Source organism: Hemitrygon akajei, chromosome 4 (genome assembly GCF_048418815.1).
Source record: "Hemitrygon akajei chromosome 4, sHemAka1.3, whole genome shotgun sequence".
NCBI classification, from domain to species: Eukaryota; Metazoa; Chordata; class Chondrichthyes; order Myliobatiformes; family Dasyatidae; genus Hemitrygon; species Hemitrygon akajei.
In genome coordinates, this window is record NC_133127.1 from 38,156,272 (window position 1) to 38,279,811 (window position 123,540).

Below are 123,540 nucleotides of genomic sequence, written 5' to 3' on the forward strand. Positions count from 1 at the left end.
TAACAGTTTCTTTACATCACAAGGTACAGACAATCAGTATTTGCAAGATGGTGCGCACACTCAGATTAAAATATGGTTACTACGATCTATTAGACAATCAATACCCCAGGGGGGCCCACCGCACTTGGAAGTCCCCCAGTGTGCCCATTGAGACCAGATGCTCCCTCTCCAAGGACAGCCGGGACCCTCCATCTTTGTTGCCCAAGCAACAAAAGGTGTCAGTCCATTTCCTACAATGAGTTCAACTTAAATTTTAAAACTTACTGGCACATTGCCAGCCTTTAGAATTCAATGCTCACATCAGGAATTTCTGATAATTGTGTCACATGTTTTTTTCTAATCACGTTTTTTAAACCTTTCCATCTGGTCTGTCAGTTCACTTACCTCCTTTTCCTCCTAATCACTCTCTGTCAGCTAATGTCACTCACCCATTCTTCTCTTTCTCTCTTCATTCATCTGCCTCTGTCCTTCTGTATCTTGGGTGCTCTCTCTCTGTATCTGTAACTCTAGCTTCTCGTTCTCTATAATATATCACTCTCTAGTTCTCTCTCTCTGTCCCCCCCTCCCTCTCTCTGTCTGTCTGTCCCCCATTCTCTCTCTCCCTGTCCCTCTCCCTCTCTCTCTCCCTGTCCCTCTCCCTCTCTCTGTCTGTCCCCCCTCTCTCTCTCCCTGTCCCTCTCCCTCTCTCTGTCCCCCTCCCTCTCTCTGTCTATCTGTCCCCCATTCTCTCTCCCTGTCCCTCTCCCTCTCTCTCTCCCTGTCCCTCTCCCTCTCTCTGTCTGTCTGTCCCCCCTCTCTCTCTCTGTCCCCCCTCTCTCTCTCCCTCTCTCTCCCTCTCTCTCTCCCTGTCCCTCTCCCTCTCTCTCTCTGTCCCTCCCCCTCTCTCTCTCTGTCCCGCCTCTCTCTGTCTGTCTGTCCCCCCTCTCTCTCTCTGTCCCCCCCCTCTCTCTCTCTCTCTCTCTGTCCCCCCCTCTCTCTCTCTCTGTCCCCCCTCTCTCCCTCTCTGTCCCCCCCTCTCTCTCTCTCTGTCCCCCCTCTCTCCCTCTCTGTCCCCCCCTCTCCCTCTCTGTCCCCCACTCTCCCTCTCTCTGTCCCCCCACTCTCTCTCTCTGTCCCCCCTCTCTCTCTCTGTCCCCTCTCTCTCTCTCTGTCCCCCCCTCTCTCTCTCTCTCTCTCTCCTGTCCCCCCTCTCCCCCATCCCCCATTCTCTCTCTCTCTAGTTCAACTTAAATTTTAAAACTTACTGGCACATTGCCAGCCTTTAGAATTCAATGCTCACATCAGGAATTTCTGATAATTGTGTCACATGTTTTTGTAATCATGTTTTTTAAACCTTTCCATCTGGTTTGTCAGTTCACTTACCTCCTTTTCCTCCTAATCACTCTCTGTCAGCTAATGTCACTCACCCATTCTTCTCTTTCTCTCTTCATTCATCTGCCTCTGTCCTTCTGTATCTTGGGTGCTCTCTCTCTGTATCTGTAACTCTCTAGCTTCTCGTTCTCTATAATATATCACTCCCTAGTTCTCTCTCCCTGTCCCTCTCTCTGTCCCCCCCCTCTCTCTCTCTGTCCCTCTCTGCCCCACTCTCTCTCTCTGTCCCCCACTCTCTCTCTCCCTCTCTCTCTCTCTCTCTCTCTGCCCCCCCCACTCTCGGCCCCCCTCTCTCTGTCACCCCCTTCTCTCTCTCTGTCCCCCCCACTCTCTCTCTCCTTGTCCCCCTCCCTCTCTCTGCTCCCTCCCTCTCTCTCCCCCTGTATCCTTCTCTCTCTCTGACCCCTCTCTCCCTTTCTCTGCCCCCTTTGTCCTCCCCCTCTCTCTCTGTTCCCCCTCTGCCCCTCTCTCTCTCTGACCCCCATCACCCCTCTCTCTCCCCCTGTCACCCCTCTCTCTCTCTGACCCCCATCACCCCTCTCTCTCCCCCTGTCACCCCTCTCTCTCTCTTCCCCCTCGCTCTCTCTCTGTCCCCCACTCTCCCTCTCTCTGTCCCCCCTCTCTCTCTGTGCCCTCTCTGTCCCCCCCTCTCTCTCTCTGTCCCCCACTCTCTCCCTGTTCCCCCTCTCTGCCCCTCTCTCTCTCTCTCTGTGACCCCTCATCACCACTCTCTCTCCCCCTGTCACCCCTCTCTCTCTGTCCCCCCTTCTCTCTCTCTCTGCCCCCCTCTCTCTCTGTCCCCCCTCTCTCCCTCTGTCCCCCCTCTCTCCCTCTCTGTCCCCCCCTCTCTCTCTCTCTCTGTCCCCCTCTCTCTTTGTCCCCCCCTCACTCTCTGTTTCTCTCTCTCTGTCCCCCTCCCTCTCTCTCTCTGTCCCCCACTCTCTCTCTCTATCTCTGTCCCCCCTCTTTCTCTCTCTGTCCCCCACTCTCTCCTACAGTCTATCTCCCACTCTCTGTATCTTTCTCTTCCTCTGTTCCCCCCTCTGTCCACAACTGTCCCCTCTCTCTTCCTCCTCTCTTTCCTCTCCCTCCCGTCTTTCCCGCTCCCCCTCCCCTCTTTCTCTCTCTTCTCTCATCTCTCTCATCTCACCCCCTTCTCTTTTGAGCTCTTTGCCTGTTTTCCTGTCTCTGAAGCTTCAGTTATCTCATTTCTGGCATCTCCCATCACCAGAGGAAAAAGCCTTTCCCTCCACTGTTGCTGCCTGACCTGCTCAGTATTTCCACCACATGTCTGCCTTACGCATACAAATTGGGGTGGGGGGGGGGTCCAGGGTCCCTGTACACTTGTCCTGTGCACAGTATCTCCCCACCATCGTGAACATTGTTGCAATACGCGGAGCACGCCTCACCTGACTGAGTGTGAAGTAACAAGTCGTGTTTTCAGTTTAAAGAGTTCGCTCTGGAAACATGAAGCCTGACCCATTCAACAAGGTGCCAATAGTCACTGCAACCTCTTTCGTAATCCTCAGCCATCGAGACTTCTCTGAGATCTTTTAACTTCCTCAATGAGCCAGTCAGTGCCTGGTGATCTTTTTCTTAAACTTGCTTAAGTTTAAACTGCCGTTCCACCGATAACAGTAAGAACATTGAAGCCGGAGATCATTTATAGATGGACCGTAGAAAGCAGATTATCATAGACTGGGATTGCAACTGCAAGATGTGACACGAGTACCAGCCTCCCCACTCCACTGACTCAGAACCAACATAATCAAAGACCCCTCCCATTCTGGTCATTCTCTCTTCTCCCCATTTCCATCATAGAAACAGAAAACATACAGCACAATACAGGGCCTTCGGCCCACAAAGCTGTGCCGAACATGTCCCTACCTTAGGACTACCTAGGCTTTATCCATAGCCCTCTATTTTTCTAAGCTCCATGTAGCCATCCAGGAGACTCTTAAAAGACCCCATTGTTTCCGCCTGCACTACCGCCGCCGGCAGCCCATTCCACGCACTCACCACTCTGCGTAAAAAAACTTCCCTGACACCTCCTCTGCATCTACTTCCAGGCACCTTAAAACTATGCCCTCTCATGCTAGCCATTTCAGCCCTGGGGGGAAGCCTCTGACTATCCACATGATCAATGCCTCTCATTAACTTGTACACCTCTATCAGGTCACCTCTCATCCTCCACTGCTCCAAGAAGAAAAGGCCAAGTTCACTCAACCTATTCTCATAAGGCGTGCTCCCCAATCCAGGCAGCATCCTTGTAAATCTCCTCTGCACCCTTTCTATGGTTTCCACGCCATTCCTATAGTGAGGCAACCAGAACTGAACACAGTACTCCAAATGGGGTCTGATCAGGATCCTATGTAGCTGCAACATTACCTCTCGGCTCTTAAACTCAGTCCTATGATCGATGAAGGCCAATGCACCACAGAGTCAACCTGCGCAGCAGCTTTGAGTGAAGGCAGAAGATACAAAAATGTGAAGACATGCACCATCCAACTCAAGGAGAGCTTCCACCTGCTAATCTGACTCGTGAACAGTCCACTCACACGATAACGATAAACTTTTGATCTAATCAATCTCGTTGTAGCCCTTATACCTTACTGTCTATCTGAAATGTAAATTCTCTGTAACGAATTCTGCACTCTGTTATTGCTTCTTCCTTGCACCCACCTCCATGCACTGATGATTTGAAATGATCTGTATGGATGGCATGCTAAAAATAGTTTTTCACTGTACCTCAGTACACGTGACAATAATAATGAAGTCAGTGAAGTTTGAGCATCAATTTTCATTTTGACTTTAGAATGCCGTATTTTCCCAAAGCACAATACCTGGGGGGGGGGGGGCATACCTGAAGTGAAATTGGACATTCTCAATGGGCAGAACATAAAAAGAGCAAAGTTTAGCATTTCAGGTCAATGATCTTTTATCAGAACTGTCCAAATAAACTAAAATGCAGATGTTGACAAACATCTTCCTTAGTTGAGCAGTATCCCTTTGTTGAACTCTGACAAATGAGAATTGCTTGAAAGACTCAACCTGGTTGGGTAAATTATGACCATGGAAACAACCAAGATGAGATCCTGCTAAAACTATAAACAAAATAAAATCTACAGATGCTGGAAAGCCGAGCAAAATGCTGGAGGAACTCAGCAGGCCAGGTAGCATCTATGGAAAAGAATATTGAAGCTCTTCGGAGTCTTGCTGAAGGGTTTCAGCTCAAAACCTCGACAGTATTCTTTTCCATAATGATGCCTGGTCAGCTGAGTTCCTCCTGCATTTTGTGTGTGTGCCGCTAAGATAACCTCAGATCTGAGCTCCTGCTTCATCCTTTGTAAATAGACTTTGCTTAAGAAAGTTTTCATAATTGTCTCTTGGTGAACTTTCCTATCTGAATCTGAGGTTTATGAAACACAAAGAATCTATTTCACCCACATTGCCTGGGCTGACAGAAAAGGGGCTATCTGGACTCACTCCCACTTGGATGCTGCATTGAGAGCACATCTATGGCCTTTTTAACTGTGATGCAGATTTTTGTTTCTATCACTCTTTTAATTTTTTGTTATATATTCCCACCTCCCTTTTTACTTGAAAAGCTTTCTCTTAAAGCCTTCAGTCACTTCTTGTTATTGACCTCCCTGTTAAAGGAAATTTGTCCTATTTGTTCATGCTATCTAAAGCTCTGGTAATTTTATGTACAGTATGTCACTTAAGCCACCCCTCTATCTCCTCTGACCTAGAGGAAATTGCTGGCGATAATATTCTTCTCCTACACCCAAGGTTCTCAGTCCTGGCAACAGCTTTTCTGCAGGACTCTGGAATGGGGACACTCATGGAAGGGGAAATTAAACACAAAAAAAATGGGAAGTTAATCATTTTCGAATAAGTATGAGAAAGGTGATATCACACAAATGATACAAAGGGCCTGTAGGAATAGAGACCAGTGGGATGGGGACACACGTGTTATGTATCCATCAACCAGCACTGCTGATAAATAACTGATCTATTTGTTAGGAGATAGAGCATCTGCAGAAACTCTGTGTCTGTGAGAAATTTGTAACCCTTAACGTGATGAAACGGGTATGAACTGCATAGTGTCCGTGCCACCAATTACACCCCTGGGTTGTGATTTGCCAAGCTTTCAGGAATGCTCTGTGATACAAAGAAATGAAATGTTAATCTCCAAGGCACTATCTGAGCAAACCTCAGGAGGAAAACCATAAAGATCATGACAATATCATAAAATTATGTTCTTTTGCTTGTTTCCATGAGCCCTCCAACTGCAGGAAGACTGCAGATTGTGGACAGACGTAGTTGTCACTTCAGTGATTACTCAGAAGGGTAATAGAGGAGCTTAATTTTTAATTGGCTGTGGTGTCCTGGGTACCGTGAGAATGGATGTGGAGAGTCATTGAGAGAAGCACCATAGAAACAGGCCCTTCGGTCCACCAAGTCCGTGCTGACCATCAACCAAGAAATGTCACCCTAACCCCTTTTCACCTTCTTCACATTCCCAGTGGATGTTTGGTCAGTTCACGGCAGGAGGGCAAGGGTTTTGCTGTGTTTACATCGGGGCAGAAAAATGCACACTCCCCCTCTCCCAGCAGGAATGCACGCAGAGTCATAGGAGGAAAGTGTGCAGCAAGTTGATTATTAACTGATGTGTTGGCTTGATGCTGTCCTCACCTTAGCCCTACAAACAGTTAATGATAAACCATGTCCGAGTGTTATCATGCCTTATGATATGCTCCTTATCACAAGGGTATAGCAGGTGAAAGGGAGTGTTGCTATGTGTTTAGTATAGAGCATGACAGCACAGGAATGGGATCTTTAACCCACAGTGTTGTGCTGAACTAGCAAACCTAATGACGCCTAATTATACTAATCCCATCTCTTTGTACATTATCCATAATCCCTGCATATTCACAAGCCTATCTAAGAGCCTCTCAGCCATCTCCATCACATCTGACTCCACCACCTCTGGCAGCTCACTCCAGACACCCATCACTCTGTGTAAAAAAAAACTCAACTTGCCCCCCCCACCTTAACTGCATGCCGTGTAGTATCAGACATTTATTCAGATTCCTCTCAGCCTCTGACGCTCCAGGGAAAACAACCCAAATTTGTCAGACCTTTCCTTATAGTATTTGCCCCCTAATGCATGCAGCACCCTCTTCTGAGTTCAAAGCCTGATTCAGTATGCATTTGTGAACATGAGCTGTACAGCCCACTGATAAGTGTGAGCTCACACGGACGTCGAGCGACCCTGTTGTTGAGCGGATGTCACTTCACACCATTGTATTTGCCGTTGGTGCAGGAGTGTGAATTCACATTGTGTGCTGGCTGGAATTAGTGACCGGGTTCACAATAGTTGTGCGTGTTCTGGGTAGGGGAGTACAAGTTTGCATTGATACCATCAGTGAGTGTGAGCTTGCACGGAGTCTATGGATAACACAGAACATTACAGCACAGTACAGGCCCTTCAGCCCACTAAGTTGTAACCACCCTTTAACCTACTGTAAGATCAATCTCATCTTTCTCTCCCTCATAGCCCTCCATATTTCTATCATCCGTGTGTGCATTCACACTGGATTTGATGGGGGTGAACTCACACTGGATGAATGTGAGTTCAAACTGGGTTTGGTGAATGAGTGTGAGCTCACACTGGGTCTGGCTAAGGATGTTAACATTGGGTCTGTGATGAGTGTGAGTTTGGTGAATCAGTGTGCCTTTGGTTGTGGGTGAGTGTGCGCTCACACCGGGCCTGGACTGTTCCTCCGGCTGTGATGAGACGCTGAGTGTGAGTGTGAGTGTGAGCGAGTTTCAGAGGAAGGGGCGGTGCCGCGCAGGACGGGGCGGCGCCTCCCCAGGAAAGCGCGCACTCGATGCCCTCTCGTCCCATCCCATGCCGGAGTGGGAAGGAGGGGAGCGGACCGAGGCTGGGGATTTCTGCGGAGTGCAGCCGGCACTGCTGAGGCCTGAGCGTTGCTACTGACAGGTGAGCGAGAGAAAAACGTTACGTTAATTCCAGGAAGGCAAATTGATGCGTTTTAGGGGGGGGGGGGAGAAGAGACAGAGAGGGAGCAATCCGTTATTGGGGCGTAAATGAGATTAGTACCTTATTGGAGGAAGCGTGAGAGAAATTACTGCAACTCCGGGAGAGTGCGAGAGCTTGATGCAACAGTGAGGAAGCTGGGATAACAGTGGTGTAACGCTGGGGAGAAAGATAGAAATGCATCACTGGGGTATATTAATGCAATACAGAAGGAGTCCCCAGTGCATCGGGTTAATGCAATGCTGGTGTGTGTCTGTGTGTGAAGTGGCAAAGGCGGAGGGGTATGGGCGAAGAGTAGTGTACTGAACAAAATGGTCTGAGCTTAGAATCTGTGTTTTAGGAGCTGGTTATTTCATGCTGCAGAAACCTCAGTGGCCAACTTCACACAGTTTTGTTGGGGAGGGGGGGGGGGTGTCTGCGATCTTCACTGAAGTTTTGGTTAGTGAACAAACTGAGTTACAGAGTTGAGTTTATCTCTGTGAGTGACGGTCTTCAGCTGGTGAATCAGATGTTAAAAATAGACGATCAGAAATAATCATGTATAATTACTGTTATGTAACTTTTACATTCCGGGGGACGGTGTCACTGGATAGTTCTCTGGCACCCAGGCTAGAGGGCTGGGAGGCTGAGACCCCAATCCAAAGACTGAAATTATTGAATGGTTCCAGCAAAGTTGGCCATTTGGCCCATCACGTTCATGCTGGCTTTTTACTGCAGTACAGTACCACGCTGAGGGTGTGCTGCTCAGTTAGATGAAGCAATGAGCAGAGGTCCCAGTTTGCTCGGTCCCATGGTTTGACTTTGCAAGCTCCAGGGATGTTGGTGTTGCTGAATATGTCACATTCCACCAGTGAGTTTTCTTATTTGAACTTAGTCAGTTCTGTGTCATTGCAGTGCCGAAATTTACAAACAAATTATGTTCAGTTTATTAAATGTATTTAACAAAGAGCAGTTCCTTAAGGACATTATAGCCGGGGGTGGTAATGGGAACAATCTCCCACTGCGGATTAAATGCTCCCAATGGCCTCCGCCTCAAATAGCCTCTGACAACCAAGTCCAGTTCCTGGCCTTCACGTGTGGTTTAGCTACTAAGCCCGTGGAACCATTTCTCCTGACAGGAGGAGGGGCGAAGGTGGGTTACTGGCGCCTTAAAACCAATCGGTTCGGGCAGACGGTGCTCGTGGGCCGTGCTTGGCAGCTGATCTAGGAGAAGGAAAACTCTGATCTCAAACCTCTGCTGCCTTGTGGCTGCACCCACTCGTAGGAAGACTTTGGGAGTAAAACTGAGAGAAAACCTGGAGCTGGAGTCCCTAAGGCAGTCCTACGTTGAGTTCAGCGCTGACTGACAACTCCTGCGACGCTGGTGGTACCAAACTGTATCGGTCTCTGCCGTTCCTTTGGGTTCATCAGATGTGCGGAGAGGGGGAGGCTGCTATATGGGCAACAGCTTGCACTCCTTATTGTACTGGCCTGGCTTGTGTATCTGGACAGCTAGCACGCAGTATCATCATCCATGGTTGACCCTGACCGACGGAGGCCTCATCCTCTTAACAAGGAGCACTAGAAATTCCGTTGTGTAAATCTTCGCCACTCTCCCTCTTCATGCAGGACAGGATTGCAACCTGATCCAAATCTGTGTGAGTTATCTTCACGATTTAACTCCCTTATCCCAGCTGCACTGCATTGCGTCCCTCTCAGCCTGATCTCGCCTTCCTGACTTCAGTCTATAGAAAATGCTTTTAACAATTCTAAATTTAGTATAGAGTATTATCTTTCAGAGTCACAATTTTCATCACTGCCTTTCTGGACTGAGTTATTTGTCAGACACACACTCACTCACACTCTAAACTTTGCCTTAATCTGTGTTAAAGTCATTATTATCTCACACTGACACCCTACCTAGGAGGGCGCACATCTCCGCTCAATGGAACTGAAGTAATTTGTCTGTCTCCTTTGAGCCTCACTAATTTTTAGTCGGTGCACCATAAAAGATGTCCTTTCGGAATGCATTATGGCTTGCTCTGCCTGTGACCAAAAGAAACTGCACAGAATTTGGACGCCGCTCAGCACACCACAGACACCAGTGTCCCATTCATTTGACTCCGTCTACACTTCTCGTTGCCTCAGTAAAGCAGCCAGCATAATCAAAGACCCCAGTCACAACAAACATTCGCTCTTTCTTTCCCTTCCATTGGGCAGGATTTCAAAAGCCTGGAAGCACATACCACCAGGCTCAAGGAAGCCTTCTACCCTGCTGTTGTAAGACTATATAATAACATCACAAAGTTATTATAACCTTGCACCATACTCTCTACCTGCACCGCATTTTACTTATTTACTCATTTACAGGATGTGGGCATTGTCAGCTAAGTCAGCATTTATTGTCCCATCACAAGCTGACCTTGAGAAGGTGGTGATGAGCTGCCTCCTTGAACCGCTGCACCCCTGAGGTGCAGGAACACCCACAGTGCTGTTAGGGAGGGAATTCCATGATTTTGACAATGAAGGAACGGTGATATGTTTCCAGATCAGGGTGGTGAGTGACTTGGAGGGGGATTTCCAAGTGGTAGTGTTCCAGGTATCTGCTGTTCTTGTCCTTCTAGATGGTAGTGGTTGTGGGTCTGGAAGGTGCTGCCTTAGGAACTTTGGTGTGGTGTTGCAGTGCATCTTGTAGATAGTACACACTGCTGTAACTGTTCATCGATGGTGGAGGGATTGGATTCTTATGGAAGGGGTACAAACCAAGTGGGCTGCCTTGTACTGGATGGTGTCAAGCTTCTTGAGTGTTGATAGAGCCGCACTCATCCAGGCGAGTGGCGAGTATTCCGTTACACTCCTGATCTGAGCCTTGTAGGTGGTGGACAGGCTTTGGGGAATCAGGAGGTGAGCTACATGCTGCAGGGCGCCTAGCCTTTGACCTGCTCTGGTAGCCATGGTGTTTATAGGGCTGGACTAGTTCAGTTTCAGTTGCTCTGTGCAGGATGTTGATAGTTGGGGATTCAGTGTTGGTGATGCCACCGAATGTCAAGGGATGATGGTTGGAGCCTTTCTTGTTGGAGATGGGCATTGCCTGGCACTTGCATGGCTCGAATGTTACTTGCCACTTGTCAGTCCAACCTTGGACATTGTCCAGGTCCTGCTACATTTGGGTATGAACTGCTTCACTAATAACAAACACTTTTGTTATTATTTTACCTTGTACTACAGTACCTCATAGAGTCATAGAGCACGACAGCATAGAAACAGGCCCATCTAGTCCACGCTGAACTATTATGCTGCCTAGTCCCATCGACTTGCACCTGGACCATACCCTACAATCCCATCGCATCCACGTACCTCTCCAGATTTCTCTTAAACATTGACATTGATCTCACATCTACACTTGCCCCAGCATCTCGTTCCACTCTTTCATCACCCTCTAAGTGAAGAAGTTCCCCTTCATTGTCCTTAAATATTACACATTTCACACCAACCCAACACCTCTATCTCTAGTTCTCACCCAACCTCAGTGTAAAAAAACTGTACCTCTCTCAAATTTGTCCTCATTTTCCTACACTTCGGAAATAAAACCGTAACCTATTCAATCTTTCTCTGTAACTCGGGTTCTCAAGTCCAGTCAATGTACTGTGTATTTAATTGATCGGTATGAATGGTATGCACTACTACTTTAGTCTAGAGACAGAAATTTACATAACTTTACAAACACGAGATAATCTGAGATGCTGGAAATCCAAACAACACAAACAAAATGCTGGAGGAACTCCACAGGCCAAGCAGCATCTGTAGAAAAGACTAAACGGTCAACATTTCGGGCTGAGACCCTTCACGAGGAGGAGAATGAAGATGGGGTAAGGGAAGGAAGAAGTACGAGGTAGCAGGAGGGAAGAGTGAAGTAAAGAGCTGGGAAGTTGATCGGTGAAAGAGACGAAGGGCTGGAGAAGGGGGAATCTGATGGGAGAGGGTAGAAAACCACGGAAGAAAGGGAAGCACCAGAGGGAGGCGATGGGCAGGGAAGGAAACAGGAATGGGGTCATGGTGAAGCTGGGGGGGGGGGGGAGGGGGCGGCGGGGGGTAGTTTATATAACTTTAGCTGGTTTACGTAACCAGAGCATATTTGGAAAAAATTGTGTCCTGCCAAACCTGTTTAGCTTTGCTGAATAAATCTGGAAAGATTTATTCATTGGTTTAACCCAAGATTGGTATTTGCTAGAGCTTAGCATTTCCTGCACCACTGTATTCCCCCGACTCTTTCACTCACGTTTCCAACTACACTGTGAGAGAGCCTCCGCTGTGAGGAGCTTGCATGTCCTCTGGGTGCTCGGTTTCCTCCTACAATCTTAAGACCTCCTGTTTAGTAGTTTAATTGGTATTGTAAATTGTCCTGTGATTAGGCCAGGGTTAAATTGGTGGGTTGCTGGGTGGTGCCAGAAGGGCCTGTTGCATTCTGTCTGACAGACAGATAGACATACTTTATTGATCCCGAGGGAAATTGGGTTTCATTACAATCGCACCAACCAAGAATAGTGTAGAAATATAGCAATATAAAACCATAAATAATTATAATAATAAGTTAATTATGCCAAGTGGAAAAAAGTCCAGGACCAGCCTATTGGCTCAGGGTGTCCGACACTCTGAGGGAGGAATTGTAAAGTTTGATGGCCACAGGCGGGAATGACTTCCTATGACGCTCAGTGTTACATCTCGGTGGAATGAGTCTCCGGCTGAATGTACTCCTGTGCCTAACCAGTACATTATGGAGTGGATGGGAGTCATTGTCCAAGATGGCATGCAACTTGGACAGCATCCTCTTTTCAGACACCACCGTCAGAGAGTCCAGTTCCACCCCCACAACATCACTGGCCTTACGAATGAGTTTGTTGATTCTGTTGGTGTCTGCTACCCTCAGCCTGCTACCCCAGCACACAACAGCAAACATGATAGCACTGGCCACCACAGCCTCGTAGAACATCCTCAGCATCGTCCGGCAGATGTTAAAGGACCTCAGTCTCCTCAGGAAATAGAGATGGCTCTGACCCTTCTTGTAGACAGCCTCGGTGTTCTTTGACCAGTCCAGTTTATTGTCAGTTCGTATCCCCAGGTATTTGTAATCCTCCTCCATGTCCACACTGACCCCTTGGATGGAAACAGGGGTCACCGGTGCCTTCGCCCTCCTCAGGTCCACCACCAGCTCCTTAGTCTTTTTCACATTAGGCTGCAGATGATTTTGCTCACACCATGTGACAAAGTTTCCCACCGTAGCCCTGTACTCAGCCTCATCCCCCTTGCTGATGCATCCAACTATGGCTGAGTCATCAGAAAACTTCTGAAGATGGCAAGACTCTGTGCAGTAGTTGAAGTCTGAGGTGTAGATGGTGAAGAGAAAGGGAGACAGGACAGCCCCCTGTGGAGCCCCAGTGCTGCTGACCACTCTGTCTGACACACAGTGTTGCAGGCGTACGTACTGTGGTCTGCCAGTCAGGTAATCAATAATCCATGACACCAGGGAAGCATCCACCTGCATCACTGTCAGCTCCTCACCAGCAGAGCTGGGCGGATGGTGTTGAACGCACTGGAGAAGTCAAAAAACATGACCCTCACCGTGCTCGCCGGCTTGTCCAGGTGGGCGTAGACACGGTTCAGCAGGTAGATGATGGTATCCTCAACTCCTAGTCGGGGCTGATAGGCGAACTGGAGGGGGTCTAAGTGTGGCCTAACCATAGGCCGGAGCTGCTCTAGAACAAGTCTCTCCAGGGTCTTCATGATGTGGGAAGTCAATGCCACCAACCTGTAGCCATTGGAGCCACTGGGGCACGGCGTCTTCGGTACAGGAACGAGGCAGGACGTCTTCCACAGCACAGGAACCCTCTGGAGACTCAGGCTCAGGTCGAAGACATGGTGAAGTACTCCACATAGCTGGGGGGCACAGGCCTTGAGCACCCTGGGGCTGACACTATCCGGGCCTGCAGCCTTGCTTGGATGGAGATGATTCAGCTGTCTTCTCACCTGTTCAGCTGTGAAGCCCACCGTGGTGGTTTCAGGTGTGGGAGGGGTGTAGTCGCGAGAGCAGGGTGGGGTCTGTGAGGAGGGGTAGGAGGGGAGAGTGGAGTATGTGTTGGTTGGGGGCTGACAACAGATGAATCATGTGGGAGGGGCCACAGTGTCAAATCTGTTGAAGAACAGGTTAAGTTCATTGGCCCTGTCCACACTGCCTTCAGCTCCTCTGTTGCTAGTTTGCCAGAACGCAGTGATGGTCCTCATCCCACTCCAGACCTCTCTCATGTTGTTCTGCTGGAGTTTCCACTCAAGCTTCCTCCTATACCCGTCTTTAGCCTCCCTGATCTTGGCTTTCAGGTCCCTCTGTATTGTCCTCAGCTCCTCCCTATTTCCATCTCTAAACGCCCTCTTTTTAGCGTTCAGGATGTCCTTAATGTCCTTTGTTACCCATGGCTTGTTATTTGAATAACAAAGAACAGTTCTTGCTGGAACACTGCAGTCCACACAGAAGTTGATATAACCAGTGATGCACTCTGTGAACCCATCAATGTCCTCTCCATGTGGCTCACAGCCAGTCTGTCGCCTCAAAACAACGCTGGAGTGCCTCATAAGCCTCCCCCGACCACTTCCTCACTGCCCTCGAGGTTGCAGGTTTACTCTTCACCAGAGGCACTTAGCAGCGATTCTCTCTGTATAAAGAATATAAAATAAATTAAAGCTGTGAACATCTTGGAGTGTGGTTATCTGTCCGACTTCCTGCTGCCAGTTCCTTTCTTCCCCAAGGCCACTCAATCCATGGACCTCCACTGATTCCCCTTCTCTCCAACCTGCTTCAACTCCAGACCCACCAAACTGCTGACCAGACAAATTCCCCCTTCTCCCGAAACAAACCTGCAAATGTTGGTAACCTAAAATAAAAGCAGAATATGTTGGAAACTCTCGGCCTATCAGGCAGCATCCATGGAGAGAAACATGAGTTAGAGGTATCAGGTCGAAAGTGCTTTATCGGAACTGAGAAGGAGAGAGGACAAGTTGGTGTCAAGCTGTTAAAAGCGGTTAGGGAAAAGGGATGTCCCTCATGGGGTGAGGCCAGGGTTGTGCTGTGGATAAGCTGTAAAAAGGGCAGTCTGTTTGATGGGTTAGTGGGAACAGTCAGAGGGAGAGAGCATGGCCCTAAAGAAAGGGTTAACTAACAGGTCCATTAACCTACCAGCACCTCTGAGAGGTGGGAGTTAACTGGAGGAACTGGAGTGCCAGGGGGAAACTCAGTAGGAGAACGTGCAAAATCCATGTGGGAGAAGTTTAACGTGGATTTCTTCATTTGTGAATCAGCAACTCTAATTGCTGCCGAGCTGCTTATTAATTGCTCACTTCCGAGAATAAAAATCCAGTGGATTCTGGTTAATTGGGACCAGTACGTTTTGGCCCAATTAGCTGAAATTTCATGGAGATAGTTAAAGTTATAACTGAGTAGCGAATTATGTACAGAGCAAATGAGAACACTATAAATAATCCTCCAAGTCTTCATTTTCATTGTAACACTCAATATGATTGTTGATACTTTCAAATTCTTCAGAAGTCCTAAGTTGTTGAACCAGGGAAATTGTTTCATTTTCACACCTAGCCATTTAAGCCTGAATGTTGAAAACCACAGTGAGCAAAACAGTTCTGAATTGCCTTTCTGCTTATTTCTGGTCAACCATCAGTGACTGAAGTCAGTACTTTTTCAAAGGAAGTGCACGCAGCTGATGCTGTTTCAAAATTGTCCCCTCTAACAGCCACACACGTACACATGTCTGACACTAGTTAGAATCTGTTCGGCAACGGTCTCCTGCCCCAATTAAGTGGCATGGTGTCCCAAATAAACAAAGGGAATCTTGGCTATTTTCCTCATTAGTTTCAACTCTTTATTTAGGAATTGTCCCAAATAAGTGGTGGCCCCGATTAACCAACAGCCCAATTAACTGTAGTCCACTGTATACTCTATGTCGGACTTCGATAAAAAGATTTGCTTGTATAGATGTGGAAGTAGAAATGTGTTTCATAGGGGATGGTAATTCCACAAAGCTGGTCACTAGTAGGTTTGTGGTGAGTGTGGTTGGAGGTGGATGGATAACTGCAGCTGTTCATTCACATCAACCCCAGGACATCACCACAAGAGTTCCTCAGGGCAACATCCTTGGTCGTCGTTCTTCAGATGCTTCATTAATCGCTTTCATTCTGCCATAAAGCAAAAAGGGATGTTCTGGATCTGATTGCACAGTGTTGATTGGTGTAGGCAAACCCTCAGCAAATGTATCAGCCCATCCCCGCATGTACCAAGCCCAAGACAACAATCAGAATCAGATTGAATATCACCGGCATTTGCCGTGAAATGTGTTAACTTTACAGCAGCAGTACAGTGAAATACACGATAAGTAAAAATAGAGAAAAAACTGAATCTATAATATGTGTCCATTAAATAGTTAAATTAAAATAATTAGTTCAAAATAACAGAAAAAAAAAGTAGTGAGGTCGTGTTCATGGATTTAACGCCCATTTAGCAATCGGATGGCAAAGGGGAAGAAGCTGTTCCTGAATGCTGAGTGTGTGCCTTCAGGCTTCTGTACCTCCTTCCCAGTGCTAACTGTGTGAGAGGGCATGTCCTGGGTGGTGGGACCCTGCCTTCCTAAGGCCCCACTCCTTCAAGCTGTCTTGGATCCTACAGAGCCCATGATGGAACTGACTTATTTCAATCCTGTGTAGTAGAACCCTACCCAATGGTGATGCAGCCAATCAGAGTGCTCTCCACTGTACATCTATTGAAGTTTTTGAGTTCTAGGTGACAAACCTAATCTCCTCAAACGTCTGTTTGTGGGAGCATGTGTTTGCAGCTTAAATTGTTACGTTGTCTACATTTTTAACAATACCTCATTGGCTCTAAAACATTGTATAATTGACTAAGTTTGTGCAAAGATTACACTAAGCAATTTTTAAAGTTAGATTTGTATTATCCTTCTTGATAAACAAATATCTTGATTCAACTGCAGGCCTGTTGTCCATTGAGCTGGTTTCCCAGGCACGTTGTCCTTTGAGCTGGTTTCCCAGGCCCGTTGTCCGTTGAGCTGGTTTCCCAGGCCCGTTGTCCATTGAGCTGGTTTCCCAGGCCCGTTGTCCATTGAGCTGGTTTCCCAGGCCCGTTGTCCATTGAGCTGGTTTCTCAGGCCCGTTGTCCATTGAGCTGGTTTCCCAGGCCCGTTGTCCATTGAGCTGGTTTCCCAGGCCCGTTGTCCATTGAGCTGGTTTCCCAGGCCCGTTGTCCGTTGAGCTGGTTTCCCAGGCCCGTTGTCCATTGAGCTGGTTTCCCAGGCCCGTTGTCCGTTGAGCTGGTTTCCCAGGCCCGTTGTCCGTTGAGCTGGTTTCTCAGGCCCGTTGTCCATTGAGCTGGTTTCTCAGGCCCGTTGTCCATTGAGCTGGTTTCTCAGGCCCGTTGTCCATTGAGCTGGTTTCTCAGGCCCGTTGTCCATTGAGCTGGTTTCTCAGGCCCGTTTATTTTGCAGCATAGCAACGGTCTAGTGAATCCCAAAGCTTCCACCAGTTCCATAACTCTTCACATCGTTTGTAAAATTAATGGGTTCGAGACATGAGGTAGCAGTGAGATTGGGAGTGAGATATGTAGATCACATCAGCTACCACCTCACATTCAGTTCCATTGATCCCGACACAACTGAATATTGGATCAAGTGGCATCTGTAGAGAAAGAGAAACAGACAATTTTGTATCAATAACTCTTGATTTGACTAGTAAATCTAATATGGAATTCAAAACAAAATGCCCCTGAGTATATGGTATATACTGTTGGATTAAACAGCCCAATGTTGTTTTGCACATTCACTGCTAATTAATAGTCTGCGGCAGGGGGGCAGAAACCTGAAGTCCCACACCATCCAGTTCTAGAACAGCTGCTTCTCTTCAGCTGTTTGGCTCTCGATCTAACCTAAGCAACACGCACGCATGCACAATGCTGGAGGAACTCAGCAGGTCAGGTAGCATCTGTGGAAGTGAATAGAGAGTGGATGTTTCGGGTCGAGACTCTACTTCAGGACTGAGAAGGAAGGGGGAAAGTTGTCAGAATAAAAAGGTGGTTGGAGGGGCAGGTGATAAGTGAAGTGAAGCCAGGTGTGTGGGAAAGGTCGAGGGCTGGAGAAGAAGGAATCTGATAGGAGAGGAGGGTGGACCATTGGAGAAAGGGAAGGAGGTGGGGACCCAGGGGGAAATAATAGGTGAGAAGAGTTAAAAGGGCAGGCTGGAGAGTACAACCCTAAGTTCCCCCTCAGTATAGCGACAGTGAATACTTTACACTGCCATGGTCTTTGTTTTATATTTGTTTTTGTTATAGTTGTTCTTGCTTGTATCATTCATGTTTAACTGAATTTTTTTTCTTGGTGAATGTTTTTTTCTAAAGCTATATGCCTGTGATACTGCTGCAAGTAAGTTTTCACGGCGTTTGTGTATAAGTGTGCAGTACTGTACAATAGTCTTTATATACCCTAGCTTCATGTACAGTAAGTGCCTAAGAGTTTTGCACGGTACTGTACTTCTGCATATGACATTAAGTGTGACTTGACTTGCTATTTGTATTGATGAATATAATGACTCTTGTCCCTACAATGAATTTTTAGCAGATTTGGTACACTGGTTGTAAATCTTAGAAGTGTCAAATGCAATTGAGCCAGAGACTCAGCCATCCCAACCACAAACCGTTTCAGCTGCTTAATTCTGGCAAATGGCACCGCAGCATTAAGGCCAGGACCAACAGGCTATGGGACATCTGCTTTCACCAGACCATCAGATTTATCAATACACATTGACCTGGTTACATATCTGACTGCAAACATGGATACAACCTTAGTGTTTGGGCAGTATCCTCCCACATTTCCCTCCCTTATTGCTTGTACACAGCAGCGGAGATGCAACATGAAGAGTTTTACTCCCTCATGTTGTAAGATGGATGTAAGATAGAAAATTCTAAATCTATATGACGTGAAATTTGTTGTTTTGCAGCGCAGTACCGTGCAAAGGCAAGCAGGACTATAAATTGCAAATATGAATACTGCAAGAGAAAAGGAATAAAGAGATCGTGGTCACGGACCATTCAGAAATCATTGAGGCACAAAGCTGGAAATCTTGAGCAACACATACAAAATGCTAGCAGAATTCAGCAGGTCAGGCAGCATCTACGCAGGAAAAGAAACGGTCAGTGTTTCAAGCCGGGGTTCTTGGGTCTCATGCTGAAACATCAGCTGTTTATTTCCCTCCATGGGATTTGCCTGACCTGCTGAGTTCCTCTAGCATTTGTGTCTTCATCATTAAGTCTTCAGGCTTCAGGCTCCTCCCTTACGGTACTGACACGAGGACATTTCCGGGATGGTGAAGGTCCTTGATGATGGATATCACTGTCTTGAAGCACTACTTGTTGAGGATGCCCTCAATGGTGGGGAGGGCTGTGCTCATGATGGTGGTGGAGGAGTCCATAACACTCTGCAGTCCTGTATGTTTTGGAGCCTCTGGTCCTGGCTGTGATGCAACCAGTCAGAATGGTCTCCATCTGTAGTCATTGGTAAGAGAGAGAGATAGATTAAGGATTAATTTACAGGACTTTTAAATCTAACAAATGGTTGTGTTTTCCCCCTCAGGCGATGGTAACGTGCTAACATGGAGGAGACCGGACACAACAGTGACGTGCAGCTCAATAATGTGTACTCCAATGTGGAACCCCACCGTTCTGACTCGTACAATCACGGAACGTTCAGTGGATCAACAGTGACTTTCAACAATATCTGCTACCAAGTGAAAGTCAAGACGGGCTTTCCATGCAAACGGCAAACTGTTGTGCGGGAAATTCTCAGTAATATCAAGTAAGTGTTAGCGGGCTGTGGCTGCAGTATCTGTAGTTTGACTCTGAATGTTAGCCGCAGCAATGGTGATGATGTGGGGTGGGGGGGAACGGAGTGAAGAGAGAAAAGACAAGAGGGAGTGTGGAGGGGTACGTGTTGGTGTGTCTCCTTATACTATGAGGAGATTCATTTTTTTGGCTGGCATTAACAGTTGAAGAATTAGAATAAAAGTTAATGGAAAATCTACAGATGAACAAAGACTGACAAACAATGAGTGTGCAAAAGAAGACAGATTGTGCAAACAAAAAAATTACTGTTTAATAGTAAGCAAGTGTGCAGTCTACGGGAAATCCTAGCACAGCCTCTGGATCTCAATGGCATCATCTTTTTTTTAAAAAAATGCATGGCAATCTCCAAACTGATAATATGCCAGAATAGCCATTGACCTGGAAGACTTGTGGGCTTGCCTGTAATTTCTCTGCAGTTATTCAGAGGAGGAGACAAAAGAAGGAAGTGTTTGTTTGACTGAGGCGTAATGTATGTCAGGCACTCTGAAAGACGTGTTTGTCAACAATTCACTATCTGAACCTTTGCCTCCATCAAATGTTCCAAGGTCAGCCTGCTGGACTGATAGCCTGCCAAAGGAAGGAAATTGATTAATAAATAATTTAGTTCATAGTAGTGAAATTAATGGTAAAGATAATTCCCTCTTCATGTGTAAGTAGCAAATCAAAGGTCAAAGTAAATTTATTATCAAAGTACATATTTGTCACCATATTCTTCCTTGAGATTCATTTTCCTGCGGGCATATTCAATAAATCAATAATAGAATAATAACCCCAGTAGAATCAGTGAAAGACTGCACCAACTTGGGTGTTCAACCAGTGTGCAAAAGTCAACAAACTGTGTAAATAGAAAGAAATAATAGTAATAAATATATGACCAATCGGTTTAATATCACCGGCATATGTCATGAAATTTGTTCTTAGCGACATTGGAAAAAAAGTTGAATTTCCCCATGGGGATGAATAAAGTATCTATCTATCTATCTATCTATCTATCTATCTATCTATCTATCTATCTATCTATCTATCTATCTATCTATCTATCTATCTATCTATCTATCTATCTATCTATCTATCTATCTATCTATCTATCTATCTATCTATCTATCTATCTGTACCATGCAATATATCATAAAATATAGAGAAATAATAAAATAAAATGAATGACAGTATAGATGTATTCTAAATAAATACATTAAAAATAATAGTGTAAAAGTAGAAATAAGGTTTAAAAAGTGAGGTAGTGTTCATGGGTTCAGTGTCTGTTTAGGAATCGGATGGCAGAGGGGAAGAAGTTGTTTCTGTATTGCTGAGTGTGTGCCTTCAGGCATCTGTACCTCCTTCCTGATGGTAACACTGATAAGAGGGCATGTCCTGGTGATGGGGGTCCTTAATAATGGATGCCACTGTTCCGACGCACCATTCTTTGAAGATGTCGTGGATACAACAGAGGCCAGTACCTAAGATGGAGCTGACTAATTTTACAACTTCCTGTAGCTTCTTTCGATCCTGTGCAGTAACCCCCCCCATGCCAGACAGTGATTCACCCTGTCAGGATGTTCTCCACAGTACATCTGTAGAAGTTTTTGAGTGTTTTGGGTGACAAATCTCCCTAAACTCGTAATGTAGTATAGCTGCTGTCATGCTACCTTTATAGCTGCATCAATATGTTGGGGTCCTCAGAGATATTGACGCCCAGGAACTTGAAATTGCTCACACTCTCCAACGTCTGATCCCTCTATGAGGATTGGTTCACATTAACCTCGTCTTACCCTTCCTGAAGTCCACAATCAGCTCTTTGGTTTTTCTGACGTTGAGTGCAATGTTGTTTGCTGCGACACCACTCAACTAGCTGGTATATCTCGCTCCTGTACGCCCTCTCATCTCCATCTGAGCTTCCACTAACAATGGTTGTATCATCAACAAAGTTATAGATGATATTTCAGCTATGCCTTGCCACACAATCATGGGTATAAAGAGAGCAGAGCAGTGGGCTAAGCACACATCCCTGAAGTGCGCCATTGTTGATCGTCAGCGAGGAGATGTTATTACCAACCTGCACAGATTGTGTTCTTCCAGTTAGGAAGTCAAGGGTCCAATTGCAGAGGGAGGTACAGAGGCCCAGGTTCTGGTAGCTTCCCAATCAGGATTGAAGGAATGATGGTGTTAAGAATAGCATCCTGACATGGGTGTTTGTATAGTCCAGATGATCTAAGGCTACATGAAGAGCCATTGAGGTTGCATCTGCTGTAGACCTATTGTGGCAATAGGCAAATTGTAGTGGGTCCAGGTCCTTGCTGAGACAGGTGTTGATTCTAGCCATGACCAAACTCTCAAATGATTTCATCACCATAGATGTGAGTGCTACTTGACAATAGTCGTTCAGGCAACTCGCACTACTCTTCTTGGGCACTGGTATGATTGTTGCCCTTTTAAAGCAGGTGGGAACTTCTGACCATAGCAGTGAGAGATTGAAAATGCCTTCGACTGAATATTGAGAATGTGAGATGAAGTGAGTCCATAGGTTGTGGGAACATTTCAGTGATGGGGCAAGTAAAGTTAAGTGAAGTTATCCCCTTTGGTTCGGGGCAATAACTGTTTCTGAACTTGATGGTGTGAGTTCTGAGGCAGTGAGAAGAGAGCAACACCTGGGTCCTTGATGATGGACAGTTCAGTAACTTTAGTTCTTGTACGTCTTGTTTTCAGAATTTTTGGACAATCTCTCTGTTGCAAATCATTAAATGCTTAGCAATGCACACAAGATCCTGGAAAAACTCAGCAGGTCAGGCAGCATCTATGGAAATGAATAAACAGTCAATGTTTCAGGCCGAGATCCTTCTTCTGGACTGGAAAGGAAGGGGGAAGATGCTAGAATAAGTAGGTGGGGGAGGGAAAGGAGGACAAGCTAGAAGGTGATAAGTGAAGCCAGGTGGGTGGAGAAAGTTGATGAAATAAGAAGCTGGGAGGTGATAGGTGGAAAAGGTAATAGGCTGGAGAATAAAGAATCTGATATTAAAGGATAATAGACCATGGGGGGAAAAAGGAAGGAGGGCACCAGTGGGAGGTGGTAGGCTGGGGTAGAGAATTGCAGAAGAGGGAAGGGGGAGGGTGAAAAGCTACCAGAAGGTGGAGAAATTGATGTTGATGCCATCAAGTTGGAGGCTACGTAGATGGAATATAAGGTGGTGTTTTTCCAACTTGAGAGTGGTCTTATCGTGGTTGAAAAGGAGACCATGGACCAACATGTCAGAATGGAATTAAAAGTGGTTGGCCATTGGGAAATCCTCCTTTTTGCAGATGGGGTAGAGGTGCTCGACAAGGCAGTCCCTCAATCTACTTCTGAGTCTCACCAATGTAGAGGAGGCTGTTTTGGGAGCACTGGATACAGTAGATGACTCCAACAAATTCACAGGTGAAGTGTTGCCTCACCTGGAAGGACTGTTTGGGGCCCTGAAAGAAAGTGAGGGAGGAGATGGATGGACAGGTGTGGCACTTGTTCTGCTTGCAGGGATAAGTGCCAGGAGGGAGATTAGAAGGAAGGGATGAATAGACAAGGAAATCACATAGAGAGTGATCCCCACAGAAAGCAGAAGGTGGGGGTGAGGGAGTGTGGTGAACTACATATACCTGTCTGGACACCCCCCCCCCCCCCCCCCCCCGCTGACTGCTCCTGTGGCTCCTCCCACAGACCCCGGTATAAAGGCGATTGGGGCCTGAGCCCGGCCTCATTCTCCAGGATGTAGTGTTGTTCATTCTTCCAGTCAATAAAAGCCGATATCTCGCTTCTTACGTCTCAGAGTGAGTTATTGATGGTGCATCAGGGAGGTAAAGAATTAAATGCTTAAGTTAAAAACACAAAATGCTGGCAGAACTCAGCAGGCCAGACAGTATCTATGGGAGGAGGTAGTGACGACGTTTCGGGCCGAAACCCTTCATCAGGAGTGAAGTAACATGGGAGCATTTTGTGTTTTTGTTTATTTCCAGCATCTGCAGATTCACTCGTGTTGCCTTTAAATGCTTAAGTTCTTGCTTAACAAGGGGCCCTCATTTGAAGCCAGCGTGTAAATAATCACTGTTACGTGTTGCGTGAGGATCTTGGTGGCCAAGAGTGATGCTCCCACTAGAGGCTTTGGCCTTTCTTCAAGGACATCACAGAGCAGCCTGCTTCCTATGACTACCTTTGTGTCTGATAAAGAGGGAGTGCCTTGCACTTTATAATTCCGTACCAATTCCACCCCTACCTGACTCACTCTGCTCGTCATCCTTCGAGTCTTTTCCTCCTGTCCTCTTTATACCGATCATCTCCCCTCGTCACTCGTGGTCCTGATAGAACCATAGAACATTACAGCACAGAAACAGGCCTTTTGGCCCTTCTTGGCTGTGCTGAACCATTTTTCTGCCTAGTCCCACTGACCTGCACCTAGACCATATCCCTCCATACACCTCTCATCCATGTACCTGTCCAAGCTTTTCTTAAATGTTAAAAGTGAGCCCACTTCATCTGGCAGCTCATTCCACACTCCCACCACTCTCTGTGTGAAGAAGCCCCCCGCAATGTTCCCTTTAAACTTTTCCCCTTTCACCCTTAACCCATGTCCTCTGGTTTTTTTCTCCCCTAGCCTCAGTGGAAAAAGCCTGCTTGCATTCGCTCTATCTATACCCATCATAATTTTATATACCCCTATCAAATCACCCCTCAATCTCCTATGCTCCAGGGAATAATGTAGCTCAGTTTCTCAAGTCCCGGCAACATTCTTGTAAACCTTCTCTGCACTCTTTCAACCTTATTAATATCCTTCCTGTAATTAGGTGACCAAAACTGCTCACAAAACTCCAAATTCGGTCTCACCAATGTCTTATACAACCTCACCATAACATTCCAACTCCTATACTCAATACTTTGATTTATAAAGGCCAATGTACCAAAAGCTCTCTTTATGACCCTATCTACCTGTGATGCCACCTTTAGGGAATTTTGTATCTGTATTCCCAGATCCCTCTGTTCTACTGCACTCCTCAGTGTCCTACCATTTACCTTGTATGTTCTACCTTGGTTTGTCCTTCCAAAGTGCAATACCTCACACATGTCTGTATTAAACTCCATCTGCCATTTGTCAGCCCACCTTTCCAGCTGGTCCAATTCCCTCTGCAAGCTTTGAAAACCTTCCTCACTGTAGGGTTTTGACCTGAAACATCACAGTTCCTTCGCTCCTTCCCCCACAGACCTCCAGCAGACTGTTTTCCACTCCACCTTCCAGCATCTGCAGTCTCTTGTGTCTCCACTGTCAATGACCTCTCTCCCAGTCAACATCCCGGGTGCTGTAACCCTGGCCACACTTGGTCCACTACATTCGAAGCCATGTTGCTTGCATCATCTGCAGTTGAAGCAGATACTCCACACCAGGCTCTGCCAGGAGAATATTAAAACCGGGCAGTACCAGATGTGTGGAACTTCACAAAGGAAGTTGGAGACTCAGGAGAGCGGCGATGTTCTTTTGCTGAGTGATGAGAGGTGAATTATTCAGTTTAATCACTGCGCCATTTTGCAAATTAAATAACCCAGCTGCCAAGTAACATCGCAGACAACTGTAGATAGATAGATAGATAGATAGATACTTTATTCATCCCCATGGGGAAATTCAACTTTTTTTCCAATGTCCCATACACTTGTTGTAGCAAAACTAATTACATACAATACTTAACTCAGTAAAAAAATATGATATGCATCTAAATCACTATCTCAAAAAGCATTAATAATAGCTTTTAAAAAGTTCTTAAGTCAGTCTCTCTTTGTGATCGGTATGGATACTCCTCAGAACCCAGTTGATAAATGCAGCCTCATGTACTGGTCAAGGGCAGGCTGGGCCAGCAGACTGTGTGGTACCCTTGCAGCACCCTGGCAGAGAGGGCTGATGTTATCAGAAGGTAACACCTTGTGTCTTCCCATGAGGACAAGGCTACCACCCTTGGGATTAGCATTTGTATGGCTCTACAGAGCAGCAGCATTTGGGAGTAATACAGAGCAGTGGAGGATGAATTTCTATAGTACAGGGTATTGGAGTATCACCACTCTGAAGTTCCCTTGGGCACTGCACATTATCCCTGTTTGGAAGTACTTTGGTTAAACTTGTCATCTCTTCCTGAAAATCCTGCAGCATTTTCCTTAACTGTGCACGTTCCCCACACGGACTCAGTGCATCACGAAGGCAGCTCCACCTCTTCGGAAGCACAGTCCCAGCGATGAGCCATCCCTCAACTCATCACGCTTTCTTTTCTCCCCTTCCGCATTGGGTCCTGCAAAAACAAGATGGTAGCTTACCGAGCTTCCATGGATGCAGTGCAAGGTTGAATTTCTGGGTTATGCTTTGCCCTCACAATAATTCTATACACTGTGGCGACCCACTTCCCAGCGCACTCGAACCGGCTCACAAATCGGCGCGTGCCGGCATTGAGGCCGGTCCCAAAAAGGGCGCCAAGTCTGCTTCACCAGCAAGGGGAAAAGCCCGCACGCGGGACGGGACTGTGAATACGCGCCCCCTACAGCATTCCCGCCCAGGGAGGGCGGGATCAGGAAGGCTTTAAAGCGAGGCCGCGAAGTTTGAATAAATCTCTTTTGCAACTGCAGCTCATCGACTACGTGTCGTTATTTCAGCGCTGCGTGTAGCACACCACTACAATTGGTGACCCCGACGGCCCAAACGATATTTGGGCCGAAAGTGAACGACGCCGCATCTGTTCATGCAGTTTCGTTAAAACTGCCAAGTTTCTGGACGCTGCGACCTCACCTCTGGTTCCAGCAAGCAGAAGCCCAATTCCACATTCGGCAGGTAACCTCGGAGGACACACGTTACTACTACGTGGTAAGCTCCCTCAACCAGGAAACAGCGGCCCAGTTTGAGGAGTTCATACAGTCTCCCCCAGCGGACGGCAAGCACACGGAATTCAAAGCCCTGCTCCAAAGGAGTTTCGGACTCTCACGGTGTGAGCGGGCTGCCCGCTTACTGCACCTGGATGTTTGGAAGACAGACTGCCATCGGCTTTAATGAATGAGATGCTGTCTCTGGCCAGAGGACACAAGCCCTGCCTCATGTTTGAGCAGGCATTCCTGGAGCAGCTGCCCGAGGACATACGCCTGCTGCTGTCCGACGTGGATTTCAGCGACCCCCAGAAGGTGGCAGCCCGGGCAGACGTGCTGTGGAAAGCCAAGAAGGAGAGCGGGGCGTCCGTCACACAGATCACCAGGCCACGCTCGCAGCAGCAAACCAGTCCAGGCCCGGCCACAGAGCCCACTAACCCCAGAGGCAGGGGTGAGGAGACCAACGAACAATGGTGCTTCTACCACCAGCGGTGGGGCGCAGAAGCCCGCTGTTGTCGCCCACCCTGCAAGTTCCCGGGAAACGCCAGGGCCAGCTGCCGCTGATGGCTACGGCGGCTGGCCATCGGGATAGCCTCCTGTATGTGTGGAACAAGCGGTCGGGACGCTGTTTTTTGGTCGACACCGGAGCCGAGATCAGTGTCTTACCTCCGACGAGTTATGACACCCGCAACAGGGCACCGGGTCCCACCCTGAGGGCCGCGAACGGCAGCACAGTAAGGACCTAAGGCACCCGTACGGTGCAGCTACAGTTCGGCTCCAGCCGGTTCACGTGGGACTTCACACTGGCCGCCGTAGCCCAACTGCTCCTGGGCGTGGATTTTTTGTGGGCTCACAGCCTACTGGTCGACCTGCCAAGGAAGAGACTAGTCCACGCCAAGACCTTTCAAACGTTCTCCCTGGGTGAAGCCCAGTTGCCGGCCCCGACTCCATCACGCTGTCCGACAACGACTTCACCAGAGTCCTGGCGGATTTCCCATCAGTTCTGGTACCGCAGTTCACAGCAGCCATGCCCCGACACGGCGTACAGCACCACATCCCGACCCAGGGACCACCCCTCCACGCCCGTGCTCGAAGGCTTCCCCCGGACAAGCTCCGACTGGCGAAGGAGGAGTTCCAAGAGGATGGAGGAATTGGGGATCATACGGCGGTCCGACAGCCCATGGGCCTCCCCCCTGCACATGGTGCCCAAAGCAACAGGGGGCTGGAGACCATGTGGCGTCTACCGCAGGCTGAACGAGGCTACAACACCGGACCGCTACCCTGTGCTGCACATACAAGATTTTGCAGCAAACCTGCATGGCGCACGGATCTTCTCCAAGGTAGACCTCGTCCGGGGATACCATCAAATCCCGATGCATCCGGACGACGTCCCCAAAACGGCTCTCATCACCCCGTTCGGCCTTTTCGAGTTCCTCCGCATGCCATTCGGCCTAAAGAATGCCGCACAGATGTTTCAGCGGTTAATGGACACGGTGGGACGCAACCTGGACTTCGCTTTCATCTATTTGGACAACATCCTCATAGCCAGCAGCAGTCGTCAGGAGCATGTGTCCCACCTCTGTCAACTCTACACCCGACTGAGTGAATACGGTCTAACAATCAACCCGGCCAAATGCCAGTTCGGGCTCGACACCATCGACTTCCTGGGCCACAGGATTACTAAAGACGGGGCAACCCCTCTGCCTGCTAAGGTAGACACAGTCCGCCATTTCCCCCGACCCACCACAATCAAAGGCCTTCAGGAATTCGTGGGTATGGTAAATTTCTACCACCGCTTCCTCCCTTCAGCTGCCCGAATCATGCGCCCCCTGTTCGCCCTGATGTCGGGTAAGGGCAAAGACATTACCTGGGACGAGGAGTCCGCCGCCGCTTTCATTAAAACAAAAGAAGCCTTAGCAAACGCCGCGACGCTAGTGCACCCCAGAATGGACGTCCCTACCGCCCTCACAGTGGACGCATCTAACACGGCAGTTGGTGGAGTGCTGGAACAACTCATCGAGGGTCGCTGGCAACCCCTGGCGTTTTTCAGCAAACACCTGCGACCACCCGAGCTCAAATACAGTGCTTTCGACCGGGAACTGTTGGCGCTATACCTGGCAATCCGGCATTTCAAGTACTCCTTGGAAGGTAGGCCCTTCACCGCGTTCACGGACCACAAACCGCTTACCTTTGCGTTCACGGTGTCCGATCCCTGGTCGTCCCGCCAGCAGCGACATCTGTCCTACATCTCTGAATACACAACGGATGTCCGGCATGTCTCGGGAAAGGACAATGTCGTGGCGGACACTCTCTCTCGCCCTACCATTCAAGCCCTGTCCCAAGGGGTAGACTATGAAGCTTTGGCGCAGGCAGACGAGGAGATCCCAAGTTACAGAACCGCAGTCTCCGGTTTGCAGTTCCAGGACCTCCCCATAGGCCCAGGTGAGAGGACCCTACTCTGTGACGTCACCACCGGCCAACCCCGCCCCGTCGTCCCGGCAGCCTGGCGGTGGCGCGTTTTCAACTCCATTCACAACTTAGCGCACCCCTCCATCAGGACAACCGTCCGGATGGTAGCCAACAGGTTCGTTTGGCACGGACTCTGCAAGCAGGTCAGTGAATGGGCCAAAACGTGCATGCACTGCCAAACAGCCAAGGTGCAGCGGCACACCAAAGCCCTGCCGCAGCAGTTCCACCCCACCAGCCGGCGTTTCGACCACATTCATGTGGATATCGTGGGCCCCCTGCCAGTGTCACGAGGAGCGCGGCACCTCCTGACTATCGTGGACCGGTTCACAAGATGGCCAGAGGCGATCCCGCTCACCGACACCACCTCCGAATCTTGCGCCCGGGCACTGATCGTCACCTGGGTATCTCGCTTTGGTGTACCGGCCCACATTACCTCTGACAGAGGTGCCCAGTTCACCTCCAGCCTGTGGTCAGCTATGGCCAGCCTTTTGGGGACACAGCTGCACCACACAACTGCCTACCACCCACAGTCGAACGGCCTGGTGGAGCGTTTCCACCGTCACCTAAAGTCGGCTCTCATGGCCCGCCTCAAAGGGCCTAACTGGGTGGACGAGCTCCCCTGGGTCCTGCTCGGAATCCGCACGGCGCCCAAAGAAGATCTGCACACCTCGTCGGCCGAGTTGGTGTATGGCGCACCCCTGTTGTCCCAGGGGAGTTCATACCAGCCCCATGGGGGCAAGAGGAAGAACCCGCAGCAGTCCTGGGCTGACTACGCGAGAGGCTCGGTAACCTGGCCCCCATACCCACTTCACATCATGGGCAGAACCCGACCTGCGTACCCAAAGACCTCCAGAACTGTAAGTTCGTTTTTGTACGACGGGGCGGACATCGGGCACCGCTACAGCGGCCCTACGAGGGGCCGTTTACGGTGCTCAGGAACAACGGGTCCACGTTCGTGCTGGACGTTGGGGGGAGAGAGGAGGTTTTCACGGTGGACCGACTCAAACTGGCCCATGTGGACGTGGCGCAGCCGGTCGAGATTCCTGCACCGCGGCGCAGAGGCAGACCTCCCAAACAGAGTCCGACCCAGACTGTGGACATTGGGGGGTGTATCGCCGGTTCTGGGGGGGGCGGGGTTATGTGGCGACCCACTTCTCAGCGCACTCGAACCGGCTCACAAATCGGCGCGCGCCGGCATTGAGGCCGGTCCCAAAGAGGGCGCCAAGCCTGCTTCACCAGCAAGGGGAAAAGCCCGCGCGCGGGACGGGACTGTGAATACGTGCCCCCTACAGCATTCCCGCCCAGGGAGGGTGGGATCAGGAAGGGTTTAAAGCGAAGCCGCGAAGTTCGAATAAATCTCTTTTGCAACTGCTGCTCATCGACTGCGTGTCATTATTTCAGCGTTGCGTGTAGCACACTGCTACAACATCTCCCTTTCCATCTGTACAAAGTATATGATGGTGCTTTATTGTTGTGTTTGTGGTTATTGAACCCAGTCCGTAAATTGCTGACATGTAATCAGTTCAGAATTTTTACTAGCCATTACTAAGCAGTATTTTATTGGGAGGTAATTTATTAGTTGCACCTTGAACTTTAGTTACCGTAACCTTTCCTGATGAGGTATTTTTTGGGTGAACCAGCTTTAGCATGCGACTGAGACTGTAATCAGTTGTTTCTGAACCAGAACCAATAGAAGCCGCTATCTTTTCGGATCAGCATGTGCAATTATGACACTGTAGCCATTTGAGAGTTTTGATTGCAGGAGAGGCAGGACAGGCAGCTTAATGTTCAGAGGTTCTGTTGTTTTACACGCAAGAGAGCGGTGGGGGGGGGGTGGGATTAAAGGGGGAGGGGTGGTAATACTAGTCAGGAAAAATGTCACAGCAGGGCTCAGTCAGGACAGACTGGAGAGCTTGAATAATGAGGCTTTATGGGTAGAACTGAGGGATAACAAAAGCATGACCATGTTAACAGGATTATATTATAGACCACCCATCAGTCCACAGGATTTGGAGAAGCAACTATGTAGAGAGATCGCAGACTGTTGCAAGAAGCACGAGGTTGTGACAGGTGATTTTAATCTTCCACATATTGACCTGGATTCCCATACTGTAAAAGGGCTGGATGGGAAAGAGTTTGTCGAATGTGACCAGGAAAGTTTCCTGAATAAATACATGGATGTCCCAACTAGAGAGAGTGCGAGACTATATCTTCTATTAGGGAATGAGAAAGGGCAGGTGATAGGTTTGTATCGGGAAACACTTTTCATGTAGTGATCATAAAACCATAAGAGCAGAATTAGGCCGTTTGACCCATTGAGTCTGTTCCGCCATTTTATCATGTCTGATCCATTTTCCCTCTCAGCCCCAATCTCCTGCCTTCTCCCCTTATCCCTTCATGCATTGACTAATCAAAATTCTATCAACCTCTGCCTTAAGAACCCTATGACTTGGCCTTCACAGCCGCCTATGGCAGATTCACCACTTTGGTTAAATAAATTCCTCCTTATCTCTGTTCTAAAAGGACACCCCTCTATTCTGAGGCTGTGTCCTGTGATCATATCCTTTCCCAGCATAGGAAACATCCTCTGCACATCCACTGTATTGAGGCCTTTCAATATTCGATAGGTTTCAATGAGGTCAACCCTCGTCCTTCTGAATTCCAGTGAGTCAAGGTCCATCAAACACTCCTCATATGACAAGCCATTCAATCCCGGAATCATTTTTGTGCACCTCCTTTGAACTCTCCCCCATGTCAGCATATCTTTTCTTAGATAAGAGACCCAAAATTGCTCAATACTGCAAGTGAGGTCACATCAGTGCTTCATAAAGCCTCAGCTTTGCATCCTTGCTTTTATATACTAGTCATCTCGATATGAATACTAACATTGAATTTGCCTTCCTCACCACTCCCTAAACCTTTAGGCAGTCCTGCACGATGATACCCAAGTCCTTTTGCACCTCAGGTTTTTGAATTTTCTATCCATTTAGAAAGTAGTCTTGTGTTTTTATTTCTTTTACCAAAGTACATGACCATACACTTCCCGACACTGTATTCCATCTGCCACCTCATTGCCATTCTCCTCATCTGTCCAAGTCTGTCTGCAAGCCCCCCCCCCCCGCTTTCTCAACACTACCTGCCCCTCCACCTATCTTCATACCATCCACAAACTTGGCCACAAGGCCGTCAATTCCATCATTGAATTATTACGCAAAAAGAAGCGGCCCAACACAGACCTCTGTGGAACACCACTAGTCACCGGCAGCCAACCAGAAAAGGCTCCCTTTATTCCCACTCTTTGCCTCCTGCCACTCAGCCCATGCTAGCATCTTTCCTGTAATACCATGTGCTAAGCAGCCTCATGTGTGGCACATTATCAAAGGCCTTATGAAAATCCTAGTGCGCAACTGATTCTCCTTTGCCTATCCTGCCATTAGTTTCAAGGTAATTTTGGTGGTATCAAAGGATTTGGCAAGTGTGAATTGGGACAAGTTGTTTTCCTGTGAAGGCTTAGTTGGTAAGTGGGAGGCCTTCACAAGTGAAATTTTAAGAGTACAGACTTTATATGTTCCTGCCAGAATAAAAGGCAAGGATAACAAGTTAGAAAGCTTTGATTTTCAAGAGATATTGAGGCCCTGCTTAAGGAGTAAAGGGTGCATAGCAGGTATAGGCAGGCAGGAACAGTTGAGGTACTTGAGGAGAATACTTCAGAAGGAAATCAGGAGTTCTGAAAGAAGGCGTGAGGTTGTCCTACCAGACAAGGAGAAGGAAAATCCCTAGAGCTTTTACAGATTCAGTATGTTAAGAGCAAAAGGATAGCAGGAGACACAATTAGTCCTCTGGAATATTACAATAGTAATCCATGGGGGGGAGCCAAACGAGATGCAGAAGATTTTAATTTGGATATTTTTGCATCTGTATCTGATTGGGAGACAGATGCAGAGCATAAAGGAGTGAGGCAAGGCAGCAGTGAAGCCATGGACATGGTGTAGATTACAGTGGAGGAGATGTTTGCTGTCTTGAGGCAAATTAAAGTGTACAAGTCCCCAGGGACTGACAAGGTGAACCCTCGGACCCTGCGGGATGCAAGTGCATGAGCAGAGATATTTAAAACATCCTCGGTCACGGGTGAGGTTCAATGGCTTCATGTAATATCAGAGAATGTATACAATATACAGCCTGAAATTCTTACTCTCCACAGACAGCCATGAAACAAGAAAAACCCCAAAGAATGAATGACAGAAAAAACGTAAGAACCTGAAAGCCCCCAACCCCCTCCCACACACAAGCACCATCAAACCTGCCCTCCCCCATTCGTTCCAGCAGAGAGCCCCAGTACCCTCACCACCCACCGTGCAGGCAACAGGAAAGTGCCAAACAGAGACCGTGGTCCATCAAAAGCAACAGTTCGACATCCCACAGGCTCTCTCTCCCACAAACAAGGGAGAAAGAAAGATAATCACTCCTCCTACAGCGAGAGGGGAGACAAACCGTCACTGTTACGATGTTGCAGTCTGCAACGCTGCTTTTATTTCCTGTTTCCCCGACTCAAGAATGGGCTGCAAACTCACTCACCATCGAGAGAGGGAGAGTGATCGCCATAGCGAAGAGGCCTCCAACAGCTGCTGTCTCCGTGTCCCGGTTCCGCACGGTGCTTCAGTTCATGACGCCGGCAAGAAGTTGGGTCCACAGGGCAGCACAAGACCCCAGAGGTGCCCCATCTTCCAAGCCGCACCTGGAGATAATGGAAAATGCGGCCAATTGGCAAGCTCCAAGAACGGGAACACACCACAGTTTGAATGCAGGTGTGAATCATGGACTCCAACAGGACCCCAGCCACCTTGAAAAGGGGAAAAAGAGGCATTAGAAAGAAGAAGAATTTAAATTGTTCCACTGATGGGCTGGGGGAAGTTGCCTTCTGATGCCATCTTTAGCTCCAAGGATGCCAGAGGATTGGAGGATGTGATTCCATTGTTTAAGAAAGGCTCTAAGGGTAAGCCAGGATATTATAGGCTGCTGAGCCTGACGTCAGTAGTAGAAAAGTTATTGGAGGGTATTCTAAGGGAATGGATATATCAGTATTTGGATAGATAGGGATTGATTAAGGATATTCAACATGGCTTTGTGCATGGTAGGTTGTGTCTAACCAGTCTTAGAGTTTTTTGAGGAGGTTACCAGGAAAGTGATGAAGGCAAGGCAGTGGACGTTGTCTACATGGAGTTTAGTAAGGCATTTGACAAGGTCCCACGTGGGAGGTTGGTCAGGAAGGTTCAGTCACTTGACATTCAGGATGAGATAGTAAATTGGATTAGATATTGGCTTTGTGGGAGAAGCCGGAGAATGGTAGTAGAAGGTTGCCCCTCTGACTGGAGGCCTGTGACTAATGGAGGGCCACAGGGATCGGTTCTGGGTTCATTGTTGTTTTTCATTTATATCAACGATCTGGATCAATGTGGTTAACTGGATCAGGAACTTTGCAGGTGACACCAAGATTCGGGGTCTAGTGGACAGCAAGGAAGACCATCAAAGCTTGCAGCAGGATCTGGACCAGCTGGAACAATGGGTGGAAAAATGGCAGATGGGATTTAATACAGACAAGTGCAAGCTTGTGCACTTTAGAAGGACCAACCTGGGAATTTGTTCATACTTTGTTGAAAGTGGCATCACAGGTAGGTAGGGTCATACAGGAAGCTTTTGGCACATTGGCCTTCATAAATCTGTGTGTTGAGTACAGGAGATGGGATGTTATGTTGAAATTTGTACAACATGTTGGTGAGGTCTAATTTGGAATATTGTGTGAAGTTTTGGTCACCCACCTACAGGAAAGATGCCAGTAGGATTGAAAGAAAATTTAAAAATATGTTGCCAATACTTAAGGATCTGAGTTACAGGGAAAGGTTGAATAGGTTAGTACTTTATATCCTAAAGCATAGAAGTGAGATGGTGGTGCGTTCGATTGCAGCAGCTTCCACTGAGTCAACGAAGGATGTTACTGTCTTTTTAAAATATTTTTTATGATTGCAGGGTCTGGCTAGACATTAAGAGCTTAAAGTACTGCAGTATAAGTTGTCAGCTGGATATCTGCAGGCTGCAGTTCAGTATCTTAGAAATGCCTATCAGGCTGGTCTTGTGGAATGACTGAAACAGCTGAACTAGTATGAACATTGATTTTAATTAATTTGCTGTTCACTTCTGGAGTAAGCAAGCTGCTTATTTGTTGTTAGTTTTCACTTTGTAAATCTCAAGGCTATCCAGTTCTGTGTCACTCTCATCATTATCATATTTTTCATCAACAGTGTGCAGATTAGTGCTCTTTTCAGAACTGTACCTTTTTATCTTTTTCTCTATGAGGCGTGCACTTATGAAGCAGTGGTGTAATGACACGCACGTGATGTGGTGGAGTAATGAAGTATGCCATTCACCTGCTTTTATATAGGACCGATAATTAATTATGTAAACAACAAAAGAATGTTGAATCAAACAATATACTTACAATATTACTCTAATGTTACTGAAATATTAAATACACAACAGTAAGAGTTTGGGATGAGCTGCCAGCACAAAGGATTGATTTCAACATTTAAGAGAAATTTGGATAGGTACATGGATGGGAGGGGTATGGAGCACTGTGGTCCAGGTACAGGTCGATGAACTAGATGGGCTGAGGGGCCTGTTTCTATGCTGTAGTGTTGTATGATTGTATTTTACTGGGTACCATTTATCTTTTATGACTATTAAATAGCTTAAGTTCTTTGTGCAGTTTTTGAAACTATGAAGCAAGATTTTTGAATGGCAGGATTTTTGTGGTTCTTTGTGACAATTAACATCCCAAGCCAGAGTTCAATGTAGTTTCACAATATTTCACTCCTGTTTTCTTTTGCAGTGGCATCATGAGACCTGGTATGAATGCTATTATGGGTCCCACTGGTAGTGGCAAGTCATCGTGAGTATTGTAATAAGACAAGACTACAGTACAAACTCCAAATGCTCCAGCTGAGCTTGTTATTCCAAGTCAGTCTCTTCCCATCCTCATGTATCGCGACATCATAACGTAGCCTTTTATCTCCAGTTCACACTTATTTATACATGTTCACACTGATTTAAATGCCCTCACTATTTTTCTTGAATACTCCTTGAGGGGATGAATTTTGCAGAGCAGTGGCGGTTTGGAGCTCTGACCACACACAAAAAAACACCACTAAGGTTAGGAGTGTAAGTTATTTTAGTACTGGGATAATTTCAGTAATTGCAACACAGAAGGAGACCGTATGGGGCATCGTATCAGCTCACTGTAAGAGCTCTCCAATTAAATGCATTCCACTGCAAATTCCCACAGGCTTGAAAATTCCTGAAACTCACTTCCGAAGTAACTGAAAATTGGAGATGAAAGAAATAGTCTTAAACACAAAATCAGGTCCATTGACCCAGCTTGTCCTTGTCCACCAAGGTGCCTAACCAAGCTAGTCCCATTTGCCTGCTTTTGGCCTATATCCCTCCATACCTTTCCTATCCATGTGCCTGTCCAAGTGTCTTTTAAATATTGTTAATGTACCTACCTCAACCATTTCATCAGCAGCTCATTACAGACCAAACTCTGGGTGGAGAAATTTGCCCCTCAGGTTTCTAATAAATCTCTCTCCTCTCAACTTAAACCCATGCCCTCTAGTTTATGATTCCGCAGCCCTGGAAAAGAGGCCGAATGCATTTACCCTGTTTGTGCCCCTCATGATTTTATACACCTCTATAAGGTCACCCCTCAGTCTTGAATGCTGTAATGAATAAAGTCCTAGCCTGCTCAGTCTCTCTCCAGAACTCAATCCCTCAGGACATGGTAACGCTCTTTTCAGAAAAGCATTCTATCAACCACTAGTACTTCGATTACAGGTGCTACAGTGCTTTGTAGGGGAGGCATGCATAAGGACTTGCTTCCCACCATTAGTAAGGAACTTGAGGTAATGATGTTTTCAGGTTATAGAGGTGTTGTTTTGTGTTGGCAGCTACGCTCCAGAGTATGCTTAAACATTTTGTACCAAAGAAATACCAATGTAATAATATGATTGGATATCGATCTTGTTAAAGTTTTACAAAACGGTGATTTGGCTACACTTGGAATATTATGTTCAGTTCTGGTCACTCATTATAGGAAGGATATGAGAAGGTGTAGGAGAGAATTGTAAGGACGTGGCCTGGATTGGTGGACTGAGGAGAGGTGAAGGTTACGGGCAGATAGAGTAAGGTGGGGGAGGGGTAGAGTAGAGAGCCAGAAGCAGGTAGATGCAAGACGAAGAAAATATGGGCAGGGGTGGCTAAATGTACGGGTTCAGTGCAGTAAATGACACGCTATGATCTCTTATTTATCCAAGTGAAGAAGTGGGTAAATATTCAGTAATAATGGACACAGGGCATTTTTTTGGGCTGGAGCAGCATGTAGGCAGACCATACCTTCAAGCCATTCATTAAGATCTTGGCTTGTTTTCCACTTCAACTTTAATATGTAGCTCTCTACCCACACTCCTTAGCTATCTTCATATGTCTGGCAATGTTCTGATCTCTGAATCAACCTCCCTCCAAGTTAAGGAAATGTCTTCTTTTCAGAGTCATAAACAGCCGACTGCTTATTCTGAAACTGTACCAGGTCCTAGATTCTTCTTCCAGGCGACACATCCTCTCTGGATTGAATTATCAAATTCCTTAGGAAAGACCCCATCTACCCTGCACACTCTCTCTTCTCCCCTCTTCCATCAAGCAGATAGAAAAACCCGAAAGCTCTTACCAGCAGGCTCAAAGATGATTTCTGTCCTGTTCTTATAACAATATTCAGTGGTCCCCTAGTATGATGAAACAGACCCTTAACTTCATAATCTACTTCGTTATGGCCTTGCACCTTATTGTCTACCTTTGCTATAGATTCTCTGTAACCGTAACACTTTTATTCTGCATTCAATTATTGCTTCGCTTGTACTCACAATGCACTGTTATAGTGAGATAATCTGTCTCACGATAATAGTGCATTGAGATAGTGAGGAAAAGGTAGTGAGAAATACAACGGTGCATTGTGATAGTACAAAGGAAAAGCAATAACAATGCAGATTAAAGTGTTAACAGTTACAGAAAAGGTACTGTTTTTCACTGCACCTCGGAACACGCAACAAAAGTAAACACATTTATCAGCTTTTTTTGTATGTATAGACAAAATCTCCTTTCATTCTTCTAAACACTAGAGGTTACAGCCCCATTCTACTTGATCTCAGATCACACAGCAGCCCTGATGCCCTTGAGTCAATCTGGTGAATCTTTGTTCCTTTCCCTCTGCACCAAGTGCATCTTTCCCTTGGTAAGGAGACCAAAACTATGTGCAGTACTTCAGATGTAGACTCACCAAGACCCTTTAGACAAACAAGGGAAGATCTGCAGATGTTGGAAATCCAAGCAACACACACACAAAATGCTGGAGGAACTCAGCAGGCCAAGCAGCATCAGTGGGAAAGAGTACAGTCGGCGTTTCGGGCCAGGACCCTTCATCAGGACTCAAACCCTATAAAACTGCAATGAGACTTACTCAAATCCTCTTGTAATATAAACTAACAGACTATTTGCCTTCCTAATCACTTGTTACACTTGTGTTGAAGTACACTTTGATCCCTTTGAACATCACTGCCAGCCAGTCTCTTGCTATTTGGGTGTAGACGCAATTTGCTATTATGAGATAAACAATAGGCAATAGACAGTAGGTGCAGGAGTAGGCCATTCGGCCCTTCTAGCCAGCACCGCCATTAACTGTGATCATGGCTGATCATACACAATCAGTACCCTGTTCCTGCCCTCTTCCCATATCCCTTGACCCCGCTATCTATAAGAGCTCTATCTAACTCTCTCTTGAAAGCATCCAGAGACTTGGCCTCCACTGCCTTCTGGGGCAGAGCATTCCACATATCCACCACTCTGGGTGAAAAAGTTTTTCCACATTTCTGTTCTAAATGGCCTACCCCTTATTCTTAAACTGTGGCTTCTAGTCTGGACTCACCCATCAGCGGGAAAATGCTTCCTGCCTCCAGTGTGTCCAATCCCTTAATAATCTTATATGTTTCAATCAGATCCCCTCTCATCCTTCTAAATTCCAGTGTATACAAGCCCAGTCGCACCAATCTTTCAACATATGACAGTCCCGCCATTCCGGGAATTAACCTTGTGAACCTACGCTGCACTCCCTCAATAGCAAGAATGTCCTTCCTCAAATTTGGAGACCAAAACTGCACACAATACTCCAGGTGGGGTCTCACCAGGGCCCTGTACAGCTGCAGAAGGACCTCTTTACTCCTATACTCAATTCCTCTTGTTATAAAGGCCAGCATGCCATTAGCTTTCTTCACTGCCTGCTGTACCTGCATGCTTGCTTTCATTGACTGATGTACAAGAACACCTAGGTCTTGTTGTACTTCCCCTCTTCCTAACTTGACTCCATTTAGATAGTAATCTGCCTTCCTGTTCTTTCCACCAAAGTGGATAACCTCACATATATCCACATTAAACTGCATCTGCCATACATTTGCCCACTCACCTATCCTGTCCAAGTCACCCTGCATTCTCATAACATCCTCCTGATATTTCACACTGCCACCCAGCTTTGTGTCATCGGCAAATTTGCTAATGTTACTAATCCCTTCATCTAAATCATTAACGTATAATGTAAATAGCTGCGGTCCCTACACCAAACCTTGCGGTACCCCACTGGTCACAGCCTGCCATTCCGAAAGGGACCTGTTAATCACTGCTCTTTCTTTCCTGTCAGCCAGCCAACTTTCAGTCCATGTCAGTACTCTGCCCCCAATACCATGTGCCCTAATTTTGCCCACTAATCTCCTATGTGGGACTTTATCAAAGGCGTTCCGAAAGTCTAGGTACACGACATCCACTGGCTCTCCCTTGTCCATTTTCATAGTTACATCCTCAAAAAACTCCAGAAGATTAGTCAAGCATGATTTTCCCTTCATAAATCCTTGCCGACTCGGACTGATTCTTCTACTGCTATTCAAATGTGTCGTAATTTCCTCTTTAATAATTGACTCCAGTATCTTTCCCACCACTGACGTCAGGCTAAACGGTCTATAATTCCCTGTTTTCTCTCTCCCTCCTTTCTTGAGAAGTGGGACAACATTAGCCACCCTCCAATCAGTAGGAACTGTTCCTGAATCTATAGAAAATTGGAAAATGATTACTAATGCGTCCACGATTTCTAGAGCCACCTCCTTAAGTACCCTGGGATGCAGACCATCAGGTCCTGGGAACTTATCAGCCTTCAGACTCAACAGACTACCCAACACCGTTTCTTGCCTAATATAAATTTCCTTCATTTCACCCATTACCCTAGTTCCTTTGGCCACTATTACATCTGGGAGATTGTTTGTGTCTTCCCTTGTGAAGACAGATCCAAAGTACCTGTTCAACTCATCTGCCATTTCCTTGTTCCCCATAATAAATTCACCCGTTTCTGTCTTCATTGGCCCAATTTTGGTCTTAACTATTTTTTTGCTATTCACATACTTCCTTTTGAAGAGTGGATCAATGATTTTATGAGAAAATTCAGATTTCTTTAGAACTTTAATTAGGGGTTTTACAACACCAGTGCTATATAATATAAAGATTAGTTTTATCTGTCTCACGTACATTAAAAGATACAGCGAAATGTGACAACGACCGACGCAATCCAAGGATGTGCTGGGGGGGCAGCCTACAAGTGCCATCCTGCTTCTGGCGCAAACAAAGCATACCCCAATTTATTTACCCTACTCCGCGTGTCTTTTGAATGTGAAAGGAAAATGGATCACTTGGAGGAAACCAATGCAGTCAGAGACAGCAGCGGGAAAAGAACCCCGATTTTTGGATTGCTGGCACTGTAATGAGTTATGCTAACCACTAAGACACGGTGCTGCCCTCCCTTTAAGCTTATGCAACAGTTTTTGAGTAACAGTACTCTCCATGGATTAACCCAAACTATTGACTTTGTTTTCCTCTCTCCGTACTGTACACTCAGTGGGCACTTTATTAGGTGCAGGTGTGACCTACCGATGTTGCAGCCCGCTCACTTCAGAGTTTGACATGCACATTCAGAGATGCTCGTCTGCACACCGCTGTTGTAACTCATGCTTATGTGAGCTGCTCTGTCTTTCCTGTCAGCTTGAACCAGTCTGGCCATTCTCCCCCGGCCTCTCTCAATAACAAGGCATTTTCACCCACAGAACTGCTGTTCACTGGATGTTGTGTGTTTTCTTCCCCCCCCACACCATTCTCTGTAAACTCTAGAGGCTGTTGTATGTGATCAGCAGTTCAAACCACCCTGTCTGGCACCAACAATAATTTCCCTGTCAAAGTCACTTAGATCACATTTCTTCCCCATTCTGACATTTAGTCTAAACAACAACTGAACCTCTTGACCTTGCCTGCATGCTTTTACACATTGAGTTGCTGCTACATGATTGGCTGATTAGATATTTGCACTAATGATCAGGCATATCTAATAAAGTGGCCACTGAGTGTATGTTCCTGCTTCGGACATTCTCTTGTGTCTCCAATATATAAGTGTTATCCAACTGTCGGAAGTGGCTGACTGGCTAGGATGACCCTGTGCTTCCGTTGCGTGTCACTTTGATTTTCGACTTAGCCCTTACACAATTCCAGCAAAGCCCAGCACAGGCTCAGGGCAAAGTTCCTCTCATAGTTTTGATCTAATACACTTCAGGGCTTAATTGCCGTAACCAGCCTTTCAGGTTGTTTTGAGTCAGCAACCCAAAGCATCCACTTGCCCCTCTGCACGTGCCTCCTAACTTTCATGCTGCCACTAAATGGATATGTAAGTTTTTCACTGTACCTCCGTTCATGTGACTTTATTAAACCAATTTACTAATGTTTAACCCGGTAATGGTTTGGTTTTTCTGATTAAATGGATCACTGTATCAGTTTCTGAGCCATGCCACAAATGATGCTGTGTGACTCCAATTCAGATTTTGATGTTTAAGTGGGTGTTGCTACAATATTATTCAGTGCTAGATTTAAAAGCCCTCCAGCCAGGGTGTCACTGAAGTTGCAGCTCACGTGTCACTCTGATCCTCCGTGTCAGGCCACGCTTAGTCAATTGTTGGTCTGTGGCATTGTTTTAAAAAAAAGGCCAATTGCAAGTTTGAGGAACAAACGTCTCATGGAGCCATAGATTTGTATAACTGAGAAACAGGCTCTTCCATCCACCACATCCATGCCTATCTATACCATCCCACTCACCTGCATTAGTTCCATACCCCTCGGAGCCCTGCTCGTTCAAGTACTTTCCAGGTACCTCTTGAACAGTGTTACTGTTTCTGCCACCAGCTCCTCTGGCAGCTGATTCCCGACCATCTATAAACCTCCCCCCTTTCACCTTGCGTGTATGGGATTATATATCTGCACAGTGGCTCCAGAAGAGCGAGAATTTGTTTAGCTACATGTACACATGTGCATGGTAAAATGACAATAATCAAACAAATGCCTGCTGTCTAGTTTTAGAAACTCCCTACCATGAAAAACATTGGCAATTCCCCCTATCTATGCCTATTATAATATTACACACATGCGTCATGTCTCCTGTCTTCCGATCCAGGCAATATCCTTGTGCCCTCTCTTGATCGCATCTTTCCTGTAATGTGATGACCAGAAAAGGCACACAAGATCCATAGTGCAACCTAACCAATGTTTTGTACAATATGATATATGTTTAATCATATTCTTACCTTAGTATTTATTTGATACAAAGTGTTTAAACATAGTTGCCAGTACAAAATCCAACTTCTGTAGCTTGCAGATATTTTTACCTCCAGTTCCTTTCGAGAGGTGTGAGTCCTTCAGCACGTCTCACCCACAAAACCTCGCAGCATCTGCAAAGACTGTTGGAGTTTTGCTTTTGGACAGGTACATGGATAGGAAGGATTAGATCTAATAATATAGTACATAATTGTCCTTGTGAAGTGACACTGTAGTCTCATATTTCAAATAATGAGATTTTCCATTAACTCAAAATATTGATCTTGTTTTCAATTTACTTATGTTCCTCCTCTTGGTACTTTCCTTTTTTCATATTTCTGGCATCTGCAATGTTTTTTATTCCAAATGTTTTGGGATCTCCTGGCTCTGTCAATGTACTTATCACTCCCTTTGCTTTCATAGTTCACCAATTCACACCTCCTGCAGGTTTATCTGCTGCAGTTAACAAGCCCACACTGCTATGTTCCCTCAGTCTCTTTTTCACCCTATCGTACACATTCCCTTTTGTCCTCTCCACCTTACACCTTTCTCTGTGCTTTGTGTTTGAACACCACCCTTTCTCATTCATCAAACAAAAATGTTCAACCCGTTTCTCACTGCAGGCTCTGGCTGACGTGCTGAAAGTTTCCGTCTTCACTCCAGAAGACGTAGGAGCAGAGTTAACCCATTCAGTCTGCTCTGCTGGGCAATCATGGCTGATTTATTCTTCCCTCTCAACCCCATTCCTGTGCCTTTGCATCCTTACTAATCAAGAACCTATCAACCTCCACTTAAAACTAACTAATGACTTGGTCTTCTCAGCTGTCTGCAACAATACATTTCATAGAGTCACACCCGCTGACTAAAGAATTTCCCCCTTCATCTCTCTTCCAAAAGGATGTTCTTCTATTCTGAGGTTGTGCTCGCTGATCCTAGACTCTCCCTCGAGTGAAAACAACCTTTCCATGTCCATTCTGTCCAGGGCTTTCAATATTCAGTAGGTTTCAATGAGATCCTCCCAATCGTTCTAAACTCAATTTACTATGTGCTTCAAAGTATCTCAGGATCTCATCTTTCAGTAGATAATGGACTCTGAAGTACAAGCAACCAGTGAAGTTAAGCTAACAATCTGTAATTTATTGCTTTGCTTCCCTTGCTTCTTAAAGAATGGAGCGACATTAAGATTTTCCAGTCCTCTGGAACAATTCCAAAATCTAATAATTCTTGTAAGATCATTACTAATGCCTCTCCAATCTCTTCAGCTACCTGTTTCAGAACCCTGGGGTGTATAGTCCATCTGGTCCAGGTGACCTAGACACCTTTAGACTTTTCAGCTTCCCAAGCACCATCTCCTCAATAAGTGTGACTACATTCACTTCTGCTCCCTGACCCTCGCAACTTTCTGGCATGTTCCACAATGCAGATCGACTCAAAATACTTAGTTCACCCACCTTTTCTTTGTTCCCCATTACAACTTCTCCAGTGTCATTTTCCTGTGGTCCACTCTTGCCTCTCTTTCACTCTTTATATATCTGGGAAAAAAACTTTTGGTGTACTCTTTAATACTATTAGCTAACTTGCTTACATATTTCATCTTTTCTCCTAGCATTGCTTTTTTTTTAAAGTTGCCTTTGCTTAGTTTTTTGAAAGCTGCCCAGTCCACTAACTTCCTGCTAGTCTTTGCAATATTGTATACCTTCTTTGTGTATTCCTTTTGGTTCTTTTCTCAGCTCCCTTATCTTGTTGTCCCAGTTCCAGTTTCCCATTTCCTCTATATCTATTTCATTGTGGTCTAGCTAATTCCTTTGGGAGGAGTTACGTCAGTTCACACAAGCTCACAATGATTTTGTCAGTGAACTATTGAGCCAGACAAGCCCACGTGGATAGAAGTTTTGGGTTAAACACATGTAATGGGACTAGTTTAGATGGGTGCCTGGTCAGCGTGGATGAGTTGGACCAAAGTATCTTTCTATTCTGTTGTACTGTTTGGCTCTATCTGCTATCATAGGAGTATCCACCTATGCTAATATTTACCAGCATTCAGTCCGTCACCTTCTACACTTGATAATTCAAGCGTTGGTCCAGGTACTGCTTAAACATGGTGAAAGTACTTGTCTCCGTTGTCTGCTCAGGTAAATGTGTTCCAGGTTCCAGCCATCCTTAAGGTAAAAAAAACTTCCTCCCCCCCATCATATTTTAACCCTTCACTCTGTTATCTTGTATTCTCTGCTTGTAGACACCCCTGCCATAGGAAAGGCTTTACAGTGACTCACATAATTTCATCAGGTTCCCCTTAATCTCCTCCGGTGCAAGAAAAACACACTTAGCCTGTCCAGTAACTCACCAACCAAAACTCTTCATTCCCACAATGTCCCAGTTCTGCTCCATGCCACAGCTATTGGAGGTACATAAATATCCCAAATGCCTTCTTCATTCCCTTCCCTACTTGTGTTGTCACCAACACAGATTCTTGGACTTGTACACCGAGGTCCCCAAAACTCCTCGGTTCATTGTGAATGTCCTCGGCAGTCCAGCTGCACCACGGGAAGCGGAAAGGGGTTGCTTTTTGAGTGGAAACCCTTAGTCAGGAGTGTGCAGCTGATTGTGTAACTCGGCATTGACCATGGGGATAAACTGTACAATAGGTTATCTGAACACTGATGAATGGGAGCAGTTAGAGGTGAGAACATAGGGCAATCCCCCTCCACTTCCCCTTCCTCCCCTGCCATTTCCCATTCGTCACCCTCCACTTCCCTCTCACCCTCACCCTAACCCTCCCCTTCCTCCCCATCCTCTTCCTCCACACTCCCCCACCACTCCCCCATCACTTCCCCACATCGTCCCCCCTCCACTGCCCCCTTCCTAACCCCTCCCCTTCCCCATCATCCCATTCCCAATCCTCCCCCTCCCTTCCCCATCCTACCTCTCCCCTTCCCCACACTCCCCTCCACCTTCATCCTCCCCTTCTCCACCCCCCCCAGCTTGCCACCCCACTCTCCCTGCCCTCCACTGCTGCCGACCTGCTTCCTCCCTCTCACCACCATGCCCCCTCGCTCTCCCCTCCTCTTCTTTCCCTCTACTCACTCACATCATTATGGTGGTGCCTTATCGAGGCGTTTTTCTCTTTATATTTCCAGTAACTGCAGATTGAAAAACTTTTCATTGTGAGGTGGCTGTTCAACTCAGTCACCCCAAAGTGCCTCACCTCACACTTCAGTAGATTTAATTCCCTGTGGCCTACTGATCAATATCTCATCCTCTTCACTATCAACACCGCCAAGCATTGTTATGTCAGCTGTCAAATTACTAATTGTACCTCTGTGGTGTTGTGACAGTAAGATGAGATGGTATGTCCGATAAAATTGGTTAGACCAGCTGCTCAGTAAATTGTCATCTTCCAACCTATTTCACAACTTAACACTTTTCTTACCCAAAGCCAGCAAGCATAAGTCCACAATTCAAAGAGTCTATGTATTTGGTTACTGGGATTAGCAGATTTGTCTACAATTGGCTTCACATTTCTTGAGCCAGGTTTTGAATGCCATGATCTATCTTGGCTCTTTGCAACTTTGCTCCTGCCTCAGGCTATCTATTCCTGATTCGTACCACTAGCAGCTTAGAGACCAGTGATTCCAATGTTTTTTTCCCCTGGTGTTTCATTCTGCAAACATAAATGTTCTACTGCCTGTTCTAATAGTGACTCACTTCTACATTCCCAGTCCCTGGCGGTGGGCAGTGATAGTTCAGTGGACAGCACTCTCATCTCTCACTCAGGAGGATCTAGCTTCAAGTTTCACTCCAGAAAGGCAGGGACGAAGTCCAAGTTGATGCCCTCGTGGGAGGACTGAGGAAAAACGGTAGCCTCCGTGGTGCCGCCTTTCTGATGAGATGAGAAACTGAGGCACTGTCAGTGGAGTGGGTTTAGGAATACCTGAAGAAACTTGGGAGTGGAAATGGTTGTCCACTATATGCCGGCCAAAATTAGTTTGATCAGCTGCTCAGAACATTTTCTCTTTGTAACTTATTTCACATCTTAACACTTTTCTAACCCAAAGCTAACAAGCGCAAATCCATAATTTAAAGAGTCCATGTATTTTGGTTATTTTGATTAGCAGATTTGTCTACAGTTAACTTCACATCTCTTGAACAAGAGAAAATCTGCAGATACGTTGCTCACATTTCTTGAGCCAGGTTTTGAATGCCAAAATCAGTCTTTGCTCTTCAAGAATATCTCTTGATATTCATTATTTAAACAGATTATGCAGTAATTACTGTATTTCTGTATGTGAGTGCTTCCAAAATCAAATACCATATTTTCTATAGTACAGCAGTAGCAACACTTCAGAGTTGACAGTAAGGCCCATTGAGACAATCTGATGTAATGAAATATATAATGGCTGAGAAACCCGTACTCCTACCTCTTCCTTTGATTTCCAAATTCTTTTTTAAGTTAACTGCAAAGGACACAATATTTTATAAACTAGTAAGTGATTTTGGCAGATGATTGGTTCTTGCTGGTGGACACTGACAATTTGCCATTTCTCTTTGCCCACCAGCGTCTGGTGGGTTACACTCTCTGATTCCCGTGTACAATACTGTCAGACGCCAAGCAATGTTTTTTTGTGGATAGATTTTTTCCCCCCTATTAAATAACAAGTGCATGTTACTTCCTAGCTTACTGGATATCTTGGCTGCCAGGAAAGAGCCTACTGGTTTGAAAGGACAAGTGCTGGTAGATGGTGTTCCACAGCCTGCCGACTTTAAATGTATCTCCGGTTATGTTGTGCAGGTGAGAATGTTTACTTTCTGAAAAAATGACACTTGAAATATTTTTCAAACACAGCACCATTCTGTCCATTATACCAGCCAGTGGTCAGCTATTTTAATTCCAGTTTCCATTTCCACACCGACACGTCTGTCTACAGCCTCCTCTGCTGCCAAGTTGAGGCTGGATGCAGATTGGAGAAACAGCATCTCATATTCTGCCTTGATAGTCTCCAACCTGATAGCATGAACGTTAATTTCTCCAACCTCCTTTTCCTTTTTGCCCCTTATCTCACTGGCCCCGTCTCCCTCTCCTCCCCAGCACTTTTGATCTGCCCATCACTGACACATTCCTCCCACCACTTCACCTCCATCCCTTTATTCCACGGTCTACCCTCCTTTCCTGTGAGATTCCATCTTCTTCAGTCCTTTGTCAATTCCACCTACCACCTCCCTGCTTCTTATATCAAATGCTCACCTCCTTCACCCGCCTATCACCTCCACCCCGTCCTCCCATTTTTTATACTGGTTACAGTCCAGATGAAGGTCTTGACCCAAAATGTCGACTGCCTGTTCCCCTTCATAGATGCTGCCTGACCTGCTGAGATCCTCCAGCACTTCGTGTGTTACTCCTGATTTTCAGCATCTGCAGGCTCTTGTGTTCTCATTTTGATGTATCTTGAATGCCACATGTGACTCGTTCTTTTCATTGCAAAGATTGTCTTGACTATCCTGATGGGTTCCCTGTGGAATTTTATAAATCATTCTCCTCACTTCTTTCCCCTCAGTTACTTTCAGTATTATCTGACTCGTTTAACTACGGCAAATTGCCACCCTCTTTCAATGAGGCATCTATTATTCTTCTTTTAAAAAAGGGCAAAGACCCAACAGAGTGTTCCTCGTACAGGCCGATCTCTCTGCTCAATGTTGATGTAAAGATCTTAGCTAACGTGTTGGCTCATAGATTAGAAACCGTTATTCCCTCCATTATCTCTGATGACCAAACAGGCTTTATTAAAAACCGTCTCCCTTTTTTTAACATTCGGCGTCTATTTAATATTTTATACTCAGTTCCAACTGGGACTCCTGAATGTGTTATCTCCCTTGATGCGGAGAAAGCATTTGATCGTATAGAGTGGAACTAACTTTTTGCAGTCTTAGTAAAATTTGACCTTGGCCAAAGTTTCATCTCTTGGATCCAATTGCTGTACCTGTGTCTTACTGCTTCTGTTCTAACTAACTTTCAGAAATCCCAAGTATTCAATCTCAAACGTGGCACCCGTCAGGGATGCCCCTTAAGTCCCTTTCTCTTTGATTTGGCTATAGAACCTCTGGCGATAGCATTTCGAAAATGTCCTGAACTGACCGGGATTTGGAGAGGGGGTGTTGAGCATAAAGTCTCTCTCTATGCTGATGACTTACTACTCTTTCTCTCATATCCGTCTACATCCTTACCTCTAATGTTTTCACTTCTTGACCAGTTTAGCCAGATCTCTGGCTATAAACTCAACTTACATAAGAGTGAACTTTTCCCAATTAATAAAGAAGCACAAGAACTAATATTTCGTGATCTCCCTTTTAAAGTAGTCCATAATCAATTTACTTATCTTGGAATTACAGTCACAAGGAAGTTTAAAGATCTCTTTCGTGAAAACTTTGTCAATCTTTCATATGCTACAAAACAGAGTCTGGTACAATGGTCACCTCTATCTATGTCCTTGGTAGGTCGTATCAATGTTGTCAAAATGTATGTTCTCCCCAAATTTTTATACTTATTTCAATCTATCCCAATTTTTATTCCTAAATCTTTTTTTGATTCCTTAGATTCTATTATTTTGTCATATCTGTGGCAGAATAAGCGCTCTAGAATTAATAAAATCCACCTCCAAAAATCTAAAAAAGAGGGTGGCATGGCTTTACCTAACTTTCGCTTATATTACTGGGCAGCTAATATACGTTGTGCTGCCTTCTGGTCTTTCTTCCACGGTCAACCTGAGTGCCCTAACTGGGTGGCAATGGAGTTGAGCTCCACTAAAGAATTATCTATATCTGCACTTCTTGGCTCTGCACTCCCTAGCAGTCTGCCCAGATCAATAGCTAATCCTCTGGTTAGACACACTTTGCGTATATGGGCTCAGTTCAGGAAATGCTATGGTTTCCAGGGGTTTTCCATTTCTAGCCCTGTGGCACATAATCACCTTTTTTTACCTACCACGTTCGATTCAGCATTCCATGTTTGGTACAGGAAGGGCATCAGACATTTTGAAGATCTCTTCATTGATAACCGCTTCGCTTCTGAACATCCTCTACATAGCACCATCCAGAGACAGAGAAGCAGTTTCAGCGACAGGTTACTATCGATGCAATGCTCCTCAGACAGGATGAAGAGGTCAATACTCCCCAATGCCATTAGGCTTTACAATTCTACCGCCAGGACTTAAGAACTTTTTAAAAGCTATTATTAATGCTTTTTGAGATAGTGATTTAGATGCATATCATATTTTTTTACTGAGTTAAGTATTGTATGTAATTAGTTTTGCTACAACAAGTGTATGGGACATTGGAAAAAAGTTGAATTTCCCCATGGGGATGAATAAAGTATCTATCTATCTATCTATCTATCTATCTTTTCAACAGCTCTCTGTTAAGTTCAACCTGCCTAACGCTCACTTTTTCAGATATCTCCAAATCCGACACTTTACTGCTCCTTTAATTCCTAACTTTCCTGAAATGCCTGCGAAAAATGCTATGGACTTATTTCTCTCCATTAATCCACTAGATAAAGGTTTAATTTCAATTATCCAAGATAAACTAGCAGCCTTACGACGGGCCCCTGTGGATAAAATTAAAATGGCCTGGGAGCAGGATTTAAATATCTCCTTATCCGAGGAGAGCTGGGACTCAGTTCTCAAATCGGTTAACTCAACCTCTCTTTGTGCTCGCCATTGTCTCTTACAGTTTAAGATTGTTCATAGAGCCCGTATGTCTAAATCTAAACTATCTCGATTCTACCCTGGCATTAGTCCGCTCTGTGATAAATGCAAGAGGGGCGTGGCCTCTCTCATCCATATGTACTGGCTCTGTCCTAGCTTGGAGAAATTCTGGAAAGATGTCTTCACTACACTATCGGGTATTCTGAATCAGCACCTAGAACCTTACCCCTTAATTGCTCTGTTCGGTTTTTGGGGCGAGACAGATTTATGTCTGGGTCCGACCAAATGCCGAATACTATCCTTTGCCTCTCTCCTGGAGAGACGCTTGATCCTCCTTAGATGGAGAGATGTTGCCCCGCCCACTCATGCACAATGGCTTAACGACATTATGGCCTGCTTGGACCTCGAAAAAATTCATTATTCAGTTCTCAATTCGGATTTAAAGTTCCATAAGATCTGGGGGCCTTTTATCGAGTACTTTCATAACCTTCCTCTTGACTAGGGTTTTTTTTTTTCTTTTCGGTCCCTTGCTTTCAGTTCCCTTTTTTTTTCTGGTAGTAGGCATTATTATCCTCTGTTGCTAAGTGTATTCACAGTCTGGGAGTTTAACTGTCCGGACTTATACTCTCTATATTGTGTGGTGGTTGGTCTGGAATTGTTTTTTTTTCTTGTGTTGTGGGGTTTGGGAGGACACTAAGCTCACTTGTCTTTAATTTAGGTGCTTTTTTGTTAAATTCTCTTCCTTTGTAGCATATTGTTATTGTATGCTTAACCTTGCTCTGTATTAATGCTCCTCATTGGGATTTGGGGTTTTTAATTTTGTAAAATGTTTTGAAAAACTAATAAAAAAATTAAAAAAAAAAGATTGTCTTGACTATTATGGAATAGTGGGGGGGGGGGTAGGGGAGCTGGTGCAGAATTGGCCATTTGAGGTCTGGATGAGGTGCTTAGATCTGAATTCTTCCACTGTTGTGAGAAGCTGGCAAATACAAGTGTGATGATAGTAGCTACCATTCGCAGAAGGAAGTCCCTCATTTCTACCTGTAGTGATACTTCCTGGTCATTCCTGGAGAGGGTGGCCTAACTTTTAAGCTAGTTCCAGACCAGCAAAATAGTTTTGCTCTGTCTGCTCCGTGAACTTCATTCGAGAAACATTTTTGCTGCAAAGCTTGCCGTGACATTGTGAAGATGCATGGGATGCTCTGTAGTTATCCAAGTCTTCATTTCTGAGTGATTGAAATGTCAGTGTTCCGTGTGTTATTTTGGGCTTGATGGTGATTTTTCTATTCTGGTGCGTGTTGGCTTATTGTTACTGTTCGCTTTGTCTTCCAGGATGATGTGGTGATGGGAACACTGACGGTGAGAGAGAATTTGCAATTTTCAGCTGCTCTGCGTTTACCGACTAGTATTCGCAATAAAGAAAAGAATGAAAGGATTAACCAGGTCATTAAAGAGTTGGGACTGTCCAAAGTAGCAGACACCAAGGTACATCACCATCTTTGTTTGTCCAATATGTAAAGTGCCCTTTTTGCCATTTTAATCTGCAAGACTTAAGGAACCAGAATTTGCTGTTAGACAAGTGTTAAGAATAAGAGTGTTTAGAACATAGTAATTGCACGACAGTAGTAGAATTGTGTGTGAAAGAGATTGTGATGTGTCATGGAATGGTGGACAGTTTCTCTCATCGATCCTCACAAAAGAAGCCAAATATATTACCGTCTGCCGGCAAGTCCTTGACGATATACTGTATTGTTGTATTTCCACCTTCAAAATTAATTAATTACGTGGCCTCTATTAAGTGTGGCCAATCTGAGTCAAAAACATCCTGTTAGAATTGTGTTATTTTCCGGCATGGAAAACTAACCTCAGGTGATCTGGAAAGGGACACTGAATCTGTGTAGACGCGAATTCATCACAGAGATTTTTCTAACACACCCCAAATAGCTCAGTTGGTAGAGAATTAGACTTTTGGGTCACCATGGGGGCATGGCGGTTAGCGTGAGGCTATTACAGCTCTGGAGATGTTTGGAGTTCAATTGTGACTGTATGGAATTTGTACATCCTCCCCATTCAATGCGTGGGTTTCCTCCCACATTCCAGAGAAGCACCGGTTAGTAAGTTAATTGGCCATTCTAAATTGTCAAGTGATTAAGCTAGGATTAAATTAGTGGGTTGTTGGGTGGTGCAGCTTATTGGACCAGAAAGGTCTGTTCCACACTGTATCTCTAAATAAATAAAGTGAAATATATGTTGAATTAGGTTTTGTGAAACAAATGTTGAATTAGGTTTTATCTTTTCCATTGTCTTCCATCTTCCCATATCTCATTCTCTTTTCTCTGTCCAATTTGATTCCCGTTTTTTATTTCTTCATCTTATTTCTAAATCCTTAACTCTCGACAGCTATGAGGATACATTATTATTCACAATGTTTGGGGGGCCCCAGTGTCCTGCTGCCCTCTTTCTGTTGTTAGCAGTTAGACTTTCAGCAAATACGATAATCTGAAGGGTTGACCCGGTACACAGCAAGGTGGAGCCCTCAAAAAAAAGTGTTCAAGAGTTAGTTTTTGAAAGCAGAGTTACTTTCATGTTAAGCCATATGTAGCAGCAGGGATGTATAATCCTCTCCCCTCCAACAAGTTCACCCCATATATATTTGTTGATGGGACAACTGGTCCTCAGATCTACCTGTGTCTCTAGTGACCACAATCATAACTTCCTTTCCGCATTATCATCCAGAATATGTAACTATAACTTTGTCCCATTCCATTTGGTGATGGTCAGAATCTGTTTGCGTTGCCTGCATTTCTTGTTTCTTCCTGATGGACATAATTACCATGGGCTCTGCAATTCCCCGTTAGTGGGACGTGATGTTATGGTTTTGTTGAAACACAGCTTCACCCTTACGAAAGTGGGGAACAGCCCTATTTAAAAACTCTTTGCAAGGACTTGGGTGCATCCTTTCTGATAACCAGACCAAAATCTTTCACATGCCTCCCCACCATAGTGGACCTCTTCAGGAGGTGGTGCGTGAAGAAGGTGCCATTATCACTGAGGACCTTCGCCAACTTGGACATGCCCCCTTCGTCTTACTGCCATCAGGGAGCCTGAAAGCACACATTCAATGAGTCAGGAATAGCTTCTTCCCCACTGGCATCAGATTTCTCAACCACCTCTTTATTCTTTTTATTTTGCACTATTTGCTTTTTTCGGTAATTTATAGTAATTATTATGTCTTTTCACTGTTCTGTTGCTGCACAGCAATGATTCTCATATAATCTAAGTCAGTTATATTATTATAGCAAAATAGTTGGTGGAACGGATAATGAGAAACATTACGTTCAGATTACGGATGATAAGGGATTTCAGGATGATCACAATCCTCTCACTTCAAAAGTAGTCAAGAAATTTCTAATGTCTCCTAAAGTTTTTTTCCAGCCTGAAACGTTCTAAATCCTTTCGTTATCCAATTAAGATATTATCCAGCCTTCCCTTTATTAGCCATCAGTCACCAATTCAGACCAAATTAATTTGTACTCCATTCGTTCTCTTTGCACCCACTGCAGAAATCATTCCTGAATCTAAAGAGCTTTATTTTCCTAAGTAATTATTTTGGGTTTCAATTATCTTAAAGATTTTCCAGTTTATAGTTTCAGCCTCTGTTTATTGAAGCTATCTTGAAACTGCTTTTTGACTGATGTCTGATGGTCTAAAAGTAAAGGACTTGCAGATAGAACATAGAAGAGTACAACACAGGAACAGCCCCTTTGGCTGCACAGATATCAGTCTCTTCTGCCTGCATGTGATCTGTGTCCCTCCATTCCTGCATATGCATGTGCTTTTCTAAAAGCCTCTGAAACACCACTATCATATCTGCTATCATCATTTCCTCCAGTCATCCATTCCTGGCACCAGTCACTCCCTGTGCTTTTTAAAATAAAACTTGCCCTGCATGTCTCCTTTAAGTTTCCTCCCCTCCGCTTAGCTGCACGTTCTCCAGTATTTACTACTGTGTTTAGTTCTGGTCACCTCACTACAGGAAGGATGTAGATACTATAGAGAGAGTGCAGAGGAGATTTACAAGGATGTTGCCTGGATTGGAGAGCATGTCTTATGAGAATAAGTTGAGTGAACTTGGCCTTTTCTCCTTGGAGCAACAGTGAAAGAGAGGTGTCCTGATAGAGGTGTATAAGATGATGAGAGGCATTGATCGTGTGGGTAGCCAGAGGCTTTTACCCAGGGCTGAAATGGCTAACACAAGAGGGCATAATTTTAAGGTGCTTGGAAGTAGGTACAGAGGGGATGTCAGGGATAAGTTTCACACGGAGAGTGGTGAGTGCATGGAATGGGCTGCCGGCGACGGTGGTAGAGTTGATTACAATAGGGTCTTTTAAGAGTCTTTTACATGGAGCTTCGAAAAATAGAGGGCTATTCAATAAGGAAATTCTAGGCAGCTTCTAGAGCAGGTTACATGGTCGGCACAACATTGTGGGCCGAAGGGCCTGTAATGTGCTGTAGATTTCTATGTTCTATGGACTGCTCTGGAAAAGTGTCTGTCCTATCTACCCATCTCATAATCTTACAAATTTTTGTCAGTAGTTTGAGAAGCTTATCCTGAAAACACTTGAGATACAGAGAGTACAACAGACTCTCTGTAACAGGATGTAAAATATCAGAAAATACCTAAAATGCTCAGTAAGTTGGTCAGCATCTTTGGAGAGAGGAAGAGTTGATGTTCCGATGGATTTGTTTGTTAGACGATGTTTTGCATTTTGCATCTGTATGAAGCAAGGAACATCTGATCAACCAGTCTATGCCATCGTGGTCCTTGCACCATATAAACACTTTATTCTGCACTTTTTAATAGTTTTATCTAGTTCAGCTACGTCACTACACCATTAGTCTGCATGAACAAAGGTGAGCCTTTCTCTGTGCTGCAGTAGATGTAACAAAAATAAACCAATTACCTCTCCCCCAGATGCAGTAGAGTTAACATCAAAGGGTTTTTAACATTAAAGACAACATCAGCATTAACATCAAATGCATCCTAAACCCAACAGAGTTAACATCAGAGCATTCTAACCTCAGTCGTTATTGCAAAGCGAGTTAAAACTGCATTTCACTGGATAGAAACATAGAAAACCTACAGTGCATCACAGGCCCTTCGGCCCACAATGTTGCGCAGACCAGGTAACCTACTCTAGAAGCTATCTAGAGTGTTCCTGCTGCATAGCCCTCTATTGCTGCTTTTAAAATCAGAATATGGAGCATTCAAGCCCTTCCCCCCCCCCCCCCCCAATCTGATCAGACTGCCGCTTGCAGTTCAAGGCGATACATTTCCAAGTCAGAATGGTACAGAATCAGAAAGAGATTTATTATTTTGATTTAGATTATGTGAATTTTTTTGTTTTGTGGAGCATTACAGTGCAAAGACTTAAAAGAGCAATAATATCATAAGCAACAAGGAATGACTCGGTAGTGTTTGTAGGTTCTTGGATAATTAAGATATTCAATAGTTTTGGAATCGCTGAGTGTGACTGAGAGGAATCTGCTGGTAGTGGTGTTCTCGTACATCTGCTCATCTTTTTCCTCTTGGTGAAAGTAACTAGCACAATTTGTAGGTGTGCACACTCTAACCATCCGTGCTTGTGCTAGAGCAAATGAATATTTAGGGTGTTTGATGGAATAGTTGCTTTGTACTGAATGGAGTTGAGTTTTTTTATCACTATCATTATCATTAAAGATGTTGAATAAAAACAGGCTTGTTCTTCCTTGCTAGACACTTTTCCTACAGGATCTCTTGGGCTGTAATTCCCAATTGTTGCCAATTTTCTGTTTCATTAAATGAATTTGTTTCTAACGTGGGACCTCAGTGTCAGAACTACCAACAAGTCTTCAGGTAGGTGGAGATGAGTCGATGGCCAGAGCAGCCGTGATCTAATTGAATGGTGGAGCAGGCTCGATGGGTCAGATGGCCTCCTCCTGCTGCTCTTTATTGTGTTCATTTGGTTTCCCTTTTAATGATTGAAACAGGTCGGAACTCCATTTATTCGGGGAGTGTCTGGTGGAGAAAGAAAGAGGACAAACATTGGAATGGAGTTGATTATTGATCCATCCGTCTTGTTTTTGGACGAACCCACCACTGGATTGGACGCCAGCACAGCACTTGCTGTGCTACGCTTGCTACAAAGGTGCCTAGCTGTGCCACTGCGAGGGCGAGGGGTGGGAGCGGGAGAGGGGGGTAAATATACTACTTAAAGTAGAAATTTGAAATGGGTATACAGGCGAAGGTTTGTATTAATGTGGAAAGTAGGAGTAGATTAAATAACAAAACTGGCTCAAGGTGGCAAAGTGGATTGCAATGAGACAAAAAATGAACTTGGCCTGGAGGAGGAGAGATTACTTGCCTCCGATTCAGTACCAAGTCTTGTTGCCATTGAGAAATAAAGAAAATATTGACATCTTTGTTAATTCATTCAGGTTGTAAAATGTGTGAAGATTTTAATTGGATAATTCTTAACATATTTCCTCAAAAATATTTAATTGGGAAAAGTGAGCACTTAAGACTGAGGAGAAAACTAACAAATGTCAGGGCGTTAGGAAAAAGCAGGAAAGCTCTAAGAGGACCTATCTTAGAATAAAGTGAGTGGCTGGTCTGTAATGCTGTAACAGTCATGTGCTATCTCAACTTGCTCACGGTGTTTAAGGCTACAACAACAGGGTATACACTCAGTGACCATACATTTATATACTTTGGGGTGTATGGGATGGTTTGATCCTGACTAAATATCAGGAAATGCCAATAGCTATTATATAGCTTCTCCCACCCAAGACAATATATATGTTTAATGGCATATATAAATCTGATGTAATGCCCGACGATCTCTTGAAATCAGTAATTATAACTCTGCCAAAAATTCCTGGAACTATTGACTGCAAAAATTATAGAACGATCAGTCTTATGAGTCACATAATAGAGATTTTGTTGAGAATTGTTCTTAGTTGAATTAAAAACAAGTTAAGGTCAGAAACTTCTAAACTGCATTATGGGTTTATTGAGGATAGTGGAACTAGGAACGCAATTTTCATACTATGAATGCTTTCAGAAAGGGCAATTGAATATAAAAATGATGTCTTTTTATGTTTTATTGATTTCACTAAAGCATTCGACAAAGTGCAAAATGAAAAATTATTTCAAATTCTCGCTAAACTAAACATTGACGGAAGGGTCCAACAACTGCTTCAAAATTTATATTGGAATCAAATGGTGGCAGTAAAAATTGATGATTTTAAGCAGGTGGACTAAAATTCAAAGAGGAGTTAGACAGGGATGCGTTGCCTCACCAGAATTATTTAATATCCATAGTGAAATGATTCTCAGAGAAATAGAAGACCCGGATGGCATAAAAACACAAATTACACTGCAGATGCCATGGTCAAATCAACACATACAAACACGCTGGAGGAATGTCCTGACGAAGGGTCTCGGCCCGAAATGTTGACCGCTCGTTTCCACGGATGCTGCCCGACCTGCTGAGTTCCTCCAGCATGTTTGTACGTCTAGATGGGATAAAAATTGGAGGTGTTAACATCAACAATATAAGATATGCAGACGATACCACCCTCATAGCAAGTGCTACAGAAGACCTACAAATCCTCCTAGACAAAGTAGTACAAATAAGTGCAGATTTTGGTCTAACCATCAACTGTAAAAAAAAACAAATGTATGGTAATATCAAAACAGCAGGATGCTCCCAACTGCCAATTGTACATTGGTAACCAAGAGATTGAACAAAAGACCAGCTTTAATTATCTAGCTAGCTTTATATCACAAGATGCTAGAAGTAAAGTAGATAGATAGATAGATAGATACTTTATTCATCCCCATGGGGAAATTCAACTTTTTTCCAATGTCCCATACACTTCTTGTAGCAAAACTAATTACATACAATACTTAACTCAGTAAAAAAAAATATGATATGCATCTAAATCACTATCTCAAAAAGCATTAATAATAGCTTTAAAAAGTTCTTAAGTCCTGGCGGTAGAATTGTAAAGCCTAATGGCATTGGGGAGTATTGACCTCTTCATCCTGTCTGAGGAGCATTGCATCGATAGTAACCTGTCGCTGAAACTGCTTCTCTGTCTCTGGATGGTAGAAGTAAAAAGAAGAATTGCCATTGCCAAAACCAACTTCCAAAACATGAAACCCATTTTTACCAACAGGCACATTTCTATGACAACAAGGCTGAGGCTACTAAAATGTTACATCTGGTCAATCTTGCTGTAAGCTTCTGAAACATGGACTATAATACCAGAACTCCAAAGAAACTTAGAAGCAACAGAAATGTGGTTTCTTGGAAGAATGCTAAAAATATCGTGCCACACTAAAAGCTTTTTAATGAGAACGTTAAATGAGAGGAAACTTAATTTCCTGTGCCATGTCATCAGAAAGGGAGAAATAGAATGCCTTACATTGCAAGGCCGTATGCCTGGGAAACGCGGAAGAGGAGGGCAAAGAAGGAAATATACGGACACTGTGAAAGAACTAACAAATCTAAATGTGCGAGAGATCATTGCCTCTGCGAGGGATTGTTTGATGTGGAGAGCTATGATCGCCCAAGCATGTAACGCGCAAGGCATGTGAAGAAGAAGATATACTTACTGCTGATCTCCTGGGATTTTCACACACGACAGTTTCTAGAGTTTACAGAGAATGGTGCGAAAAACAAAAGATCATCCAATGAGCAATAGGAAGGCAACAGGAACTCAGATAACCACGTGTTACAACAGTGGTGTGCAGAAGAGCATCTCCGAATGCACAATGCGTCAAACCCTGAAGTGGATGGGCTACAGCAGAGGAAGGCCATGAACTTGCACTCAGCGGCCACTTTGTTGGGTACAGGATATAAAGCGGCCACTGAGAATAGATCAGTAGATCAACTGGGAAAGTGGGCCAAGGAACAGCAAATGGAATTCAACACAGACGGGTGCAAAGTGATGTATTTTGGGAAGTTGAGCCAGGGCAGGATATATACATTGAATGGCAGGGCCTTGGGCAGTGTTATAGACAGTAAATCACAAACCCCTGAATGTGACAACACTGGTGGACAAGGTGGTGAATAGGGCATGTAGCACATTTGCTGGTCAGTCAGTCGGTCAGGCCACTGAATAATAGAATTGGGCTGTTATGTTACAGCAGTGTGAGACATCATTGAGACCCTACCTGGATTAGTGTGTGCAGTTCTGGTTTTCACACTCTAGGAAGGGTGTGATTAAGCTCGAGAGAATGCAGATATTCACAAGGTTGGGCTTGAAACTGGATGGACTGGCCCCTATTCTCTGGAGTGAAGGAGGCTGAGTGGTGGTCTTTGGTGACATAGCCGGTCATTCGCTCAGAGTAAGAGAGTCTGGAGGTGGAGGGCCCAGGTTGTGGATGAGAAGGGAGAAAGTGAAACATGGTCTCAGAGTCAAGTCTCTGACATGGGTTGGTAGATGTATGGAAAGAGCAGCCAGAGGACGTGGTAGAAACAGGTGCCCTTACGATGACTGTAAGATACTTAGACAAGTACATGGATGGGAAAGGTTTAGAAAGACAAGGTTCAAGTTCAGGCAAATGGGACTAGCTCAGTGGGGCCTGTTTCTCATATGACTTCTTTGCCCACTCTCCTAACCTGCCCAGGTCCTTCGGCAGACTCCCTGCCTCTGCAACACTACCTGCCCCTCCACCTACCTTTGTATCGCCTTTACACTTGGCCGCAATGCCCTCATCCAGGTGATTAACAATAGGGACAATTAAGAGGCTCTTATTTAGCACACGGGTGTAAGAAAAATGGGTTATGGGCTGTGTAGGAGGGAGGGGTTAGATTGATCACAGAATAGGTTTATATAGGTCACCACAGCTTTGCGGGCTGTAGGACCTGTGCGGTACTGTTCTGTTGTTTTCCTTATCTGATCTCAGTCCTGCTGCAGGGTTTTGAATTGAAAAGTTGAAAGCTTTGCAGACGTCTGTCGTGAGAACTTACTCTGTTCACTTCTGACTTTCCCTAGGATGTCAAGGAAAGGTAGAACTATTATCTTCTCAATACATCAGCCGAGGTATGCTATCTTTAAGCTGTTCGGCAGTTTGACTCTTCTGGCCAATGGCAGACTGGTTTACCACGGCCCATCCAAAAAGGCACTGGACTATTTTTCTTCAGTTGGTGAGTTGCTTGTTAATTGACCAATGGTTTACTACTGAGATTTTAGGTTAACCAGATTAATGAGATCTCATTCCACTTTAGTTTTGTTATAAAGTTCAGCTCAATTACTAACAGTGCAGATGCGCTCAGTGCTCAGGGTACACCTGTACCATGACTTAAGCTCATCACCCCTACTGAGGCACGGGCCACCAACAGCGGCTCGCCAGAGGCCTCTGTCTTGGGCTAAAGGTTGATCGGCCCTGTGGCTTCCGCTTTTACTACATCATACATCTTCCAGGCAAAGATCGTTCCTCTCCCAGGGATGAGGTCTTTGGAGCTCCTGTTGGCATATCTGTAGCTCTGGGTTTTTACGGGTGGGGTTACTAGCCAGGATACCCAACCCTCCTCCATTTGCAGCCGGGCTTTGAGTTGTCCACCTGCTTGTTAATGCAAATGGGCAAATGCAGGAGGCACCTAATAAAGTGGCCACTGAGTGTATAGTGGATCTGAATTTCCTGGGGACATTATTCCAAGAGGAGGTGTTTACAGACTGTTAGTTCTGTATTAGTCCCTGGATAACCCCAGGAGCCTGTGAGCAGGAGGGATACTGCACCCATTATAACGTCAAACACAAGGAAATCTGCAGATGCTGGAAATTCAAGCAACACACACAAAATGCTGGTGGAACACAGCAGGCCAGGCAGCATCTATAGGGAGAAGGGGAGGACCCTCCTGACGAAGGGTCTCGGCCCGAAACGTCAACAGTGTTTCTCCCTATAGATGCTGCCTGGCCTGCTGCGTTCCACCGGCATTTTGTGTGTGTCGATTGTAACGTCAGACTGATTTGATGGTTCATAGACCTATTAGTCATTGAGAAGTTGGCATGCGGTAAAGTGGTTAAGGGGTTTGTCTAGTTATCTGAAGTAATCGCTAGTTCAAGCCTTGGCTGAGGCTTGCGCGTGTGTCCTTGAGCAAGGCACTTAACCACACATTGCTCTGCAACGACACCGCTGCCAAGCTGTATGGGTCATAATGCCCTTCCCTTGGACAACATCGGTGGCATGGAGAGGGGAGACTTGCAGCTTGGGCAACTGCCGGTCTTCCACAAAAAAAACCTTGCCCAGGCTTGCGCCCTGGAAACTTTCCAAGGAGCAAATCCATGGTCTATTGAGACTAACGGAAGCCTACACTACACAGTCACTGAGAAGTATTATCTGCCAGCAGTGACTAGTCAGATTAAAGAAGCAGTTTTATTTTATGGGTGAGCATGTTCTCTTATTTTAATTTACTCTTCCTCCTGTAATATTAAACAGGATACAGTTGTGAGTCATTTAACAACCCTGCTGATTTTTTTCTGGACATCATCAATGGAGACTCAACTGCGGTGAGCGTACAACCTCTTACAGAAGTTGATCCAGGTACGGTTGCCTTAATATTAGCTGGTTGTCTAAAGTACTTTATTTCCCACACTGCTGTCTTTCAGGTGTTTAGCTCCTTTTCTCTTTTAAAGTCATGTCCTTGCCTACAATAAAAATGCCTAATTAGCAGTATGAAGCATTCTGACCCAGCTTTATCCAATACTGGGTGAAGGTAAAGAAGCATCCATCTTGTCGGATCAGAAAGGCTCCACGGCCCGGATAAATTGTTTAAAATTTATTTGCGAGATGCAGGCATCATTGAAAAATTTGGCATTTTAATGTGTACACTCAGTTGTCAGAAAAGATGGGCTGGGAACCCCTATCGAACTACTGTAGAAAAAGCTTGATATAACTCACAACATTGCTGGACCACTTCAAAGAACAGTTAAGTGTCAACAGCACTAGCTTAGTTTAATGTAAGGTTTAATGAAGCAGTTACTTTTTGAAAAATGTCTTATTTTATTCATTGTGTAGATATGGCCTTCATAGACAACATCAACATTTAATGCTGTCCAATTTGCCCTTGATATCAGTGCTTCTTTAGCACAGGAACAGGCCCTTCGGCCCACAATGTCTGCGCTGAGTATGAAGCCCTGCACATCCCTTTAAGCTTTCTCCCCTCATCCTCTAAGATCGGATGTTTCCATGCTGGGAAAAAGTCTCTAACTATCCATCTTCTCTGTGCCTCTCATTATTTTATAAACCTCTGTCAGGTTTCCCCTCAGCCTCTGATGCTCCAGAAAGAACAACCCAAGCTCATCCCCTCCAATCCATGCAGCATCCCAGTGAACCTCTCCCAAGGCTTGCTGTAATGCAGTGACCAGAACCCCATACACTACTCCAAATGTGATTTAACCAACGTTTTATACGGTGGGAAAGTTGTATGTTAGGTCATTGTAGAGGGAAGCTCAGGAATGATCACATTGCTCCTTGCGTGTGTGTGTGGAGACACCTACTGACCAGGTAGTGTAAGGACACCAGATGGTCTTCTCTCAAAAAGCCAGTCAACAAGATTGGGTATTTTAGGTTTCCAATCACCTTCAAATGTTGCTGATATTTTCTTTTGGAGCAGTTTATCAGTATAAAACTTGTGCCAACTAAAGAAGTTTTTCATAAGGAAGCCAAGGGATTGTAACTTTTGATCAAGACAAAACAAGTTAGGGCTATTTCTCTAAAACTAGTAAATTGGTTTATTGTTGTCACGTGTACCAAGACACAGTGATACACTTTGTATTACATGCCATTCATACGGATCATTTCATCACATCGGTGCATTGAGGGAGTACGGGGCAGCAAATATCAGACTGCAGAGTAAAGTGCAAGGCCAGAATGAGGTTGTGTCCACTCGTTTCATACTGGGGATTGTGGAACAGCAGGATAGGAGCTGTTCATGAGACCGTGGTGACTGAGAGATGACGTGGTGCTTTGCTTTATGAGTATAGGATGGTTTAGCAGGGCTGACGTTGGAATTCGTTTATTATCATCACATGAACCAGGGTACAATGAAAAACCAGGGACAGTATTGAAATAAAGGCATTGAGAAGGTGGTGTGGGAGTCTGAGCTAACAGATTGTTATTAATAAATCCATCGGAAATTCAGGACAAACTGTGAATGTGGGACTCACTGTCACCCGCACAGGGATCTGCTCAGACAAACCAGACTTGCTTTTAGGACGAAGCTATTAAGTGAAATTCAGTATTTCTGTGATATATACAAAAATCACAACTGACTACATTAGGGTTGCTAATTCCCTGTGCCAGACGGGATATATCCCATCTTCCTTGCTATGGGAAGCGAGGGAAGAGATTACTGCTCCTTTGGCGATAATCTTTGTGTCTTCACTGGACACAAGATTATTACCACGTGATTGGTGACAAATGTCATTCCTTTGTTCTAGAAGGGGAGTAGGGATAACCCTGATAATTATAGATTAATGAGTCTTAAGTTATTGGAGAATAATTTTAGAGCCAGGATTTATGGACATTTAGAGAAGCATAGTCTGATTAGGGATGGTCAGCATGGCTCTGTGAGGGGCAGGTCATACCTCACGGGCCTGATTGAGTTCCTCGAGGATGTGACAAAACACATTGAAGGTAGAGCAGTGCATTGGGTGTATATGGATTTTAGTCAGGAGCATGGTAATGTTGCCCGTGGAAGGCTCATTCGGAAAGTCAGGAGGCATGGAATTTAGAGAAACTCGGCGGTGTGGACTCGGCATTGACTTGCCCGTTGAAAGTGGACATTGGCTGTGGATGGAGCATGCATGGATTTGATGCAGAAAGAGAAACAGAGGGCAAGGATGACTGGATTGTTATAGAGCAAAAAAAAGATGAAAAGTTTAAAAATGTAAATTTGTCGACTTTACCATTAGTGGATCATACGTACTTCTCACTACCTCAGCAAAATAGCCGACATAATCAAAGACTCCACTTACCCCAGACAATCTCCTCACCCTCCCATTGGGCAGAAGATACAAATGGCTGAAAGCACGTAGCACCGGGCACAAAGTAGCTTTAATCCTGCTGTTATAAGACTATCGGACTGGCCCCAGTATGATAAAATGAACTTGACCTCACAGTGTTCCTTGTTATGACCTTGCACCTTATTGTCTACTTGCATTGCATGTTCTCTGTAACCACAACACTTTATTCTGCATTCTGGTATTACTGTCTCAATGCACTGTTGTAATTCGATTGTTTAATGTCATTTCCAGTACACTAGTGTAAAGGAGAACAAAATAATTGTTACTCCGAATCTGATGCAGCACAAAAAATAACCACAATAAGGTAAAGAACACAATAATTAAAATACATGATCAATGTAAATACATAAGATAGCTTTATATAGACTGGTTGTATGTACATAAAGTGATGTTAGATACAAGGATGTCTATATATATATATATGATGACAGACAGGAAATGATAAAGTAGCGGTGGTTGGTTTGGGGTAACTATTTTTGAGTCTGGTGACCCTGGGGTGCATGCAGTGTAGCCTCCTCCCCTCCCTGAAGGAAGTGGGACTAACAGCCCAGGAGCAGGGTGGGTGGGATCCTTTGTAATATCACTGGCCTTTCTGTATATATGTCCTTGATGGTGCTGGTGATGTGTTGGGTAGTTTTAACTGAAGAGCCTCCCTACCCACCGCAGTGCAGTTTCCATACCATGAACTGCAGGAGTGCAGGTATACCTTCCTTAAGGATCTCTGCTGGGATCCAGTCCGGATCAGTGACACTGTTGCCTTTCAAGCTCCTGAAGACATCATGGTCCCTTTTCATACTGGGAGATTCTCCCATGTCTTCTCTCACAGGTCTCTGGAAAATTTGGTTAGTAACCTCTAGTTCGGAGTGCTGCCGTGGTTAAAAAACTCTTGAAAGTGCTCTCTCCATCGATCCTTTAACAAGTTCTCCCCATCCTTTGAACACGGGGAGATTAATCCACAGGAACCTGGACCATAGACTTCTTTAGTGGGACTGAAGAAGCCATTCATTTCACCACAGTTTGTCAGTCTCTAGATTTCTAGGGCTTTCTTAGCCCACCAGAATTATTTGGCCTCCTCACCCTGCGCTGAACATTTGCCTTGGTTCTGGAGTAAGCTTCTCGTTTGGCCTTGCTGCCATTGTCGTTCTGCCAGGCACCAATGGCTTTCCTTTACTTGGAGATAAATTGTACTGTCTCTATGCCGTTATCATCAAACCAGTCTTGATGTTTTCTGGACCCAGGATGTTCTTGCAGGTATAGAGGATGGTGATCTAAGCAGACTCCAGTGTTCTTCAGTATCTTCCAGATGTTCCCGTTGGAAGTTTTCCCCTAACAAGGTCTGAAGGTTCTGTTGGGTGGCGGTGTCAAGCAAGCTCTCGAGTTTTAGTCTTGGCCTGGTCTGCTGCTTATGAACCCCCCTCTTTTTCATGAGGGTAATGGACATGGTTGTGCAGATCAGGTGATGATTTGACCAGCTGTCATCCATGTCAATCAGGCCCTTTCAATGTCAATCAGGCCCTCAGTCACTTCATGGTGGTCCCTCGCTCGTACAATGACATAGTCAATGAGATGCCACCATTTAGATCGGGGGTGTTTGCAAGATGCCTTGAATTTATTGTTTGGGTGGAAGAGAGTGTTTGTGATGATAAAATTATACTCAGCACATGTGATTAGAAGTGGTACCCCATTTGACTGATGTCATCAAGGCCTTCCTTTCCTATTGTACCCTTCCAAAGGATGAAGTCCTGACCAACCCTGTTATTGAAGTCCCCCAAGAGAATTATCTTGTTGTCCTTGGGGAAGCCTCTTCTTCATACTCATGTGAGTCTAGAGTTGGTGTATAAGCACTCACAACGGTTGTCAAGCACCAAACGGATCAACATGAGATGTTGAGTAGACCCCACGGGAAGTTCAGAAAGTTGACTGACAAGGTGATTCTTATTGCAAACCCAACACCATGGATCCTGGGCTTGTCAGCTGCCTTCCCTGTCCAGAAGAAGATGTTAACCATGCTTTTCCTCCTTCAATTGTCCTGCACTCTTGAAGCACCCACGTTCCTTGCTCCTGAAGGTCTGGGGAAAGGAACACCGGGATGCCCTGTAGCGCTACCAGGGGCTCTGCGTGGTTCAAAGAGCCTAATCCACACGAAATCGGTGGGTCGCTGTCAGCGTGGTTCACAGAGCCGGGAGGGTCTACTCCGCGCTGTATCCTTAAATTCCCGCCCGCTGCCTGTAAGGAGTTTGTTCATTCTCCCCTTGATCACACGGATTCCCTCCCATAGTCCAAAGACATACTGGTTGGTAGGTTAATTATTCATTGTAAATTGTCCCGTGATTAAATCAGGGATTGCCATATGGCACGGTTCAAAAGGCCCGAAGGGGCCTGTTCCGAGCTGTATCTCAATAAAGTTAAAGTAAAATATATCTACTAAATGTTTACCAATATTAATAAAAACTTAAGACTCTCAGATATTGCTGTTTAAAGGCCAGTTAATGAGAGGATGAAGATGCATCTCTTTTTGCTTTTCATGTTCTCGTTATCTATTGCGATGTATTTATACTTTCACTTGCACCCTTTGTTGTCTTTTATGCTCTGGTTGATCTCTCAATGATCCTGTTTACAGTTAGTATTCTATAGATCTGCTGAGTTTGCCCACAGGAACAAGTACAGTGGCATGCAAAAGTTTGGGCACCCCTGGTGTAAATTTCTGTTACTGTGAATAGAACGTAGAACATAGAATAGTACAGCACAGTACAGGCCCTTCGGCCCACAATGTTGTGCCAAGCCTTAAACCCCCACCTTAAATTCCTCCAATAGCTAAGTGAGTAAAAGATGATCTGATTTCCAAAAGGCATAAAGTTAAAGATGACACATTTCTTTAATATTTTAAGCAAGATTACTATTTTTTCCCATCTTTTACAGTTTCAAAGTAACAAAAAGGAGCAAAGGTTTGGGCACCCTGCATGGCAGTACTTAGTAACACCCCCTTTGGCAAGTATCACAGCTTGTAAACGCTTTCTGTAGCCAGCTAAGAGTTTTTCAATTCTTGTTTGGGGGATTTTCGCTCATTCTTCCTTGCAAAAGGCTTCTAGTTCTGTCAGATTCTTGGGCCATCTTGCATGCACTGCTCTTTTGAGGTCTATCCATGGATTTTCGATGATGTTTAGGTTGGGGGACTGTGATGGCCATTGCAAAACCTTCAGCTTGTGCCTCTTGAGATAGTCCATTGTGGATTTTGAGGTGTGTTTAAGATCATTATCCTGTTGTAGAAGATCATCATCCTCTTTTCATCTTCAGCTTTTCTACAGACAGTGTGATGTTTGCTTCCAGAATTTGCTGGTATTTAATTGAATTCATTCTTCACTCTACCAGTGAAATGTTCCCCGTGCCACTGGCTGCAACACAAGCCCAAAGCATGATCGATCCACCCCCATGCTTAACTGTTGGAGAGGTATTCTTTTCATGAAATTCTGCACCCTTTTTTCTCCAAACATACCTTTACTCATTGCGGCCAAAAAGTTTGATTTTAACTTCATCAGTCCACAGGACTTGTTTCCAAAATGCACCAGGCTTATTTAGATGTTGTTTTGCAAACTTCTGACACTGAATTTTGTGGTGAGGACGCAGGAAAGGTTTTCTTCTGATGACTCTTCCACGAAGGTCATATTTGTGCAGGTGTTACTGCACAGTTCAAGTAGATGGAGCTCATCAGCCTGGGTTTCAACTGATTTCAAACCTCCACTGCCTTGTGGCCATACCCACTCATGGGAAAGGCTTCGGGTGTAAACCCTGAGGACAAATCCGGAGCTGGAGTCCCTAAGGCAGTCCTGGCAACTCCTGTGACAACACTGGTGCCAAGCTGTATTGGCCCTTGCCCTTCCCTTGGACAACATCGGTGGCGTGGAGAGGGAGACTTGCTGCATGGGCAACTGCCGGTCTTCCATACAACCTTGTCCAGGACTGCACCCTGGTGAAGACTTTCCAGGCGCAGATCCATGGTCTCGCGAGACTAACGGATGCCATACATACACTGCACAGTAGAACAGTGCACCACCACTCTAGAGTCTGCTAAATCTTCCTGAAGGTATTTTGCAGTCAAATGGGGGTTTTGATTTGATCTTTCTAGCAATCCTACGAGCAGTTCTCTCGGAAAGTTTTCTTGGTCTTCCAGAACTCAGCTTGACTTCCGCCATTCCTGTTAACCATCATTTCTTAATTACATTATGAACTGAGGAAACAGCTACCTGAAAACATTTTGCTATCTTCTTATAGCCTTCTCCTGCTTTGTGAAGAAGAAGAAGAAAGCCCTTAACTCTGAGTAGAGTCATCGGGACGCCGTCGTGACGGCGGTTTTTTTAATCAGGCTTTCTTGTTTTTACGAGGCCGGGTTGCTAGCTCGATGCTCAACCCAGCACGGATGGAAAGTGTGCAAGGGAGCCGGCTGGATTCGAACTCGGGAGCCGTCGGTCTGAAGTCCAGCGCTGTTGCCGCTGTGCCACCAGCTGGCACTCCTGCTTTGTGGGTATCATTTATTTTAATTTTCAGAGTGCTAGGCAGCTGCTTAGAGGAGCCCATGGCTGTTGATTGTTGGGACAGGGATTGATAAAGCTTTGAAATTTGCATCACCTGGCCTTTCCTAACGATGACTGTGAACAAGCCATAGCCCTAATAAGCCAAATAAGGTCTGAGACCTTGGTAAGAGTTATCTGAGAGCTCAAATCTCTTGGGGTGCCCAAACTTTTGCATGGTTTTCCTTTCCTTTTTCCCACTCTGAAATTGGACAAAACAAAAATAATACACTAATCTTGCTTAAAATGTTGAAAAGAATGTTTTATCTTCAACTTTATGACTTTTGGAGATCAGTTCGTCTTCTACTCACTTAACTATTCACAGTAACAAATTTTGACCAGGGGTGCCCAGAAATTTGCATGCCACCGCACCTTCAGGTTATACATGGTGACATGTACGTACTCTGATAATAAATTCGCTTTGTACTTTGGTGTTCATACAAAACAGACTGAGTCTGCAGAGGCCAGAACTCGACCCACCTGGCATTCAGGATTGTTTAATGTCATTTCCAGTACACGAGTGTAAAGAGAACAAAATAATTATTCCTCCAGATCCGATGCAGCACCAAAAAACAGAAAAGATGAAGAACACAATAATAGTACTAAAAAAACACTGTAATTGCATAAGGTAGCTTATTGAATGTCATTAAAGTGCTGCTAGGCTGTATAGAAGGTGACTGATGGGAAATAATGAAGTAGTGGTGGAGTTAGTTGGTGGGGGTGTGGATCAGTTTTACTGCTTGGGGAAAGTAACTGCTTTTGAGTCTGGTAGTCCTGGTGCGGATGCTGCGTAGCCTCCTCCCTGATGGAACAAACGGCCCATGAGCAGGGTGGGTGGGATCCTTCATGATGTCACTGGCCCTTTTCCAGCACCTTTCTGTATATACGTCCTTGAGTCCGGGTAGGCTGGTGCAGGTGATGCATTGGACAGTTTTGACTGCCCATTGTTGGGCTTTCCTGTCGGCGCAGTGATGCAGCCTGTTAGGATGCTCTGTACTGCACGCCTGTGGAGTAACGTGAGTATGGATGTGCAAAGTCCAGCCTCCTCAGAAAGTGGAGGTGTTGGTGAGCTTACTTGACTGTGTTCTGAGAGGCTGTGTGTGATGCGCACTCCCAAGAGCTTGAAACTGCTCGCAGTCTCCACTGCTGTGCTGCCGGGTTAAAGGAGGAATGAGTGATGTGCATTCTCCTGAAGGTGATGACCTTCTCCTTTGTCTTGTTGACATTTAGGAAGAGGTGATTTGCCCAGCGCCAGGCCTCAAGTTCACCGCCACCTCTCCATAGGCTGGCTCATCGTTGTTGGTGATGAGCCCCAGCACCGTGTGCAGTCAGCGAACCTGACAATGTGATTACTCGTGTGCAGTCACGTGTGAGCAGAGTGTACAGTGAAGGGTTCAGTGCACAGCCCTGGGGTCACCTGTGTTGAGGATGATGGGGAGGGGGGAGCAGTTGTGCCTGTTGGTTACCCAGTTGCACGGTGGTGTGTTTAGACCAAGAAGTAGGAGTTTGTTGACCGAGGTCTGTGGGACAATACTGTTGAATCGCGAGCTGAAATCCAGGAACAACATTCTAACATAAATATACTTGTTTCCTTGGAACATCAGGGCGTGGTGAATGACTGATGCTATGGCATCTGTCGTAGAGTGGTTCTTTCAGTAAGCATATTGGTGAGTGTCCATTGTGGAGTGTCTGGTATGTACCATTATCAGCCTTCAAAGCACTGATTGGCATCAGTGCTACTGGGTAGCTGTCATGTAGTTCTGAAGGTGCAGAGTTCGTTGGTACAGGGATGACGGTGGCATGTGGGGACAGCCGCCTAGGTGAGTGGAGTGTTGAAGATGCCAGTGAGCTGCTGTGCACACTCCGAGTCCTCGGCCTGGCCTGTTGTCTGGCCTGGCTGCCTTGCAGGGGTTGGCTCTGCAGAGTCTTTCTCACGTTTGCTACTTTTTCAGACAGTGGCTGCTCACTTGGGAAGGGGGTAGCATTCGTGGCTGGCGTTGTGCTCCATGCCTCGTAGAGATTGTTTAGAGCACCAGGGAGAGAGGTGTCACTGGTACAGTCAACACGTTTTTCCCTTACAGCAATGCCCTTGATGCCAGCCACGTATGCAGGGATTGTTCAGACAGGTGTTCCTGGACTTTTTTTCCTCTGTTGTCAGTCTTTGCCCTCTTGAGGCTTAAGATGAGGTTTCTCCTGGCATCCATAAGATGTCAAACTTAACTACTGGCAATAGAAAGATGGTTTCAGAGACTAGTCTTAATTTTAAGTGGACAAAGGTTCATCACCATGGCCAGAAATGAGGTGGGGGGTGGTGAGACTTCAAGCCAAGCTGAAGCAGAGGGGGATGAGGCCACTCTGCCCGGCACCATGTTAGCAAATGTGCAGTTGTTGGAGAACAAAATTGAGGACCAGAGGGTAAGATTGCTGTATCGAAGGGAAATGAGAAATTGTTGTGTCTACGTTTTACCGAGAGGTGGCTTACTCAGAGTATGCTAGATAAAGCAATCAAACTTGAAAGCTTCGTGATGGACAGGATGAACTAAACTGCCGATTCAGCGAAGGCAACAGGTGGAAGTGTGTGTTTCATAATACACTCCCTGTGGTGCTCGTCTGTTGTTGAACTCGTCTTCCCACAACCTTGAACACCTAACGATCCAAGGCCGATCATTCTATTTACCAAGAGTTCTCCTCCATGATCCTGACTGCAATTTAAATAAAACCATCGGCTGACTGCAGTCAGACACTTGAGATGCTGCACAATGCCATCACCAAACAAGAAACCGTCCACCCCGATGCATTTCAAACCATAGTCGGGGATTCCAGTCAGGCTTGTGTGAAGAAATCCTTGCCTAATTACCATCAGCATATAACCTGTAGCATCAGAGGTCCCAACACACGAGACCACTGTTATCACGAGGAAATCTGCAGATGCTGGAAATTCAAACAACAACACACACAAAATGCTGGTGGAACACAGCGGGCCAGGCAGCATCTATAGGGAGAAGCGCTGTCGACGTTTCGGGCCGAGACCCTTCGTCAGGACCACTGTTATACTAAGATACGGAATACCTACTGTTTTCTGCCCGGGCCACACTTCGGAAAATCTGATCACTTGGCTATCCGTCTCCTACCTGCATACAGGTGGAGGGTAAAGAGCAAAGCTCCAGGGACTAGGACAAACAAGAAGTGGTTGCAGGAGGCAGAGGAGTGGCTACAGGGCTGCTTCAGATCAGTGGACTGGGCCGTGTGCAAGGAACTCATCTGTGCATCTGAATGAATACACCATGATGGTCACGGACTTTACAAAACAACTGTTGTAGACGAGTGTGTTCGCACAAAATCATTCAGAGTTTTCCCCAAAGAGAAGTCCTAGCTGACCATAAGAGCCACAGTTTGCTGAGAGTGAGGTTGGAGGCATTCAAATCTGTTAAGCAAGTAAGTTACAAGAGGTCCAGGTACGATCTCTGAAAAGCCACATCACAAATGAAGTGGCAATTCTGGACTAAACGTGAGTCACTGAAGGATGCTTGACAGCTGTGACAGGGCTTGAGGGCTATCTCCTCTTACAAAGTGAAACCAGGCGACATAGGTGACAGCAGTGCTTCGCTTCAGGATGAGCTCGATGCCGTCGATGCTTGTTTTCACTGTCAGAACATGGAGCAACCATCACAAGCTCCCACAGCCCCAATGATCATGTGACTTCAGTCCCTGATGCCGACGTGAGAAGGTCCTTCAGGAGTGTGAACCCAGTGAAAGCATCCAGCCCGGTCAGGAACCCGACCAACCTGCTCACTGAGATCTTTAACCTCTTACTTCAGCAGTTTGTGGTACCCATCTGCTCTAAGCAGGCTTCAATTATACCAGTGCCTAAGGAGGACATGGTAACCTGTCTCAATGACAATTGTCCACAGTGATGAGGCATTGAGAGGCTGGTGATGAAGCATATCAACTCCTACCTGAGAAGCAACTTGGATCCGCTCCAGTTTGCCTCCTGGCACAACAGCTCCACAGCAGATGCCATTTAATTGGTTTTTCACTCAACCCTGGAATATCTGGACAGCTCCAATGACGTATTTAAGTTTGCTGACAACACCACTGTCACAGGCTGAATCAAAGGTGTTGATGAATCAGCATATAAGAGGGAGATTAAAAACCTGGCTGAGCGGTGTCACAACAACAACCTCGCACTCAGTGTCAGCAAGACCAAGGAGATGATTATTGACTTCAGGAGGAGGAAAGTGGAGGTCCATGAGCCAGTGCCCAGAGGTGGAGAGGGTCAGCAACAATTCCTTGGTGTTACCATTTCAGAGGATCTGCCCTGGGCCCAGCCCAAGTGTAATTACAAAGGAAGCACGGCAGCACCTCTACTTTCTTGGAAGTCTGCGAAGATTCGGCATGACATCTAAAACTTTGACAAACTTCCGTAGATGTGTGGTGGAGAGTATATTGACTGGCCTGGTATGAGAACACCAATGCCTTTGAATGGAAAATCCTGCAAAAAGTAGTGGATACAGTCTAGTCCTTCACGGGTAAGGCCATCCCTGCCACTATCTTGTCTCACCACACATTATCTTTAAAAAAGCTGTGCTGTTCCACACAGGTAACAAGCTAGCACCATTGAGAGCTGAACCTGCACTAATACTTTTGTGCATTATTATATGTTCTGGATTTACTTGTCCAGGTACATGTGAAAAATGATTACATTATGTCTTTCCCAAGTACAAATAAATCCAACCAAATTAAAATCCATCATTTTAAATTCTTGTTCTTTAATTAAAGTAACTGCAAGTGATTACTTAAAGAGTTCTGATTACAAATTTGGATAATAGTACAATTAAAATTTTGTTCTTTACCAAAGTAATAGATGCTTTTTAAAGCAAAGTTAAATTTAAATTCGAGGTCTCAAGATGGCGCTCATGGAGTAAACCGCATCTAGGCTTTGCTCCAAACCTTTTACGTTTTTTTAACCTACAAACACCCCTTAAACTTATTTTAAAGGGGTCTAAACATATAGAATTTTTAAAAAACTATCTGAATTACTCTCAACTTGCTGAAATGTCTAAAGCAAAAGAACCGAAACAGACGAGAGAACCGTTAACTTTAGAAGTTGTTGTGAAGTTTATAGAAGCTAAATTTGATGAGCTGGAGAAAAAATTACTTGGAAGATTCTCACAGTATGACGATCGTTTGAGATCACTCGAAGATAAGTTCCTGACCCTTTCACGGGAATCAAAAGAACAACAAGCAAGCATTTTGGTTCTTGAAGAAGCTGCTCGTAAGAAGGATCGTATAATCGAAAAAATGCAAGAAGAGCAAACTTCGACGATCCAACAGATGGATCGCTATAAAGTTAAAATTACTGATTTGGAAAATCGTTCTCGAAGACAAAATCTTCGGTTAATTGGGATCCCGGAAAAATTTGAAAGCGGTGATCTGACCGTTTTCTTCTCCAAATTTCTAGTGGATGTCCTGGGCGAAGAAGTCCTGGATAACCCCCCGATAATCGATCAGGCTCACAGAGTATCCAGATATCGGGCAGATTCAAGTCTGAAACCACGGCACATAATTCTCAGGATCCATTATCCTCATATCAAAGAACGGCTGATTCGTGCGGCTCGTAAAAAAGGTATGATAACCTATCAAAATTTTAATTTTCGCATTCTGGAGGACTATAGCCCCGAAGTACTACGGGCTAGGCTGGCTTTCAGATCGGTTATGTCGAATTTTCACCAGAAAGGCTACAAGCAAGCGTTGCTGTTTCCAGCACACCTGAGAGTCACCCTTCAAGATGGATCTTTTCGGCTGTTTAAATCGCCAGCGGATGCTCAAGGTTTCCTGGAACAATGACATTTGATCGGGCTGATCAATGTAATTTAGCCTATAGATTTGGATCTGTTATAGATTGACGTTTGGGTTTTTTTTTTGATACGGTTCACATGTATTTCTTATATACGGTTAAAGCTCTCTTTTTTCTACCGGGCTTATTCTGATTTTATATTTTTATATATTATTAATCGATTAGTGTTGAAGATGACCCATTAGGGTTATTTTTTTTTCTTTTTTTTAATCGATATACGCTCTTTTTTTTACATTTTTAGCATTTGAATATTAAGATTTGGAAAAAATAAAATGGCGTTTCTTCTTCCCGACAGACTCCAGTGTTTGTAGCGTCATAACTGTTTTGATCTGTTTGAAAGTGTTAAACCTTCATTTATTGTTTTAATTTTTTTTAACCCTTTTGTTTATATACATTTATAACATTAATTTTATATTTTAATTTTTGCTATATCAACCCTTTTTTTATAATGTGGGTTGTTTGTATTTTTTTTAACTTTGTTACGTTTGAGTTGCCGTCTTGAGACAAGGGGGTAATTTTAGTATTAGATCGCTCGCTTGCCTCTGGCTTTTTTCCTGGGGTCTTGAGGGTGGTGGGAGGGAGATTTTTCTTTTTTTTTCTTTTCTGCTTGCTTTTTGCTTAGTTTTACTTCATGGGCTTATATGAAACTACAAAAATGGCTGCGGTGCTGTGACTTCCGGCTTCCCTTTGAACTTACTTCCCCCTTCCGGGTTCATGAGTTCACTTTTCTTTCAAACCTATATGTTAACTGTAATATGTATTGTCAATATGGATAAGACTATTAACTTTGTTTCTTGGAATACTAATGGTTTAAATCATCCGATCAAACGGAAAAAAGTATTCAAAGTATTCCATAGAATGAATGCGAATGTTATTTTTGTACAAGAGACTCATGTAAGGAAGGTGGATAGTCAGCGGTTGTTTAGGTTTTGGAAGGGCCAACAGTATCACTCAAATTCGCAAGCCAAAGTGAGAGGTGTTTCTATTTTTATAGACTCATCAACTGCTTTTATACATCATGAAACAATTTCAGACCCGCAAGGTAGATTTTTGCTTATTACTGGTTTGCTTTTTAATCAAAAAGTTGTTTTAGTTAATGTTTATGCTCCAAATACTGACTGTCCTGAATTTTTTAAATGCTTATTTACATCCTTTCCTAATCTGAATCAATACAGATTGATAATGGGCGGGGATTTTAATTGTTGTTTAAACACTTTGATGGATAGATCCAAGCCCATTCAAACTTTTCCGAACAAATCGGCTTCTCTTATTAATTCTTTTATGATTGATTCAGCTATCTGTGAAATCTGGCGTTTTCTACACCCTAATGATAAAGAGTTCTCATACTTTTCCCATGTGCATCATAATTACTCAAGGATTGATTACTTTTTCATTGATCAGCATTTACTTACAGATGTTATGGATTGCAAATATGACTCTATTGCTATATCTGATCATGCACCTTTGAAGTTATCTATTAAGGTGACGGATTCATATATTAGTACTAAAAGTTGGAGGTTTAATCCTGTTTTACTGCAGGACTCTGACTTTGTTAACTTTATTAAACAGCAAATTGATTTGTTTTTTTCAATAAATTCTACAGCAGACATCTCTAGTGGAATTCTGTGGGATACTTTTAAGGCATATATTCGTGGACAGATTATTTCATATTCTGCCGGAGTTAGGAAACGAACTAATTCTAAAATATCAACATTAGTTGATAAAATTAAGGCAATTGATAAGATTTACGCATTGACCCCTAGTAAAGAACTTTATAAAGAAAGGGTGGAACTTCAAATGGAGCATAGTTTATTATTAACCTCTTCGATTGAAAGTCAGTTAATTAAATCGAAAGCTCAATTTTATACATATGGAGATAAGTCTGGTAAATTACTAGCTAACCAATTGAAAATTGTTTCGGATAAGCGACAAATTACTAAGATTCGTAAACAAGATGGTACTCTGACGATTGATCATAAAGAGATAAATAAAGCCTTTCAAGATTTTTATAATTCTTTATATCAATCAGAATGTACTAAAGACTCTTCTATAATAAGTGAATTTTTAAGGAAATTGAATATTCCAAAAGTAACTGTTGAGGATAGTGTATTTTTGGATACACCTATTACGGAGTCTGAAATAGAAAAGGCTATTTTCTTAATGAACTCGGGTAAAGCTTCGGGCCCAGATGGTTTTTCTGCAGAATTTTTTAAATCCTTTTCTTCTATACTTTCTCCTTGGCTTTGTAAAATTTTTAAAGATGCATTAAGTATAGGTAAATTACCACAATCTTTTTATGAAGCTTCTATTTCCTTAATTCTTAAAAAAGATAAAGACCCCACTGAATGTGCATCTTATCGGCCTATATCTTTGCTGAATATGGATTTTAAGATTTTTAGTAAAATCTTGGCTATTAGATTAGAAAATATATTGCCTCGGATTATTTCTGAGGATCAGACTGGATTTATTAAAAATCGTTATTCATCCTTTAATATTAGAAAATTAATTAATATTGCTTATACTTCTTCATCTAAAATCCCAGAATGTGTCATTTCCTTAGATGCCGAAAAAGCATTTGATAGAGTCGAATGGTCATATTTATTTAATACTTTGCAACATTTTAACTTTAGTTCAAAATTTATATCATGGATTAAATTAATATATCAGAAACCTTTAGCTTCGGTTTTCACTAATAATCAAAGATCCCCTTTTTTTCAGTTATTTCGGGGTACAAGGCAAGGTTGTCCTTTAAGCCCTTTATTATTTGACATTGCTTTGGAACCCTTGGCTATAGCTATTCGTGAATCACCCAATATTTTAGGTATTACCCGTGGGGAGACGATGTATAAGGTATCATTATATGCAGATGATTTGTTATTATATATATATCTGATCCTGAAAGATCTATTCCTGCTATTTCTTCTTTGCTTGCTCAATTTAGTAACTTTTCTGGGTATAAATTGAATTTTAATAAGAGTGAACTTTTTCCATTAAATATGCACACTTCAATTTATAATCGGGTACCATATAGAATTGTCACAGACTATTTTACTTATTTAGGTATTAAAATTACTAAAAAACATAAAGATTTATTTAAAACTAATTTTTTGCCTTTAATAGATCAAATTAAGCAACTTGCTAATAGGTGGTCTCCACTATCTTTGTCTTTGGTAGGTAGAATTAATGCCATTAAGATGATGATACTACCTAAATTTTTATATCTATTTCAAGCATTACCAATTTTTATTCCTAAATCTTTCTTTGATATAGTTGATTCTAAAATATCTTCGTATTTGTGGCAGAACAAAAATCCTAGGTTAGCTAAAAAATATTTACAGAAGCCTAAGAAGGAGGGCGGCTTGGCTCTACCAAATTTAAGATTTTACTATTGGGCAGTTAATATACGGTATTTGATATTTTGGATACAAGATTTGACTACAGTTGCTGGCCCACAATGGGTAAATTTGGAATGTAAATCTGTGCAAGATTTCTCATTGATTTCAATCTTAGGATCTTCACTTCCCTTTTCGTTATTTAAAATGAATAAACAGATAACTAATCCTATAGTCAAGTATACATTACGAATCTGGTTTCAATTTCGTAAATTTTTTGGTTTGAATAAGTTTATACTGTCAAGTCCTATAACATCTAATTACTTTTTTCGACCATCTTCCATAGATCAAGCCTTTTATTTATGGAAAACAAAAGGTATAACATGTTTTCGTGATCTGTTTTTGGATGATAACATTATGTCCTTCGAACAGTTATCTAATAAATATAATTTATCTAAAACCCATTTTTTTAGATATCTACAAGTTAGAAATTTTTTATATAATGAACTAAAGTCTTTTTCGAAAGAATGTCCATTGGACATTACAGAAAGAATTTTAGCTCTTAATCCTTGTCAAAAGGGCTTAGTTGCTATCATTTATAATATGATTATGAATCTACAACCAGATATATCTGAAAAAATTAAGAAGGAATGGCAGGAAGAACTGCATTGCCCTATATCTGCTGAGCAATGGGAAAAAATTTTATTATTGGTAAACTCATCCTCTATCTGTGCTAAACATGCTCTAATACAATTTAAGGTTGTACATAGAGCTCACATGTCTAAAGATAAACTTGCTCGATTTTATTCGTATGTTAATCCAACCTGTGATAGATGTCATTCTGATATAGCTTCGTTGACTCATATGTTTTGGTCTTGTCCTTGTTTACAAAACTATTGGAAAGATATTTTTAATATTATTTCAAGAGTTTTAAATATTAATCTCCAACCACATCCTTTTACTGCAATTTTTGGCCTACCAATGATAGATAATAAGTGTTTATCCGCTTCATCCCAACGAATGATTGCATTTATTACACTAATGGCTAGAAGATCCATTTTACTGAATTGGAAAGAAACTAATCCTCCAACTGTATTTCAGTGGTTTTCCCAAACTATTTCCTGTTTAAGTTTAGAAAAAATTAGAAGTGTGGTTTTTGATTCTTCAGTTAAATTTGAGGAAACTTGGAGACCATTTATTCAGCATTTTCATATGAATTAAACGGTCTGATCCTGAACCTTATTGCCACTATCCTGAATTGTGTGGATGGAGGTTGGGAGTCATAGGCACTACTGTATATATATAACATTATGCGATTGCCCATGTTGGTTAGTTTTTTTTTATTTAGTTGTTGTTGTTTTCTTTTGGGGTTTTTTTTTTCTCTTAAATCATTTATATTATAATATGAGTTTGAGAGATTCTATGTATGGATCAATATATATTTGAATGTCAATCAATCTATTATGTACTCTCAAATGTCTTGTAATAATATTTTTCTTCTGTTTTTTTTTTAAATTAATAAAAAGATTTGAAAAGAAAGAAAATTTAAATTCTGTGGGTTTCATTTGAGCAACTAAAGTATTTTCTTTTTTTCTTCATCATAGAAAAGGCTCTTGATGAATCTGATTTAAGCAAGGAAATTTCCATAGCAGAGAACTTGGAAGAAGAATTCTCCAAATCCAACTACTACACGGAGATGATGTCTGAATTAAAAAAGGCTGCTCGGGAAGAAATTGCAAACTCGACTTCAGTTTCGAGAAAGATCACCTATGCAACTTCATTCTTTCATCAAATCAAATGGGTGGCTAGACGATCGTACAAAAATCTCTTGAGGAACCCCCAGGCCTCTGTTGCTCAGGTAAGGTTGAAACTTCATGGTTTTAATTGTGACTTCAGAAATTCAAAACCAGGGACACACAAATAAAAATCCAGTGCTGTATAAAGGCTGCCATAATGGTGTTATAACAAACAAAATGCTGGAGGAACACAGGCTGCAACTGTGGTCCAAAATACAGCAGATATTTTGGGTGGAAACTCTTCACTTGGACTGGAAGATGGAGGTGGAGGGAAGGGGTAGAGCAAGAATTGTAAAGTGATATTTGGGTACAGGTGATGAGGCAGATGGAGGAGGGGAGAGAGAGAGCAGGGAGGTGAAGGTGGAGTCAACAAAGGGATGCGGTTGATGGAATCTGATGAGGGAGGAAGGCAGAGAGCATAGAATCAGATGAAGGAGGTGGGGAGAGCAAATGGAAACAGTAGGGAGGGGAGCCATTGGGAGGAGTGTGTGGGTTAGAGGCAGATGGATTGGGTGGAGAGAAGGAAAAGTTCAAAGTGAATTTATTATCAAAGTTCATAAATGTCACCATATACAACCCTGAGAATCATTCCCTTGCAGCACACTCAATAAATCCATAGAAGAATATTAACCATTAACAGAATCAATGAAAGACCAGACCAAGTTGGGCATTCAACCAGTGTGCAAAAGACAACAAACTGTCTAAATACAAAAAAGAAATAATAATAATAATAATAATAATAATAATAATAATAATAATAATAATAATAATAAATTAAATAAACAAACAATAGATATCAAGAGCATGAGATGAAGAGTCTTTGAAAGTGACCACAGATTGTGGGAACATTAGAGTGATGAGGCAATTGAAGTTGAGTGAAGTTATCCCTTTTGGTTCAAGACCCTGATAACTGAGGGGTATTAACTGTTCCTGAACCTGGTGATGTGAGTCCTGAAGCTCCTGTACCTTCTTCCTGATGGCAGCAGAAAGGAGAGAACATGGCCTGGTTGATGGGGGTCCCTGATGATGGATGCTGCTTTCCTGCAACAACACTTTGTGTAGACGTGCTCCATTGTGGGGAAGACTTTACGTGTGATATGTTGACTTTACGTGGGGGCCATATCCACTACTTTTTGTAGGATTTTCCATCCAAGGGCATTGGTGTTTGAAAACCAGGCTGTGATACAGCCAGTCAGTATACCACATGTCTATAGAAGTTTACAACATGTGATTTAGTTGTAAACTTCTCAGGAAGTAGAGGCACCATGTTGCTTTCTTTGTAGTTGCACTTGTGTGCTGGGCCCAGCACAGTCTCCTGAGTGATAAGATAGAGGAATTTAAAGTTGCTGACCCTCTCTACCTCTGATCCTCCAAATAAGACTGACTGATGAAGCTCTGATTTCCTCCTCCTGAAGTCAGTAATCAACTCCTTGGTCTTACTGACACTGAGTGCAAGGTTGTTGTGGCATCACTCAGCCAGATTTTCAATCGCCTTCTTAGAAACATAGAAAACCTACAGCACAATACACCTACAGTAAACCTACAGCAAAACCTACAGCACCCTTTGGCCCACAAAGCTGTGCCGAACATGTCCCTACCTTAGAACTACCTACTTGAAAGAGGGTGAAGATGGGCTGGGAGTGGAGTGTAGAAGAACTGGGTAGGTCTGGAAGGGAGAAAAGGGACAGAGGGGAACAGGTTACTTGAACTGGAGAACACAGATGGAGGAGGGGTGTGAAAATGGGAGGGGGCTGCTGGTGAGAGAGACACACGGGAGCACAAAGTGCTGCCATTGCTGGATTTGGAGAAGTGAAGGAGGTGAGAATGGGCATCATTAGGGAGGAGTGAATGACAGTTACTTCCCTGTAATTGGTGCTTAGGACATGGCTTTCAGGTGAGTTCTGGCAAGAGTTAATAGGAGTGTACTACCTGAGTCTATTATGTATTGCCTGTATCTGGAGCAAGCGAGCTACTTCCTTGTGGCTGTGCTGCAAGATGGTGACCTTTGTCCTACCAATTCTTACCCCAGAAATGATATTTCTAAATGTCTTGAACATTACAAGACCATAAGATACAGCAGCAGAATTAGGCCATTTGGCCCATTGAGTCGGCTCTACCATTTCATCGTGGTTGATCCAATTTTCCTCTCAGCCCCAAATCTCCTGCCTTCTTCTGGTATCCCTTAATGCCTTGTCCAATCAAGAATCTATCAACCTCTGCCTTAAATATACGTAAAGACTTGGCCTCCACAGCTGCTTGTGGCAAAATAGTCCACAGATTCACCACTCTTTGGCTAAAGAAATACCTCATCACCTTCATTCCAAAAGGACAGTCCTCTATTCTGAGGCTGTGTCCACTGGTCTTAGACTCTCCCACCATAGGAAACGTCCTCTCCACATCCACATCCACTCTATCAAGGCCTTTCACCATTCAATAGTGTCGCCCCTCATTCTTTTGAATTCTAGTGAATACAGGCCCAGAGCCATTAAGTGCTCTTCGTATGACAAGCCATTCAAGCCTGAAATAATTTTCATGACCCTCCTTTGAATGCTGTCCAGTTTCAGCACATCTTTTCCAAGATTAGGGGCGCAACCCTGTTCACAATACTCCCAAGTGAGGGCTCACCAGAGCTTTATAAAGTTTCCTTGCTTTTGTATTCCAGTCCTCTTGAAATGGATGTTATCATCGCATTTGCCTTCCTCACCACAGTCTCAGCCTGCAAATTAATCTTTAGGGAATCCTGCACAAGGACTCCCAAGTCCCTTTGCACTTCCATTTTTTGTATTTTCACTCCATTTAGAAAATAATAAACCCTTTAATTTCTTTTACCAAAGTGCATGACCATACACTTCCCGACATCGTTTTCCACCTGTCATTTCTTTGCCCATTCTCCTAATCTGTTTTAAATTCTTCTGTAGTCTCTCTACTTCCTCAAAACAACCCACCTCTCCACCTATCTTCATATTGGCTGCAAACTTTGCAACAAAGCCATTCAAATCATTGACGTACATTGTAAAAATAATTGGTCCCAACATAGACTGATGTGGAACACCATTAATCACTGGCAGCCCTTTATTCCCACTCTTTGCCTCTTACCAATTAGCCACTGTTTTATCCATGCTAGAATCTTTCCTGTAATACCGTGGGCCTGTAGCTTGTTAAGCAGCCTCACGTGTGGCACCTTGTCAAAGGCTTTCTGAGAATCCAAGCACACAACATCAACAAATTCTCCTTTGTCTGTGCTGCTTGTTATTTCTTCATAGAATTCCAACAGGTTTGTCCAGCAGGACCTTCCCTTGAGGAAACCATGCTGACTACACATATTTTATCATGTGCTTCCAATTACCTTGAGACCTCATCCTTGATAATCATCTCCAACACCTTCCCAACCACTGAGGTAAGTCGGGCCTATAGTTTCCTTACTTCTGCCTCTCAAATGTGGAGTTACATTTGCAATTTTCCAATCTTCCAGAACCATTTCAGAATCTAGTGATTCTTGAAAGATCATTACTAATGCCTCCACAATCTCTTCAGCCACCTCTTTCAGAACTCTTGAGTGTACACCATCTGGTCCAGGTGACTTATCTACCTTCAGACCTTTCAGTTTCCCAAGAACCTTCTCTCTAGTTATGGTAACTGCACACACTTCATGGCCTGGAACCTCGTCCATACTGCTGGTGTCTTCCACAGTGAAGACTGATGCAAAATACTTATTCAGTTTGTCTGTTATTTCCTGGCCCCCATTACTACCTCTCCAGCATAATTTTCCAGCATCCAATATCCACTCTCATATCTATTCTTGTATCCAAAGAAACTTTTGGTATCTTCTTTAATATTATTGGCTAGCTTACTTTCATAATCCATCTTTACTTTAATGACTTTTTTAGCTGCCTTTTGTTGGTTTTTAAAAACTTCCCAAACCTCTAACTTCCCAGAATCAGACTCAGGTTTATTATCACCAGCATGTGACGTGAAATTTGTTAACTTAGCAGCAGTTCAATGTAATACAAAATCTAGCAGAAAAAAAAATAATAAATAAAAATGATATTAATAATAAATAAACAAGTAAATCTATTACGTATGTTGAATAGATTAAAAAGAAGTAAGAACAGAAATATAGTTTTTTTTAAAGTGAGGTAGTGTCAGAAGATTCAATGTCCATTTTGGAAATCGGATGGCAGAGGGGAAGAAGCTATACCTGAATTACTGAGTGTGTGCCTGCAGGCTTCTGTACCTCCTACCTGACAGTAACAGTGAGAAAAGGGCATGCCCTGGGTGCTGGAGGTCCTTAATAATGGACACTGCCTTTCTGAGACACCGCTCCCTAAAGATGTCCTGGGTACTTTGTAGGCTAGAACCCGAGATGGAGCTGACTAGATTTACAACCTCTGCAGCTTCTTTCGGTCCTGTGCAGTAGCCCCTCCATACCAGATAGTGATGCAGCCTGTCAAAATGCTCTCCACAGTACAAGTAGAGAAGTTTTTGAGTGTATTTGTTGACATGCCAAAACTCTTCAAACTCCTAATAAAGTATAGCCGCTGTCTTGCCTTCTTTATAACTACATTGATATGTTAGGACCAGGTTAGATCCTCAGAGATCTTGACACCCAGGAACTTGAAACTGCTTACTCTCTCCACTTCTGATCCCTCTATGAGGATTGGTATGTGCTCCTTCATCTTACCCTTCCTGAAGTCCACAATCAGCTCTTTCGTCTTACTGACGTTGAGTGCCAGGTTGTTGCTGCGGCACCACTCCACTAGTTGGCATATCTCACTTCTGTACGCCCTCTTGTCACCACCTAAGATTCTACCAATAATGGTTGTATCGTCAGCAAATTTGTAGATTGTATTTGAGCTATGCCTAGCCACACAGTCATATGTATGTAGATCAGTGGGCTAAGCACACACCCCTGAGGTGCGCCAGTGTTGATCATCAGTGAGGAGGATACGTTATCACCAATCCGCACAGATTGTGATCTTATGGTTAGGAAGTCGAGGATCCAGTTACAGAGGGAGGAACAGAGGCCCAGGTTCTGCAACTTCTCAATCAGGATTGTGGGAATGATGGTGTTAAATGCTGAACTACAGCTGATGAACAGCATCTTGACGTAGGTGTTTGTGTTGTTCAGGTGGTCTAAAGCCGTGTGGAGAGCCATTGAGATTGCGTCTGCCGTTGATCTATTGTGGTGAAAGGCAAATTGCAGTGGGTCAGATCCTTGCTGAGGCAGGAGTTCAGTTTAGGCATGACCAGCCTCACAAAACATTTCATTGCTGTTATATGAGTGCTACCAAGTGATAGTTATTAAGACAGTCTACTAATATTTGACTGACTGACAGACAGACGTATTTTATTGATCCCGAGGGAAATTGGGTTTCGTTACAGCCGCACCAACCAAGAATAGTGAAGAAATATAGCAATGTCAAACCATAAATAATTAAATAAAAATAAGTTAATCATGCCAAGCGGAAATGAGTCCAGGACCAGCCTATTGGCTCAGGGTGTCTGACACTCCGAGGGAGGAGTTCTAGAGTTTGATGGCCACAGGTAGGAATGACTTCCTGTGACGCTCAGTGTTATATCTCGGTGGAGTGAGTCTCTGGCTGAATGTACTCCTGTGCCTAACCAGTACATTATGGAGTGGATGGGAGACATTGTCCAAGATGGCATGCAACTTGGACAGCATCCTCTTTTCAGACACCACCGTCAGAGAGTCCAGTTCCACCCCCACAACATCACTGGCCTTACAAATGAGTTTGTTGATTCTGTTGGTGTCTGCTACCCTCAGCCTGCTGCCCCTGCACACAACAGCAAACATGATAGCACTGGCCACCACAGCCTCGTAGAACATCCTCAGCATCGTCCGGCAGATGTTAAAGGACCTCAGTCTCCTCGGGAAATAGAGACAGCACTGACCCTTTGCTCTATTATATGCCTTCTCTTTGGCTTTTATGTTGGCTTGGACTTTCTTTTAGAATACTTCCTCTTTGGGATGTATTTATCCTGTGCCTTCCGAATTGCTTCCAGAAATTCCAGCCATTGGTGCTCTGCAGTCAACCCTGCCAGTGTTCTTTTCCAATTAATTCTGGTGAACTCCTCTCTCATGCCTCTGTAATTCCCTTTACTCTACTGTAATACTGATGCATCTGACTTTAGCTTCTCCTTTTCAAATTTCAGAGTGAATTTGATCAAATTATGATCACTTGCCACTAAGGGTTCTTTTACCTTAAGGTCTCGAGTCAACTCTGGTTCATTGCACAACACCCAGTCTAAAATAGCTGATCCCCCAGAGTGTTCAACCACGAGCTGCTCTAAAAAGTCATTTTACAGGCACTCTAGAAACTCCCCCAACTGTAATCCAGCACCAACCTGATTTTCCCAATCTACCTGCATTTTGAAGTCCCCCATGACTATGGTAGCATTGCCCTTTTGGCAACATACCGTCCAGGAATCTCATTCTCACCCACAGAATCTTCTGCCCTTTCCCCTAACCAGTGAATTCTCTATCACTACAGCTTGCCTCTTCTCTCCCTTCTGAGTCACAGAGGCAGACTCAGTGCCAGAGACCCGACCACTGCAACTCTCCTCTGTTCAGTCACTCCACTCCTCCTCCCCCGACAGTATCCAAAGTGGTATACTGCTGTTAAAATAGTTGATGATAGGTGCAGAAGTAGGCCATTCGGCTCTTCGAGCCAGCACTGCCATTCACTGTGATCATCCACAATCAGTACCCCGTTCCTGCTTTCTCCCCATATCCCTTGACTCTACTATCTTTAAGAGCTCTGTCTAACTCTTTCTTGAAAGCATCCAGAGAATTGGCCTCCACTGCCTTCTGAGGCAGAGCATTCCACAGATCCACAACTCTCTGGGTGAAGAAGTTTTTCCTCAACTCCGTTCTAAATGGCCTATCCCTTATTCTTAAACTGTGGCCTCTGGGTCTGGACTCTCCCAACATCAGGAACATGTTTCCTGCCTCCAGCGTGTCCAATCCCTTAATAATCTTATATGTTTCAATCAGATCCCCCTCATACTTCTAAATTCCAGTGTATACAAGCCCAGTCGCTCCAATCTTTCAACATGTGACAGTCCTGCCATCCCGGGAATTAACCTCATGAACTGCCTCAATAGCAAGAATGTCCTTCCTCAAATTTGGAGACCACGGGGCTATATCGTTATTTTTTTGAGTGACTTATTGTGCGTGCATATTGGTTGGTTGTGCTTCACTGTGACTGCATTTCAAAGTGTATTTCATAGATAATAAAGAGTGGTGAGGTGTCCTCGGTGGAAGCTGCTATATAAATGCACCTGTCTTGAATTTGGTATTCCACTTGCACCTGATGTTAACTGAGCTTGATAGGCTTTAACTTCTGCAAATGATCTCTCTTGCTTGAATTTTAGTTTCCCAGACTGGTGTGTAACACTATCTTAATATGTTAATGAGTGAAATATGATGCTGTATCAGTTGCTGAAGAACTGCAGTGTACTATAAAGCTGTTGCTGTGTGGCCTGATGAAGGTTCAGTGAATGCATTTTCAGAAACTAATGTTTTCACACACCTCACCTTTTCAGTGGGATCTCCTGATGGTTCATTGGGTCATGCATCACAGAACAGGCCCTTTGTCCCAACAGGGCCATGCTGAGCAAGATTCCCACTTGGCCCATATCCCTCTAAACTTTCCTATCCCATGTACCAGCTCATCTGGTTTAAGTAATGGTAACCAGGTCATGGGGTCCAGGAAGTTTTCAGTCTCTGTTTAGTTAAATTGCACGGTTATGGTTGGGGGAAATGGGAATTCTACTGCTGACATTTGCTGCCCCCCCCCCCACCCCTTTCTGTTAAAGGGCGAATTCACTGGAGTTGTTCCTCCTGGTGGAATATCCATTGGGAACGGTTTGAGCTGCCTGGGAGTGGGCTTCCAGTAAAAGTGGAATGAGCATCATTTGTGGTTCTCTACCCAGATGAAGCCCAGGGGCAGCAGGAGGTCTATCTCCATGGCACATCAATGAATCCATGAGCTTCCAGAGAAAAAATGCATAGAAGAGTAAGAAAAGGGAGAACTGAGGAGATCATCTGGAAGTGTTTCATTGATTATATTCTATTTTATTGATTTTTTTTATTATTAGGTAATGGTTTCAGCTGTACTTGGACTGATTGTTGGAGCCATATTCTTTGGAGTGGAAAATAACCTGTCAGGAATTCAAAACAGGTTGGTCAAAGATTTTCACGCTTGGGACATAGAACAGTGCAGCACCATATGGACCCTTCAGCCCACAATGATGTACCAACCTTTTAACCTACTCCACAATCAACCTTACCCTTTATCTTACACAGCCCACAATCCTCAATTTTCCTTTCATCTATGTGTCTAAGACTCTCTTAAATGTCCCTGATGTATCAGCCTCTATCACCACCCACAGCAGTGTTTTCCAGGTAATTATGGCTCTTTATGTAAATAAAGCACTTCCTCTGACATCTCTTCTAAATTTTCTTCCAGATGTCCTTTGATATTAGCCATTGCTCCTCTGGGGAAAGTAACTGGCCGCCCAGTTTATCTATGCCTTCTATAATTTTACACACCTCCATCAAGTCACCTCTCATCCTCCTTTGTTACAAAGAGAAAAGCCTTAGCTCAGTCAACCTTTTCTCATAAGACGTGCTCTCTAATCCGGGCAGCATCCTGGTAGAACTCTGCACCTTCTCAAACGCTTCCACTTCTGTCCGAAAATGAGGTGATCAGAACTGAACACAGGTCTAACGAGAGTTTTATAGAGCTGTAACATTACCTTGCAGCTCTTGAACTCAGTCCTCTGACTAATGAGGACTAACGTATCATATACCTTCTTAACCACCCTATTAGCTTGTGAGGCAGCCTTGAGAAAATTAAATGGAAAATCTAAGACGAGAAAAACATCATGGACAACTGTTAGTGTGACAATATAATGCATTTATATAAACAAGTAAATGAAGAAAAAGGTCATCGATGGGTCTCAGAAAATCTGTCACTCAGCCCCTTAATTATTTAGCAGCTTAATATTGAATAAATTAATCCTATCATTTGTATTATTATTGCTTGTAAAATGTATTACATGTGATCAAAATACAAAACTTCAGATACTGGAGATCTGAAATAAAAATCAAAATGCTAAAGAAACACTATGAACATTTCAGGTTGATGATTTTAATCAGAACTGAAAATATAATAAAATAATTGTTTTAAGTTGCAGAGAGGAGGGAAGTAGTGATAATGTCCATTATAGGACAGTTTGGTTGTCCAAAGGACACAGGTAGTGTTGATATTGTCCAAGCGAGTGGTTGAGTGCTTGTTAATCATGGAGAAGAGTAAACAGATGACGTTTCAGGCTGAAGGGTCTCAGCCCAAAATGTCGTCTGTTTATTCTTCCATAGATGTTGTCTGACCTGCTGAGTTCCTCCAGCATTTTGTGTGGGTTGCTTTGGATTTCCAGATCTACAGACATTTTCATGTTTGTTAATCATAACTGGCTTCTGGAAAAGTACAGATGGGAGGGGGGAATGGATGAGGCCACATGGGGGTGGGGGGGAGGGGGAGAGAGCAGAAAGCTGGGACTTTGAGATGTCCAGCATAGAGGCTGATGTAGATTTGAAGAATATCGGAAAACTGGAAATGCAAGCAGCCAGGTAGCATTAGTAAAGAAACTGAGTTCACGTTCACACCCGGCATCAGATCTGGCTGGTATCTGAATCATTGAATTCAGTGTTGAATCCTGAGAAGTATCCCTCACTCTTCTAAACTCCAAAGCCTGTAAACCCAAACTATCTGCTCCCCTTTAATACTTTGCGTTCGCTTGGGTGCTGCATGGTGTGAGGAAGTATTGTGAAGAAGGTGTTTTAAACTTGGGCCCTTTTTTTGTTTGAGCAACACCAACGTATGGATATATAGTTCATGGTAGATTGCATCAATTGACTTTATTTATTTATTTAGAGATACGCCCCAGAACAGGCTGTTACCACACCACCAGCAACCCACCTCTTTAACTCTAACCTAATCACAGGGCAGTTTACAATGACTAACTGGCCACACTCCAAAGACTGAATGTTAAAGTGCAAGCTACTTCAGCAAACATACAGGACTACTTTGGTGGGTACCGAGATTGGCATTGAGGGCCATTTTCTATACTGTATTATCCTATGACTCTATGTGCAATGTGCCTGCATGGAAGATGAGCTCCTGTTCCTCGAGCTTATTTTGGACTTTACTGGATATTGTATGAGGACAAAGACGTAGATGTCAGAGTGGGATGGAGAATTAAAATGACAGGAGACTGGAAGTTAACAATTTCCTTCCGGAAGGTGCCATATTGTTAGAACCAAATGCACTGCACGAAACTGGAAGAAGAGTTTCCCAGCCTCCAAATTATTTTTCTGTAATTTCTGCCTCTTTCCACTCACTGTCATTTCATCTTTCAAAGGGACTGTTACTCTCCACAACTTTGTTCCTCCATCCCTTACAACCACTCTCCTTCTCATTTGTGCTTTCCCACGCAATGTCCGGAGATGCAGCGTCGCTCTGCTGCTTTCTCTCCTCCCTGCTGGCCACCCAGGATTCAGGCAGACCTTCCAGGTAAAGCAGCAGTCCAGGTGCATTTCCATCAATTCAGCTCTCTCAAAGTGACAGCACAGGGATAAAGGTGGCATAAGGCATAACTGCATTCAAAGGTTAGGTCTTGACTTTTTAGAGTTGTGTTACAATTTTATAGAGCATTGATTAAGCTGTTGTGTGGAGTTCTGGTTGACAACACTAAAGGAAGCATGTGATTGTACTGAAGAGGGTGTAGGGGAGATTATTCAGGGTGTTGTCTTGGAGAATTTTGGTTAATGAATAAGTCTGTGTTTCCTGGAGGTTGAGGTGTCAACTGATTTTTTAAAAAAAAATATAAGCTTACAAGAAGACTTAGATGGTTAGAAGGTTTTTCCTATGGTCGGTGTATCGAAAACATGAGGACATTAGCTTGAGGTGAGAGGAAGCAGTGTTAAAAGGGGACAAGTTTTTTTTGTGTGTAGCCGATACCTAAAATAGACTGTCAGAGGAGGTGAGGAAATTGGATGCATTTATTATATTTAAGAAACATTTAAATAGACAAGACATGGTCCGAACGTGGGCAAATGGGATTTGTGTAGATGGGCAAAAGGCTTAATGGGCCAAAGGGCAGTTCTGCACTTATGACTGTATGACACTAATTCAAAGAGTATTATCCTCATATACTGGCCTGGATTTATCCTTGCAATCAACATCCTTTAAAAAAAAATGAATCATTATTATGTTGCTTCTGTATTTCTAGATCTTAGGATGATTGCACTTCTATAAGCATTTCATCAGTCATATGACACTTTATAATGCCCTCTTCTTTCTCATCTCTTCTCTCCTTTTCCTCTCTTCTAACCAGATTTTAAACCACATGATTTTCTCCCTAACTTCACAGAAGATGAGGTAGCTTCAGTTTGTTTCAAACAAAATGAGGGAACCTGGAGTAGACCCAACAGTCCCATTATTCCATTGGCTGCTTTCCCAAATAGTGTTCTCTGTAAATGAGAGCTCATAAGATTTAGTTCATCCACCACACTTTGTATCATCAGCTGACCTTCATTGCCTCCGGGTCTGCCAATGCTTTGATTTTAAAGTCAATGCCTTCAGATCTTTGTGTAGTCCTGTCCCTTCCTTTCTCCAAAACCAAGGCTGCTTGTGCCTCATATTTCCAAATGGCTTGTATGATTTTAGCTGCAGAATCCACAAAATCCCTTCCTGTTTGTCTCCTCTCTCTCTCTCTTCTATGATGCTTTCTAAAACCTTCCTCTTGGTTTATTCCGTCATCCTCAACACCACTATGTGGCTCAGTGTCATTTTGTTGGATGAAATTGCTGTGAAGCATTTTGCAATGTTGCCTGTGTTAGATGTGTTGAAGTGCTTGATGCTTATTGGTCAAGTATGGTGTAAAAACATCTGATAATTTCTGTTTTCCTTTTCAGAGTGGGTTCAATGTTCTTCCTGACCACTAACCTGTGTTTTACCAGCATCTCTGTAATTGAATTATTTGTCATAGAAAAGAAGATTTTCATGTAAGTGCTTTTAAATTTTTGCAGTTATATTGAACATTTTTGTTTCCCTATAACTAAAATACAAAACCATTTATAGTCAATAAGCATTTAGTGATTGGAAACTTTCAGTGATGGAAATGTACAGTTAAATTGATAGCCTGAAGGTATCTGAAGGGATGGGGGTGGGAAATATGGCAGGAAGTAATTGGGGGCAGTGGCAATAATTGTTCCATGCTCTTTGCATTATCCAGATTGTCCCTGATGTCTGGAGAGTGGGGAAAGTTACTGCCTTGTTCAATAAAGGGAGCTGGGTTAAGCAAGTAACTAGAGGCCAACCAATTTAAAATAAATTTCTAAAATTGGTTTATGATTGTCACATGTACCAAGGTACAAAGGAAATCTGTTTTCTGAATGTCATCTATACAGATCATTTTATTAGCACAGTGACAGTAGTACAAGGGAAAATGGAAACAATGCAGAATATAGTGTTACAGTTCAAGAAAACACAGTGCAGACAGATAAACTTGTGCAAGAGCCATGACAAGGGAGACTGAGAGATCAAAACGTCATCTTTATCATATAAAAGGTCCATTTAAGAATCTCAAAACAGTGGGATGGAAGCTGTGAGCCTGGTGATAGTGTTTTCAAGCTTTTCTGCAATGCCTCTGCCATTCAACAAGGTATCTGATCTTTTATATTGGTTTGGCTTTCCTGCACAACTCTGTTCTCCTAATACCTGAAAATCTCTCTGTCATGAACATACTTGGAGACTGAGCTTCCATAGTGCTCTTGGCTAATGAATTCCAAAGATTTACCACCCTCCTGGGTGAATAGGTTTCTGCTTATCTTCATCCAGAGTGGCCAGCCCTTTACTTTGAGGCTGCAGTTCTACACACCCTCAGGCAAGGGGAAACATTAACTCTGCCATCTACTCTGTCAAGCTATGTTTGAATGAGATCTCAATGGCAGATAACCCAGACTACTTGTGTTCCTTTCCCACTTCCCTCTCCCTTTGTTCACCTTTTCCATCTCAACCCCTCCACCCATTATCCAAACCCCATTCCCGACCCTCACTTGGTTTGATCTGCCCATCACCCAAAAACCTATCTGCCGAGGTTTCTTTTCCCTTGCTTCCCTTTCCCGTTTTCCATCTGCCCATCATTCCTCCCTTATCTGATTCAACATCTCTTGTGCGGACCTAGTAGATCTAATCTGCTTAAACGCTGCCCTCCCAGGAATCAGGCTGGAGAACCTTGACTCCATTCCCTTTATCATAAGTAATTCTTAGCTTGGGAGTCTAGACCTGTACACAATATTCAAGATGAAATCTCACTAGAAGCCTCTACATTTGGATCAAATGTCCTTCTTCCTGTATTCAGATCCTCTTCCATTGAATGCCAACACACTATTAGCCTTTTCTATGCTTAGTGAATCTGAATATTCACTTTCAGTAATTTGCGTACAAGGACATCAAGATTCAGTTGAAGAACAATGTTGTAAATCTCTTACCACTGAAGGAATACTCTTGACTTACTACTTTTACAACCCCCCGCCACCCCATCTGACTCCATCTTCTGTCTGATTCCACCTAGCACACGTGGGCCAAACATCTTAGCCTGTACATGGTGAATCACTGAAAAGTAGAGTCCAAATGCCCATTGTCTTTCGAAGAGCAATATAGTTAGTACTTCTTCTCTTTCACCATATTCCTCTAAGTGTTGTGCAGTTTTGTTTTGAAAAAAAACCCACAAATAGGCTGTGGATTGTAAACCCTAACCACTTAGTGAGTAAGAAAATTCTATATGTTGCCTGTGTGTTTTTGGCAGTCACCTTAAATCTCTGTCCTCTCCTTACCAACACTTCAACCACTAGAAACTTCATTAGTCTTCAACAAAGACTTTTGCTAACAACGAGTTCTTTGCAGGCACTGGAATCTCCAGTACATCAATAACTTTCATGGTCTTTCTGTTTTCACATTGTGGAAATCAGATTTGAAGGATGGCATTCAAAGATCCAGAAAAGGAGAGCAACAACACAATGTACTGATCATTTCAAAAACTGCACACAGATCTGAAGTGCAGGCAATCCATGGGCGAAGCTTCTGTGCTGCACAAAATTGATACATTTGCAGATACTTAACAGAGTGATCGGCATATCATTTCTCACAAGTATATGCTAAATACGATATTTGTCTACCTCCAATATTACATAGTAATTTGATAATAGTACTGTTATCTTTAATCACAGCCACGAGTATATCAGTGGATACTACATGATAATATCCTACTTCTTTGCAAAGTTATTTGTTGATCTGATACCCATGAGAGCAGTACCATCCATCGTATTTACAGTCATCACCTACTTCTTGATAGGTAAGCAGCAGGTTCCATTATCCTCGTTATTGAGTTTCCAGAGCTATAATTCATTGAAGAGCATGAAATGAAATTAGCATCGATAGATATTTCACGACACTTCAGTGTACAGATTTGAGGATTGATCGAATTTGAACAGATTTGAGACAAGGCGATAGACTCTTTAGGGATGATATCACAATTGTACAAGATGGGGTGGGGATATCCAGTTAAGAGGCAAGAATATTAAAGAACCAAGACAGATAAATGGAGTCAGCCACAAACTTCTGGAATGGCAATATACTGTATATAGAGTTTCCATTAGTAGGAGATTCTAAAATCTGAGGGCATAGCCTTAGAATAAAGGGATGTCCCTTTAAAACTGAGATAGGAGGAATTCTTCAGCTAGATGGTGGTGCATCTGTGGAATCCATTGCCATAGTGTGCTGTGGAGGCCAAGTCATTTGGTTCGTTTGTAAGTCATAACTTGATAAGTTCTTGATTAAGGGGATTAAACTTTACAAGGAGAAGACAGGAGAATGGGGTTAAAAATATAACATCCATGTTTGAATGGTGGAGCAGACTCAATGGGCTAAATCATGTAATTCTGCTCCTATATCTCACTGTTTTGTATCTGAGGGGGTGAGTAACCTCACCATGACAAAAATTAAGGTGAGCAGTAAAAAGATATCTCTGCAGTGGAGAGGTCAATGGGTTGTTCAAAGTTGGAGCTCCTGTGTCTTTTTCGTTAGTGAAATAGATCATGAGAAGTGAAAAGGAGAATGAGATTCATGTGTACTGTTAATGATGGAAAATGTAAAACTTAAAATAGTGAGTCTAAAGCTGTACAAATTGACCAGTTCAAAACAATAATTGCATCAAGAATGTCTTGTATCTGCCACTAGATTTAACTTTTAGTAATATCTCCAGTAGCTACTGATACAGGAATGTTGACCCTCTACATAGTGCAAACAGTGGTAATTAAGTTTTCTTTAGGAAAAGCTATGCAAAAGTATGAATGTGAATTGGGTGTGAAATCCAGTTCTTAAAAAAGAAATTCTGAATACATTTGTTCATGAGCATTTTAAAATAATATTTAGAAGATGAGATTCAAAGTAACATGTTAGTGTGCCGTAATTATAAGAAATTTCTATCTTTTATAAAATGACTTGCACAGAATGCATCAACCTCAAAAATCCAACATGTACATTTTTAAATGTTAAGTAAAATTGTTTGTTGCACTGTGCAGTGTGTTAGGGTCTACTTTCTGATACAAGGAACAGAACAAAGATAATACTTTAATTGGGCTGATGTTTAATTGGTTGTCTCTTTGAAAATTAGAAGTGTTTTGTTTAATTTTTCAGGCTTCAAGTTGGATCCTGGCGCCTTTTTCTTCGCATTGCTGACATTAGTCCAAGTCTCCATCACAGCCACATCTCTGGGATTGGCCGTAGCAACTGGACAAAGTATCATTGGCATTGCAAATCTCCTTATTAGTGTAATATTTGTCATCATGATCGTAAGTCACATTTACCTGATTGCTTACTGTTTCTCCAATGTGTCAGTTACGTTCCCTAGCCTAGTACACTCCTTTCACCCTAAAGCCTACTCAGCAACTAGTCCTGATCTTCTGTACATATTGTATTTTCATTTATCGCACTGTAACTGCTAGTGGTGTCTTTGCGTGAGCACTTGAATTACTTCTCTTCATTCCCTCTTAAAGGCTCCTTACTATCTACAAAATGCAGTCATAGAAATAAAATACGGAAGTAAATTTGCTTCTTTGGTGGAAAAGTTGGAAGAAATTATAACAAGGAACATTATTCTCAGAAGGGTATAAGTGTAGTGTTGGAATTAATAGAAAGTAGAGCAGCAATGAATCTAAATGTTCAAAAATTGTCGTTGATGCAATGCTCATATTGCAGAGTAGATTTTCAGATTAATTCAGGAATGTTTCCCATGATTAATAGTTATGTTTTATCATCACATTCTAATCCCTTTTTTTTTTTTGGAGCACATTTATTTCTCTCTATCTTTTTTTGGATGAGAGCTTTGCTAGCAAGGCTATAATGTATTACCCGGCTCTAATTGAACTTAGAAGGTGCCATTGAATGGCTTCTCGAACCACTGCTGTCTTTTTGGTGGAAAAAGTTCCCTTTGGGAGGCGATTTCAGTATTTAAACTCAATGAACTGGAAGTATATTTTGAAATTGGGGAAGTGTGTGACTGCTGTGTGAATGTACTGCGCCCCTTTTTCCTTCCAGCTGTGAGGAGGTGCTGTCACAGTAGCTGAAGCAAGGGCTGTGGTGCACCTGGCAACCTTGGTGAAATGGTGGTGGAGGGAAATGTCACAACAGAGCACAGTGAGAGATGATATTATTATAGCCTTGGGCTGCTAACTCTTTGCATTTGTTTTCAGATATTCTCCGGCCTCTTAGTAAATCTGCCAAGCGTTGTAAGTTGGTTATCCTGGCTGCACTATTTAAGTATCCCGTATTATGGCTTCACAGTAAGTACCAAGTAGGCTAATATACCCTAAAGATCTTTCCTACAGGTTTCATCACCAAGCTTTTCCGTGCCAAACCCTACCTGTACTAAAGTTGTTATTGAATCTGCTAACTGGTAAATTGGAAGTCATTCACTATAAGTACATAAAAATTCCAACATTTTCAAGACAAATTACCTAGATTAAATCTAAACAGTGTAAATTCAAAGTGGCAAGAGAAACAATAAATGAAATGGAATGCTGTTCAGATGTTACCATGATTAAGGTCTTGGTTAGACCATATCTGGAGTTCTATAAGCTGTCCTTTTGGAAGGATACGGTGTAGATTTGCCAGAATAAGAATAGGTTGAGTGAACTCGGCCTCTTCTCCTTGGAGCGATGGAGGATGAGAGGTGACCTGATAGAGGTGTACAAGATGATGAAAGGCATTGATCGTGTAGATAGTCAGAGGCTTTTTCCCAGGGCTCAAATGGCTAGCACAAGAGAGCATAGTTTTAAGGTGCTTGGAAGAAGGTACAGAGGAGATGTCAGAGGTAAGTTTTTTTACACAAGAGATTGGTGAGTGCGTGGAATGGGCTGCCGGAGGTTGTGGAGGCAGAAAAAATAGGGTCTTTTAAGAGATTCCTGGATAGGTACATGGAGCTTAGAAAAACAGTGGGCTATGGGTAAGCCTAGGTAGTTCTAAGGTAAGGACATGTTCGGCACAGTTTTGTGGGCCGAAGGGCCTGTATTGTGCTGTAGATTTTCTGTTTCTAATGATAGATGGATTTCTAGATTTAAGTTAAAAAGTGATGTTTGAATAACAAGCAACACACACAAAATGCTGGTGGAACACAGCAGGCCAGACAGCATCTATAAGGAGAAGCACTGTCGACATTTCGGGCCAAGACCCTTCATCAGGACTAACTGAAAGGAAAGGTAGTAAGAGATTTGAAAGTAGGAGGAGGAGGGGGAAATGCGAAATGATAGGAGAAGACTGGAGGGGGTGAGGTGAAGCTGAGAGCCAGACAGGTGATTGGCAAAAGAGATACAGAGCTAGAGAAGGGAAAGGATCATGGAACAGGAGGCCTAGGGAGAAAGAAAGGGGGAGGGGAGCACCAGAGGGAGATGGAGAACAGGCAATAATGTTTGAATAATGTTACTTAGAATTTCAAAGAGTTAACCTAAATATTTTTCTATTATTAATTGGAACTGTTAAGGTCGAGAATAAATCTGTATCTGCTGATGGGAAGTTGAGAATTTGGTGGAAGAGCCAAGATATTAAATCTAGGCCTTTAAAGAATGACGAGGGGTAAGAGCTATATGGTTTAAGGTGAAAGGGGAAAGATTTAAAAGGGGCCTGGGGGGCTGCGACTTTATGCAGTGGATACCGTACACATGGACAGCCTGCTAATAACAACATTGTAAAGAGATTTGGTAAGAATATGGACAGGGTTCGGAGGAGACTCACAAGGATGCAAGGCTCAACCTATGAGTAGCGTTTAAAGTCTCAGAATCAGGTTTATTATCACTGGCATTTGTCATGAAATTTGTGGTTTTGCAGCAGCAGTACAGTGAAATACATAAAATTACTACTTTGCAATAAGAAATACACAAATTAACTAAATGAGAGCAAAGTAGTGAGTTCATGGACCTTTCCAAAATTTGATGGCGGAGGGGAAGAAGCTGTTTCTAAACCATTGAATGTACGTCCTCAGCGTATGTTGACAGGGTGACTGTCAGGAAGGGGAAAGGAGTTAAGGAGCCAGTGCAGAATGCCCCTGTGATAGGTATATCACTTCAGATACTGTCGGGGTTGTGGGTGGGGGTGGTGACCTAACACAGAACAGTCACAGTGGTGGGGTCTCTGGCATTGAGTCTGCCTCTGTGACTCGGAAGGGAAGGGGGAAGAAGGGGTGATGGGGGATTTGTTAGTTAGGGGAACAAATAGGAAGTTCTGTGGGAGAGAACGAGACTCCTGGATGGTATGTTGCTTCCTGGGTACCAGGATCAGGGATATCTCAGATGGAGTCCTCAGCATTCTTAAGTGGGAGAGTGAACAGCCAGAAGTTGTGGCCCACGAAGGTACCAAAGGCATGAGTAGGACAAGTGATGAGGTTCTCCATAGGGAGTTCAGGAGGTTAGGGGTTAAGTTAAAGGGCAGGATCTCCAGGGTTGTGAACTGAGGATTGATACCCATGTCACGTGCTAGTGAGCACAGGATTAGGAGGATTATACAGTTTAATACGTAACTAAGGAGCTGGTGCAGGAGGGATCATTGGGCTCTTTTCCAGGGAAGGTGGGACCTGTAAAGAAGGGATGGTTTGCACCTGAACTGGAGGGTGACTAATAACACAGCAGGAAGGTTTGTTAATGCTGCACAGTGGGGTTTAAACTAGAGTTGCTGGGAGATAGGAACCATAGTGCCAGAACAGTTAGTGGAGAGGTTGTGAAGGCAGATGTTCATAAGATCTCAGAACAAAGTTAGGAATCTAAAGTTTGTGCATGGTGTGACAAATTGAAAGGGTGAATACAGGACTGAAGGCTTAGTATCTGAATGCGCACAGTATACAGAATAAGGTCGATGAACTTGCAGCACAGTTGCAGATTGACAGCTATGACGTTATAGGCATCACTGAATCATGGCTGAAAGGTTATAGCTGGGAGAAGTTCACATTGTATCTAGAGGATAGGCTGGAAGGCGGAGTGGGCGGTGTAGCTCTGTTGGTAAAAAATGAAATCAAATCATTAGAAAAAGGTGACATGGGGTTGGAAAGTGGTGAATCATTGTGTTGATCTAAGGAACTGCAAGGGTAAGAAGACCCTGATGGGAGTTGTATACAGATCCCCAAACAGCAGTAAGGATGTGGCCATCAAATACAACGGGAGATAGAAAATACATGCCAAAAGGGCAATGTTACAATAGTCATGGGGGACTTAAGTATGCAGGTAGATTTGGAAAATCAGGTTTGTGTTAGGTTACAGGAGGAGTAATTTCTAGAGTGCCTATGAGATAGCTTTATAGAGCATTTTGTGGTTGAGCCCTCTAGGGAATCAGCTATTCTGGATTGGGTGTTGTGCAGTGAAACAGAATTCCAGGCTGCTCCTGGAGATACTAAAAACGCTAGGCCACTCGGTGAGCTCTGGAAACAGGAATCCAGTGCCGTGTGGAACCGCAGTTTGAGTGCAGCTGTAGATCATGGACTCTTAACAGGACCCCAGCCACTCTGAAAAGTAAAAAGAGGCATTAAAGATAAGAATTTAAGCTCTTTCACAGATTAACTCAAAGAAGTCTCCTGGCACCATTTTAGCTGAGGGGAGTCTCACATTGAAGCTTACTGGATACTGAAAGGCCTGGATAGAGTGGACATGGAGCGGATGCTTCCATTAGTAGGATAATCTAGAATCCAACCACAGCCTCAGAATAAAACAACGTCCTTTTAAAACTGAGATGAGGGGGGATTTCTTCAGCAGAAGTTGGTGAATCTGGAATTTATTGCCACACAGGGCTGTGGAGGTGAAGTTTATATTTAAAGCAGAGATTAATAGGTTGGTAAGGCAGCTAATGGTTACTGGAAGAATGGAGCTGAAAAAAAACAGCCATGATTGGATGGCAGAGCAGACTCAGGGTTGAGTGATCTAATTCTGCTCTTGTGGATAGGAAACTTTCAGAGGGATATGGGCCAAATGAGGGCAAGTAGGTGAGCACCTTGGTTGGCATGAATGAGTTGGCCCAAAGGGCCTTTTCCACACTCTATAATTTTATGACTCTCTCTAATTGAATGGCATAACTAGACTTAAAGGGCTAAGTTGACTCCTATTCCTATGTGTACTAACAATTTGCAGTACACTGCACAAAAGTATGCCCAAAATCTCTCAAAAGTCATTTGGATAAATACTTAAGTGGAAAATATTTTCTGGGCTATGGGGAAAGAATGATCGAGGGGGATAAATGCATTAAGTACAGGCATGGTGGGCCATATATCTTCTTTCTGAATACTGTTAGTCATTGATTTAATGATATGGCCATAAATAATAAGTTGTGTATTTTTAAACTGTTTCAGAGACATTCTGGACTGCAGAGGAAATGCAGTCTCTTTTGCTTTTAGTGCTTATGGCATTGTTTCTGTTACCATATGCATCACTTTGGTTTTGCACAGGCTCTGGAGATAAATGAATTTGTTGGTCTGATCTTCTGTAATGGTTCTGAATTGGTATCTGCTCCAAATACTGGAAGTGTATCTCCTGAAGTAATGTAAGTACAAACAAAGAAAACACAACTATAGAATAAATTGTGAATACCAGTTTCATTTCTCAAAGAGCTGATGCACCCTATCACTTTCTAACACATCTTTGCCTGCAAACCCATGACATTACTTCTCCATTTCAGTAGTCCACAGATGAGTTTATTTAATAGAAAAGTGGAAGGTAGTGGGGAACGGGGAGAAAGTCGGAGAGGAAACTATGTGGCGTGCAAGTCTGAGGGGATTGTATTTTTACTCAAAGTTGTCAGACTCTGAGCGCTTCAAAATGTGGTGGGAGTTGATTCCATAAATAAGTTTAGAAGGATATCGAAAAGCTAATTAAAGATGAGGCTAAGAACAAAAATAAGGAATACAGGACTTTTTTTAAAACATCAACATATCTAAGTGTTTGGCCACCTTTACAGTTTACTGTGTTCACAACTGACATTCTATTCCATTTTGTTTGATTCAGTGGAGGCTGGGGGAGGAGGGGTGGGTAGTAGTGCAGAATGGTGGTGGGAGGTTAGAAGTTTGTTTGAACACCAACAGATGAACTAGAAACCTTGTGGTTTCTTTGAGGACAATTTAATGAATTGGTGAAACTAGAGAAGTTGAGTTACTTCCTGCCTGTCTTAAGGCTGATTTATACTTGTGCGTCATATCTACGCAGTAGGTGCTGCGTACCCTACGCTGTAGGGTGACATGCACCTCCCCAAAAAAGTAACTCCCGCATCGCGGCAACGCAGACCGCAACAACTGTGATTGGTCCACTTGGTCGCATCGCATTTCCGGTTGCTTCTTCTCCACCGTGTCTGTACAACAATGCGAAATAGATGAACCAAGTCGTTAAATCTACCTGCTGACATGCAAAAATGTTTGAAATGCATTTCCTCATCCATGTCTCTCACGAAGAAACTCAACACAGTGACATAGAAACCCCACCGCCAACTACTGTTTTGGCGCACACCAGCGCATGCTCGCAACGGCGTAGAGCGACGCAGAAGTGAAAATCAGGGCTAGGGCGTAGCCCGTACGCACAAGTATAAAGCAGCCTTTAGACCACATTGGTAGAGGGAGTCAGTAGGGATATCTAAAATTGTAAGAGTTATTGATAGTAAAAGTGAAGGAGAAAGACTTCCCAATTGTGGAATGGTGACTAACCAGAGGAAATGATTAATGGAGCAAATAACAGAGACCAGACATTCAGAGCAATACATACAAAATTCTGGATGAACTCAGTAGGTCAGCATCTTTGGAGAGTAATAAACAATCGACTGTGGTCCTGATGAAAGGTTTTGGCCTGAAACATCAACCATTTATTCATTTCCATAGATGCTGCTTGACCTGCTGAGTTCCTCCGGCATTTTCTATATGTTGCTCTGGATTTCCAGGATCTGCAAAATCACGTGTTCCATATGTTCATAATTGAGGTGTGATTATCTGGGAAATGCTGTTAGATCGGGCACTGGAATCAGAGGCAGAGTGATTTTCAGAGGATGTGAATAAATACTGGAAAAAGCCAAATTGCAGTTTTTGAGGAAAGACAAGGGGAATGGAACTATATTCCATTTATATTCCACACAACCCACCTCTCACCTCTTATTTAACTCTGAATATATTATTTACCTTTCTCCCTCGTATGTTTATGTTGCTTTCTAAAATGCATCTATTCTGTATCTTCTTAGCCATTCCTATGTTAGTGTACTCCACGTACTTCCCATGCTCGGGATAAAATTTCCTTAGTTCCCAGTTGTAGTAATTAATAATATTCCTACATTACAACAGTGATAGCACTTTTAAAAAGTTTCATCATCTTTGTAAGCTTGGTGTTTGATTTTTGAACTCCTATCGATGTTAAAAATCACATATATATAATAGAAATAGGACATAAATAAGGATCTGAAAGGTTAGATTGAAGGACCCAAGCATGTATGAATAACATCTTCAAAATGATTTATTTCTTACTTGCAAAATAGACTTTTAAATGTAGAAATATAAACACTAAGCCCCGACAGGATGGGAGTGGTGGGGGGGGGGGGGGGGGTGGGGGTTGTTGCTGGAAATCCGTAGGTATTCACCTTGTTTAAAAAAGTTCTCAATCATGTCTTTGGTGTTTTTAGACTCAGTTGTTCTAGTCTTATTGAAAGCTCAGCTCGCATCAAATAACGTTCACTGTCAATATTACCACCTGATCTGCAACACCTCTACTGGACTTTTTGGTATCAAATCCCTGATGAATTCCATCCATCTATCCAATCAGATAATTCAGTCCAATCCAGTAACATGCTCTTTTGGTCCAGCGAGTCCATGCTGCCCAATTATACCCTGTGTTTGGAATGTGGAAGGAAACCAAGGGACATAGAAGAATCCCACACAGTCACAGGGGGAATGTATAAACTTTCAGAGAGCAGCAGAATTGTCTGCACTCTATTCACTCCCATCACCCTTACTGATCTCTGCTGAATTCCAATCCTGGATTCTTGCATGTCCCCAAATCCTTTTCCTCCACCATTGAAGAGCATTTTCAAAATCCTAAACTTCCAAAGTTCCTTCCCTCAACCTCAGCCTTTATATTCCTTTAAGACTCCAATATCAGCCAAGCATTTCATAGCCCACCCCAATCTTTTTTTTTGCGGTTCGATATCACATTTTATTGAATTCCCCTCCTCTTCACGCGCCTATTAGGATGAACTGAAATAAGGGTGCAATGAAATTGAAGTAGCTGTTGTAATGATGGTGACTGTTGGCAAATAAGTTGGTAATTTTTTGCCAGCTAACCAATTATATGTAGTAAAAATGCATCTGTTGTAAATAAAAATGCTTTGTGTTTTAGATGTACTGGAGAGCAATATCTTGAGAGACAAGGAGTTGAAGCAACTAATTGGGGCTTGTGGAAAAATAATCTGGCAATGGCATTGATGATGACCATTTTGTTTACAATTGCTTACTTAAAACTTCAATTTATGAAGAAATTTTCATAGTGTTATTGTACAAGAAGGTGATATTACATTCCATGATTCATACCATGGATGTTTTCTAAATTGTGTTGTTCAGACAGTGTCACTGATTCTACATTTTCTATATTCTGGTGAATGATTTGTTACTCTACATTAACTGAGAAAATTCCATTTAACAGTCTGTGCATAGTTTTGTGCTTATCACAAACTTTGCTACTCAGAAGCTTCATGCTACCTCAATCAAGAATAAAGAAATGTTTATTAGTTCTTCAAAAAAATTGCCTTTATCTGAAACTGGACTCCACTGCTGGACATATTCCCAGAGTTTCCATGAAATGATGACCAACTTACAATTTGCCACCTGATCATCTAATCTGGCGATGCATTTTCTCCATTCAGCCAATCCAAAATCAGTTACTTGAAAACTGAAAATGCGGGAAACAATGGTCCACAGCATCTGTGGAGAGAGACAGAAACTGAGTTACTATTTCAAGACAGTGATCAGGCCTGAACTCCTGAGTGTCTCCATCAATTTCTGTTCTTGTTTCAGGTTTCCTCCTTTTTTTATTATTCTTTTCATTATTAATACAAATAGAAACAGGAGTGAGCTATATGACCCAATGAGCCTATTATGTCATTCAAGACCTTGACTGATCCTCTACTATGCCTGCATTCCTGCTTGATTATTGCATCCTTCAAGCCCCTAAATGTCTAAAAATCTGTTGACTTGTTTATCAATAGTCACAGCCTCTGGAGTTGCAAATCCCAACAATTTATAGTCTTCTGCAGAAACAATTTTCTCTGTGTCACCTACTGTAGTTCTATGGTTTTCAGCTAATTTCTCAGAATCTACCCAGTCAGACAATACCTACCACTCCACCCCCCCCCCATATATTTTGTTTTCCCTCTCACTTTTCTGAACTCCAGAATCTATGCCCATTTTACTTAATTCATTTGTAAGGTAAACCCCTCATCCCAGATCTCAATCTAACAGAATCTGTTCTGCCCACCCTCCATGGTAGGTTTATCTAACCTTCTTATGACACGGGATTGTCAGACCTGTAAAATAATAAACCTGTAAAATGAACAATGCTGTTCACCCCAATGTTGACATTTAATTGTGAGTAAAAATGCTGTTTTCTTTCTTGTGTACCTTTGAAATTTAAGCTGTTGTATTTGAAAATGAAGAACCATGATGAAGAGGACAAAAGTTCAATAATGTGTTTTATACGATTCTTTGAAATTATATATTGCTAATTATTTTAATAAAGTGGTTTTCTTTGAATGAGGTTATCAGATTGAATGGGTGCTTGCAGTTTAAAAATGAAACCTACTCTGGCTTTTCATGGCTTTTATTAATTGTACACAGTTAGAGGTGCTACAACATTCCTGCCTTCTGAACTGATTTATTTTTATGTCTGTCCTGTTTGGTACCACATCACTCTGCTGGCATTGAAGCATCCCAGCACTATTATATTCCCAGTATTTCTACCAGATTTATAAGAACAGTTGAAAAAGGAGCAGGAATAGGCCAGCCAGCTCTTTGAGCCTGCTCCATATTTCATCCCGATCATGACACATATTCTCTTCAGTTCAATTTTGTAGCATTTCCCATCTACTTTTGATTTCCCACTATTTTGAACGAACACAGCAACCAAGACTTCACACATTTCCAGGTTAGAGAATTCCATCCATCTGTCATTTTTAAATTATGGACTGGTCCCAGAACGCTTCAGACAAGGGAACATCAATCCTGTCAACCCTTTAGGTATGTTTCCATGAGATCTATCATTCTTCTGCACTCCAAAGAATATAGGCCTGCCTGGTTTACTCGATTTCTTACTGTAAGCTAACCTGTAATCCCTGGAACCTCTCTAATGAATCTTAGTTCGCTCCTTCTGTGACAAGTGCATTCTTTCTTAGATATGAAGACCAAAACTGTATCTGATACTCTCAGATACAATTGCAGTAAGACTTCCTTACTCGTTTATTCAAATCCTCCCATGATAAAGGTTAACATTCCACTTATCTTCCTAATTGTCTTCATTTTGGTCTTCAGTGACTACCATTGAACATCAACATTACCCAATCCCTCCCCATTCCTTTGGTATTTACAGTGAATTGTTCTGCATTTTTGTTGACTGAAGCTGCTTTTTTTTTTGCTATTTTCCACCTCCTTTTAATATACATGTAATCATTTTGGCTGCCACTGGCATCATAGATTGATCTTTTTCTTTTCCCCTCCCCACTTTCTCTATATTTTAAAACCTATTTATCTGTAACAATTCACAGTGGTAATGAAAAGTCATTGACTTGTAGCATTAACTTTTTTTTTGTTTTTCCATAAACGTTGCAGCGTTTGTTGTGTATTTTCAGCATTTTCTGTCTTTTGGCTTCAAGGCTGGTACTCTCTTTCAGTTCTGACTTGAAAAGCTCTCTCTCCCATTTTTAATAGGAGTACCAATGGTACCTTCAGTTTTCAAAACTAACTCTAAAATTGCTTCCCTAAACCTTCCTTCAGCTTGTTCTCCTTCAATAAATTAGTTAATTATGATTTTTCATCGAACTGTGTTTGAAACTAAATCTTATTTCAACTTCAAATGTCCTATTATAACATCTGTATTGATAATTTCTAACATTTTCCTATGGCAGATAGCTAGCTTGTCATTTTCATTTTCATTTTCAGTGTGTCTAGCTGAAGGCTCTTGACCTGACTGTTGACTGTCCATTTTCCTCTATAGATACTGTCTGAACTGCTGAGTTCCTCCAGTGTTTTGGTTTTCTTGCTCCAGATTTCAACATCTACAGTGTCTTGTGCCTCCCAAGGGTTACATTTTGTGTTTCTAATCTAATGGAACCTTGCCTGAATGTAGAGGATTTTGTAAAATTGTAACCCAATGTGTCATCTACAACCAATTACCGTAGATTTCGCACTACAGAGCGCACCTGATTAAAAGCCGCTGGCTCTAATTTTAGAAAGAAAATCAATTTTGTACTTGTACAGGCCGCACCGGATTTTAGGCCGCAGGTGTCCCACGTTGTAATATGAGATATTTACACAGAAAGATATTACACGTGAGGATTTTTTAACTTTTAATTAAATCCATATGGTAACAAACAAATACATATTGCAAATGCTTTTTTTCGAACCGTGCCTGTAATACGGCTACTTTTAAATATACTTTTAAGTATCGGTAACACACAAATTACGTTGCATATACATTCCAATATCTCCTAGCGACTGGTAAAAATATATATACTGCAGCCTACCAGGAAAAGTTATGGATCGCCTTTAACTTAAAAGCAGCGTTTTGGCTCCGCCGCTCCCCCCACCTTCCCGTTTATCGCAAACCGGTATTTCCCACAAGACGCAGCGAAACCGGATGTAACGTCTAGCACATTCTGTACTAGGCTGTAGTACAGAAAACACACTAACAAATGAATTACTAAGCGAAAATATTATAAACTAAATAACTGCCATAAAGGCAGCACAATGCTTTTCTTCGAGTGTTTTCCATGTTGATGAGGGTGAGTACAAATGACTGATTTACAATAATTTAATTGTGAAAGTGCGCTTGATTTATCGTACAATTTCATTGGACCTCTGTGAACTACTCATCAATTTTATTGGTCTACTGTTACGAGGCAAAATGTTTTTGGCGGCATGAAAAAAAATCATGCATTAGCCGCACCGTAGTAAAGGCCGCAGTGTTCAAAGCTGATCAAAATGTGGGAAAAAAGTAGCGGCTTAAAATCCGGAATCTACGGTATTTTAAAACCTTGAGAGGAGGTTAGTCAGGACTGAAGATTTCTCAGCAATTCTCCAACAATTAGCTTAATACTACTTTCCTCGTGATTGTAAATTTCTCAAGTTCCTCCCTCCCTTCCAATTCCCAATACAGGGAATATTTGAAAACATAGCTACTTGCCTCTACTATCATGGTCAGAAATGCATTGCAACATCACTTTGCATCCTGTAGTCACTGAGATAAGCACCTATGATGTTTTATCTTTCTCAAAATGTCTTTGCTTTATTCCATCTCCAAAGTGAAGTTTGTCTGGATTCTATTTGCCATTGTTGGAGACCAGTCAGACAAGGTTAAATTACCTGAGATTGCATTTATGCAGATTTCTCTATTACATATGCTAAATAAGTCGTGAAGTTTATTGTCATTTAAAGACATATGTAATATATATAAAAACAAGACATTTCTTTGATTTTGATTTTTATATCGTGTTTTATGTAAAGCACTTTGAATTGCCTTGTGTTTGAAAAGTGCTATACAAATAAACTTTCCTTGCCTTGTCCTTGAACCAGGGTGTAAAGCACATAACACATGATAACATACAAAGGTAAGGATAAAAATCTACAGATGAAACACACATAAATAACAAACTAAAGTGCATTAATATTAAATATTGTAAGGTACAGAACATATTAAGCAGTGACACTTCGAATACGATGCAGCTGGAAGTTCAAAAGCCTCATGGCCTAGGGGAAGAAAATGGTTCTCATCCTGACCACTCTTGTCTTTATGCATCGTAGTCCCCTGCCTGATGGTAGAAAGTCAAAAAATAAATATCACTTATCACTTGGTCTAAATGAAGAGCCACCAATCCATTTTTCAATTTTATTCAAGGCCTTTTGGCATTCATAGGTGGGATTTAGTGATAATGTTAACCATTTTCAAAGAATATTCTGTCAGAAGGGAAGCCGATCATGGTGTGCTGTCTTGTTCAGAATCAGATTTATCACCACTGACATGGAAAATCTGTTGTTTTGTAGCAGCAGTGCATGACATAAAATTACTATAAATTACAAAATCAATAGTGCACAAAAAAGGAATAATGAAGTAGTGTTTATGGACTGTTCTTAAATCTAATAGTAGAGGGGAAGAAGCTGTTTCTAAATCATCCAATCCAATTGCCATCCAATTAGATTATAGCAGACCTGTATGGTATATTCTTCCCACATTGATTCCAAAACCCTTCATAACCTTTAATATTGATTTTTTTTACCTCATGAGACACGGGTAGGCCATGAAAGGTGATCTTATAGAGGTATATCAAACCAAGGGGCATAAAAATGAGTTGTATAACAATAAGGGACATAGAGTGAATGCAATCAGGGTGGGGGAATCAAGAACTAGAGGGTATACAGTCAGTGAAAGGAGAAGATTTAAAAGGAGCTGAAGGGGCAACATTTTTTTACACATAGGATCGATTGACCTACCCTGTGGTTGAGGCAAGTATAATAAAATATTTTAAAAGGCATTTGGACAGGTACATGGTAAGGTTAGAAGGCTATGGGCTAAACACTGGCAAATGGAACTAGCTTAAAAAGGGCATCTTGATTGGCATGGATCAGTTGAACCAAAGAGTCTGCCTGCTGTATAACTGTACAATGCTGCCACACTGAATGCAAGTCATTCTTAATTGTGTTTATGCATGTCAGTCCTTATCTACTCAGCAGTCAGTTCCAGTCCAGCTAGCAGAATTCTGATGTGTTTCCTCAAGAGGGTCTGGAACTTCTAATTTATGGCATTGTTGGATCTGGATTAGTTACGTGTACTGTAAGATAATGTGTACTGCATTATTGCACCTACTGCTTCCTGACTAATGGTGTCCACTTTCCTGTTGAGAGATCCAACACATATCAACCAAGCTCTCCTCTGAAATTTTCAATCAATCCTGAATTTCTTGGGAAAGACATGTTCCAGATTATTTCTTGTTCTGGACTGTTCCCCATCAGAGGAAACAGTTGTGCTCTATCCAACTTATCAACAGCTGTAAGCATAATTAGATCAGTGTTTACTTCGACCTAGCCAGTCCATCCTCATTGTTTAACCCCTTTAACTTTGTGTTATGCTATGAATCTACACTGCACAGTTTCCAAGATTAATTGTATCCTTCCTGTAGTGGTAAAACTCAATGCAAAACTTTAAGTAGGGCCTAAAAGAGTACTGTACAGCCATAATATAATTTCCAGTTTATTGTGCTCCAGTACTCTTAAGATAAAAGCCAACATCTCATTAGCTTTAGATGGGCTCTTAATTTTTTCTGCTCCTTCACTTTTCCTAACCTCATAACAATGTAGGAATATATTAAGGTAAGGCAGATATTATACCTGCAAACAGCTATGCTATCATACAATTGATTTATAAAGTGTTGTTGGACTGTATTTACCCACAATTGGTTGCTGGCTGTGACTACAATTTAACATGCCCCTTCTCATTGCTACCATCAAGGAAGAGGTACAAGACCCTGAAGAAACACACTCAACATTTTAGGAACAGTTTGTTCCTCATTGGCATCATATTTCTGAATGGATAATGAATCCATGTACACTACCTCAGCTTTTTCCCTTTTTACTCTCTCTCTATATATATATGTACAGTATATGTGTTTGTGTGTATATAGTAATTTATTCTTTATTATATTATGTATTACAATGTACTGCTGCTGCAAAACCACCAATTTCATGACAAATGCCAGAGATATTAAATCTGATTCTGACAGAGGTGTGGCTATTTCATTCTATGACTCATTTATTATTACAAAAATAATTATCACCAGTACCCAGCTGACACTGAAAATTAACAATTGGAAATGTTGAGTCTTGTTTCTCCAGTGTTCATATTTATTGAAGATTTAAAGGGAATGTGTTTTAATCTCAAACAAGATATATTTCTTTCTGTACATTTTTCTCTTCGTGTAATCTTTCTTATCTTTCTCTGTGTATCATTTTGCACTGAATTCACCCATCATAATTTCCCACTTTAATTTTTCTCTGTGTGGGAAGTATTCTTTTCAAATCTTTTTATAATTATCCAAAATAACAAGAGTACATCAAAGTAGGTAACACTTACAATGTCTCAAGGGAAAAAAATATTGTTTTAAAGATTGAAAAATATGGTGACAGAAAAAAAAGAAAAAAAAAACTCTACTAAAGCAAAGAAGAGTGAGGGGAAAAAACCCATTAGGTGTTCAACCCCGGAGCCATGCGTCATACAAAAAGCTTCTAAAGATAAACATCAAACCGCCAGCAAGAAAAAAAAGTACCAAAATTTACAATTAGATCGTGGAGGAAATCTATCAATTAACTGAAATGATAGCAACGAGCAAATGAACCCCATCTTTTCTCAAAATCAAACAGGTTCAAAGGTTGGACTTCTGATTTTCTCCAAACTAACACATAGCATCACTTGAGAGAACCATTGTGACAGAGTGGGAGCCGACGTATCCTTCCACTTCAACAGAATGGCTCTCCTAGCTATCAATGTAATAAACAATAACATGTTGGTCAGACAAAGAAATACTACAGATATTTTGAGGAATTATTCTAAAAAGCACAGTTAATTTGTTAGGTTGTAAACTGATTTTAAATTCTTTAGAAATTGTAGAAAAAACTGACTTCCAGAACTGTTACATTATAGAACAAGACCAAAATGTGTGTCAGTGTAGCTGTCTCAGTTTTACATCTATCACAATAACTATCAATATTAGGAAAGATTTTAGACAATCTTTCCTTTGTCAAATAGTAACGATGTACAATTTTAAATTGAATCCGTGAATGACTAGCACAAATCGAAGAAGAGTTAACCAACTTCAGAATCCGCATCCAGTCCTCCGTCATAAAAGTCAAATTAAGTTCCTTTTCCCAATCTTGTTTAATCTTAAATAAAGGACGCTTATCCCATTGTAATAGTAAATTATAAATTCTTCCAATGGAACCCTTCATCAAAGGGTTCATACTCGTAATAGTATCTAACAGGTCGGCATCCAATATGTAAAGAAAATTACTTAAATATTTTTGTAAGAAATGTCTGTGTGGGAAGTATGTATCAGTCCTTGCAATTCTTCATTCTAATGGGTTAAAGAGTCAATTCTATCGCCAGTTCTGTTCATCCAGCTGACAGGAGCTATTTATTCACGCAGCGACCGGGGCAAGCATCGATAACCTTGCCTTTTAATTTCTAAAATAAATATGCGTTATTAATAAAAATATAAAATATATACAGTACATGTGCAAAGACCATGGATTATTTTTTTAAGTTTAGTCACCTTGTAGTCACAGTTGACAAGTCGACATTTTCAAAACAAGGAATTTTTGTTATCCACTGTTCAACTTTCACACATCTTCATTATCATTCATTTTACTGCAGGAGTTGTCTGTCTTTTACTGGGACCTTTTCAGAGTCTGAGATATTGTCACCTCTAGTCAGAGTGGCCAGATGGTGGATGAGCAAGCTATACATCATGGGTAAACAAAGCGTCCAGGAGTTCTATCGCAAAGGGTGCCAAGAAGCCTAGGAGTTAATCCCTTCTTGGCCAGAAATGCTTATCAGGACCAGGTCTCTAAAGAGCTCTTCAGGAGAGCCACAGCAATGTTATCTGTCCTGATCTACACAATGCAGAGGCATTTCCTATATGGACACTATACACACTCCATTTCCTCACCCTGACATACCATGATGGCCTATTCTGCCATTGAGAACCCAGTGGAGATCTTGTTACTCAGGAGCACCCTCTCTTCGTACTGGAGGCCTGGGCTGGAGGATCTGTGTAGAGCAGTCCCATGCAACATATTATTAAGTTGATTCATAGACTCATGAACTGCCTGCTATTTCTGCAGGTGGAGGAGTCCTGATGAAGGGTCTTGACTCAAAACATGGAACAGAAGGATCAGTTGATTGAAAGCAGCAACACGAGTAGACAGGGTAAAGAAAAATATATTTAGCACACTGGCTTTCATCAGTCAGGACACTGAGTATAGAAGTTGAGACATTATGAGGGTCTTGGGTAGGTTATGACGTCTTGCTGATAGTGAAGCAGGTTGCAATGAAATGAAAGATCTTAATTAAGGAGGTGGGCTGAGGAATGGCAAAATGGATTTGAACTTAGCTAAGTGTGAGGTGATGCACTTAGGACAGTCAAGCCATGATAGGACTTGTACAGTGAATCAGAAGGACGTGGGAGTACAAGTTGGCTGATAATGACAGTGCAAATAGACTGAGCGGTGAAGAAGGTGCTTGGGGTGCTGGCCTTCATCAGTCAGAGCATCTTGTTTAGGAGAAGGGACATTATGTTACAGTTATTAGGATGCATTTTGGAGTATTGTACACAGTTTTGGTTACCCTGCTGTCAAGCTGAGAGGATGCTGGCTGGACTAGAGGACTGAGTTATAGGGAGAGGTTGGTCACACTGAAAATGGGTGACCTCACAGAAACATATAAAATCATGAGGGATTTGAATAAGATGCACTGCCATAGTCTTTTCCCCAGGGATTGAGAGTCTAAAATTAGAGAGCACAGACAAAAGAGGGAGGAGCTTCAAAAGATATTTAGGAGGTAATTTTTTTGCAAAAAAGGTCAGTGAATACCTGGAATGAGCTGATAGAGGAAATGGTCGAGATGGGTATTGCAACATTGAAGAGACATTTGGATAGGTATATGGGGGGTGGGGGGGGGGAAGAGGCTTGAAGGGTACAGGCCAAACACAGGCAACCAGTGGGGAGGATCCTGTGGTCAGCATGGGCTAGTTGAGCTGAAAGGCTTATTTCCATACTTTATTACTCCATGATGCTCTGACTCTATTACATTGCAGTTATATAAGTTGTTGGTGAGGCTACACTTAAAATATTCCATGTACAGTTTTGATCCTGTTATAGGAAAATATGGTTAAAATGAAAACTGTGCAGAAAGATTTACAACAATGTTGTCAAGACTAAAAGGCCTGAGTTATAGATAGAGGTTGGCTAGGCTAGACTAGCTTTATTCTTTAAAACATAGGAGAATGTGGGATGAGCTTACAAGAATGTTTGACATGAGAGGCATAGATGAGGTGGATGATAACTGTCTTTTCTCCAAGGTAAGGTAGTACAAAATGAGGAAAAATAGATTTAACATGAGAGGGGACGGATTTAAAAGTGACCTGATGAGCAACTTTACCTCATAGAGGGTGGTGAATGTATAGAATGAGCTGCCCAAGTAAGTGGTTGATAGATAGATAGATACTTTATTCATCCCCATGGGGAAATTCAACATTTTTTCCAATGTCCCATACACTTGTTGTAGCAAAACTAATTACATACAATACTTAACTCAGTAAAAATATGATATGCATCTAAATCACTCTCTCAAAAAGCATTAATAATAGCTTTTAAAAAGTTCTTAAGTAGTTTACTTAAATACATTAAATACAATCAACCCCAGCACTTTAACATATCTTACTCCTGGCGGTTGAATTGTAAAGCCTAATGGCATTGGGGAGTATTGACCTCTTCATCCTGTCTGAGGAGCATTGCATCGATAGCAGCCTGTCGCTGAAACTGCTTCTCTGTCTCTGGATGGTGCTATGTAGAGGATGTTCAGGGTTTTCCATAATTGACCGTAGCCTACTCAGCGCCCTTCGCTCAACTACCAATGTTATACTCTCCAGTACTTTGCCCACGACAGAGCCCGCCTTCCTTACCAGCTTATTAAGATGTGAGGCATCCCTCTTCTTAATGCTGCCTCCCCAACACGCCACCACAAAGAAGAGGGCGCTCTCCACAACTGACCTATAGAACATCTTCAGCACCTCACTGCAGACATTGAATGACGCCAACCTTCTTAGGAAGTACAGTCGACTCTGTGCCTTCCTGCACAAGGCATCTGTGTTGGCAGTCCAGTCTAGCTTCTCGTCCAACTGTACTCCCAGATACTTGTAGGTCTTAACCTGCTCCACACATTCTCCATTAATGATCACTGGCTCCATATGAGGCCTAGATCTCCTAAAGTCCACCACCATCTCCTTGGTCTTGGTGATATTGAGACGCAGGTAGTTTGAGTTGCACCATATCACAAAGTCCTGTATCAGTTTCCTAAACTCCTCCTCCTGTCCATTCCTGACACACCCCACTATGGCCGTGTCGTCAGCGAACTTCTGCACATGGCAGGACTCCGAGTTATATTGGAATTCTGATGTGTACAGGGTGAACAGGACCGGAGAGAGCACGGTCCCCTGCGACACTCCTGTGCTGCTGACCACCGTGTCAGACCTACAGTCTCCCAACCGCACATACTGAGGTCTATCTGTCAAGTAGTCCACTATCCAATCCACCATGTGAGAGTCTACTCCCATCTCCGTTAGTTTGTGCCTTAAGATCTTGGGCTGGATGGTGTTAAAGGCACTAGAGAAGTCAAGGAATGTAATCCTCACAGCACCACTGACCCCATCTAGGTGAGAGAGGGATTTGTGCAGCAAATACGTGATAGCATCCTCCACTCCCACCTTCTCCTTATACGCAAACTGAAGAGGATCCCGGGCGTGCCTGGTTTGTGGCCTCAGATTCTGTATTATCAGCCGCTCCATGGTCTTCATCACGTGCGACGTCAAGGCAACAGGTCTGAAGTCATTCAACTCCTTTGGTTGTGGTTTCTTCGGTACCGGGACAATACAGGATGTTTTCCACTGTCTGGGTACTCTTCTCTGCTCCAGGCTCATGTTGAAGATGCGCTGTAGTGGTTCTCCCAGCTCAGTCGCACAGGCCCTCAGTAATCGTGGGGAAACTCCATCCGGTCCCGCCGCCTTGCTGGTACAGATCTTCCTCAGTTGACCTTCCACCTGTGCAGCCGTAATCCTGGGCATGGGCAAGGTCTCCTGTGAGTGGCTATTTTCCTGTGAGGGAAGTAAGCCTGGTGTGGAGTTCTGCGGTGAGGATGAGATTGTGCTGTCGAAACTATTGAAGAAGTTGTTCAGCTGGTTCGCTTTCTCCACATTTGAGTCATGTACAATAGTATCAATTAAGAAGCACTTAGATAGGTACATGGAGGGAAGGGGCTTAAATGTATATGAGCTGAACACAGGAAATTGAAACTAACTAGGTGGGCACCATGCTTTCATTGGGCCAAAGGACCTACATCTATCCTGTATTGCTCTATGAATCTATGACTCCATAAATCTATAACTGGTTGGTGGTACTCTCACTAAACTCCAGAACCAGTTCAGACCCCAAACTAGAGATTTGATTTCAAAAATCCAGACTGATAGTTGAATATCATGCTGCAAGAATACTGCACCGTCGGTGACATCATCTTTCAGATGATTTGTTAAATCAAGGGCTGTTCAATTCTCTCAATACATATGAAAAGCCTGAAGGCATTGAATCAAAGAAGAAAAGAATTTTTTCCAGGTATCTATTGATAGCTCTAAGAAAACACTTACCTAAAGATTCCACAAAACTAATTTCCTATTTAAGTATGGAAGTGGAAGTCTCAGTTCACTTCTACCTTTCAGTGTCTTCAACGCTATGGAATGACTGTGGAGCAGTTCCAGATAGATGGATACTTTATTGATCCCAAAGGAAATTACAGTGTCACAGTCGCATTACAAATGTACAGATATACAAATATTAGAAGAAACATAAGAAAGAATGAAAAATAAGTTACCTCCAATAGTCTATCAGGAGAGGGGGTTCATCACTTCCCTGACTATAGATTGACTCATTATAGAACCAAGGGTAAGAATGACCTTATATAGTTCTCTGGAGCAGTGCAGTTGTCTTAGTCTATTACTAAAAGTGCTCCTCTGTTCAGTAAAGGCGGCATGCAGAGGGTGGGAAATATTGTCCAGAATTGTCAGGATTTTCTGTAGGGTCCTTTGTTCTACCACAGCCTCTGGTGTGTATAGTTTGACTCCGATAACAGAACCAGCCTTTCCAATCAGTTTATTGAGCCATTTAGCATCATCAGTGTTGATGTCGTTGCCCCAGCACGCCACCGCATAGAAAATTTTATTGGTAACAATAGACTGGTAGAACATGTGAAGGAGAGGCCTGCATACTCTAAAAGACCTGTTTCCTCAGGAAGTAGAGGCAACTCTGGCCCTTCTTGTATACAGCCTCTGTGTTGGTGCTCCACCTCAAGTCTGCCATCCAAGTGGCACCTCCAGGTACTTGTAGGTCCTTACCACATCCACTTCCTTGCCACCAATAGTAACGGAGCAATGCAGGCTTAGTCGTCCTAAAGTCCATCACCTTCTCCTTTGTCTTACGGATGATTCAGCTTGCAGCATTTGACACAGTCCTCCACCAGGGCCCTGTATTCATCATCCCATCCTCCCTTTATATACCCAGCTATTGTTGAGTCATCAGAGAATTTCTGCAGATGACATGACTCAGTGTTTTATCTAAAGTCCGAGGTATGCAAGGTAAACAGTAAGAGAGCCAATGCAGTTCACTGTGGGGCCCCAGTGCTGCTTATAGCCATGACTGGCACACAGCTCTGAAGCTGCACGAACTGTGGTCTGCCGGTCAGGTCGTTAATTATCCAGGATACAACGTAACAGCCTACCTGCACTGAATGGAGTTTTTCCCCAGCAATGAGGGCTATATGGTAATGTTTTTGAATTCATTTATAAACTTAAATATATTTAATGCTTTGTGTTTTCCAATATTTTACTTGTTAATATTTGATTATTTTAACTTTTAGTTATTAATAATATGTTTACTCTTTAATAGCTTAAAATGTTGAATATTTGTGAATATCAGACAGATTCACAAATATTTAGGTTTTTTTACAGACAGTTTGGTCTGGGGTGTGACTTAACCAGCTGTTGAGATATTTCCATGAGTTTATCCTCTGCCAGTCCATGTAAATCATGTTACAGCCAGCTCTTCCTTGAGTAAATTCTCACTGGGGACCCACTCAAGTTTAAGAGCAGGGAAGACAAGGAAATTCCTGGCCATTATATGGTCATTATCTCTGTTTTTTTGCAGAGGCCTGCGGGGCACAAATTGGCAACAGCCTTTACTTCAGGACAGCAAAGATGACAATTTTAGAAAGGTCTTTATTGGGTTTGGATATCCTGAAAACATGAGTGTCTATAGTCTTTCTCTAGTCTTCCAGTCTTTCTTTACAGTGATTGAGACATAGAAATAGCAGTAACTCTCTAAAGTATTAGCAATTAAGCAATTTAACTCAATTCCATAATTATTTTAAGTAGTTCTAATGAATCATTTCTCAGTTTCCTTCTCTGACCATTCTACCATTCATTCTCTCTAGCTAGTGATGGTGTTCCTAGCTTGTTCCTCTCTTTCTAATTTACTGACATGTCCATATACTTTGCACTCATGCCATACATTTGGGCCATTTGTTTACCTCTCCCAATTCTTACTGGAACTGTCTTCCTTTGTTTCTGAAATTATTCATATTTATCTTCACTGGATTTGATTTTGCACCTGTTGAATGATGCAGCGTGATGCAGTAAATAACACATATGGCCTGATTCTTCTCCTGCATCTATATTTTATGTTACCACTAGATTTGACTATTCTGAAGTACACCTTGTTAGTCTCTCTGACACTAGCAACCTAATCCCATCTTCCAGTACTAGTGCCTTAGCCCTGAAGGTATTATCTCAACTATACAACCAAGAACTGTTTAAATAAGGGAAGAGCTTCTGCCTCTGTTGTCATTTCAGGCACTGAGATCCAGAACAGAATCTGAATTTATTATCACTAACTTATATGGCATGAAATTTGTTGTTTTGTGACAGCAGTACAGTGCAAAGATATAAACATTACTATAAATGACCAAAAAAGTGTAAATAATAAAGAATAATGAGAAAGTATTCATGGGTTAATGAATCTTTCAGAAATCTGATGATGGAGGGAAAGAAGGTGTTTCTAAATTGTTAAGTGTGTGTTGGTAAAGATTTTTTTTTACCAACAGTGCTACGCCACACCCACTGCCTACCTGCTTGTCCTTTCCATACAATGCGTACCTTTGGATGTTAAGCTCCCAACTATAATCTTCTTTCAGCCACAACTGATGCCCACAATGTTCCAGATAGTGAGGGTCTTTAGTGATAGATGCTGCCTTCTTGATTTTTCTTGATTAAAAAAAATTCTGGATCAAAACATTTTTAACTCCCTCTAATTCTTCTGACAATTACTTCATATCTATGGCTCCTAGTTCTTGGCTCCTCTATGAAGAGAATTAGATCCTACTTACTCTATTCCAGGCTATTCCTAGTTTTATAGACCTCGATTGTCTCCCTGTAACTCTCTGTTCCAAATAAACTACCCCGGGCCTAATCCATTTCTTGTCACAGCTAAAATTTTACATCAGTAACATTACTGTAAATTTCCTCTTCAACTTGTAATAAGAAAGTATGTTTTTGCTTTGTTATGTATGTATGTATGTATGTATGGTGTTCAAGAAGAAATTGAACAACAATGTAGCCTTTAATTCATTTCAGTTTGCAAGTTTTCAACAGCAATGGAATAAAGCACCACTTCACTTTTCCTTACTATCTTCAAATTGCATAGAAGGCATTGAAGAAATAAGACAAGTATTACTCTCTGATGTGAGTCTTACTGTATGTAGACAATAAATTTTACTTACCATGTGTTTGTTGTGGCTTCCCCTAAGATAATTTTGATAGAGTATTGAAGCAGGAGTATAGCTCAGCTCTGTATTATACGTACTGAATAGCAGACTTCTTTCCAAAATGGGTAACAAAGGAACTACAAAAGGATCAGTAACTACTGGGAATGTTCTTCCTATGAATTAGGGAAACCTTGTAGTTACTGCCGATGCCTCTTTCTCCACTTAAGGATAGGCCATACAGTATCACTTTTCATTAGTGTGGGACTGGGTAATGACATGGGAAATCACTTACCCAAACTCCATTTTTGCCAGCTATTTGTTGTCACATGATCGATGTTATCATACATCATTCTGAGGCTTTTCTTGCACATTTTTTATTTTTGCTGATCTTTTCCTCACCATCATTTTTAAAATATAATCTATGGAATTAATGTCTTGGCAATGTTGGTTATATGAGCATAAAGGCATAGGAATAGAATTAGGCCATTCGGTTCAATAAGTCAGCTCTGCCATTGAACCATGCTAATTTATATTCACTCTCAACCCCATTCTCCTGCCTTCTTCCCATGACCTTTGATGCCCTTACTTATCAAGAACCACCATTTAAAATACCCCCAATGAATTGGCCTCCACAGCCATCAGTGGTATAAATTGTGTAAAACTGGATCATACCCACAGATGATTGCAACTCAGTGATGTTTTCAGATTCTAGGCAGCATCTATGGAAATGAATAAAGAGTCGATATTTCAGGCCAAGACCCTTCATCCAGACTGGAAAGGAAGGGGGAACAAGCCAGAATAAAAAGACAGGAGTGGGAGAAGTAGTACAAACTGACAGGTGACAAGTGATAGGTGATGCCAGGTGGTTGGAATGAATTAGAAGCTAACAGGTGATAGGTGGAAAAGATAAAGGGGTAAAGGGCTGGAGAAAAAGGAATCTGATAGGAGAGGAGAGTAGACCATGGCAGAAGGGAAGAAGGATGAGCATAAGAGGTAGGTGATAGGCCGGTGAGGAGAAGAGGTAAGGGGGCAGGGGCAGGGGCAGGGGCCAATATGGGTAATTGAAGAAGAGGAAAGGGGAGGGGAGAAATTATTGTAAGTTGGAGAAATCATTGATCATGCCATCAGGTTGGAAGCTACCCATACAGAATATGAAGTGTTGCACCCCAACCTGAGTGGCCTCATTGTGGCAGTAGAGGAAGCCATGGATTGACATGTCAGAATTGGAGTGGGAGTTGAAATTAAAATTGGTACCAAGAAATCCTGTGTGTTGTGGATGGAGGAAAGGTGACAAAATGGTCCCCAAATCTGTAGTATGCAACATGTCACCAATGTATTGTAGGCCACATTGGAAGCACCGGATACAGTAGATGGGCCCAACAGATTCACAGGTGAATATTGCCTCACCTGGAAGGACTGCTTGGGGTCCTGAATAGAGGTGAAGGAAGAGATTAATGGGCAGCTGTAGCACTTCTTCCACTTGCAGGGTTAAGTGCCAGGATGGAGATTAGCTTGAAGGGATAAATGAATATGGAGAGAATGATCTCTGAGGAAAGTGTGGAGTGGGAGGGGGGGGGCAGTGTTTGGTGGTATTGTCCTGTTGAAGATGGCAGAAATGAGGCCATTCTCAGGCTGGAAAAGCAACACCTCATATTCCATATGAGTAACCTCCAACTTTGGCATGAACATCAAACACAAAGTAAACTGCAGATGCTGTGGTCAAATCAAGATGTACAAAAAAGCTGGATGAACTCAGCAGGTCGGGCAGCATCGAATTCTCCAACTTCCGCTAATTCCCTCCCTCTCCCTTCCCCCATCCCACCTTCACTCTGTCTCCTCTTCTAGCTGCCTATCACCTCTCATGACTCTGCCTTCTTCTACTACCCATAGTGCTTTCCCCTTAGATTCCTTCTTCACCTCTCCTGCCTATCCCCTCCTTGCTTCCCCTCCCCCACCCCTCGATCTTTCCTCTGATTGGTTTTCCACCCACCCCCCAACTTCTTTATAGGGCCCCTGCCCCCTCCTTCTTTAGTCCTGATGAAGGCTCTTGACCCGAAAGGTTGACTGCTTCTTTAAACGGATGCTGCCCAACCTGCTGAGTTCATCCAGCTTTTTTGTATGTCCTGGCATGAACATTGATTTCTCCAACTTCAGGGAAGTTTCCCCCATCCTTCAATTCCCCACTCTGGCCCCCCCTTACCTCTTTCCCTTCCCCTCCTTCCCTTTCTCCCATGGTCCACTCTCCTCTCCCATCAAATTTCTTCTTCTCCAGCCCATTACCTTTTCCACTTATCACCTCCCTGCTTCTTCCTTCATCTCCCCTCACCCACCACCTGGCTTCATCTATCACGTTCTAGCTTCACACCTTACCCTCTCTCATCTTTTTATTCTGGCTTCATCCCCTTTCTTTTCCAGTTATGAAGAAGGGCCTTGGCCAAAATGTCAACTCTTTATTCATTTCCATAGATGCTGCCTGACCTGCTAAGTTCCTCCAGCATTTTGTGTGTGTTGCTCTGTATTTCCAGCACCTGCAGAATCTCTTGTGTTTATGATTTCAGATTTTCTGTCTCTGATGATGGCCTCAATATTCTCTTTAACTGGCTGAAGCCCATTTTCTCACCTGCTTGCAGACCTAAATAAATCAGTTCCTCCTGTTCTTTGGCACACTTCCATTTTATTTTAGGTTGACATTACTTGACGAAGTCTTCCAAACACTGACTCAAATATCCAAAGGCTTTCTTCTGAAGTGGTACTAACAATTGCAACGTTAACATGACTGCAATACTTTTTGTAATAAAAGGAGGGATAACCCTGGTGAAACAGAGTATGATAAAGGCTGCAGACATAAAAGAATTAGCTTGGAGAAGACAGACAGACAGACAGACAGATAGACATACTTTATTGATCCCGAGGGAAATTAGGTTTCGTTACAGCCGCACCAACCAAGAATAGTGAAGAAATATAGCAATATAAAACCATAAATAATTAAATAATAAGTTAATCATGCCAAGTGGGGGTAAGTCCAGGACCAGCCTATTGGCTCAGGGTGTCCGACACTCTGAGGGAGGAGTTGTAAAGTTTGATGGCCACAGGTAGGAATGACTTCCTATGATGCTCAGTGTTACATCTCGGTGGAATGAGTCTCTGGCTGAATGTACTCCTGTGCCTAACCAGTACATTATGGAGTGGATGGGAGTCATTGTCCAAGATGGCATGCAACTTAGACAGCATCCTCTTTTCAGACACCACCATCAGAGAGTCCAGTTCCACTCCCACAACATCACTGGCCTTACAAATAAGTTTGTTGATTCTGTTGGTGTCTGCTACCCTCAGCCTGCTGCCCCAGCATACAACAGCAAACATGATAGCACTGGCCAGCACAGACTCCTAGAACATCTTCAGCATCATCCGGCAGATGTTAAAGGACCTCAGTCTCCTCAGGAAATAGAGACGGCACTGACCCTTCTTGTAGACAGCCTCAGTGTTCTTTGACCAGTCCGGTTTATTGTCCATTCGTATCCCCAGGTATTTGTAATCCTCCACCATGTCCACACTGACCCCTTGGATGGAAACAGGGGTCACTGGTGCCTTCGCCCTCCTCAGGTCCACCACCAGCTCCTTAGTCTTTTTCACATTAGGCTGCAGATGATTCTGCTCGCACCATGTGACAGTTTCCCACCATAGCCCTGTACTCAGCCTCATCTCCCTTGCTGATGCATCCAACTATGGCTGAGCCATCAGAAAACTTCTGAAGATGGCAAGACTCTGTGCAGTAGTTGAAGTCTGAGGTGTAGATGGTGAAGAGAAAGGGAGACAGGACAGTCCCCTGTGGAGCCCCAGTGCTGCTGACCACTGTGTCTGACACACAGTGTTGCAAGCGCACATACAGTGGTCTGCCAGTCAGGTAATCAATAATCCATGACACCAGGGAAGCATCCACTTGCATCACTGTCAGCTCCTCACCAGCAGAGCTGGGCGGATGGTGTTGAACGCATTGGAGAAGTCAAGAAACATGACCCTCACAGTGCTTGCCAGCTTGTTCAGGTGGGTGTTGACATGGTTCAGCAGGTAGACGATGGTATCCTCAACTCCTAGTCGGGGCTGATAGGCAAACTGGAGGGGAGTCTAAATGTGGTCTAACCATAGGCCGGAGCTGCTCTAGAACAAGTCTCTCCAGGGTCTTCATGATGTGGGAAGTCAATGCCACCAATCTGTAGTCATTGAGCCACTGGGGCACGGCGTCTTCGGTACAGGAACGAGGCAGGACG

The 123,540-nt window shown here is 43.1% G+C and overlaps 1 protein-coding gene across 1 annotated transcript; it reads left to right on the plus strand.

Moving 5' to 3' along the window:
- Positions 1 to 7,242: 7,242 nt before the first annotated feature.
- abcg2a (ATP-binding cassette, sub-family G (WHITE), member 2a) lies at positions 7,243 to 105,183 on the plus strand. Its single transcript, XM_073042387.1, has 16 exons — positions 7,243 to 7,381; positions 19,108 to 19,329; positions 35,582 to 35,641; positions 47,140 to 47,254; positions 51,495 to 51,647; positions 56,193 to 56,350; positions 60,210 to 60,361; positions 61,654 to 61,758; positions 79,600 to 79,853; positions 87,913 to 87,995; positions 91,793 to 91,882; positions 94,109 to 94,233; positions 95,577 to 95,731; positions 96,632 to 96,721; positions 100,858 to 100,952; positions 103,775 to 105,183. Exons 2-16 carry the CDS (start codon positions 19,127 to 19,129, stop codon positions 103,920 to 103,922), a joined length of 1,986 nt encoding a protein of 661 aa, XP_072898488.1. The 5' UTR covers positions 7,243 to 7,381; positions 19,108 to 19,126; the 3' UTR covers positions 103,923 to 105,183.
- Positions 105,184 to 123,540: the final 18,357 nt, after the last annotated feature.

Excerpts from the sequence above, each read along its gene's own strand:
- abcg2a (XM_073042387.1), top strand. The coding sequence starts at position 19,127 with ATGGAGGAGACCGGACACAACAGTGACGTGCAGCTCAATAATGTGTAC. Across the intron at positions 47,255-51,494 it reads TCTCCGGTTATGTTGTGCAG|GATGATGTGGTGATGGGAAC; the intron begins GTGAGAATGTTT and ends TTTGTCTTCCAG. Across the intron at positions 91,883-94,108 it reads ATAGAAAAGAAGATTTTCAT|CCACGAGTATATCAGTGGAT; the intron begins GTAAGTGCTTTT and ends CTTTAATCACAG.